This window comes from Armigeres subalbatus, chromosome 1 (assembly GCF_024139115.2).
Source record: "Armigeres subalbatus isolate Guangzhou_Male chromosome 1, GZ_Asu_2, whole genome shotgun sequence".
Taxonomy (NCBI): domain Eukaryota; kingdom Metazoa; phylum Arthropoda; class Insecta; order Diptera; family Culicidae; genus Armigeres; species Armigeres subalbatus.
Window position 1 is genome coordinate 50840008 of NC_085139.1, and position 144179 is coordinate 50984186.

The 144179-nt window shown below is 41.3% G+C and overlaps 4 protein-coding genes and 1 pseudogene across 7 annotated transcripts in view; 2 read left to right on the plus strand and 3 right to left on the minus strand.

Moving 5' to 3' along the window:
- Positions 1 to 6938: 6938 nt before the first annotated feature.
- LOC134208388 (uncharacterized) lies at positions 6939 to 86900 on the minus strand. Of its 3 annotated transcripts, none has more exons than XM_062684375.1 (3): positions 86707 to 86900; positions 7969 to 8320; positions 6939 to 7907 (listed from the first exon to the last, which is right to left on the minus strand). In XM_062684375.1, the coding sequence occupies exons 2-3, from the start codon at positions 8316 to 8318 to the stop codon at positions 7181 to 7183; spliced, it is 1077 nt and encodes a 358-aa protein (XP_062540359.1). In that variant the 5' UTR covers positions 8319 to 8320; positions 86707 to 86900; the 3' UTR covers positions 6939 to 7180. The 3 variants fall into 3 exon arrangements, with proteins under 3 accessions (XP_062540359.1, XP_062540358.1, XP_062540360.1); XM_062684374.1 differs by lacking the exon at positions 86707 to 86900 and adding an exon at positions 45142 to 45750; XM_062684376.1 differs by lacking the exon at positions 86707 to 86900 and adding an exon at positions 8477 to 8562.
- On the plus strand, positions 35905 to 38228 carry LOC134206164 (uncharacterized). Its single transcript, XM_062681854.1, has 4 exons — positions 35905 to 36505; positions 36629 to 37248; positions 37509 to 37839; positions 37909 to 38228. The coding sequence occupies exons 1-4, from the start codon at positions 35905 to 35907 to the stop codon at positions 38226 to 38228; spliced, it is 1872 nt and encodes a 623-aa protein (XP_062537838.1).
- LOC134208387 (sericin-2-like) lies at positions 57761 to 58339 on the minus strand (the record flags this gene model as incomplete). The annotated part of the gene is made up of 1 exon (XM_062684373.1): positions 57761 to 58339. A coding segment is annotated over one exon (579 nt), but the record flags the coding sequence as incomplete, so codon positions are not given.
- A 48852-nt stretch (positions 86901 to 135752) lies between the features above and the next one.
- LOC134225346 (uncharacterized) overlaps positions 135753 to 144179 on the minus strand; it is a 231547-nt gene continuing 223120 nt past the window's right edge. For both annotated transcript variants that reach the window (XM_062705341.1, XM_062705347.1), the window contains 4 exons: positions 138608 to 138721; positions 138277 to 138408; positions 137604 to 137964; positions 135753 to 137244 (listed from right to left, as the gene is read on the minus strand). In XM_062705341.1, the coding sequence (XP_062561325.1) occupies positions 137037 to 137244; positions 137604 to 137964; positions 138277 to 138408; positions 138608 to 138721 (815 nt within the window). In that variant the 3' untranslated portion in view covers positions 135753 to 137036. The remainder of the gene's footprint in view (positions 137245 to 137603; positions 137965 to 138276; positions 138409 to 138607; positions 138722 to 144179) is intronic.
- LOC134214682 (uncharacterized) overlaps positions 140955 to 144179 on the plus strand; it is a 13063-nt pseudogene continuing 9838 nt past the window's right edge.

Sequence of the window (144179 nt, forward strand, 5' to 3'; positions counted from 1 at the left end):
TATTTGTCTGTGAGTGTGTATGTGTGCGTATGTATGTGCGCAGAAAAACTCACTTATTTTTAGGCACTTATACTTCTAGACCAACATTTGGAAAGGGCGTAACAGCCACTATTTATTCCTTCTGATTCTTCGTCTACATATTTAGCTATATATGTGGACAAAGAATCAGAAGGAATAAATTTTGGCTGTTACGCCCTTTTCAAATGTTGATCTAGACTTAACCGATTTGTTCGGAACAAGTTGCGTTCCACGTGGAATCATATCCTTTTGTTTTCTAATAAGAATTGGCCAGATCGCACAATGGGTCTAAAAGTTATGGCAAAAATACTATTTTTTCATATGCACTAGAAAGGCATTAACATTGCTAGGTGGATTAATAAGGTTTATTTTCGTTTACTACTTTCACAATAACAAGCATCTTCACATCCACGCATCTTCCTCAAGAATGTAAATTGACCGTTGTTTATTGGATTTTTGCATATAATACTGAAATCGGCTTCGTAAAGTATGATAAGGACTGAGCCTACCAAATAATTAAAAAATAGGCTGTTTAACCCGAAAAATACTAAAAGTACACCATTTTACCGTATAACTTCCGTAATTTATATTTATGACCGCCCTTCTAGGGGAATGGAACCACTGTGCACCCCCTTGAAGTCTACGTAGTCTTTTCCAGATTTTACAAAATATCATAGCTTTAAACAATTCAGCTATTGAAATCTATTTCAGTATGCAAAAATTATAATAAAATTCGAATTTCGAAAATAACAAAATCAAACTGAACAAAATCCAACCAAACAAAAATCAATTTAATATAAAATCAAATTTAATCCTCTGTCCACAGCTCCTAAAACCAAATCTCAAAGCCAATTTATTTTAGTTTCTGAATTTTCAGAATTTCGAAAAATTCCGAATTAAAAATTCGAGAATGTCAAGTTTTTCGTGGAAATTTCGTAGAATTTCTCGATTGATAACTTTTACATTTTTTTCTTAATTGATGACTTGTGAGGGAAGTCAGATTTTTACTTTTATTGGAAAGGATATTTAATTTTGATACACATAGTTAAGTTTTTTAAGGTGTTTTATGAGATATTGCGAAAAAAGATTCGTAGCTGGTCGGACGCACGGTAGAGGCTTGTTGTTGCAGAAGCAAACCCGCCTCAATACGACAAACAGAAGCACATGTTTGTGATTCAAACCAGGGTTGTAAATATTCGACAGCACTGGATGAAGGTGGTGTTTTTTTATATCATTTTTTTTATTTTCTTCTTGCTTTGAAATCAACCTCACATTCCCGGAGAGGCAGAAAAGTAAACAACAGAACTCACATCACCCACTGCGCCGCGAAGATGAAATTTACCACAGCAAAATGTACACATTCACCCAGCAAATTGAAAAAAAAAAATCCCCACGCGTTTAAATGGACCACTAACAGTCATACGGTAAGGCGCGAACTGAGTAGCCTATCAGAGCAACTTGTGAGTGGCTGAATGCGAAATTGAATGGTCGATGTTGGAAATGATTTTTCCGCTGCACCCAGTCGCACTCACCACGGTGGCGATGATGGCGACCGCAGATTATACTGAGATCCATGTTTTCACTGCATTGACTGTGAAATATTTCTACCCTGATTCAAACGCAACCGACTGTTGTTCAATTCTGATACTCATAGTTGGATAGAGAGAAAAGGTGTGAAATGTTGCCAAAGCAGGTTTCATGGATACGGGGAATTGACTGATATCCCATCGTTATTTGCTGGTTATGGAACAACTTCTCGCAAGGGCAGCTGTTGTATAATTGGTAATACGTCCGTGTACTTAATGGAATAGTGTGGGTTCAAATCCCACCAGCAGCCAAATTTTTTCGCAATATCTCATAAAAACACCTTAAAATGGCGAACTTAACTATGTGTATCAAAATTAAACATCCTTTCCAAAAAAAAAATACCTTTAAAGTTTCCCGGTGATACTCCAAAAAACTCTACGGGAAAATTCCAATGCTTTTCTTGAAAATTCCTTGCAATATCCCTTTGAATAATCATCCGTTGAAACCCCAAAAATTTCCACCTAACTTCCAAAAGTATTCCCGTTAATGTTCCGAATAAACTTTCGTGAAAATTTTGAATTAGTTCCTGAGGTAATTTTAAGTTTAAACGAACCTTCCGAAATATTTCCCGTAGAATTTTAGATACGTTCTTTTTGGAGCAATTTCCTTAGGACATTCGGAATAATTACTATGGACATTGCAAAGAATGTTCCGAATAATTTTTGGTGGAAATTTTGGAGAATTCCTCGTAAAAATGAAAAATTTCAAAGGCTTTCTCACAAAAATTCCAAATTTTTTTTTTGTGGAAACTCAAAGATTGGGAAATTCAAATCATTTCTTGTAGAAATTTTCAACAATTTCTTTAGAAATTCCGTAGATTTTCAATCAATAATTCCAAGGAATTTGCATTAGAACTCCCGAATAAATTGCCGTGAAATTTACGAAGAATTTCCCATGGACATTTTGAAGAATTTCGCTTATATGTCCAAAGAGTTCGTCGCGAAAATTCCGAAGAAATTCCGAAATTAAGAAAAATTTCTTGGAGACTTCCCAAAAAATCTACAGTGGGAATTCTGAAGGGTTTTTTTCTCGGAAATTCCGGAGAATTCCTCTTACGTGTTCCAAAGAATGTCTTTTGGGAATCCCAAAGACTTTTTCATGGATATTCCAAAATGCTTCCTTTGTAACTTCCAAAGAATTTTCCGTTGAAGTACAACATAATTTTCCGTGAATATTCTAAAGAATCACTTGTAGTTTCCAAAAACTTCCTGCCAAAAAGCATAAGATATTCCAGTAGAATCTGCAATAAAATCCAAGTGCAAATTTTGGAGAAAGATTTTATAGAGTACTTTGGACAATTTTCCTGCTCAACACAGACAAATTTTCTGATGAAACACATGGACATTGACATTGAAGAGATTATTTCGGATTATTTCTGCTGCATAAATTGTTTTCCAAAAAAGATTAAATTAAACAAAAAAGTCTACGTAGACTTTTGGTATACCCCCCCGTCCCCCTTCGTAGACTAACATAGACTTTTTCAAAACTCCTCCCCCCTCAAGAGTCTACATGGTTTATGGACAGCCCCTTAGTTCTAAAAATAAAAAGAACATGAAAAGTTCTTGCGGCCTGAATATTTATATAATTTTATAAAATTTCTGTGATTCTGGAGAAATATTGCTTTTCCATTATCGATTATCGAATATATTTACAAGCTTCCAGAAGAAGTCACCGGTCACAGAAATAAAAAAAAATCAGTGGTTTCAATCAATTATTTCCAACTGCTAGGATTTCATATTACCTCCAGGATTTAGCGATCCAAAGCAAACTACCAAAAAATCGCATGATTGTCAAAGAATCGTTTTTTTATTCTTTACTAGCAGACCCGGCGAACTTCATTTCGCTTAAAATTGACTTATTCGCTGATTAGTTCTCGAGTTATGTAGAAAATAGTGTTCCATTTGTATGGAAGCCCCCCTTTCCAAAGGGGGGGAGTGGTCTCGAACCATCTTAAGAACCTTTCCCGGCCCCATATAAGGTTCAGACAGACAGAAATTAAGATTACCGAGACTTTCAGCCCGAGGCTGGCTCGTCTCGAAGAGTCTGTTTTTGGTGCTCAGAACCCTTTAAGAGCGGTCTTCGGTATGTTTCTGGTTCCTCAGATTTCAATAGACCTTTTGAGGTTTGCAGAAGACTTTTTCCGTGGGCTTTGAATAATCCATTCAATCGTGCTTTTTCATAACTACTAAAATATTTAATTAATCGTATTTGCCCCCCTGCCAATAATAGAACAAAACCTGCCAAAGCCGTCTTTTCCCCTACCTCATCTCAGAAATCGATGAAATTTATTCTGCAGATAGGTATTTCAATTATCTAACTTTTCTGGGAATAATGTTCCTGTGACATATTTTCTAACAAAAACTTTTTCATGTCCATATTGAGTGAAAATTTATCAGCGTGTTTTATGGCTACCGCGCCAATTATAGGTTCGGAGCAGGACATGAAAAATTATATTAGAAAAACTTTTTTTCCTTAAATATGTCACAGGAACATTATTTCCAGAAAAGTTAGATAATTTACAATTAATTGCATATTATTCGGCAACTCCGTACGAAAACCATTTTTTTGTTAAATATCTTGGCTTTGCATATGCACAGCACATGTTTCGAAATGGACAAATTGATATGAAATTTGCGAAAAAAAAGCCACGTGTCTTGGAGGGACTCGAACCCTCAACCTCCTACTCTCTAGATAGGCCTGATAACCCCTACACAACAGGACCACTTAAAGGTCACGTTTGCGGAAAAGCCATCAGAATCCGAGTACCAACCTCCACCGCGGTTAGCTCTCTTTTTTGCAAATTGAATATCTTTCGGAAGCTTGATTTGTCCAATCTCCACATGTGCTTTACTGTTGTATATCCACAGTCAAGCGAGTGCTCATTGTTTATTAAACGAGAGGATCGCACTTCATGCCCTTCCAACAACAGGCTGGGCGGGCTGGTATAGAATGCGAATCAATCGCACTCTGCTGTGCCAAAGGCTTGCTTGGCTTTTAATAATTTAAATACCTATCTGCCGAAAAAATTTCATCGATTTCTGAGATGAGGATTTTTTTTGTAACATGGATTTAAATTTTTGAAATTATTTTTTTTTCAGTGTAGAAATCGGTTATTCATTTTTTGGATATTTTTTCCAAAAAACTTCAGGGTATTTCACGACAGTTTGTCATACAACACTTTTTTGTAAGTCTTGTCATTTTAGAGTTACATCGATTCTAAAAAAATCAATGAATAGAAATTAGACCCTCATCAAATGTTACTCTTGACGATTTTTGAAAAACTAAGTATGCAGAGTGGCTTAGAAATACCATATCTTTATGCCCACCGACTTACGTTAAATTAGTGATCCTATTTGCTCTCACCACAGCAGAAAGAATCCAATAGATCACGATATTTAGAATTTGTGCAATCACCTTCGACTAATTTTAATTTCGATCTCAGGAATAACTTTCTCGTCCAAAAATACATGGCATGCAGAGCATGTACCTACTTGTCTTTGATCCGGATCGATTGTTATGCAAAGGCGACCGCTGGCATTCAACTGACGGGCATATTCTTTTCTAGTGGGGTATCCTGCCTGACTGCATTCCAAGCGACGGGATTTGATTATGATGGGAGGGAGGTGTCCGAATACCTAATACCTTTCTTCTATTCTTCGTGCCCTCCAAAAAAGTTTTTGCAGTTTTTTATTTGTCACAAAGAAAAAAAAAACTGGACGCGAAAAAAAGTGACAATCCCGCGTGAACGATCTGCTTACTAAGATTACTATCGATTCCTGGCATTCATCTTAGCGAGTTTCATGTTATCAAATTCCTTCCCAATCCACAAATTGACCTGCATTCGGACGCGGCCGGCGCCAGTATTGCCTTTCAAGAATATTGGATCATCAGTATTTACACACTGAGGATGTTTACTGATCCCGAATATCATCTGCTGGTTTCTTGTGTAATTACAGCTGATCCGGCAATAATGGAAAAGCAACCGCGAGTGGTCAATCATGCTCATGCTCATGCTCGTGCTCCTTGGATGTGGCATAAATATCCGAAGGATTCGTCATAATTATTGTAATTCATGCACCCAACAGATGGCAGATCTTAATACAGATCTGCAAAAGAATCTTACAGAAACTGTATAGAATTTTGACATTGCAATTTCGTTTTGTTTTAATAAAGTATCTGTCTAAAAAGCTTACATTTCTTGTATTAAAACCATGTAAATGCCAAGATTGTATACAATGATTACAGATTTTGCCCGATTTATACTTTGAAGCATACCAGACTATTCTTTAAAATAGTGCCAGCCCCGCCTCTGATTCTTTTACTCTTCTGACAGTTTTTTCTCTTCGTTATTGCATTTTTGTGACTTTCCTGTAAAATATAGCAAAAGAAATCTTTCCAGAGGAAAACTCGCCTTTCAGCAATCAGGAGCCATCATTTGGCTTTTCCATCATTTGGTTGAACCCCCCTGGATGGGATTTAATTCCACAATTACAGATTCAGGGTTCACAGCCTAATGGAGCAGTTGGAATTTTCTCATTGTATGAGAGCTATCCCGCGCTATCCCTAAAGGATAACAGCAGCATTCCTGGCATTATCGCTGGTGTGGTCACATTTGCATATTTTTCGCATATTCATAATTCAACGGACAGGCCATTTCTTGCCCAATGGCGGACACCTTTTCTTCAGTATGGTTTCGCCGTGAATGATCCTTTTCTTTATTTATTCAGATTATGTTGAGGCATCAGGTGGACAGCGAAAGACCTGATACGACGGAACCGTCGAGGACATGGACCGTTGTAAAAAGTGCTCCTGCGGAAAAAGCACCCTTTTTGTATGTAGGTCAGAATGGAGATTTTCACATCCAACTGATGAAAGCAAAACAAATCCACGCCTTGAGGAAATCTCCAGGTCTGTGATAATAAAGTAATTTTTCAAGCAATTTTTTACCCTTCTGCATTGAGCGTGATGAGCGCAAGGTTTAGGAGCCTTCTTATCATAATTATGATTTTTGATATTAGAGTGAAAAGATATCTACAGTCTCAAGCTTCCTTATATTTCTATACGCAGGCCCATGTTTTGAGACCTTGATTTTAATATTGCTCGTGGTGAGCGTGAATTTCTGTTTTTTTTTTCAGAACAGTGCCTTGTTTTAATTCCGCAAGCGGATCCAACGATCATGACGGGACCGAATTGTATAATGTGGTCTGATTCTCATGCATTTAATTCATGTTAACAATCCACAAAGTATCTATGTCGCATAACCGAGTCCCCCAAGGTCCAATTATTGCGAATTGTGATAGTTTCACCCCTTTCAATGATTATCAACAACGAGGTCACATTTCAAATTATCTCCGTGAGCACAATTTTAATTAGTTTTCTAACATAAATATTTACACTGGTAGCAACTGGTAAACTGTTACGCGCGGTATTGTCATTCGGTTTTCCTAACTAGAAATAAATGGTACTTCGTCACACATCCACATACTTCCGCACGATCACCCTGTCTCTTGCTCTGAATCACATAGAATTAAATTAATTTATACAAAAGTGCTACTACTAACTGCTACATCAGTGGTTAGGTTTCCGCTTTTATGTCTTTATCATTGCTTCGGTATTCGGAGTATCCCTGGTAGGCTTGCTCATCGCCGAATTTGACTCCTCCTTCCTTCAGATCATGGCCATCCCTATAGTAGTTTCCATATGGAGCAGCGAAGTTGGGCTCCGGCCTGGAGTACTGGTTCTGGTAGGGTTTGAACGGATTGTAGCTGACCGATCCAACACCTTGCGGGGAGTACTGTGGTTGATAGTTGTTGGAGAACAGATCATTGGAGCAACAGCTCTGGTTCGGACGGAACAGTTTCAGGTACCCGATGACACCGGGAATGATGATGGCGGCGAATCCTAGCAGTTTCTTGAAGCTGACCAGCCCAAGGATCAATGGCAGGAAGAGGAGAAGCTTGAGCTTGAAGATTTTCAGGATGATCAGCAGAGGGATGAAGATTTTCTTCAGTCGGTGACGGGTGAAGAGTGGGGCTTTCTTGTCTTCGATGACGTCAATTTCGTCGGAGATTTCATCGATGAAGCGGGCCTGGTAGCGACCTCCTTCGGTAACCTCATCCGGAATTTGGAACTCGAGAGCGGTGGACTTGACGAAACGCTCGAGTTGGCGCAGACCGAACTTGTAGAGCTGGTCCCACTCGGAGTCCAGCTGGCGGGGCTCTTCCGAGTATTCGAACGGGTCTTGTTGGAACGAGCGAAGTTGAGTTTCCGGCAAACGGGTGATCCGGGCATCAGATGTTAATCTAAAATTGGAAAACATCTGTTAGGTCATTCGAAAAATAGTTATAAATCAAATCTACTTACTGGTACACATCCTTTGCGAAGAAGTCCGTGAAGGTATTCAAGGCTTGCGATTTGAAGCAATCTGCGAGTTCTCCATTCAAACACTGGGCATTAGTGCGAGCCAGGTAGGGATCTACATTTCCTCCGGTACCGAGTCCAATGAAGTCTAGCAGGTGTTTTCCCTGGCGACGACCTTCACCGGTAGCTGGTTCCACCACCGGTGCTCCAACGGCTGATTTTCCAATAGCTGCATCCGTTTGGTCCGGCAGTTTAAATCCATCGCCTCGAACCAGAGCGACCCACACGACCAACGACAGCGCTAACGACCACCGTAAATCAAGCACCCGACTGCGATTAACCAAGAAACCCATTTCTGCAAATACACAAAACAAACAACATCAGGAACGAGTAATGTTATTGGAGCTCTACAAATGACTATGGAAATTAGTGGCGGAGACGATTTTCCACCATCGTCGCTCGAACAGGCACCCAGATGTGCAAAAACTCATTAGACGGTTTGCTCAATTACATTTCTCACAGCTTTGCAGCTCGACCAGGCAAGTCAACCGCCCAGCAATACCAACGCTTATCGGCTGAGGTGCAACAACGATGCCCACAAAAAAGTGACTAACTACAAAAGCATGTACGGCGATGGGGTCTCAATCGCATGGCTAGCGCTCGGACCAGCAGGGAGAGAGCGAGATCGTCAGAGGGGAAACGATTACATTAATGAGCTATCTTCAGTTTTGTTTCCCCAAGCTCTTGGCCGGAATCAGTTCCCGTGAAATGAGTTACCTACTTTAGGGGTGAAGTCGAGTATGGGACGGTGATTAGTACGGGGTGTAACCATGTGTGCAATTGGGTTTAAGTGCATGCTCTTGAGTATATTGGCGACGAACATGGATACCGAAATGCTCCGGCTAAGCTCCGGAACGAACGAGGTTGAGAGCAATGGAGATGGTTGCAATATTATTGTTAGCTTTTTTTTATGAGACTGCTGGCTTCTTGGTTGGCTTACATATGTGGAAACTTACTATCACTTTTCGGTAAGTCTCCAGTTAGTTTGGTGCAGAGGACCAGCTGCTTCTGAATATATGAGTTTAGTTGAAATTGGGATCACGAATGAACTTCGAAAAATACATCCACTTTAGGGACACGTGTACTTCACGATTTAGGATTAAATGCAAAAGGCTTGCGTGCAATTAGTTATTAAGACTTCATGCCAAGAAAAACAAATTATTGGGATTGTAGTCGATCTATAATTATACTCCTTTGGATACATTAAGAGTTCCTTGGGAATTTCCTTCAGGAGTTGCTACGGAAATTTCTTCAAAAATTTCTTTGAGTACTCATCCAGATATTTGATGACTTCATCCAAAAGTTCGTTCAAAAAATCCTCCAAACATTTTTTTCGTAAAAAATACCTATTGAAATAAATTCTGTTAGTCATTAGAATTCCATCGTAAATTTCTCTAAGTAATCTATCGGAAATTCCTCCAGGGATTGGTTTTAAAATGCCTCAACATTTTCTTTAAAGTTCTCCGCAAATTAATAAAAAAATACCATTTTGATAAGAAAATTATTTTGAGCTTTTTAGTGGAATGCTTTCACCTGTCATAAGACGAGTTTAAACAATCCCATTGAATTCCACCACTTAATTGTATCCTGACAGATACGTATTTCGACCTCAACAGTAAGGCCGTCTTCAGTGTCTTGTACTTGTCAAGTCGAGTCAAGTACAAGACACTGAAGACGGCCTTACTGTTGAGGTCGAAATACGTATCTGTCAGGATACAATTAAGTGGTGGAATTCAATGGGATTGTTTAAACTCGTCTTATGACAGGAAAAAAATACCTTCAAAAATTCCTTACGAAATCATTCGGAAATTCCTCCAAAAATAGCAATACTTCCATAAATTCTTCCAGGAATTCCATTGGAAAATCAATTCCCTCGGCTGCCGGAATGGGGCATTTCCGCAAGAATTCTTTCAGAATTTCTTCCATAAATTCTTTTTGAAAATTCTCAGGAAAAAACTTCGAAGATAGATCCAGAAATTCTTTTGGAAATGGAAGATATTTCTTGGAAAAATCAACGAAGGAATTCTTCATATTCATTCAAAATTTCACCAAGGAATTCATTTAAAAAAATCCTATATAGGAATATCATACCATAGATAAATTCTTACGGAATCCTTACGTCTTGGGAATTTCTTCGGAAATTCTTTCAGAAATTCCTTCGAATTCCTTAACGAATTCTTTCAGGAGTGTCTTCGGAAATTCTTTTAGAAATTTCTTCGGAAATTCCTTTGAAGATTTTTTTTTTTGAGATTCTAGTCGGAATTCCTACGGAAAATGCTTCGCAAATACCTGCCTGCGGAAATTGTTTCAGGAAAACCTTCCGAAATTCCTTTAGAAGAATTCCTTCGGAAATTTCTTTATCAATTCTTTTGGAAATTGCTTTAGGAATTCCTGAGCAAGTTTAGAAATTCTTTCGAATTTGTTTTGAAGAAATTACTTCCGCAATTTCTTCAGCAATTATTATTAAGATATCAGCATTTAAGATTTTTTTCCAGTAATTCCTGAAGAAATCCCTCCGAAATTTTAGGAAGAAATTTTTTGGATTCATTTGAAACTTCTTTAGAAATTCTTTCGATTTTTTTTCTCCTGAAATTCATTTCGAAATTCCTTTTAAATTTTCTTCAGAAACTCATCCGAAAGTTGTAATCCTGCGCTCACCACCGTCGGATGTATCGGATCCATCAGTGACACTGGATAGTGCTAAAGCTCCAACGCAGATAGATTCATATTTCTATACCTACGTATTGTTCAAATCTCTTTTCATACGGCCCATTGCCTGCGTTCCTTTCGCTGGTCGTTGAAATTATTTGCAATATGAGTGGACGGACAATTTGCAACACCGTCAAGTTGAAATTCCCGTCTGGGTCACCACGGCCATCATGGGTCGAAATTGCCAGTTTTCTCAAGCAGTTAGATGCCAACTTAGCAGAAATGGAGACTGTTTATAAAATGGGATCAGACCGAAGCTTAAACATCAAGTTTAAGTCTGAAATGCCAATGGGAGATGCCTTGCAACAGAATGCTGATGCTGTTGATTTTCAGTATTCAAGTGGCAGAGTTGTGGAGCTACGTATGATAGATGCAGGAATCACAGTCCATTACGTGCGAGTGTTTGATGTTCCTCCGGAAGTTGGTGATTCGGATTTAGCTACAGTGCTCGGGTCGTTCGGAAAGATTCATCGTCTAATTCGTGAAAAATTTCCAGCGAAACTTGGTTTAGACCATTTAAATACTGGGGTACTCCTCTAAGTATATGGAGATTGAAAACGAGCGTTGAAAATTTCGAATTGGGAAGCAAAGGTATACTACGATGGATTAAAAGAAAAATGCTTTTTATGCCAATTGGAGGGACACAGAAGGAATTCTTGTCCACAGAAGCATCGAAAAACTCATGCTACAACATATGCTGGTGTGGTTTAGTCGGGAACAGCAGTGCTGCCGCAGGCAATAGACATCGAGGAAGACGTAATTGAAATAGCGGAGGAAGAAAATTTGCAATATGAAACGGACACGGAGCTAGCAGCACAAGTAGAACAGGACAAAATGGTAACCAAATTTCCAGTTACAATAGAAGATACGGAAGACCAACATTTGAAGGAGATTGACGAAACTGCAGAACAGCTAGGGTTGGAGAACTTCAGGGAAAATATTTCAAAACTTTCGGATATGATCGACGCACTGCCAAAAAAAGGACAAAGCAAGTCAAAGACGGGCGCAGTTCGCAACATCAAGCTCTATGGAGCTACGGCCGAAGAAAACAGCTCGTAAAAGCACTAAATAATGTTTATAACTATAATTAGTTTCCAAGATTTCGGCTATGTAATGCCTAATGGCGCCTCGAGCCTATAAAATAAATAAAACTAAAAAAAAACTCATCCGAAAATTTAATTAGTATTTTCTGTTTCATTTTAATAAATAAATTTTCCCGAAAAATTCTACCAACAATAAATAATTTCTATTTCTGGAAGGTATTTTGAATAGTTTAACTAAAAGGATTTCCTGGTGAAATTTTTAATAAGTTTCCGGAGAAATTTACAAAGGCCTTTCCAGAGATTTTCTTTAAGGAATCCCTGTACAAAAGTCAAAAGGAATTCCTGGCGTAAGTTTCCCAAAAGAATTTTTGCAGGAATTCCTAAAACATATCTCAAATAAATGTCTTATGAAATTCCAAAATTTCAGAAGTTCAGTGAACTCCCCCTTACTCGATTTTGGAAGCACCATCGGGTTAGAGAGGTATCGAGAAAAGGAACCAAATGCCGTTTGGCGAATGCCGTGTAGCCGAGTAGTTGATATTTGTTTCCTAAATAGTGAACAGCGAGAACTGCGTAGGGAGAAATAAGATGTTCGAAATGAGTACAAAGTAGTGAGAAGTTAGTACTGCGAAATGGGAGTGAGTATTGAGTATTGAGATGTGTGCAGTAACATGTAAGTAGTGGAAAGTAAGAAATGAGAAGTGAGTGGTGAGAAGTGTAAGTAAGAAGTGAGATGTGATAGTTTCGAAGTGAAAAGTACAATATGAGTAGTGAGATAAACAGAAGCAAGGAGTGAAAATGGAAGCGATATGTTGAATAGTGAGAAGTGAGTGGAGAGATATAAGACAAAAGAAGAAGGAAGAACCCAAATTCTCACAACTCATTTTTCAATCCTCATTTCTCTCTTATCAGCACTTTTCTCTTCGCACATCTTGCTTCTCATCTCACTCTTCCCATAACTCACTTTTTACTACCCACTTCACACATCTAATTTCTTCTCACTTCTTCACACTTATCACTTCTCATATTCCACTTTCCACTTCTCGCATTTCACTAATAACTTTTGACTATTCATTTCGCACTTTTAACTACTGTTCTGCATTTTGAATTTCTCAATTCTCACTTCTCACTGATCATTTCTCATTAATCACTCTTCTCTAATCACTTCTCATTTCTTACTTGGCACTTCTCACTTCTCATTTCTCACCTGTCATTTCTCACTTCTCATATCACACTTCGAATTTCTCACTTCTTACTTTTCACTTTTCACTTCTCACTATTCATTTTTCACTTCGCACATCTCACTTCGCATTTCTCACTTCTCATTTTTCAATGTTCAGTTCTCATTCATAGTCTCTTATATCTCGTTTCTGATTTCTCATTTATCACTTTCCACTTCTAACTTTTCACTTTTCACTTTCCATTTCTTTCTTTTCACTGCACTTACTTCTACTCACTTCGCACTCCGAATTTCACAATTCTAACTTCTCACTTCTCACTTTTCACTTCTTACTTCTATCTTCTAATTTTTCACTTCTCATTTCTCACGTCTAACTTCTAATTTCTCACTTCTCACTTATCAGTTCCCACTTCTAACTTCTAACTATATATCGTCCATCTGAACTGATTCTGAAAACATTGATTTAGCCAGGTGAAAATGTATTGAGAAATTACTTCGACGTAGAGAATAACGAGTAAGGGAGATATCGACTTTTGGAGGGAACGCAGTATGCTAGATTCAAGGGACTTTGAATTTTATCGAGCAAGAGAAAATATCGAGTTAAATTTCTGCAGGTATTCCTGAACCCTAGTAACATTTTCGTTTTATACTGATTTGTAACACTTTTGAACAGTAAATTATGTTCTTCAAGAGCGTTATAATACTCAAAATGTTACTTGGGAAGGAATCTCCAAATGATTTACCTTAGAAAACTTGAAAAAAATTAAAGGAATTTCAAAGGAATTCCGAAAAGAATTTATGAAGAATTCGTAGAGAAATTTCCGAAGAAATTTTCGATATTTTCTAAGAATTCCTTCTTTGAATTGAGGAATTTCGAAAGGAATTTCTGGGTTTATTTCCGAAGTAATTTCCTGGAGATTTCCCGAAGAAATCCCTAGAAGAAATTTAGAAAGAATTCTCGGAAGAATGTCCGAAGCAATAGTTGGAGGAATTTAAGAATATCAGAAGTTCATTCATAAAGTTCTTTGAAAATTCCGTTAGGAATTCGATCGGAAATTCCTAAGGAGATTCCGGAGGAATTACTGGACAAAGTTTCGAGGGAATGGATCTTCCGATGGAATCTGAAGGAATTTCCGAAATAATTTTCGAAAGTGTTCCTGCAGGAATTTCTGGAATTAGTCTTGCAAGTGTCTGGAAAAATCGTGTTTAATTCCCTAGGAGTTCTTGAGAACATCCGAAAACTGGACAGCAGCTAAACTCAGTTTTGAAGCTGTAATTACTTGTTAGAAAAATGTCGCGATCACAGTTTATCCATTGTCGTACTTTTTTTATATTCTCAAGTAAGGAATTACAAGTTTTTGAAAAAAAAACATCACAAAAAATTCCTAGAGTCAATAAATTATTGAATATTTTATAGACGATAAAATGGAATTCAAATTTCGTAATATTGAAAGTTTCTGATATTTTTTAAAACTTATTTATCTTTTGGCCAGGGTTTGCAGAAATCGCTCTCAATAGATAATAACGAACAACGATAAAAAAAACTCTTCAAGTCATAACAAGCCATGAAAACAAAACTATCGCACTCGTATACAAGTTAATAATTTCGACTGTAGTTCAATGCTTCGGAGATGGCTTTTCAGTCTTGACAAAATCAAAACACTGTTATTTAATCATGTCCAACGTTTCGGTCCGTTTGGGACCTTCCTCAGGGACTCAATTCTTACAGGTTTATCCTCAACTGTGGTTCTGCTGAACCGTTGATTGTCACAAGGTCAGGATTTTCGCACATAAACGAAAACGGTTCGAGCTCCGCGTTTATGGTTAATCCCTTTCCGCTTATCATGCGTTGGAATTCAGTGCCTGGCACAAGATCGATCACTATTGCTTTTATACAAGTTGGAAAAAACTGATACGGATAGGCGGCCCCCACCGAGGGGGTTTGATAAAACGCTTTATTCTTGCTCTTTTTATGTTGGGGACCTTTTTTTTACGCACAGTTGTGTAAAGCTATTTGAAATGCATCATCAGAACAGGTATCCTCCGAAATTGGGGCCTATTAAAAGAAATTTATCATGGGCTGTAGCTCCCCGAATCAGTTCATTATCGTAGCAGCTACCGAAAAGCGTCTCTCATGGTACATAGTACATGGTACATCATGTACAGACATGATAAATGAAAGATTTTCTCATTATTCTTTGGATTCAAACCCCGCGCTTGGCAGATTAGGCCCTCCATTATAGTTCTATCCACTGAAGCTAAATCATAAATTAACCAATTACGCCAAAAATGGTGGTGCCCCACCATTTCCAAAACTATGGCCCCGCCAGTGTTCAAGTTACATAAAGCTTCAGCCTGGACTTACATCCTTTAGTTTGATTTAGTTTGATTAGAAAAAGGTCAAAATTGTTGAGCTAATCGCCCAAATATTGTTGAATTTTCATAGATTAGCAAATATCTATGGTTCAAAACATTCATATCTCAGCTAATATATTTTTCGATCTGTTCTCACGAAAACTCTCCTAATGAAAATTGTTTTTTGAATAATGCTTGAATATCAAAATATTTGATAGCTACGCGGTGGATCTGCAAATTATTTAAAAAAAAAGCATTTTCTTGATATTTAAATGGTTCACAGAACGATCGAAGAAGTGATTCAAATGTACAAAAATAATATAATCGATAAGTAAATACAGGGCCTGATTTAGGGGGGGGGGGCATGGCCCCGGGCCCCCACAAATCTTATGTACCAAAACCAACCTATTTTGTACATTTTGGGGCCCCCACATACTGTCGGCCCCGGGGCCCCCTTCCGGCTAAATCCGGCCCTGAGTAAATATATTGTGCCTTGCGACAAAATGACAACTTTCGTGATCATTTTCCAAGCCTTTCACAGATGTGTAAAATTTATTCGCAGTACCAATAGCACGAGATATCAAGCATTCATCGTAACAATCCACCACGTGGCGGACAAATTTTCAAAAACATCCAAGCAGTTTTTTCTGGAGGTATGTTTTTCTTAGGCGACTATCTGGCGCTTATTTTTCGTTGCGATTAAAAATGAGCGGAGGAGTAGAATTTTTTATGCGCGATTCAATAACACAATGTAAATATGCACAGCTTTTTGTTTTTTTTTTCCAAAATCGCTCTGTCAGAACCGTTTGAAATTTTTTTTTGCAATTCCGGATCATAATACCTAGTTTTACAGTTAATGTAAAAGTGATTAAATGGGTGCTTTAAATCCATTGTAACACTCATTTGGTGCTATAATAGAAAGCAACACTAGAACAGTAGTTACATGACAACCCTAGTAAGCATTGAGCCGATAAAATAACTATAATTCGGTTCTTTAGTCGTATTAAGAACATGATCAACAGTATAAGACCTAAATACTGCATGCCCCTATCTATTTTTCCACACCCACGCTGAAATGCCAAAATTAAAACACGAGTGGGAATGGAACTAAGAAAAATGACACGAAAAATATGCATATTATGCTTTAAAATTCGTTCTTTCTTTTTTCTTCCTATTAGAGTTTTTTTTGCTACTTAGGGTAAAGGATGTATTTTGGACCACCCTTACGGGAGCTCTTATTTTGGACCACCAAGAGGAATTTGAACTCAGTGGTCCAAAATATGAGCCGTCGAACTGGTGGTCCAAAATACCTCCCTTACCCTATATTTTTTTCCGGATTTGAACGCTTGCTGTGTTTGGTGGAAGGATTTGGTTTTAGTTGACCGATGAGTTTGCTATCTGATCCACCTCAGAATTGAATGGATGTATGTCTGGGAAGGGTTAATAAATAGAAGGATTCTATTTGCCTATATATCCAGAGCGTGGTAGCAATACAATTTGATTCCATTATTATTATTATATTAGGATCAGCCAAAAAGCCTGAACAATTTATATTGCTTTCATTGATCTGAATATTGCATTACTCATATTAGTCGAAACACAATTTTGTCGACAGTGACATACGTTAGCACATTTTATCGCGAAGTGTGCTCGCTGTTGCAATAACTTCATCGCTCAGGGTCCACACGAGAGCAATAACATAAAAACAATATTGCACAATTTGCTTACCAAAAAGTGAAAAACAGAAAAAAAAACGAGAAGGTACGAGTGCAAAACCGTGTTTGCATGTTGGGTTTTTTGTCTGGCCGTATCCACGTGCAGCGGCCAAACGACTCACATAGGGGTATTTTTGCAATCTAGCCGGAATAAATTATTTTATCTCTCAAACTGCTATATTTCACCTTATTTTATGATACTGTAATGATAATTTAGCTGAAATAACATTTTTCTTAATTTTCACTTTTTGACCCATGTGCTTTACCCTTTGAAACCCTGAAAAACATTGATAATTTCAATTAATTCGTTCTCGTCATCGCTTCTACCGAAATCAGTTCAACTATGTGTGTTTGCAAGGGGAAACATAGAGCTAAAAGATGGTGTCATGAAAATTGCTCTATGACTCTTCCTCTTTTCATAGGGATGATGAATGTATGATATAGGTCATAAATGCCTTAAATACAGTACCAAACTAAAAACATCCGCTTTCAAAATGGCGCAAATTTGCGCAAGATTTTTCTTCGGGATCCTAAAATATAGACATAAATGCGTCCTCTCTATACTGAAATATTACCGAATATCATCGAATAAGTGTTTTATGCGTTTTGAAAATATGAGGAACATTAACTAGTTTTAGCTCAAAAATGGACTTCGAATTACTCTTTTGTATTTCTATTCAGAATAATTTATTCTTGTCAAAAAACACGTTTTCATGATACTATTTTGCCTACTTTTTCATGGTATGTACTGATCTGTGGATTACTGTGACAAATATTTGACCATAATTAAACATACCGAACGTAATCAAATTCAACAGAGAAAACCGGTAATTTCCTCAATGAAAAACCTCTAACTTTCTAGAAGTGTAGTGGTAAAACTTTAAACCTAAATAGAAAACCTAGTACTAGGAGTGGCTCGTCTACTATTCAGAGAAGTTTGAGACATATTTAGACTGCTCTAGGACAATTTTGAAAATTTAACTTTATTCCGGCTTGAATGGTGAAATACCCCTATGTGCGACTGTCGCTAGTCTTATTTTCACATACTCAGATTGTAGAATAGGGGGCTGTGGGGTTAAATTGAATAGTTTTACCAAAGGCATCACCATTGCATACCAGTAAATCAATGAAAGCAATATTATTGGAACTTGCCACTTGCCACCAAACCGTCCAACTACTGTCATTCGAGTATATTAGTATGGCATTATCTACGTATACTACGTATACTACTGTCGTATACTACTATCGCACTTTCGGCTAAGATATGGTATTATAAAGCTTTACATTGAGAAGGCTCTAAAAATGCTGCCTGCCTTCAAAGTCAAGATAAACTTTAAATGGTAGAGAGAAAATGGGGTGGATTTCATCGAAAATTTTAGGTAATTAAAAAGAACACCAATTTACCCAATTGCATTTAATTTCACTCATCCGAGAAATGTAGGATAGTTGTAAGGCAGATGATGTAATAGAATAGAAAAATAACTCGGGATGCAATAGAAATTATGAAATGGCCACTCAAATGGACGAATAAGTGTAAAAAATTTGGTTTCTTCTTTCAGCTTTCAATTGTTAGAATTATTTCAAAACTTAACGAAATTTTACAAAAAATGTCTGTAATAAGTCTGTTAAAGAAGACGCTGTAAGAAAACAAACAATGCGTCCTGCTATTATGTGTGTCGAGTCAGTCATGTACCAGGGTCGTATTTCAACTCGGTCAGCCCAAACTTATTCTGCATCAGTTTTTTGTTCCAGGCACGGTAAGATTACTTTAGTCCGTTCATTGCCTTATTCAAGCGGCACACCGGGGTTAGAATTCTGTCGATTTATCAAGAGAGGAAGTTGGTTCATTGCTCTTATCCGTTAGTCACTTTGCGCAAGCCTTGGCACATTTTGAATACTCTGTCGTAGGATTTTGTTCATCTATATACATAAAAATGAATTTCTGTCTGTCTGAACCTGAAACTCTGAAACCCAAAGAGTGAGACGACCACCGATTGCGCTACTGCCGAAGATCGAAGAAAAGTTGTCACAACTTCTGGATATCGACATCATAGAACCCGTCACTGGTGCAGCTTCCTGGTGTGTAGAGATGGGCGAACGCTCACGAGCCGTTCGTTTGAACCGGTTAGCAAGAAAAAGCGTTCAAACCATGGCTCTCTAAATTTGAGCCGCGGCTCTCAAATGAACCGCGACTCAAATAAAAAACACTGTGTCACTCGATCAACCGCTTAATTTTGAAATTTGCTGTTTGTTTGTTCGGGAGCCAGCACATATTCTCCTACTTTTTTACATACTCCTCATCATTTTCTGGCCTTGAAATTAATGAACTGGAAGCGCAGTCCGTATTTCTGGATCCTCGATTTGAAACAGGGATCGATAATTGACCTTTCCCGTCAAACATTGTATCTCGTTTTATTGCCTCAGTCAATTCTTTGATTCTTTTAAGGCCAACTTACCCAACTAACCCTTTTTTTAAGTCGTTAGTTATTTTAAAAATCGAAAACAAAAACTGAAAAAAAAGGCTGGACGAGTAAATTTGTTGATTTAAAATCGGATGCCAAGCCCAAGCACTTATTTGATTTTTTATTTAAAAATAGTTGAATTGACGGTTTCAAAATATAGGTTTTTCGATTGAGCGATTTTTTTTTTAACGGGAAAACACAATTCAAAAGCAGGTACAATTATTAAAACACCACCCAAAAATCAAATCTGACAATTATTGTATAAAATTTTGGCATATACAATACAAATTAAATAATACAAATCTGTTAGATTTCAATACAACAACTGTATTAAAATCTTCCGCAATTGTATACGCCAAATTATTAAACAGTTTCTGCAAGGCTCTTATATAGAACTGTATTAAAATCAGACATCCGCTGGTTGGGTGAGGACATCGAAGAATAAACCACTATTTCATTGTTGTTTTAATACCTACTTGGTATTTAGAATTCCTTTAAATTGGTTTCTTGTAAATGATATTCAACATAAAATCGAATATAGCTGAATACGCAAGATATAAAAAAGGCTCTAGAGTGTATTTTCTTCATTTGAAAGAAATATCAACAACATTAATTTGGCCTTTCTAATTTGAACACTTTTTAAACTCCGTTAAACACTTTTAAACTCCGTTCATCTTTAAATCGTTCAAATTAAAATGGAGCACGGAAAACGAAATAAAACAAAACAGCAATAAAGCCAATAGAAATTAGTGATAAATCAAGAAGTTACTAGAAGTTCAAATTAAAAATGATCTCCGATAATTTGAATGATGTATCGCTCAAACCGCCGGGAGTTCAGTTTATTTGAATGAACTAACGAGCGTTCAAATGAGTCGGCTCATTTAAGTGAACGCTTGGTTCAGAGCGGCTCACCTGAATGAACCGTTTTGCCCATCACTACTGGTGTGTGGTATGGTATCACATTTGGTGACCATCGTTAAGGATAACGGTAATTTATGGCTTTATGTGGACGGACATGTGGCGCGAAAAACAAGGCAGTAGGTACAACGAGAACATAATATTTTCAGCAGACTAGGGATCAAAGATACTTTCCTTCAGGTAATGTTAACTGATGGTTTAATAAAATTGTCAGATTTTTGAGGTATTCAACATAATCATAAACTTGAATGATAGATTGCATTAGATTAATCATCCTACAATTTTCCACAACATTTATTCATACATAAAGGTATGTTTAGATATAAAAGGCTCATGTTTGGTATATCGTGCGCACCAGAAATGTTCCAACGGGTAATGGAGCAAATTCTGTCTGATTGCGAAAATGTCGTTAATTTCATCGATGATATAATAATTTTTGGGACGATTGCACAAGAACACGATTGCGCGCTGGAAAAAGTTTTAGTAGCGTTGAAAAACTGAAACGTCTTGTTGAACCATGAAAAATGCATCTACAAGACAACCGAAATTGAATTTCTCGATCATTTGATGTCACCACAAGGATATTTGGTTTGATATTTGGTGAAACAGTGAACGGTGTAGTTTGTTTCTGCAGTGCAGTTATAAATAAAAATCAATTAACGTGTGAAATTGATCAAGTGCCGCGGGAAATACATTTCCTTTGCGTGCCCAAGTGTTTTCTGCATCGAAATAACTAGCCGACAGGTTGTCGCTGCTGGTTATTTTCGTTTAATTGTGGTTTTTCTGCCCCAGCAGCAGCTGGCGGCCGGTAACATTTTTGCGCCTTTATTGTTTCTTTGTGTTTTGTGTCGTCTGCATTGGTACAGTTTGAGCAGTGTAAAGGTAGTAGCGAGATGGTTGAGTGCAGTGAGTGCGGTATGGGGGTCCTGCCCAGCGATTTGCCTATGAGTAGTTCGGGTTGTGGTTGCGCTAAAGTGTACCACTACAAGTGCACTTCCATGACCAAACCATTGGCAAAGCTGGTCACGGAGAATGTAAATGTTGTGTTCAAGTGTGATCAATGTTTATCAAGCCAGTGTTGTGGCGAGCAGAATATTCTGTTCTCGAACACACAAAAGTTGGAAGAAGAGATGAAGAAGATTTCTTCACTCTCTGATTCGATCGGTGGTATTCGAGACAATATTGCTGCTCAGATAAACATCGCGTTGAAAGACGGGACGGAGCAATTGGGGAAAAAGGTACAAAATGCCTTAGACAATGCAGTCTCTGGTTTTCGGGATTTAATTGGAAATGAGTTGGAAAATATGAAAGGTTCATTTTTACAATTTGATGCGCGCAGTAAACTAGATGCAATGAATGTAATGCAAGGTTCATCTCGTTCGACTTCGGAGTCGGCACTTAATCCCAGAGGTAAAAGCGAAAGGTTCAGGAAGCAGACGACGCGTCTGATGATGTTTTAATGAAAAGGTTAGTTTCGCGGATATTGTTAAGAAGAAGTGCACTGGGATGAAAAGTAATAGTAGTAATAAAGCTAAGACAAAAAGTACGACCGCTAATGATGTGAAGGTTGTTCGTAAGGCTCGTCCGGTTATAGTGATAAAACCGAAAGAGTCCAACCAGAGTAGCGATGATACTCGGAAATTTTTGACCACCAAATTAGATCCAAAAACACACAAAATCAGTAACTTTAGAAACAGGAAAAACGGCTCTATTATTGCTGAGTGTGCAACAGGATATAGTATTAATGTTGTGAAAGAAGGCATTCAAAGCGAGTTGGGTGAAAATTACAATGCTGTTGTTCCCTCATCGGTGCCAAGGTTAAAAGTGATGGGCATGAGCGAGAAACTTTCCTCCGATGACTTCATTCAGATTTTAAAAGATCAGAATGAAGACATCGCTATCAATGATGTAAAAAGTAATACGGGTGTTTGAAAATCCTCGTTTCAAATACAACAAGTACAACGTTGTGATTGAAGTCGATAAAGACAGTCATAGCTGTTTGTTGACCGCGAAGAAAGTAAATATAAGGTTTGATCGGTGCCTTGTTGTTCCTGAGATTAGTATTCTTAGGTGTTTCCAATGTGGAGAATTTGGGCACATGAGCACAGATTGCAAAACGCTATCGCGTGCTCTAAGTGCAGTGGACCTCACAAGACATCTGAATGCACGTCATCTGTATTGAAATGTGTTAATTGTAATAAGATGCATCAAGAACGTAAAACGGATTTGGACGTTAAACACGGAGCGTTCAGTACTGAATGCAAAGTGTATAAAAAGATTTGTTGATCGCAAAAAGAGCAGCTTACATTTCAATGAATAGCAACCAAGTTCTAGTATGAATGTAAATAAATTCGATATTTTGTATTTGAACATTGCAGGTCTCTCTACAAACTACGTTGCATTACGTCAGCTTGTAGAAGATAAACGTCCATTTTAGTCTTTTTATCTGAAACGCATATCGTTGACAGTGATTCTTTCGAACAGTACAGTATCCCGGGTTACAGTGTAGCTGCTTGTTTATCACATTCAAGACACACTGGCGGTGTTGCTATTTATGTCAAAGAATCGGTTCAATTCAAGCTTCAATTGAACGAAGTTTGTGATGGTAACTGGTTCTTAGGCATTGCAGTTGAACGTGGCATGAAGATGGGTAACTATGGAGTTTTATATCACTCTCCCAGTTCAAATGACCAGCGATTTGTTGAAATTTTGGAGAACTGGTTGGAGATATTCATAGATCCTAGTAAATTAAATATACTCGCTGGCGATTTTAATATCAATTGGTGTGACATCCATAATTCGAATCATTTGAAACGGTTAGCAGACTTTTTTGATTTGAAACAAAAGGTCTTCGATTACACACGTATTTCTCAGCACAGCAGAACTTTAATTGATCATGTATATTCTAATTTCGATTCCGTTAGTACGGTAACGATTTGTGATTTGAAAATAACCGATCATGAAACTCTAGTAATTAACGTAGATGATAATAGTGATAATAATAGTGATCTTATCAAATTAAAGTGCTGGAGAAAATATTCAAAACAAGCTATCTCGGGTCTTGTCGCAAGAAACGTGGATTTTCAATCAAACGTCGGTTCGTTAGATCAAAAATCAGCTGTTCTTACTGACGTTTTGAAAACCTGTACCAATAATCTAATAGAACATAAATTTGTATCTCTGAAAAACTCGAACAGCTGGTACAATCTGGATCTTTTACGATTCAAACGTAAAAGGGACAAATTGTACAGGAAATTTTGTAGAAGTAATAATGCTATTCATTGGAAAAGGTATCAGGTCGCGCGTAATAAATATTCGCATATGTTGAAAAAAACGAGATGCGAATATATTCAGAGGAAAATTGATCAGCATCAAAACAACAGCAAAGAGTTATGGAAAATTTTGAAATCCTTGTTAAAGCCTAATAGTAGCAAACCGCGATCCATAACCTTCGATGGCACATTAGAACAGTCAGAACAAGTTATTGCAGATAAATTCAATCAATATTTCGTCAACAGTGTCTCACTGATTAACCAGTCAATTGAGTTAGTTGATGAGCCTGACGAAATAAAACAGCCGATTAATTTTAATTGTAGATTTGATGGATTTCACCCAATAACATTAGAAGAACTTGAAAATATTTGCTTTTCAATTGGAAAAACGGCTGGAGTCGATAATGTTAATGCCAAGGTAATACAAGACTGCTTTGATGTCATCGGACACAACTTGCTGGACCTTATAAATGAATCTTTACGAACTGGGCACGTGCCACAAGTTTGGAAGGAATCTCTAGTGATTCCGATTCAAAAAGTTGCTGGGACGATTAAAGCCGAAGAGTTTCGTCCTATCAATATGTTGCACACATTAGAGAAAATTTTGGAACTTGTAGTAAAAGGCCAGCTGCTTGAGTATTTGAATAGAAATAACTTGCTGATACCGGAACAATCGGGATATCGAGAAGGTCATTCTTGTGAAACCGCATTGAACTTGGTATTAGCTAAATGGAAGGAAAATGTAGAGCGTAAAGATACGATTGTTGCTGTGTTCTTGGATCTAAAACGCGCTTTTGAGACAATTTCTCGGCCCTTATTGTTGAGCACAATCAAGCGCTTTGGAATTTCGGGATCTGCATACAATTGGTTTGAAAGCTATTTGTCTGACAGATCTCAAAGGACTGCTTTTAATGATTCTGTTTCTAGTCCCGTGGAGAACACGCTAGGAGTGCCACAGGGAAGTGTATTAGGGCCTATTTTATTCATTATGTATATAAATGACATGCGACGAGTCTTACGATTTTGTGATATAAATCCTTTTGCTGATGACACCGTGATATTCATTGCAGCTAAAAATTTAGCAGATGCCGTTTCACGCTTGAACGAGGATTTACACTCTCTAAGTAGATGGTTGAAATACAAGCAATTGAAATTGAATATTAATAAAACAAAATACATGGTAATTTCGCGAACCCGAGTAAATGAGGATGTCTCTGTTAAAATTGATGATGAGACAATTGATCGCGTCCGCGATATTAAATATCTTAGCGTGATTATTGATGACAAGCTAAAATTTGACATACATATTGACAATGTTATCAAGAAAATAGCCAAGAAGTATGGAATGCTCTGTCGATTAAAACACGATTTGACTATTGGTAGCAAAATACTCTTGTATAAATCAATCATCTCTCCTCATCTGGATTTTTGCCCTTCCATCCTTTTCTTGGCTAACGAAACACAAATATCGAGATTGCAGCGCTTACAAAATAAAATAATGCGTTTGATTTTAAAATGTGATAGATTCACTTCCTCAACTTTCCTGTTGGACGCCTTACAATGGCTGTCAGTGAAGCAAAGAATAGTGTACTTGACTATGGTGTTCATTTTCAAAGTAATAAACGGTTTACTGCCTCGATATTTGTGTGATCAAATTGAAAGCGGAAGTTATATTCATAGATATAATACTAGACACGCGGATAATGTGAGAACACTCTATTTTCTTTATGGCGCTTCAAAAAACTCTTTGTTTTTTAAAGGTATAAATGTTTTCAATTCGATGCCTTCACATCAAACATGCAGTCACGCTAACACAGTTTAAGAGACAATGTATTTCACACGTCAAAGCTGCCTTTTGAACAGCTACCCGGCAATTTTTACCCGTTAACACATGTATCTTGACGAAGTTTTTAACAACGGATGATTTTTATGGACCATTTTTATTTTTATTATTTATTGAGGCATTAATAAGTTATAACGTTCGCCTCGATGATGATGATGGATTTTAATTTATTGACGTGGTTTATTTTTGAACCTTTCTTTTTTTGTTTGAGCATCGCGCGCGGATTACAGATATGAATGATTTTGAATTTATTTAAAAACCTGCATATTTTGAACTGTTGAATCATGCTCTTGAATTAGTAGTAAGCCTTCTGGTAGATTCTTTTGTACTCGCGGTTGTTCCGAAACTTTTGTTATCGACGGAGCGGTTACACAAGTTTTGATGTTTGGTTGTCGAACCTAATGATCCATGTTCAGATACATGTGAGTTTTAGATTGCGATATTGGTTTGTGAAAAGAACGCGATGTTTGGCGGAGCTTTTGAAATCTGTGCGAGAGGTTTCACAAGTTTAGCTTTTGATGAGCTCCATGTATCACTACTGTTGATTACAAAAATTGTAGGTGTAGTTCTTTAGTTCATTTTACCAATTTATTTTTGCTGTACAGTATGGAATTTTATTTTGGATTTTATATCTGTATATACAATCGGATCGTTTGTTAGCAAAACCGATTACATTGATCTTATTTAATTATCTTAAAGATAACTCGTCCAGCTCAAACCTTTGTAGGGGTATGTGGCGGGACCATCATCATCATCATCATCATCAATTTGACCTTCAATTAACCAAATTGATGCACTTCACAATTTTCGTGAACCTAGAACACCAGAGGAAGTACGGAGCTTCTTGGGTATAGACACTTATGTTGGCAAGTTTATCCCTGTCCTTGTTACAAAAACGACTCCTCTTAGGTCACTGAATTTTAGTCAAAATCAGTTCAAATGGAGAAATGAACATCAAGATTGCTTAGAGGAACTTGAGAAAACGATTTCTGATGTTAAAACGCTTTGCTATTTTGGCAACACGATGCGAACTAGAGTAATAGCTGATGCATCTCCTGTTGCACTTGGAGCTATATTAGACTCAAAGATGAGCCAGATCGTGACCCGCGAATAATATGCTATGGCATCAAACATTTAACTTTTACTGAGAAACGGTACTGCCAACCCGAAAATGAAGCACTAGTGTTAGTTTGGTCGGATGAATAGTTCGCAGTGTACCTAATTGGAAGTAACTTTGAGCTTGAAACAGATCACAAGCCCTTGGAAATCATATTTGCACCATTTGCACCAACTTCAACTCCTTGCGCTCAAATTGAGGTGGGTTCTACGACAACAATTATTTACATTTACCGTAAAATATCGGAAGGGAAACGTTGCGGATTCCTTATTCAGATTGGTCACTTGTCACAATTCCTGTACCAATGAGTCGCCGTAAACTGCGATCGAAACGGAGGGACGATATTGCAATTGATTTTATAAGTCCGCTTCCATCGGGAGAATATCTGCTAGTAATAATTGATTATTTTAGCAGATGCAAGAATGTAATAATGATGTAATAATGATGCGATTTATCGCTCGGGATACCGTTGATAGGCTTATGCGAATATACACCAGGCTTTGTTATCCCAGAACAATAATATCACGCTTTGTGAATAAGCTGGAAGAAAGTTTTAGAAGATTATTATGCATATAATGTATTACACTACTCCACATTCATCTGGAAAGACGCCAGCACAATTGTGCTTCGGTTGAACTATCCGTTCTAAGCTACCATCTATTGAATATATTGAGACGGCTGTACCGACCGACTATCGGGATAGAGATTTGGTACAAAAGAAAAGGAGGAAGGAATGCTAAGACGCAAGTTGTCAAATATTCACGATGGAGACACTGTATTGATGCAACACTTAACTCCATCGAACGAATTGAACAGATATACTGTATTGCAAAGATTCGGTCATAAAGCAACAGTCGAAGATCTAGGAACCGGTAAACAGTATGAGAGATATGTCGGTCATTTGAAAAAAGAACAAGATGTCCCTATTCCACGGATTCCAAAAAATCAAGAATCAGGAGAATGCTCATCATCCTAAAATAAAGCTAGTACTGTTTCTGAAGAAGATTTTGTAGGATTCAATGGACGAAGAAAGCTATACTGTGGGATTGCCACTTGGTTTAACGCATTCGAGAAATATATAGACGTTGTAAAGATTACACCCGATTCTGTTTTTACACGGGGGATGCGTTCCGAGGAAAAAAAGTTTTAAGTTCAAAATACGAAAATCCGTGTAAAAAAGTTTTAAGATTTGTCGACAAATCATGCAAAATGGAGCAACTTTGTAAAAATTTTGTATGGAATTTTTTTTTACACGGCCGTGTAAAAAAATCCGTGTAAAAACAGAATCGGGAGTATGTGATGTAACTAAATTTAGATAATTGTAAATTTAATTTGTATTTGTTTTTTAACATAATTATACAAAAAGAAAGATATGGTGTTCATGGGAGATAAGCAAGCTATGAAAATTTTGAATTTGATCTGCAAAATAAATCTAGTGCTTGAAGCGACCGGTAGTGGTTTTATTAACTACATTATTCGAGTTCCAGGATCTGCGGATTGTCGAACAAATTGGATAACATGGGGTTCTTTCTATGATGTGAATAGGGATGAATCGATACAAGTAAATACGAGTAAATACTCGATACTTTTGATTCGATACCAAGTACTTTTGTAATCGATACTTTGATGCCCGATACCAAGTAAGTATCGAATTGAAGTAGTTGAATCAATTGAGTACTCAATTCAAAATCCATTAAATATAATAAAGATAAAGATAAATATAAAAATTGTTTATTTTATTTAAAATTTATTAGTATTTAAATCGAATAAATACTTTCAAGTATTTATTTTTTTCCGCTCAACACTTATTTCTGCTAACTGCTATAAACTATTAGTGAAAAATTCAAAAGTGAAATAAGTTTTATTTTAATGATTTCGTTTGATCAACTTTAAATTGAGAAACAATTGCGTTTTCAAGGGCAAACCACTCAGTACGGCAGCAACGCACAACTGCTATTTTATTATTTCAGTTTTTTTCATTACAGCTAAATGTGGCTAAATTATGGATAACTGCTTGTTAATGCAAAAATAATTTCATTGCAAATTGATGAGTACTCATATGATGCGAGTAGGTATCGATACTTTTAATTCGATATTTAGTGGTATCGATACTTTTAATTCGATATTTAGTGGTATCAATACTTTTATTCGATATTACTTTAAAGTAAAAGTATCGATACCTTAGTGGTATCGTTTCATCCCTAGATGTGAATCACTGCGCAATTCATTTCGGAGCAGAAGGTTCCCTATATGGAGACTTAATTGCTATAATGACTGGGCGGGAATGAGCGAATTAAAAAAAGGAGAAATTTTGAACTGCAATATGGCAGAAACGTTTAGCACAGGTGAATATAGCTAAAATAGATGGGGAGCGGGACCATTTGGGCAGCACCCCCTATTCCCGTAAGCAACATTGATAACTCGACCGCGTTCCAACCAAATGGCTTGATTTTTTGTACATTACTAGATATCGACAGAAACAAACCATGTACAAAAAATCAAGCCATTTGGTTGGAACGCGGTCGAGTTATTGAAGTTGCTAACGGGAATAGGGGATACTGCCCAAATGGTTCTGTACCCTATGATGCGTTGCAGCAAGCGTAGAATAAAAAGATGACATCTGTTCGTTGTTTCAGTATTGAAAGTGGTACCCCTGGAAACGCGAGCTGGAACAATATTGAATTCCTGAAGTCTGAAGTAGTAGGCGCAAATGTGGAGCAGAATTTGATGCAATAGAAGGTTCATTATTAAAATCTATTCATTGATCTCGACTAATAGACACCCACATTGCATGGTTTCATTGTTGAGATCACCACGAAACTGCTACAAACTTGAATTATTGTCGGCCATCTTGGATTCCAAAATGGCGTCGATTTTTCATAAAAATTCAAATACTTATAAAACATACATTGCTTGCCTGAATTGCAGTCATCATAATGCTTCTCTGATAGTAACGTTCAGTAGTGTAACATTGATATAAATAATTATGTTGTCCAACCTCCAGAATACCAGCGAATGAGTTTTGTTTACAACAAAGTTCTAAGGATGTAGAAAATTTATCATTCGATCACAAAGCGAAAGGGTCGAATGGTCGCACGTGTGAAGATATCGTCAAAACAAGGATTCCATTTCCATTCATAGTATGAGAGGACCTTTGTTGCGCTCACCCAGTCTAACGAATATTTGGATATCTAACCTTCAACTCCACGCATAAAAACAAACAATGGAAACGCATATTTCGGTCACATTCCCCTACAGAAATAACCATTCGGTGACTGGTCGGCGTAAAGTGCGTTATCGACGGACCTGCTTCACGCCCATAAACTAATATTTTCCACGAGTGTGTCCCTTCGGACGAGAATAGATGAAGAAAAATGCAAATCCATTCCGGGTCGGAAAATTTTCCGCACACGAAACCATGTGGGCTACCACTGCACGTCGGAATTGGAAATGTGTGCCGAATCGAAGCAAAAATCTTCTTTTCCCCGAATCCAAACAATCGCAATGTTTTCTTCCGTGAACCGGCGGCCGTGGACGCAAAAGTTCGACAGGAAAGGACACAGCAGCGGAAGAAGGGTAAAGTTAACAAACGGCAGAATCCAATTCCCCTGAAATGATGTTTGTTCAGTTCGGTTCGGTTCACCGAAGGGGACGAAATGGCGAAAAGAAAATTATTCTCATCTCATTTGCCGTGGACGGAGATTCCTTCGCAGAACGGCAGCTGCCATCATCGGCCACCCATTGGTAGGGCTCATGCACAAATGGTGACGTGCAAAAACGAATGACGGTTTGTTTCGTTTTTTTCTTCGATAGGAAGACCAAACATTTTGTATGGGTTTAGATGTTTTTTTTTCGAATACTTCTGACTGAAAGTGAAGCGTGGTTTATGAATGAACCTTCAATGTGTTATCATCTTTCCGATAGGCGGCACATTACTGCTAGATGACAGAACCAGCATCTTTCATAATTTCTTTTTAGGTAAATGTAGCTCGAACTTTTGCATTGAAGTGGAAATCCTGTGCACGGAGTTTAGGAGTTGATCAGGATGTGATTGTCTGCTCAGATTTCTGACTTTGTTAGTCGCTAAACTCTATAAGTTGGTTTAGGTTTATGTTGGCACTAGGTAGTTTGCCTTTAATCGCATGTAAATAATTTACCCAAAGCTGAGTTTAATTTATCCAAAGTGGACCTTGATCAACACAAAATTCTTCTACCTTATAAGGAGGAGGTCGTGGGTTCCATTCCAGGCTCGTCCTCATCATACTTTGTATTTCTATCTTAGTTCTTTCTGTGTTTCACGTTCTACCAAAACGATTCCTACTGTTATAATCTTTCGTACTATTTTACAAATATGTGATATGTAAATAATTTTGTCACACCTTGTTTGAAATTCCATTGATGTAAGACTCCTCGCTATCTGTTAAAATTTTACTCAGTTAGTACTAACGGTGAGCCAACAAAATCAAATCTTTAATCCCCACTCTCGGAAGTTGGTTTTTATCATTTACATTCTTTGTGCTATTAACTATATTTTCTTATATTACTTCTTCATACACACATTCAACAAAAAAACATAGACAACGGACCTCCAATCTTGCATCACTGAGAAACTATTCCAATTTGTTCGAATCGCCGCTGAAAACGACATAGCAAATTTAAATATATAAATATTCAGCCCTTTAAGCACTTCTGAAATTCGTCGGATGTCGTTGGATGTCCTTTCTCTGTACCAAAAACCAAAGAAAGAAAGCGGACCGAACAATATTTCACTCTGATTGCAATTTATCTGCGACGGAAGCGCCCAGTAAAAGGTCGGTCTTGCGTTCGTTTGCTTCCTTGAAGTGCGGACAGCTCGCTAGGATCCACATGTAATTACCGCCCCCATTGAGTGGTGCCGCAATTTTTTGTCCCCATGAAAGTTTTCTTTTCCCATCGAAGGGAACGCTTATCGGATTCGGCCCTCCATAATCGTAAATCTTCATCGTCGCCGTCTAACAATTGACATTTGAGTTAGACTCGTTTTTAGGGGAAGAAACCAGTCGGGTTTGGAAATTGAGGATTCTTGAGTAAAAAAGTGGGACAAAAATCGATCGACTCATATTTGGCGCAAATGTCCTATTTTTATATTCGACATGTACACGTCAAAATGCCCACTTTCATAAAAAGAAGCAATCGCCCCGATTGAATTTTAGTGAGGCCGCGTGACTGCTGCTAGCACGAGTTGCATGGTTTCTGGCTCAAAACGAGCGAAACATACAATTGGCGCAAGAAAAGATGGTTGAGAGAAATTGCGAAAAATAAATAACCCCACTCGTTTTTTTTTGGTTTCATTCAGTATGGATTGCTAATCAATTCAAAATACCTATATTTTTATCGAGCAATTTCACTTGGATGGTTTGTTGAATTGAATTGTGATTTAGAAAGGATTTTTTAAGCTAAAATGACTTCATTGTTGATTACGGTAGATATCAGATGGTACGCCCAACTGGTTGCCTATTGAAGCGTAAACAATCAATGTTGGAAGATACATTTATTTTCTGTAAATGCATATCTAATGCAGAAAATTTGTTTCAACATTTCTGATTGGCATTGCATATTTGCTAAACCAATCACTATTTTTTCTGCGGATTGGGGACCTTGAAAACACTTTTTTTAATCGTCCTACAGTCACCCACCCCATCGAAACACCATCAATGAATCGCTCCATCCAGCATTGGTTTGGTGGCGATGCGATGATACGTGCCAGGTAGGAAAAAAACTCCAGCCGCACTTTCTCGCTACAACGATTGAGAAATAACAGGACCTGGCAGGTTGCCCGCACTTCAACTTGTACCACTTCCCACCGCCGCCATGCCAGCATGATTGAGACTTGGCTTGGTGGGCCAATCACCACGACGACGGCGGCATCGAACGGGTCGCTATCACGCAGTTTTAAACGACGTCAATCGGCAATGATACCGAAGTGGTAGTCGAAATAAAAAAAAAATCGTTTGTTTGTTGCGGGATTTTTTTTTCCGCACCGCTATGCAGTGTATGTATTTACATTACCGTCTGGCAAAATGGTGATGATGAGGCTGCTTATCCCACGATGCCGAATATCGATGACGCTACGTGCCCATCAACAAGCAACAACCGCTGCGCTGCCGGTTGGGGTTGGTTGGTTGGTTGCTCAATTTTTGCAACCCGACGACTCGAGTGGCGAACGAAAGCGAATTGGAAGCCCGTTCTTTTATCCAGCCGGAGACCCCGTCGCGTCGTCGTCGATGGACGGGGGAAATAAACTGGTTCGAGGATTGCGCAACATGGGGGGAGTGGATTTGGTCGTATGATTCTCAACCACAGTCGATTACGAGCGTTCGTGCAAAAAGTGAATTTCAATTCTGTCTATGTTACTGTTGAGCCGTGTAAAGGCATGCCATATATGCAAGATGGTAATGCTAAAGTGATGAACTCTTTTGGGAGACCACTGATTCTAATTTCTGCGACCCTGAAGTATTTTTATTTTTCAGAGATAAAACTAGTTCACCTAGGTCGTCTTTTCGCGAGTTTGCGTACTTTTATTATCGCGAAGGATAAACAACGATAAAATAGAGAGTTTGTGATGATCAAATGCTATCTGATCTGATTTTTTTTCGATAATATGCAATAAGTATCAAGGAAACTCAATCGTGTGCGATGGGTGGGAAAAATTCAATTAAACTGTGTTATGGTGAAGACTGCAACCCAATAAGAAACACACCACAGAAATAAATCAAAAATATAATTTAAAAATGAGCAACACGTTTCACTTCACAGCTTCATAACGAAATTTGTACCCTACACTCCATTCTCAAGCTCCACACGATATTCCCACACGACACACAATAGCCAATAGTCAATAGATAAACCTAACATTATTCATCTCTGCATTACACATCTTGATGACCAGTCAGTTTGTTACCGTCCATCTGCACTGAATACACGCGATCGTTTGAACAGTACGCAGTGAAGTGTTCTATCTCTCCCCGACCGAAATCCCTCAGTGAAGTGTTTCAGCTAGTGACCAGTGACCTAATTCCGGATTAGTCCGTTCAGCCGTTGTAGGAGAGGATTCCGAGGCGCGGACATCTTTTTGGTCCTTCGAACCGGATAATCGTTCCGTTTGAAGAGGAACCAAGCGCGCTTTGATAGTGCAATTGTCGTCGCATGTGCGATACCACCATAGTTAAGTGGAACAGTACGATTGATTGCCCATTGTGGGGCAATTAATTCTTCAATAAGTGATCAGTGCTGGGAACTTGGTGTGATTTGGTCGGTGAAGATTTGGAATTTCGTCGCATTCCGGGTCGCGTGTGATCATTGTCAGATTGCCGTGTGTGTGATGAACTTGGTGAACTGTATGGACTCTAAACTGGACAATTGAACCAGAAAGAAAGCGCAGTACACAGTGGTCCGTAAAGGATATTTTTGTGATGGAAAAGCGCTAGTGCGTGCAATCGTTTACGGGTAAAGCGATAAAACCCGCACTATTAGTGCATCCGTTTTCTGGTTTGTCGTTAAAACTAGAAACAACCGTTTCCAGGTTTGTTCGTTAGAACCTGTGCCAGCTCGTTTCTAGGTTTGGGCGTCAGAACCTAGCCATCACGTTTCCAGGTTTGACCGTGAGAACCAGTGCCATCGCGTTTCCAGGTTTGGGCGTTAGAACCTGTGCCATCGTAAGCAGGGTGTGTCGGTATTGGGTCGGTGCGACTACGTTGATTAATCCATAGTAGAGTAGGCAACATTTTTGGAATTTGGCTTAGTGAAGTGGATCGGCATCTTGTTTTCGGAATTGATTTGGGTTGTGGTGGTTTTGATAGTTCGTGGCGTTCTGAGCAAGCAAAATGGCGCTTCGAGAACGCTCGAAATTGATGAGTGTCACTGTGGACGCCATCAAATCTATCGAAACATTCGTCAAGGAATACGATGCCGAGGTCGATCAGAGTAAGATCGACTCAAGATTAATGAGGTTGGATCAATTATACAATCGTTTTGTAAATGTGTCGATTGCAGTGGAATTGCTTATGGAGGAGCAGGGCGAAACGAAGGTAACGTTTGTAAAGAAGCGCAGTGAAATGGAGGACTTGTATTACAAGCTCCGGAATTTCCTCACGTTGAATAAGCAGAATAGTACGCCTTCTATCCAAGCCTCTCACGTTTCTTCCTCTGTCGTTCGACTACCGAAGATAGATCTGCCCACATTCGATGGTGATATGGATAATTCGATTCTGTTCTACGACGCCTATAGTAGTTTTATCCATAATAATAAGGATTTGGCAGCTGTTGACAAATTCCACTACTTGTTGGCGGCGCTCAAGGTTCCAGTCAAGCGTCTGTTGGATACCACGAGCATAAAAGGGGGCAACTATAAGATTGCGTGGGATCTTCTGGTTAGTCGTTACGACAACAATCGCTTGTTGATCAAAAATCATATCAGCTCGCTCTTCAATTTTGAGCCCGTGAGAAAAGAATCTTCTGCTGCTATTCTAGCCATTGTCGACCATTTCGAGCGCCGATTTTAACGACGTTGGGGGAGCCGACCATGCAATGGAGCTCGTTGCTAGTGCACATGATGTGTAGTCGTTTAGATCAGAGCATGTTGAGGGAAGGTCGGCGAGGTCGACAAGCAACGATAGACAAGAAATTCCGAAGTATAGCGAGTTGATTACCTTTTTGAAGGATCAAGCACGGATCCTGCTTTCACTGAACAGTGGAAGCGTAACTCCTTCCCCAGCCAGGGACAAACCTCGTTTCTATGTGGCTCACACCGTATCCGTTTCTAAACCGTTCCTACTTAAATCCACCAGTTGCATTGTGTGCAATCAACCCCACCGTATTTACGACTGTGAGGTGTTCAAACGGATGCAACTTGACCAAAAGCAAGATATAGTGCGGAAGAAGAAGCTTTGCTGAAATTGTCTGTCGTCCAACCACCTTAGTCGTGAGTGTTCCTCAAAACCCTGCCGGAGGTGCAACGAGAAGCACCACACTCTATTACACCCGTCCTCCCCCAACGGTCGTGCCACCCAACCCCAAGCAAAACCACCAATTCGGACCCAGCAATACACCTCCAATACTGATGACGAGTCCGTGATACCGGCTCTGGTATCTGTTCCCACTCCATTTGCCTCAAACACCACGTCCGCCACCCAACTGCCATCCACTTCGAATGCGTTAGCTGCCGCCAACTCATCGAAAGCTACCTACTCAACTGTCCTGCTGTCTACTGCTGTGGTGAAGGTCTGAGATGTCCAAGCTATTCGATCCATTGGGCATTCTTGGTCCAGTGGTAATCTGGGCAAAAGTTTTCGTTCAACAACTGTGGAAAACGAACTGGGACGAACCGCTTCCCATCGCACTCAACGGCGAGTGGGAAAGTTACAGACTTGGTTTAGCAGCTCTTGAACGTTTCTCAATCTCTCGCTTGGTAAAAGCTCCAGGCGCAGGAGCAAGCATACAATTGCACGGATTCTGCGATGCGTCTCAGCATGCCTACGGAGCATGCGTCTACATTCGTAGTACCGGCATGGATGGTGCCATCGCTTGCCGTCTCCTAACCGCCAAATCCCGAGTAGCTCCTATTCAAACCCTGTCGATTCCCCGCTTGGAGCTCAGTTCTGCTGTACTCCTCTCCCAGTTGTACCAAAACGTAGTGTGCAGTCTCAACATGACACCTGAGGCCTACTTTTGGTCTGACTCCTCTATCACTTTACACTGGTTGCACAATCCACCGGCAAACTACAGCACGTTCGTGGCTAATCGAGTCGCGGAAGTTCAACGAATGACTAAAGGAGCCCCCTGGAATCACGTCAGCGGTTTGGAAAATCCGGCAGATCTCATCTCGCGAGGCATTGATCCTTGCGAGCTCACCAACGTCGCCCTTTGGTGAAAGGGCCCACCTTGGCTATCGTCCGACGCTTCGGAATGGCCAAGCGTGTTTCCAATTCCGGAATCTCAAGAATTCCTTCCAGAAATCCTCGAAGTAAAACCAACTACGCTTGCAGCAGTCGCACGTTCAGTAAAGGTACCCGATCACACTCTGTTCTGTCGCTACTCGTCACTGACGAGACCTTTTCGCATCGCCGCTTATTGCCGCCGTTTTGTACGGCATCGTCGTTCCAAGATCGCTGGAGCAGGTCTACAAGTTACACCGTTTCTCACCACAGATGAATTGCAACAGGCGCTGATCGGCCTCGTGAAGGTCGTACAAGAAGATTGCTTCAGCCATGAAATCGCTATAGTCCAGGATGGAGCTGAAGCAGATCTAAGAAAATCACCCCTAAAAACTCTGTATCCGTTCATGCACGATGGACTACCCCGTGTCGGTGGCCGGCTGAACCACTCCTCGTTCTCTTTCACCCGCAAGCATCCGATACTTCTACCTGAAGTACACCCACTGACGTCACTACTCATCGACTCAGTGCACAAACAACTCCTCCATGCTGGTCCTCGTGCTATGATAGCACACATTCGTGAGCAATTCTGGCCTTTACATCTCCGTAACTTGGCACGGAGGCATGTCAACTCTTGCTTGCGCAGCTATCGAGTCCGGCTAAAGTCGGAAAAGCAGTTGATGGGCCAGCTTCCGAAGGTTCGAAGTTACTCCAGCTAGGGCCTTCCTCAACACCGGCGTCGATTTCTGCGGCCCTGTTTGGCTAAAGTCCCCAGTACGAAGAGCTGCACCGGTTCGAGCATACGTCTCTGATTTCGTCTGCATGGTCACCAAGGCCGTGCATTTTGAGCTTGTCAGCTACCTCAGCACCGATGCCTTCATTGCTGCATTAAAACGATTCGTTGCGCGCCGTGGCAAACCAGTTACCTTGTTCTGTGACAACGCCACCAACTTCAAAGGTGCGGACAGGCAGCTACGAGAACTCTGCTCACAGCTCAACCATCAACAACATCATCAGCTTCATTCCCGCAAACGCACCTACCTTCGGTGGCCTTTGGGAGGCCGCGGTCAAATCCATGAAGAACCACTTCCGGAGAGTTGTGGGTCTCGATGCACTGCCAAGCGAAGTCATGCATACTTTTCTCTGCCAAATCGAAAGCTGTCTCAATTCGCGGCCGTTGACTGCAGTCTCGGAGGATCCTAGCGACATGGACGCCCTCACTCCAGGGCACTTTCTTGTTGGGTCGGCTCTGAAATCCATACCCGAGCCCGGCCTATCCCAAATCCCCAGTAATCGGCTTTCACTCTAGTAGGATATTCAACGAAGAACCCAAGCATTCTGGAAATCCTGGTCTACAGACTACCTTCACCAGCTTCAGCAACGATCCAAGCATTTCTCCCGACAGCCGAACGTTCTAGTCGGCAAGTTGGTACTCCTGAAAGAAGACAATCTTCCCCCGCTCAGGTGGAGCGTGGGCCGCATTGCAGCAGTACATCCCGGCGCGGATGGACTAGTCCGTGTAGTGAAGGTCAGACTTGCAACCGGCGCTGTATTCGACCGACCGATTGTGGAGGTATGCCTTCTCCCCATCGATGATGACCCTCGTTTCGCCTCCACTATTGGCGAAGTATCTGTCCACGCCAGTGAAACCAATTCTGCTATCAACCTTAGATCTTAAGAATTTGAACTTTGTTAGATTTAAGTAAACTGTTGAATTCGAATGAAATTTATTGGTGGCCGGTATGTTGCGTCCACCGCAATATAGTACGAAAATTGATTAACACTACAACTAATTGTTAGTCCATAACGCACTTTGTACCCTACACTCCATTCTCAAGCTCCACACGATACACAATAGCCAATAGTCAATAGATAAACCTAAAATTATCCATCTCTGCATTACACATCTTGATGACCAGTCAGTTTGTTACCGTCCATCTGCACCGAATACACGCGATCGTTTGAACAGTACGCAGTGAAGTGTTCTATCTCTCCCCGACCGAAATCCCTCAGTGAAGTGTTTCAGCTAGTGACCAGTGACCCAATTCCGGATCAGTCCGTTCAGTCGTTGTAGGCATAGAGCCGTCGGAGAGGATTCCGAGGCGCGGACACGTATCTTATCCTCTCTCTTTTACTTCTGTGGGATATGATGACGCACTATCCTGCCTTCCTCGAAGCCTTCGAGGATGCCAACTTGGTGCCCTTAACCATGGTTCTATCACCTTTTTTCATTGGCGATTCCGTAACAGCTATTGATGTGATGTCACCACAGCTAAAAGTTCCATTTTTCCGATCTTGAAATGGAAAGCTGGATAGAACCTTTAGAGCAGCGCTTCTCAACATTTTTCTTGAGAGGTACCCCTCCAATCTTTCGTATTAATTAAGGTACCCCCTCTTGAAAGTAGGCCTCCAAGCCATTTATAAGAATAATTCCAAGCCTCAATGGAAGGCTTCTGAGGCTCTTGAAATGAGCTTGAGGCTTTCGAGCCTCAAGAAGCCGGGCTTTTTGAAAGAAGGCTTCCGGCCCTCTTGAAAGAAAGCTTCTGAACAATTTGCAACAAAGCAACCGAGTTCTTCTAGAAAAAGTCATCATGGGTCTCAAACGGAGGCTTCCGAACTTTTAGATCCTAGATTTCTGTTCAAAAGCATATTCCTAACATATTGTTCAACATTTTGTTTAGATCACCTAAATTGCATTGAAGATTTTTCGAATTTGCTCATTCGACGTTTTGTCCGTTTGCTCTTTTGTTCCGCAGCACTTCATGCACTGTGCTGGTTGAGGAGGGCAGGATTCAATTGGCATTGGTTTACTAATCGCCATGCATATTATGTACAAGATAAAGTTTTGAAATAAAAAAAAGCACAATTATCAAAACTTCATCAAGTTTCTTTTAAAGTTTCGATTGAAATTTAATACGTCCACCATTACGCATTTTTGTCCGAGGTACCCCCTAGGACCAGCAAAGGTAACCCCAGGGGTACATGTACCCCAGGTTGAGAACCGCTGCTTTAGAGTAGTATCAGCTCAATACCAAATTTTCAAAACGACTTATCTGCTTTTGAAACAAAAATTCAAACGACGATTTGACGAATCTGATGGCAAACCCACGCAAACCAACACCATCAACAGGTAGCCGAAACCTTATCCTACGTATAGATGGCGATGGTTCGCGTATGAGTGCCATCAGATTCATCAAATCGACGTTTGAATCTTTGTTTACAAAAGCAGTTAAGTCGTTTTGAAACTTTGGTATTGCACTAATGAATCCAAACGATTATCACGTTCCAACCACGTTTACTTAGCATTCGAACTCCTGCCAATTTTCCAGAATTTAACCAAGTCGTTCTTGATAACGCCCGCGCAGCCATTCCTCATACTAGTTACCAGCCCGGCCTGAGGGTCGTTGGTGATTAGACGTGCGGTTACAGCCAGAAAGAAGGTCCCCCAATCGCTAAGGAAACTTTTCTCTGTACACCCGGACAAGGCAAGTACTCTAGAGGTATACAAAAAAAAAACATTACGAATGCCGAGAAGGCCAAGAAAATAAAAAATAACTATTGAAGGAGTTTTTTGATTCCACTAGTTTTTTCCAATCAGCAGCGGAAATTTGAGGCCAGACTTTTGCAGAGGATTATCGGAAGGTAACGGTATTCCGATTTCAAAGAGGAAAAACCCATGCAGAGAGCTATTTAGTTTTCGGCCGATCTCGTTAACTTCCTGTACCGCGTAACTTGTGTATGGGATTCACAACCTACATGAATAGCTAGAGAAGCACGGAAGATTTGGGTGTCGTATTTTGGTACAACATATCCTCCAACCGAGCTGCGGATCTAGCTAAATCCCGGTATAGAAGACGTTCTTAAGAAAAACTACTAGGAAGGAAAGCATGCATAACTTGCCTCCTTAGACAACTCGAAGGTGATCTCCAAGGTATTCAACAGTACCTGGACATTCCTCGTGCTGAATCAAGTGGTTGAATGGGAGTTTTGCGGAAATGTATTGGACTTTTTCTGGAATTTTCTTTTGGCCGCTTCTTTCGACCGTTAACCGGGAACACTTCATTCGAATATTTCCGTGAAGAAGCAGGTTTACCCAGGGGTCTGTTCTGGTAGTCAGTCACTTGTTGATTGCCATGAATGGTGTTTTCCGAGAACTTCCTAAACATCTACATATTTACATACGCCGATGACATTGTCTTGATCATTGTTTCACCATGTCTGCCAGCAAAAGTGTTCGGGACATGTCTGCAGGGGTAGGCACCAGTTATCAGGCCCCAGCATCAAGATAGGAGAACAGTTCATTCCTTGGATGTATCGATCGACCAGAGATTCACATTAATCTCTCACTCCCTGCATTTAAAGGGCAAACAAGATCCGATAAAACAGGTAACGGGTCTCTGTGTAGGGCAAACCGTCATCGATAGTAGGTTACTCTGTGGACTGGAATTAGACTAGGCAAGTGTCTATCGGAATTTAGTTTAAAAAATATTTTATTCTAGAAAAGTGCTTTAAAGAAAAAATCTCTCAAAAATTTAGCTCTTCCTACAAAGGACTTCTCATTTTCTTTTAAACATTATCACCGTTCAAAGATGCACATGCGGGAAAACTATCACGCTTGTGAATCGACATCATCGAATTGGCGTCCCCCAATTATTCAAATATTTTCCTTGTGGGCACCAAAGTACAATTCCGAAAAATGTCCAGCCTCAATCTCCATCACCAAACAGACACAAACTCAAATGTTGCTCCTGCAATTTTGCAACTGTTTTAATAATTTCGCATCCCCACATAGATTTTAAGCATTCAAATTCAAAGACACAACAAATCAAAAGCTCTTTTGCGCTCATTAAGAGCGCTTTCTCAAAATTTCCCGTTTTGAAGGTCCAGCATCAATGAATAGTAGTTTCGCAAGCGCGTATTGTGAATTTCCACCCCAAATGCCCAGCATCACCGAATAAGAGTTTCTCAAAACACTTAACTTTCCATTTCTGATAATTTTGAATCATCTAGGTTACGTTGTTTTGGTTATTTTTCGTCTTTAGTTATCAATACGTCTTTAGCATTTAATTTCTAAGCCGCCACAAATCAAAAACTATGTTTTTCTGGTGGAGCTTCCGCCCACTGAGAGTGATTTTTCGAAGGGGGAAAGAACGTTTGATTGAAAGTCACTTGTTTGGATAATACGTTTGGACGAATGTCATCTAGCGGAATTCCATATGGCTGAATTGAACGTTTGGCCGAAACGGTCACTAGGCCGAAAAAGGTTTAGTTAAAAAAGTCAACGAAAATTATTACCCTAGTAGCACAATTCACCAACTTTTGGTTGCAGCAATTTGTAATCTATACAGATACCTATTTCAATCTCAACTGTAAGGCCGTCTTCAGTTTCTCGTAAGTCGAGCTAAATACGCGACACCGAAGACGGCCTAACAGTTGAGGTTGAAATACGTATCCGCTAAGATTACTACGTAATGGAATTAAATGGAATAGTATCAAACTCGTCTTACGACAGGTGAAAATGACATTTAACCGAAAGAGACATACAGCCAAAGGTGATATACGGCCAAAAAGGACATACAGCTGAAAATATTGTTCAACCAAACCGGTCGTTTGAGCTTTAGCTTGAGCTTGATTGACTGTCCGTAGTTCCTATTCCATTATGACCAGTTCAGCTGTTCTTGCACAGAGAATCAACAGATATTTGCCTGGAACTAGCACTCATCATCAATGTACAAGTACTAGTGACTCATTTGTTAGAACACACTGGCGCCTGCCACGTCAGAATGCAAGTCAATGTAAGGAAAAGAGAGGAAATGATTATGCAATCACTCGCCCATTGCGAGCCGAATATACCGCTGCACTTGCCACGAGGGATTGGAGCCATGACCGCCTGCGTATGAGGCAGAAGCATCGTTCGACCAAACCGGTCGTTTGGCTGAAAAAGACGTTTGGCCGAACCGATTTCATTTGGCCAAAAATGCCGTTTGGCTGAAATGATCGTTTGGCAAAATTGGCTATTTTGCCGGAAATATTATTTGTCCGAACGAGTCATGCGGTCGAAAATGTCATTTGGCAAAACAGGTCATTCGGTCGTAAATATCGTTTGCCAAAAGGCACATATGTCCGAAGATGTCGTTTGACCGAACAACAATAACTTGAGGAGTAAGAAGTGAAATAAAAAGTGAGAAATGAGAAATCACTTCTTGCTTCTCACCTGTTACTTCTCACTTCTAATATCAACCTTTTCACAGTATAAGTGAGACGGAACAGGTGAGAAGCTCAAAAAACAGAAAAAGATGAGAAATGAGAAGTAAGATATCGTCACTTTTTTCCGACTTCTTATGAGAAGTAGTGAGAAATGAGATGTTGAAAATTAGACGTTGTGCCTCGCACTCTTTATTTCTCATCTCTTATTCTTTATTTCACTCCTCTCCCTGTGAAAATTGAGAAGTGAGTGGTGGGAGTTAAAGAATGAGGGGTGAGAAATGGGAAATTAAAAAAAATTGTCTCAATTTCTTTCACTATTTGTTTCTAAAGTCTTGCACTTTGAGTATCCATAAATCATTTCACATTTGTCACATTGACTACTGTTACTAAAAGACAGTTTTGGCCATGTTACCCATTTGGAAAACGACATTTACGGTACGTTCGGCCTTAAGTCTTGTTCGGCCAAACGACATTTTCGGCGGTAAGATCCGTTAGACCAAATGGCCCCTTTTTGCCAAACGACCATTTCGGCCAAATAAACAACGTTTTTAGCCAAATTCCAATTCGGCCGTTAATCCATTTAGGTTAAACGACTTACGTCCAGAAGGGTTTCAGCCTAATTGTTGGTTTGGCCAAGACATATTCGGCCAAACAACATTCGGCCAAGGGCCTAGGATGCCTTGTTTGTGTGATTTTACGCTCCCAGCAGTTTATCTATTAATACTCCTACGAGACCGTCGCATAACTAATTTTATCGTATATCATTAACACAATAAGTACCATTATCTAAGCAATAACACAATCAGTGAGCTTCCACAACGGTACAGTATTCCTCGCTTCCAGGCTACTTACAATAAAGTTCATCAATTCTGTAAGCAATGCAAGAGTGATTGGGCACAACCCCAACCGCCAGCTATGGACATCCAGCCTGTACCTTGTATGTCTGCATATGTTTATAAGTATGAGAGTGGACTATTTTGGACCAATTGTGATAAAACCATTGAGTACTTCTTGCCACCTGCTTGACCACTCCACTCTGTTGACACCCGATTCGTAACTGTCATGACTAGAAGGGGCGTACCAGCAGTTATATACAGCGACATGGGTTCAAACTTTCAGAAAGCAATCGAACAGCTCAATGTAGCTAAGACAAGTTTGGATTTTGAGCAGAGTTCACTTCCTCTCATACTTACATACCACACATGGGAGGGGCATGCAAAACTGAAATCGAGCCAAATGTTAGCCTGCATCGCTGTCGATGAAGACCAGCCGCCTACACTGATTCCTTACTATTTTCTTCTGGATTAAATAATAATTGAGACCTTGGGTTCCCCCTGACGATAACTCGTAAGTGATTTGAACTATTGGAAGATTCGCAAACTTTAGCTAACCAATTCTGGAAACAATGGCTTCAAAATTACTTTGCGTCCATCACAAGTAGGACTGAATGGACCATAAGTATCATCAATGGTACGATGATTATTGACCTTACGTACGGATAGGTCCAAAGTGCTACGGTCCAAACTTCGTGGAACATCCATTGAATTTGCCGTGATTGACTTAGAGGCGTTCGTAGCAATGCAACATCTCGAAAATGCATTCCGAGGGAGAGTGTTGTTTGCACTACGTCATCACCCATTCAATAATTAAAATATTACTGATAGCTATTTTTCAACATATTGGGTTTCGTAGGCGATCAATTTCCATATGATACAACTTTGTCTAATAATATCTAACATTCGGTGATATTATGAGAAAGATGACCATTACAGACTTTAACTCGAGAACGGCGAAAATTCATTTGGGACTTACATGCGATCGTAGGCAGTATAGTCGTTACTCTTAATGTATGGCTTATTAACTAATTTGCTCCTTGAGCAAATTATACGTCCCGAATTGCAGCTTTTACTAACACAAAATAAAAAGCTGAAGGAATTGATTCGTTACTTTTATTTGCTATGATAAGTCACGACCCGTGCTACGTCGCATCCTCCACTGATCAGAGACCGAATCGACCAACCGAGTTCCGAAGATGCTGGCACCGAAACTGCACCACGCTATTGATTTTCCACATTTGTCTGCCCAGGCAGAGGATTGATTAAATTTCCCTTTACTTCCGCGTGAACCGTTGGCGCTAAGTCTGATACTAGCAATCAAGTGGAATGCAAAAAATCGAAAGCGAAACTGGCCCTCTTTACTTCGCGCCTTGATTATCTGCTTTTCTCTCCCGTTCGATTGCACTTAGCCTCATTTGCCTAATCGAGCCTTAGCGAAACACGGTGCATTTTCTCAGCAATAAACAAATCAATCCAACTTTTCCGCATAACACTATTCGAGCAAGACCCCGGAAGAAAATGCATCCATCCATCGAAAGTATCACTTACATCAAGCAGCACTGCGCTCTGTGGAACAAGATACACCATCCGAAGTCACAAGAAAACAAAAACAAATTCACATTCTCAACATAAACCGGCACATGAAAGCTAACAGTAAACTACTTCTGTGAACTAAATTTCCTTGGCTATTGACACCGCTGCGAGAGTTAATCCGCCTGTCCAGTCGTTTGATTGAGTCACCCGCACAGCTCGTTGACCCCCCTCACTATTTTGTTTGCCGTTTCTACCAACTTGTACATATAAATCAGATCGAAGTTTAACAATTGTTTCAATCCAAACCGCGATAACTTTAACAGTTCAAAAAACACCACGTGCAACAACCACAACACCCGCTCGACGCACGTACATTTCCACACACGGATCGATTGATACAGTTCGCTGGACCGAGGGTGCGGGGTTTGTTAAACACTATTGCCTTATTCGATTAGATGTCGTCGTCCCGACGACGACGACGACGACGCCCGGCTCGGAACCGGGGTTTAGGTTGATCGCACTCGCGAACTGCAACACCTCGACCGCGAAGCCACGCGAGTATTTGGACGCGAGTCTCACCACATCCGAGACGGTCGGATGCACGCGAGAAATTGGGGGCCCGCGCACGACGACGGCGCGGCGATAGGACTTTGATTCGATCTCATGATCGCGAGCTTTTTTTCTTTCTTTCTTTTTTTTGCTGGCATGCTTGCCACGCCGCGCGCCGGTTGGTTTTTGCTGGAGGGTCTACGGGAGAGATGCAGAGCATTGCCGCTGAGCTCGTTGAGCTGCGCGGAACGTCGAATGTTTGCATGTGCCAAGTGAGAGGGGCCCGGTATGTTGGATGGTCGATTAGGTTGGTGAAAAAGGGATGGATTCGGTTCAAGAATTGAATAACTTTATGATTTGTTTTTCGTGATAATGAGCCTATTTTATTGTGTCATACAAATTGCATGAATGTGAAAAAACATCACTATTTTTCGAATTTTCACAATTTTTGCAATCAGTATAGAAACTCTGTGAACTAATGTAATTCTGCCAAAATAAAAGATTTAGAATATTTGGCTCACTACAAACGTGTGGTATTTTTACCAAGAAGTAATTTACTGTGGTAGAGTCGACTGTAACGTTCAATCATAAATTATGAGTAATACACCATAGATACAGTTTACTTTTTAGTGGTGTAAGCTATTTTTGAAAATTGTAAAGGTTGAATAACAACAATGTTATTTTAAATTAACTAGAAAATATATAGAATCTGTAAATTTTATCTCATTATCGATGATTTAAATTGATAATTTTCTATTGAAATTTTTCAACCTTACGTCGTTCCGAATGGATATACTATGCGTAAAAAGCTGTAATCCAAGGTCGTGTTGTACATGGATGTTTAGGGTAAACTTTTCAGAATCTAATTATAACTGCTTGTTATCTCAGCCCTCATTTTGGACGACAACACACACCAAATTTATGTTCAGCTAACGAGGTTCAAGTTTTTATTTAACGGTAGCTGTGAGTGACACAACAAAGCCGAGACAAAAAGTTGAGAGAAATCCGTTGTTCCTTTGATGAAATTGATACGACGTGCAACATTCATCATGATTTTTAATAAGTTTGGATTACGGACTACTTCAACATAAATTGGCGTAAGATGAAGTTGATCATCACATATTACTTGAAAAATGCATGATGATTGCTGATGACTAGTGCAACGTCATGCAATTGTCAACATTGGAAAGAACTTATCTGCCTTTTTTTTCAAAAACGTCCGAAGGCGAAGACCCCCAACCTTCAACGCGAAAAAAAAGATACTTGCTACTGGTGCTTGCCCATCACTCCAAGAGTAACCTTGGTCTCCTGAACCAAGCGGATTGATAACTATTCGTCAAATTGTATTAGTCCTGTTGTCACTTGTCAAGTAAGATCGACAAAGGAAATCACGAGCTCGGACTTATTATAAAGATTTGCGATTTTCGAAGCCATGTGCTGTTTGTTATTCGCTTCGGTTTTGTGGAATCTTCATCAGACTGCTCGTTTGAAGGCTGTAAGCTCGTCCGATGTGTGTTGCCGTCACTTACTTGGAGGAACTGCTCAGTTTTCCTATGCACACTAAACGCTGATCGCTGATGATGGACACTCTTTGGGTAACGCCTGAACGTACCGTAAGCAGTATTTATTGCTAAACTATTAATATGTGAGTATGACGTGCTCGATTCGCTAGATTAAACCTTGCACACCTTCTCGAACACTTCAGCTTCGAGCTCTTTTTTGAATAGATTCACAATGCGATAACTACGCTGCCAGTAAACAAATGCTTTGTCATCATAGTTCTCCTATTTTACATAAGTGACACCCAGAACAATCCGTAATGGTGAGTTCCAGAACATTCCGAAGGAAGTTCGCCAAGATGAGGCGAAAGTCCAAAACTCTGCAAAGATTTATGCTCGTCGAAGTAAAAATCATCGATACTTGTGACAGGCCATCTTAAGAAACAAGTTGTCGGATTGCTGTACTTTGCTTTCAGACAGATCGCAATTTTTAACGGTTCAAATATGTGATGAGATCCGTGACTACACCGCCTGGACGCCTAACACACTACAACGAATCGTCGAGGCCATTTCTGACCCTATGATCTGGTTTCGAAATCTCCCCGGGAAGAAGAGGGACGTCATCGTCAACAACACGCCCTAGGCAAGAAAGTCAGGCAACCCGATTCCGTTCCGTTGGTGTCGACCGACCGACCGTCACGTCACGTCGCTCCAAACCGTAGATGAGACTATGAGTGATATTCAGTGTAAGTAAACTGAAAACATAATAAAATTGGGATAAAAGCTCCGCTGTTCTGTTTGACAATACGAGATTACGAGATACGAGTTTCAGTAAACACTGCAGATCAAAAAAAAAGTGAACTTTTGTACTTTTGTAATGTACTTTTCATTCGATGTCCCGATTAAGTGATGCTAATTGAGATTAAGAAATGTAATACGTTTCCCATCCTAGTTTTTGGTAATATTTTTTTACTGTGGAGGTTGGCTCCGAATCCAACCAAGCAGTTCTTTAATTGGGCACGATTGGTTTGTAAGATGGGATCGATCAAACCCAACATTGTCTCAATCTGAGTCAACGCCAATTTTAAAAGAACTAAAATTCACCATTTGGGGGCAGCAGGGACTTTGTCCAAGGGCTTGACGATCCCTCCCCAGGCCATCTGCGAGTTGTGGCGCCTGCCTAGGATGTGGTGGGGTTTGACAGTGGGCCCTGTTAAACCTCTATAAAAAGCTGCATGTATCCGCAAGTAGGCTCCGCCAAAGCGACCGTGTGCCGCTCAAAGCGCACAAGCCCAAGTCCTGGTGTTAGGTGGGACGCTAAACAGCCCTGACACGACGGCCCTCCGGCGAGACAGGAGGTTTGCGCAGGCCCAATAAGCCGCCTGGAAAACCAATAATTACGAACAATATAAGAGATAATGCGACTCGATATAATCGGCAAAGACCTAGGCGACGAATAAAGGATCACGATTGGAAGCTTGGAACATGGAACTGCAAGTCGCTAGGTTTCGCAGGTTGCGACAGGATGATTTACGATGAATTACATCCCCGCAACTTCGACGTCGTGGCGCTGCAGGAGATTTGCTGGACAGGACAGAAGGTGTGGAAAAGCGGGCATCGGGCGGCTACCTTCTACCAAAGCTGTGGCACCACCAACGAGCTGGGAACCGGCTTCATAGTGCTGGGAAAGATGCGCCAACGCGTGATTGGATGGCAGCCAATCAACGCAAGGATGTGCAAGCTGAGGATTAAAGGCCGTTTCTTCAACTATAGCATCATCAACGTGCACTGCCCACACGAAGGGAGACCCGACGACGAGAAAGAAGCGTTCTACGCACAGCTGGAGCAGACATTCGATGGATGCCCACTGCGGGACGTCAAAATCGTCATCGGTGACATGAACGCGCAGGTAGGAAGGAGGAAATGTATAGACCGGCCATCGGACCGGATAGTCTGCACACCGTATCGAATGACAACGGCCAACGATGCATAAACTTCGCAGCCTCCCGCGGAATGGTAGTCCGAAGCACCTTCTTTCCCCGCAAAAATATCCACAAGGCCACATGGAGATCACCTAACCAAGAAACGGAAAACCAAATCGACCACGTTCTAATCGACGGTAAATTCTTCTCCGACATCACGAGCGTCCGCACTTACCGCAGTGCGAATATTGAATCCGACCACTACCTCGTTGCAGTTTGCCTGCGCTCAAAACTCTCGACGGTGTACAACACGCGTCGAAGTCGGACGCCGCGGCTTAATATTGGGCGGCTACAAGACGGTAGACTAGCCCAAGAATACGCGCAGCAGCTGGAAGTGGCACTCCCAACGGAAGAGCAGCTAGGCGCAGCGTCTCTTGAAGATGGCTGGAGAGATATTCGATCCGCCATTGGTAGCACCGCAACCGCTGCACTTGGCACGGTGCCCCCGGATCGGAGAAACGACTGGTATGACGGCGAATGTGAGCAGTTAGTAGAAGAGAAGAATGCAGCATGGGCGAGATTGCTGCAACACCGCACGAGAGCGAATGAGGCACGATATAAACAGGCGCGGAACAGACAAAACTCGATTTTCCGGAGGAAAAAGCGTCAGCAGGAAGATCGAGACCGTGAAGAGACGGAGCAACTGTACCGCACTAATAACACACGAAAGTTCTATGAGAAGTTGAACCGTTCACGTAAGGGCCACGTGCCACAGCCCGATATGTGTAAGGACATAAACGGGAACCTCCTTACGAACGAGCGTGAGGTGATCCAAAGGTGGCAGCAGCACTACGAAGAGCACCTGAATGGCGATGTGGCAGACGAAGATGGCGGTATGGTGATGGACCTAGGGGAACGCGCGCAGGACATAATTCTACCGGCCCCGGATCTCCAGGAAATCCAGGAGGAGATTGGTCGGCTGAAGAACAACAAAGCCCCTGGGGTTGACCAACTACCAGGAGAGCTATTTAAACACGGTGGTGAGGCACTGGCTAGAGCACTGCACTGGGTCATTACCAAGATTTGGGAGGAGGAAGTTTTGCCGCAGGAGTGGATGGAAGGTGTCGTGTGTCCCATCTACAAAAAGGGCGATAAGCTGGATTGTAGCAACTACCGCGCAATCACATTGCTGAACGCCGCCTACAAGGTACTCTCCCAAATTTTATGCCGTCGACTAGCACCAATTGCAAGGGAGTTCGTGGGGCAGTACCAGGCGGGTTTTATGGGCGAACGCTCCACCACGGACCAGGTGTTCGCCATTCGCCAAGTACTGCAGAAGTGCCGCGAATACAACGTGCCCACACATCATCTATTCATCGACTTCAAAGCCGCATATGATACAATCGTTCGGGACCAGCTATGGCAGCTAATGCACGAAAACGGATTTCCGGATAAACTGACACGGTTGATTAAAGCGACGATGGATCGGGTGATGTGCGTAGTTCGAGTTTCAAAGGCATTCTCGAGTCCCTTCGAAACCCGCAGAGGGTTACGGCAAGGTGATGGTCTTTCGTGTCTGCTATTCAACATCGCTTTGGAAAGGGTAATACGAAGAGCAGGGATTAACACGAGTGGCACAATTTTCAATAAGTCCGTCCAGCTATTTGGCTTCGCCGACGACATAGATATTATGGCACGTAACTTTGAGAAGATGGAGGAAGCCTACATCAGACTGAAGAGGGAAGCCAAGCGGATTGGACTAGTCATCAACACGTCGAAGACGAAGTACATGATAGGAAGAGGTTCAAGAGAAGACAATGTGAGCCACCCACCGCGAGTTGGCATCGGTGGTGATGAAATCGAGGTGGTAGAAGAATTTGTGTACTTGGGCTCACTGGTGACTGCCGAAAATGATACCAGCAGAGAAATTCGGAGGCGTATAGTGGCTGGAAATCGTGCATACTTTGGACTCCGCAAGACGCTTCGATCGAATAGAGTTCGCCGCCGTACCAAACTGACCATCTACAAAACGCTCATTAGACCGGTAGTCCTCTACGGACACGAGACCTGGACGATGCTCGTGGAGGACCAACGCGCACTCGGAGTTTTCGAAAGGAAAGTGCTGCGTACCATCTATGGTGGGGTGCAGATGGCGGACGGTACATGGAGGAGGCGAATGAACCACGAGTTGCATCAGCTGTTGGGAGAACCATCCATCGTTCACACCGCGAAAATCGGACGACTGCGGTGGGCCGGGCACGTAGCCAGAATGTCGGACAATAACCCGGTGAAAATGGTTCTCGACAACGATCCGACGGGCACAAGAAGGCGAGGTGCGCAGCGGGCAAGGTGGATCGATCAGGTGGAAGATGACTTGCGGACCCTCCGTAGACTGCGTGGCTGGCGACGTGTTGCCATGGACCGAGCCGAATGGAGAAGACTCTTACATACCGCACAGGCCACTTCGGCCTTAGTCTGAATAAATAAATAATAAATAAAATTCACCATTGCCTTATTCGGGGAAAACTTCTATATAAAAAAATTACAATCACTTTTCCTTATTTGGTATAAAAAATCACGAATAGTTTTCAGTTAAGCTAAAGATTCTCCGTGCCACAAACACTTACAACAATTGAATGCGCGCATGAATGAACATTTGCAGAAGTAGTAAGCATCATTGACGACGTTCACGCTACCGAAAAAATCGATCATCATTGTCATTATTAATACGTGTTGCTGCATTCCTTTAGCCATATGTCAAATTGCCAATGACTTTTGACGTAGGACTTACGTCTCTCTTTACTATACCGGGTGTGATTTCAAAATATTAAAATCGACCGCGTTACGCTGTGTTGAAAGATTTTAAACGTTAATAGCGTTCGTCTCAGTGGACGAATTTCTGCGGTAAGCCCCTCAATCGACAGATTTCAAGTATGCCTTTCATGTCCATGCTTGATAAGACCCGAAAAACTTGTTTCAATAGGCATGAAACTGTTTTCAATTAAAAACATTGAGATCAAGGGAACCTATAAATATGGGTACCGCATAATTCTTGCATCATTCCATTACCACGTTCTGATTGGTGCAGACACCAGCGAATGAGCAGCCGCTGGGTCTGCCGAGAAGCCATAAAATAGCGCAACACGATTTTTTCCTTTCATTCTGACCGGGACAAGCGAAGCAACCGCATCATCGATTGAACAGCACTCACACCTTTTAGCAGGGAATGAAGTCATCGAAGCCACCATCATCAGCCGAAACCTAGCCAGTATAGCAGTCCACCCTACAGACGCGACAAAGCAGCAATGCTGAGCAGATACTGGCAGCAGCATCAGCAGAGTCGAGCCGAGACCGGCCGGCATCGGTGATGAGCCGAGACAGGCTGAAGAAAAGCCACATGATGCAGCATGTATGTCCAAAAAGCAAACGGTTCTTCAGAGAGCCAATGATAGAGATCAATATCAAAGCTTTCAAATCCCTTCGGGATAGAAATTGTACTTGGGTGCCAAATCCAATATTATAGTGATAAAATTTTATGCGTGATTTTCATAAATAGCGAATGATCGTCCCATGTTACCAATTCTAAATCTTATCACCCGAAATCCCATGTCCGGGTGTTCCTTCTACTACTAACAATGTTGTCTCAGAAAAGAACACGCACACGGCTTATTGGCTGTATCAAACGAAGTCCCGTTAGGAAATAGACGCCAGCAGCGAGCAACAAGCGTAAAAAAGAAGAAGCCCTTCTCGAACGCGTTGATGATGATGACGCTTTGTCTGACAAAGAAGCGGGATACAAGACACTAGCTGATTGGCCCACCAATTGGGAAGCAGAGAAGATTCAAAATTAAGTAGTATAAAAGAAAAGTGCATTCGCTCGCAGAGCATTCAGTCTTTTTTATACCATCACTAGAAATTCGCGGTTATTTGAAAAGATCGTTTTCTTACTTTCTGCACTTAGCCGAAGCAAACAGCCTTTTTCAAGGCTCTAAGAGTTAAAAATAATGTTCTCCTTCAGTCGCTATCGACGGATTAGAAGGCCCTTCAGTGGAAGGGCTGAGATACAGTCTACATCCCCTGCTGAGCCAACTTGTGGTTTATTTCAGGCAGTCCTTCAGTGGGAAGGTTGCCACTGTCGAGGCTAATATTTCGTGACCGGCCAGATACTTCCTGAATTTTTTTTTATGATTTTTGTTCGAGGTAGATTTGATTTCTGTGTCGGTTTGATGAGAAGATTTTGCCAAGGAATGGTATGCAACGCCGATTATTTATCCAAAATAGTTGATGTGAGAAATTTGGACATATTATGTATCTTAAAGGCATGGTCAAGTCAAGTCCTACGTCCACTTAGCGGTTATGTCACAGACATTACCCACTGTTCGTTTTTTCTTTAAAGAAATTGTGAAACGGTAAGGGCCGTAGTAGTTCTCTTCCGCAAATCACATGTGAAAAATAATTTGCTGCAAAAATATGTCCGTTCTGATTTTGGAAAAGAACTTGTATTGTATCGGAGACGAGCCAGCCTAGGGCTTGGTGACTGACACCAAGCCACGCTAGAATAGCATGTTATTCATGTTCGAACGGTTCTACGAGTTTCAGGGGGCCGTTCAAAAAACTTTGATCCATTTGAAGCTACAATCAAAACTTAGCTTCTGAGGTTATGGTTTTTGTTTTCGGTAGGTGAAATAATTCAAACCTTCGAACCTGTACAAGCTGCTGTGGCACTACTCTGCCGACGTGGCAATTATCAAGTTAGGCCACAAAAATTTCCGTCGTTGCCATACCCTCAAAGATCCAATCCAAGAGACGATCAGAATACGCTGATTTGTGTGCTTTTCTGAAATTATATGCCGAAAAATAATTGATCAGACATGATTTTGGCATTTTTGTTTTCAAGACATCCATCTTTTATTAAGCAAGTGGACGAGATCTTGAACCGTCTAATCATTCGTGCATCAGAGCAGAATGCATACACAGCAACAAAAAATGTAATGTGCATCAACGTAATCTAACAGACGTACTGGAAACTCGATGTGATACTGAAAATCAAATGCATATTTGTATATATTTGGATGTAATATTACATCGCCACAAAATTACACAGATTCATTATCATCATTTTCAATTACATTGCTTCAGTGTAGTATTTGTATGTAAAAATATTGAATATTACACTAGAACTGATGCAACCCATTCAATAATAACTTGATGGGTAAAATTACACAGTTTCAATGCTATATCACATTCAATTATAATGCAAAATTGAATCTCGGCAACACTGTTCAGTTTCTGCTTTTTTGAGCGAACGTCAAAAGAATCGCCGCCATGTTTGCTTTTACTTGAGTTCGCGACAATCGTGCGGTGTCGAAGAAAAGATATTTTAGTCCCAGCCTCGGTCCCAGCTCATGAAATGACCAACTTTTTCGGATCTGCTGCTGGTAAGTAATCAATTCTCGAAGGTCTTTTTATTTTGTTTATTAATACGGTTTTATATACTTATTGTTTCAGCTAAGAAAAGTCCGATCTCGTTGCGGAACCTGCTGACCAAATGTGTGAAGTAGAGCTGCGAAAGTGCGAAGGTCGCCGCTTCGTGTCGGCTGATTAATATGGAACTGTGTGCCTACGGCCACATTCCACATCTTCGCCGCCCTCGTCATCGTCCAGCTCCAGTGCTTTTATCAAGCAGCAGGACAGTAGTCCAAGTAACGGACAATCAAATAGAGGAAACCTGCAATTTCTCACAAATCGCCGTTTGTCGGGAAATCCGTATTGCCGGCCAGACTAGTTGCCGGGGAATTGCTGCAAGCAACTTAGTTAGAAACCACTACATCAGCACTTGCTGGAAGGGTGACTTGCCATGGCCATCCCGAACTGTACTTCATCCCCGCAAGTTAAGTATTGGTTTTCCTTTTTATTTTTATTTTGTTCCCCGTATAAGACGCATCAAATCATTCACCATGGACAGCGGGTTTGATATGGACGCAAGTTAAACATATTCTTTAGTGAAAAATATCCGCAATGTAAGGCGTAAATACGCCTCTATCGACAGAAGCAGGGAATCCGGTCAGATTTTTTCTGGGAAACCTTCCGGATTCAGGACGGAATATTTGTGCAATTGCTCACATATTTTCCCGGGATTCCGGACAGAATCTTTTTGGATTTTGGAATGGAATCCCGCTGGGTTTCCGAAAGGAACCCTTCCGGGACTCCACAAGGAATTCAGAAATTGTGAAGCAAATTTTTCTGGAATAACAAAGGGATTGGAAATCTTTAGATTCCGATAGGGATTCATTTAGGATGAGAATTTAGAACGAATGCTTTGAAGACTTTTGTAAAACCTATGGAAATCCATTTTAGATTCCGAAAATTCTCCTGATATTCCGAAGGAGACCCTTAGTGGATTCCGCATAAAATCCTCTGGAACGGTTCCTTCGGGAATTTAAACAAAATTTCAAGATTATGGATGAAATATTTCCGGGAATCCGATAAGATACTTCAACAGATTTCGACGTAAATAGTCTAGGGATTCCGACATGAATGCTTCCGAGATTCCGACGGGAATCTTTTCGAGATTCCGACGGGAATCCTTTCGGTATTGCAACGGGAATCCTTTCGGTATTCCAACGCGAAACTTTTCAAGATTTCAACGCGAATCTTTTCGAGATTTAAATTCCGACTGAAATCCTTTCGGGATTCCGACTGAAATCCTTTCGGGATTCCGACTGGAATCCTTTCGTGATCCTTTTGAGATTCCAACTGGAATTCTTTCTGGATTCCGACGGGAATTCTTTCGGCATTCCGACCGGAATACTTTCGGGACTCCGACCGAATTCATTTCGGGATTGTAACGGGATGCCTTTCAGGAATACGACGGGAACCCTTTCGGGATTCCAACGGGAATCCTTTTAGGATTCTAACAAGAATTTTTTTGGGATTGTGATGGTTATCCTTTCGAGATTCCGACGGGAATCCTTTCGTGATTCCTACGGGAATTCTTTCGGGACTCCGACGGGAATTCTTTCGGTTTTTAGACGGAAATCTTTTCGTGATCCTTTTGAGATTCCGACTGGATTTTTTTCGGCATTCCGACGGGAATCTTTTCGGGGTCCCGACGGGAATCTTTTCATGATCATTTTGAGATTCCGACTGGAATTCTTTTGGGATTCCGACGGGAATTCTTTCGGCATTCTGTCGTGAATCCTTTCGACGGGAATCTTTTTGGGATTGCAACGTGAATTCTTTCGGGACTCCGACGGAATTCATTTCGGAATTTTGACGGGAATCCTTTCAGGAATGCAACGGGAATCCTTTTGGGGTTCCGACGGGAATCATTACGGGATTCCGACTTGAACCCTTTTGGGATTCCGACTGGAATCCTTTCGGGGTTCCGACGGGAATCATTTCAGGATACCGACGGGAGTTCTTTCGAGATTCCGACTATAATCATTCCAGGATTCCGATTGGAATCCTTTCAGGATTCCGACTGGAATCCTTTCGGGATTCTGACTGGAATCTTTTCGGGATTCCGACTGGAATCCTTTCGGGGTTCCGACTAGAATCCTTTCGGGGTTCCGACTATAATCCTTTCGGGATTCCGACTGGAATCCTTTCGGGGTTCCGACTAGAATCCTTTCGCGGTTCCGACTATAATCCTTTTGGGATTCCGACGGGAATCCTTTGGGGATTCCAACGGGAATCTTTCGGGATTTCGACAAAAATCCTTTCGTGATTGCGACGGGAATTCTTTCGGCATTCTTCCCGAGGAATTCCTGGAGGAACTTCCGGAGGAATTCCTGGAGGAACTTCGGGAGGAATTCCTGGAGGAACTTCCGGAGGAATTCCTGGAGGAACTTCCGGAGGAATTCCTGGAGGAACTTCCGGAGGAATTCCTGGAGGAACTTCCGGAGGAATTCCTGGAGGAACTTCCGGAGGAATTCCTGGAGGAACTTCCGGAGGAATTCCTGGAGGAACTTCCCAAGGAATTCCTGGAGAAACTTCCGAGGAATTCCTGGAGAAACTTCCCAAGGAATTCCTGGAGAAACTTCCTGAGGAATTCCTAAAGGAACTTCCGGAGGAATTCCTGGAGGAACTTCCCGAGGAATTTCTGGGGGACTACCGGAGGAATTCCTGGGGGACTTCCGTAGGAATTCCTGGGGGACTTCCGTAGGAATTCCTGAAGGATCTTCCGGAGGAATTCCTGGAGGAACTTCGGGAGGAATTCCTGGAGGAACTTCCGGAGGAATTCCTGGAGGAACTTCCGGAGGAATTCCTGGAGGAACTACCGGAGGAATTCCTGGAGGAACTTCCGGAGGAATTCCTGGAGGAACTTCCCAAGGAATTCCTGGAGAAACTTCCGAGGATTTCCTGGAGAAACTTCCCAAGGAATTCCTGGAGAAACTTCCTGAGGAATTCCTAAAGGAACTTCCGGAGGAATTCCTGGAGGAACTTCCCAAGGAATTCCTGGGGGACTACCGGAGGAATTCCTGGGGGACTTCCGTAGGAATTCCTGAAGGATCTTCCGGAGGAATTCCTGGAGGAACTTCCGGAGGAATTCCTGGAGGAACTTCCGGAGGAATTCCTGGAGGAACTTCCGGAGGAATTCCTGGAGGAACTTCCGGAGGAGTTCCTGGAGGAACTTCCGGAGGAATTCCTGGAGGAACTTCCGGAGGAATTGCTGGAGGAACTTCCGGAGGAATTCCTGGAGGAACTTCCGGAGGAATTCCTGGAGGAACTTCCGGAGGAATTCCTGGAGGAACTTCCGGAGGAATTCCTGGAGGAACTTCCGGAGGAATTCCTGGAGGAACTTCCGGAGGAATTCCTGGAGGAACTTCCGGAGGAATTCCTGGAGGAACTTCCGGAGGAATTCCTGGAGGAACTTCCGGAGGAATTCCTGGAGGAACTTCCGGAGGAATTCCTGGAGGAACTTCCGGAGGAATTCCTGGAGGAACTTCCGGAGGAATTCCTGGAGGAACTTCCGGAGGAATTCCTGGAGGAACTTCCGGAGGAATTCCTGGAGGAACTTCCGGAGGAATTCCTGGAGGAACTTCCGGAGGAATTCCTGGAGGAACTTCCGGAGGAATTCCTGGAGGAACTTCCGGAGGAATTCCTGGAGGAACTTCCGGAGGAATTCCTGGAGGAACTTCCGGAGGAATTCCTGGAGGAACTTCCGGAGGAATTCCTGGAGGAACTTCCGGAGGAATTCCTGGAGGAACTTCCGGAGGAATTCCTGGAGGAACTTCCGGAGGAATTCCTGGAGGAACTTCCGGAGGAATTCCTGGAGGAACTTCCGGAGGAATTCCTGGAGGAACTTCCGGAGGAATTCCTGGAGGAACTTCCGGAGGAATTCCTGGAGGAACTTCCGGAGGAATTCCTGGAGGAACTTCCGGAGGAATTCCTGGAGGAACTTCCGGAGGAATTCCTGGAGGAACTTCCGGAGGAATTCCTGGAGGAACTTCCGGAGGAATTCCTGGAGGAACTTCCGGAGGAATTCCTGGAGGAACTTCCGGAGGAATTCATGGAGGAGCTTCCGGAGGAATTCCTGGAGGAACTTCCGGAGGAATTCCTGGAGGAACTTCCGGAGGAATTTCTAGAGGAACTTCCGGAGGAATTCCTGGAGGAACTTCCGGAGGAATTCCTGGAGGAACTTCCGGAGGAATTCCTGGAGGAACTTCCGGAGGAATTCCTGGAGGAACTTCCGGAGGAATTCCTGGAGGAACTTCCGGAGGAATTCCTGGAGGAACTTCCGGAGGAATTCCTGGAGGATCTTCCGGAGGAATTCCTGGAGGATCTTCCGGAGGAATTCCTGGAGGATCTTCCGGAGGAATTCCTGGAGGAACTTCCGGAGGAATTCCTGGAGGAACTTCCGGAGGAATTCCTGGAGGAACTTCCGGAGGAATTCCTGGAGAAACTTCCGGAGGAGTTCCTGGAGAAACTTCCGGAGGAATTCCTGGAGGAACTTCCGGAGGAATTCCTGGAGGAACTTCCGGAGGAATTCCTGGAGGAACTTCCGGAGGAATTCCTGGAGGAACTTCCGGAGGAATTCCTGGAGAAACTTCCGGAGGAATTTCTGGAGAAACTTCCGGAGGAATTCCTGGAGGAACTTCCAGAGGAATTCCTGGAGGAATTTCCCGAGGAATTCCTGGAGGAACTTCCCGAGGAATTCCTGGAGGAGCTTCCCGAGGAATTCCTGGAGGAGCTTCCCGAGGAATTCCTGGAGAAACTTCCCAAGGAATTCCTGGAGAAACTTCCTGAGGAATTCCTGGAGGAACTTCCCGAGGAATTTCTGGGGGACTTCCGGAGGAATTCCTGGGAGACTTCCGTAGGAATTCCTGGGGGACTTCCGTAGGAATTCCTGAAGGATCTTCCGGAGGAATTCCTGGAGGAACTTCCGGAGGAATTCCTGGAGGAACTTCCGGAGGAATTCCTGGAGGAACTTCCGGAGGAATTCCTGGAGGAACTTCCGGAGGAATTCCTGGAGGAACTTCCGGCGGAATTCCTGGAGGAACTTCCGGAGGAATTCCTGGAGGAACTTCCGGAGGAATTCCTGGAGGAACTTCCGGAGGAATTCCTGGAGGAACTTCCGGAGGAATTCCTGGAGGAACTTCCGGAGGAATTCCTGGAGGAACTTCCGGAGGAATTCCTGGAGGAACTTCCGGAGGAATTCCTGGAGGAACTTCCGGAGGAATTCCTGGAGGAACTTCCGGAGGAATTCCTGGAGGAACTTCCGGAGGAATTCCTGGAGGAACTTCCGGAGGAATTCCTGGAGGAACTTCCGGAGGAATTCCTGGAGGAACTTCCGGAGGAATTCCTGGAGGAACTTCCGGAGGAATTCCTGGAGGAACTTCCGGAGGAATTCCTGGAGGAACTTCCGGAGGAATTCCTGGAGGAACTTCCGGAGGAATTCCTGGAGGAACTTCCGGAGGAATTCCTGGAGGAACTTCCGGAGGAATTCCTGGAGGAACTTCCGGAGGAATTCCTGGAGAAACTTCCGGAGGAATTTCTGGAGAAACTTCCGGAGGAATTCCTGGAGGAACTTCCAGAGGAATTCCTGGAGGAATTTCCCGAGGAATTCCTGGAGGAACTTCCCGAGGAATTCCTGGAGGAGCTTCCCGAGGAATTCCTGGAGGAGCTTCCCGAGGAATTCCTGGAGAAACTTCCCAAGGAATTCCTGGAGAAACTTCCTGAGGAATTCCTGGAGGAACTTCCCGAGGAATTTCTGGGGGACTTCCGGAGGAATTCCTGGGAGACTTCCGTAGGAATTCCTGGGGGACTTCCGTAGGAATTCCTGAAGGATCTTACGGAGGAATTCCTGGAGGAACTTCCGGAGGAATTCCTGGAGGAACTTCCGGAGGAATTCCTGGAGGAACTTCCGGAGGAATTCCTGGAGGAACTTTCGGAGGAATTCCTGGAGGAACTTCCGGAGGAATTCCTGGAGGAACTTCCGGAGGAACTTCCGGAGGAATTCCTGGAGGAACTCCCGGAGGAATTCCTGGAGGAACTTCCGGAGGAATTCCTGGAGGAACTTCCGGAGGAATTCCTGGAGGAACTTCCGGAGGAATTCCTGGAGGAACTTCCGGAGGAATTCCTGGGGGAACTACCGGAGCAATTCCTGGGAGAACTTCCTGTGGAATTCCTGGGGGAACTTCCTGTGGAATTCCCGGAGGAACTTCCCGAGGAATTCCTAAAAGAACTTCCCGAGGAATTCCTAAAAGAACTTCCGGAGGAATTCCTGGAGGAACTTCCCGAGGAATTTCTGGGGGACTTCCGGAGGAATTCCTGGGGGACTTCCGTAGGAATTCCTGAAGGATCTTCCGGAGGAATTCCTGGAGGAACTTCCGGAGGAATTCCTGGAGGAACTTTCGGAGGAATTCCTGGAGGAACTTCCCGAGGAATTCCTAGAGGAACTTCCCGAGGAATTCCTGGAGAAACTTCCCGAGGAATTTCTGGAGGAACTTCCCGAGGAATTCCTAAAGGAACTTCCCGAGGAATTCCTAAAGGAACTTCCCGAGGAATTCCTAAAGGAACTTCCGGGGGAATTCCTGGAGGAAGTTCCGGAGTTATTTCTGGGAGACTTCCGGAGGAACTTCCAGAAGAATTCTTGGAGGAACTTCCAGAGGAATTCTTGGAGGAAATTTCAGAGGAACTTCTGGAGGAACTTCCGAAGGAATTCCTGGAGGAACTTCCGGAGGAATTCCTGGAGGAACTTCCGGAGGAATTCCTGGAGGAACTTCCGGAGGAACTTCCGGAGGAATTCCTGGAGGAACTTCCCGAGGAATTCCTGGAGAAACTTCCCGAGGAATTCGTGGAGGAACTTCCGGAGGAATTCGTGGAGGAACTTCCGGAGGAATTCCTGGAGGAACTTCCGGAGGAATTCCTGGAGGAACTTCCGGAGGAATTCCTGGAGGAACTTCCGCAGGAATTCCTGGAGGAACTTCCGCAGGAATTCCTGGAGGAACTTCCGGAGAAATTCCTGGAGAAACTTTCGGAGGAATTCCTGGAGGAACTTCCGGAGGAATTCCTGGAGGAACTTCCGGAGGAATTCCTGGAGGAACTTCCGGAGGAATTCCTGGAGGAACATCCGGAGGAATTACTGGAGGAGCTGTCGGAAGAATTCCTGGAGGAACTTCCGGAGGAATTCCTGGAGGAGCTGTCGGAAGAATTCCTGGAGGAACTTCCGGAGGAATTCCTGGAGGAACTTCCGAAGGAATTCCTGGAGGAACTTCCGGAGGAATTCCTGGAGGAACTTCCGGAGGAATTCCTGGAGAAACTTCCGGAGGAATTTTTGGAAAAATTCCTGGAGGAACTTCCGGAGGAGATCCTGGAGGAACTTCCGGAGGAGATCCTGGAGGAACTTCCGGAGGAGATCCTGGAGGAACTTCCGGATAAATCCCTGGAGGAACTTCCGGAGGAAGGATTTACTGGGGGAACTTCCAGATGAATTCTTGGAGGAACTTCCAGAGGAACTTCCGGAGAACTTCCTGAATTAACTTTCGGAGGGCTTCCTGGAGGAACTTTCGGCGGATATCCTGGTGGAACTTCGAATGTAATTCCTGGTGGAACTTACGGTGGAATTCCTAGAGGAACTTTCGGTGGAATTCCTGGAAGAACTTCCGGAAGATTTACTGGAGGATCTTCTGGAGAAATTACCGGAGGAACTTCTGGAGAAATTACTGGAGGAAACACTTGAGAAACTTCCAGATGAATTCTTGGATGAACTTCCAGAGGAATTCTTGAAGGAACTTCCAGAGAAATTTCTGGGGGAACTCCCAGAAGAATTCTTGGAGGAACTTCCAGAGGAATTCTTGGAGGAAATTCCAGAGGAATTTCTGGAGGAACTTGCAATGGAATTCCTGGTGGAATTTCGGTGGAATTCCTAGAGGAATTTCCGGTGGAACTCATGGAGGAACTTCCGGAAGAATTACTGGAGGAACATCTGGAGAAATTACTGGAGGAATTACTTGAGAAACTTTCAGAGGAATTCTTGGATGAACTTCCAGAGAAATTTCTGAAGGAACTTCCAGAGGAATTCTTGGAGGAAATTCCAGAGGAATTCCAGGTGGAATTCCTGGAGAAACTTCCGGTGGAAATCCTGGAGGAACTTCTGGTGGAAATCCGGGAGAAACTTTCGGTGGAAATCCTGGAGAAACTTCTGGTAAAATCCATGAGTTTCATTTGATACCTTATAAAGATTTCATTTAGAAGCCCTAGCAGGATTTCATTTGAAATTTCAGGAGCCTTCCATTTGAAATCTCAGGAGGCTTCCTTTCGAAATCTCAGAAGGAACATTCCAGGAGGATTCCACTTAGAATCCCAGGAACATTCTATATGAAATCACATAATAATTCGATTTGGAATCCCAGAAAGGGAAGGTGGCATCCCAGAACCAGGAGCCTTCCGTTTGAAATTTCAGAAGAATTCTATTTTAATTCCCTATAGAGTCTCAGGATCCATTTGAAATCGCTTAGAGATTCCAATTTGGAATACCAGGTGCCTTCAATTTGAAATCTCAGAAGGATTAGATTTAGAATGCCATGTAGAATCCATTCCAAATCCCAGAATGATTCCATCAAGCTTTCCAGGAGGTTTCCTTTTAGAATACGCTGAACCTTCCATTTGAAATCACTAAGTATTCCATTTGGAATCCCATGATGTTCCAATTTGGTCTTGGATTGTAGCCGTGAGCGCCTATGATGTACTTATTCCTACTACATTTTTCATTCATTTTTTTCAGCGGTTCCGAAGTACCTTTCGAATGCAGAAGCCTTCCGCGCCATGCTGTATAACATCAATTCAGCGAAGGTAATCCAGAACCGAGCCCTGCAGGATAGGGGCTATCTTTATTCTTTGGATCAATACTGGAATCTGGGTGGATTTTTATGAAATGCAGTCGGCAAATGCCCGATAACAACTCGCCTGAAAGGAAATTGCCCGATAACAACTCGCCAACTCTGCCAACCACGGACAACAAGAGGATGATCCAGCACCTGCCCACGTTGACGAAAACGTAGAGAAACTTACCAACACCAGCTTGCGGGATACGGTTAATTTACAACTGAAGAAGAAGAATCAGTTGATCGGTTCAAGGTGTATCACTATTGCATGATCCCCGACCCCTGGAGGATAAAGGGCAAACCGAGGCAAACGCTTTCATGACCGATCTGCATCATAGTGGAAAAAAATTGATATCATTTATTTGTCGACATAATGTATTAAATATACAAATCCTTTTAAAAAAAACTAGGCTAAAAACTTATTGAAGCAAGAAAACACGAAAAACTCAATGAAACAAACATCATGTACATCGCACTATTTTACGTAGCTTTATTTTACATCGCTTCCATTCCGTCGAATATTTTTTACATCGAGAAATAATCACATCGTTTCTGTTTATTACACAGCCATCCGTCGAGTACATCGCGCAGTGTAATATTCACCAAGCGATGGATTCGACGGGTTGCATCGATTTCGATGTAATATTCAACAACTTTTTTTGCTGTGTAGGCAACGACTACACCTGACGACCGATGCATAGAAGTTACCTTTAAGGACGTTTTTCTGGTTTATCGGTAAAAGAACAACTCGTAAAGAGACTGCAGCAGATCAAAATACTTGGTAACGATGACGCCAGGATCCTTGAAAGAAATTCATAAAGATTTCTCCTACTATGAATCTATGAAAGAGATAAAGGGCAAGTACTTGAGACTAATTTTCGACGCTCTTGGAACCATTCGTCCAACTTCGATTGAACCAGAGAGGGAACTCTCATCAGCTGGCAGCATTGCCAACAAAATCCAATGCATATTGGGAGATGAATTGCTCAGTATTATATGTTTACTTAAATTTCACTTTGCCCTGCTCAACAAGCAATGGTTATCAAAAAATATTGTTTTTCGCCCAAAAGATGTTTGTAAACCATGTTTGTAAACGACTGAATTTGGTTTAACTGGAAGGGTTTATTTTCGGCTTGTGGTCTTTTTGATGAGCTGAATGATTTTTATGTAATCATCACCGACATTTCGGTGTTTGGTTCACACCTTCTTCAGGGTCTATTTATTTAGAGGAAATGCATAGGTTACGTAATTTAAATTAAAGTCTAACTACAGACTCACTTGACTAAAATCTTCGTTGTCGGAAATCGTCGATCTGACGGTAACTGTCGGTAAATGATATATGCACTATAAATTAAATGGGTACTATAAATTAAATGGGTGAAACATTAACACTAGTTCGAAAAAGATGCTAATTATGTCTTACGGTTCAACATTAGGTATGTGAGCATAACGTTGATAAAATACTCCCTCAAAATGTTAAATGGGTGTATTTTTGTATGGCACAGGTCACTATTGAATGTGTTCACTACAGTTGGGTTAATTGCTTACAGGTTGACGAACATGGTGGTGGGTTCAGCTGGTCGATGGGAAGCCGCAACCACCAGCTCCACCCCACCCACCATCAAGGCCTCCCCTCGACCAGCTGAACCCACCCACCACCACGATCGTCAACCTATTAGTAATTAACCCAACTTAACCAATACAAAAACCCACCCGGTTTAACATTTTGAGGGAGTATTTTATCAACGTTATTCTCACATACCCAATGTTGAACCGTAAGACATACATAATTAGCATATTAACATATATCATTTATCGACAATTACTGTCAGATCGACGATTTCCGACAACGAAGATTTTAGTCAAGTGAGTCTGTAGTTGGACTTTAATTTACTCTACGTAACCTATGCATTTTATCTTAACATATAGGCCCTGAAGAAGGTGTGAACCAAACACCGAAACGTCGGCGATGAATTCATAAAAATCATTCAGCGCATCAAAATGACTGCAAGCCGAAAATAAACCCTACCGGTTTTTTGTTATTTATGAAATTTTCGTGTTTTACCGGTATTACCGGTATTGACTCCACCAAATACCGAATACCGGTAATTGTCAAAAATGGCCAATACCGACCACCCTAGTTCACATCCACCAATAATGCCTTCAACCCCTCAAGTGCCTACTGTTAAAGAAGGGATCAAATCCACTATTGCATTCATCCGGACAAGCCCCTACTTATAAAGAAGCGATCACACCGGCATATTGCTTTATGTTCGGCTCATGCATGCTTTCTACGAAAGGATATCGTTTTAATATTACTATCGATCGGTGTTATAATCACCATTCCAGGTTTTTTTTTCAGCACTACCAGTCAAGCAACTAATATGAAGAATGCCAAATGACCCTAACTTTTGACGCTATTCACAATTATGTCAAATGTTCGTTGAGCCAAATGGTCGTTATGCCAAATGACTTTATGCCAAATGAGCCGCTCCTGCAAGAATTTGTTCGCTTTACAAGTGATCAGTGGCGCTGGGAGTGGGTAGGACAAGTAGGACATGTCCTACGCATGATATTTCCTGGGTGGGACAATCAAGGTATTGCCCTACTCATGATTATGGTCAGAACATATCATCAGGGACATAGAGTCTAGGTAATGATTTTAATTGCAATACCGTCCAGTAGCTCTGATTTATGGGTCTACAAAAATATAATAAAAACATTTGGCAGTTTAAATTTACATACTTTATATGCTTAATGTAGTTTTAGTATGAAATCTTTGTCTAGCAAGACCTGTAAGGTATTTGGGAGTCTAAAAAAGCAATATCTAACTACAATTCCCCAGAACTACTTCTTATTTATTTTATGGGCAGTACCAATGTGCAGCAGCCAGCGGGCGGGCAGTGTGTGGGTTCTTTCTCCCTACTCGCGAGACAGTGAAGTTGAATAATTAGTGCTTGACGGATCATGCACTTGTAGCACAGACTGTGCTTGTAGAACGCGTCATTTTTATTGAAATAGCCTACAAGCTTTGTGGGCTTAATGGCCATGCCAATCGTCTATACACATGTGCAGTGGAGTGTGGGTTCGATTTCCGCCCGGGTGAGGAGGGAACTTTTCGTAAAGCGAAAAATCTCCCAATGACTGGTACATTGGGTGCTGTGTGAATGTTCTGTCCGTTGTCTAATGCTAGATGTAAAGTGCTCAGTCTGTGCGTTCTCTGGTCGAAGACGGTGATTCTGTCTGTTATACATTAAAGTAATTACCACCCATCTTGTAGCAATGATTGTCGTATTAATTTTCCTCTCTTTTTCCAACATTGACTGTGATCATCATATTTTTATTAAAAGAGAAACAACGAAATGTACAAAAATCTTGACAATAATACTAAAAAAGCCATATTTGTTCTGAAAATCGATGTGAGGAATCTGTCTGGAAGTCTAGAAGTCCAGATTTTCTATTTGACACAAATGATTAGATATATGTACAATTTGCATCAATTGTTCAAAACCAGAACTGTTTCTCAAGTTGATATTTCCCCTATATGTCCTACCCACGACTTGAAACGTGGATGCGCATCTGCCAGTGATGATAAATCTACTCCTCCTGTAACTTGGAAGACCAATGATGATAACAACGTTTAAATGAAGCGAAACAAGCTCCTTAAGAAAGGAGATAAGGAGATAGAGAATACAAATAGAATGCCAATAAAACGTTTGTCGTTTGTACAGGACCATGAGCGCCTCTATTTTTAAAGTATTCCACTTTTACGCATTAAAAACTACTAAAAACGTGAAATGGGAATACATCAAATCAACACTTCCTTAATCGAAATCCGTCCACCGTAAATGGATTTCAATTCAATGGATCAAGATCCGTACAGCTATGTTTTGACTAAATATTTGAATTGAAGCAGACCAATTAACTACTGTAGTTAGTTCAATTCCGCTAACCTGACTTTATTATTGACGATTTGCAATTTAAACACAGTCTTTTTCTGTACTCGGTACCGTGTGGGACCGAAATCCGTACAGCATCGAAATCCGTCCACCTCATGAGATGTCAATAAATTAATGATGGTTAAAGGTAATTTATTTAGAAATAATTTATTTTATCCTATTCAGATACTTGACAATAAGCGTTTAGGGCATTGAAATGGAAAGTAGGCTTTGGAATTAAAACAACACAAACCACGCAGAGTTTCTGCCGCCATTTTTTTTTCGCTAGTTGGGCATAATTGCCTCAAAAGTAACTGTATTTGATTGCTAATTGCGAATCATTACATAAGATAACCGGAATACAAATCGAAGGGATCGCTTCTCAAGGTGCGTATTGAATTATTTACAGTGGTAGTTTAGTCAGTCAGTCTGCTTTAATTTAAATATTTAGTTAATAAATAGCTGTACGGACTTAGATCCTTTGACTCGAAATCCGTCCACGGTGGACGGTTTTCGATTCAGGAGTAGTTGATTTAATTAATTATTTTATCATGTTATTCGGAGCTTTTAATATGTAAAAATGAAGAACTTCAAAAGTAAAAGCCTTCATGTTTCTGTGTCAATAGAAAAATTTTCATTTGCATCCGGCTCCTATTTTATAGTGACTTTTTGATAAACTAAGGTGCTTAAGTGTACGGATTTTGATGCCCCACGGTATAATGGATTTTTTTTGTATTCGTGTTGATTGATGTTCAAAGCCTACTTTTCATTCAAATAGTTATAAAGTTTACCGTCAAATACATGACATGGCAGGGTTTTGACTTTTCGTTTCAATGGGACTAAAGTAAGCGTTTTTGGGCCAAGTGAGAATCATTTTTCGTTATTTATGCTGACGATCATCTTTCGCCCGTCAATCTTTTCTCTAGAATTAGCCTTGTAAGATAAACGAAAATCTTGCCTATTAGACGAAAATCCCTGAGGCGAAATGTGCTCCTGGCCCTGAGTTTGAATGAGCATCACGAACCCTGTAAACAGGATAAATTATTCTATAACATGTGATTAGGTCTTAGAAGCCAAGCGTAAACAAAGCATGGTTTTAACGATGCTGAGCCCTTAATGGCTCGTTCACGCAAACCAACATCACAAATGAGAAGTGTACACCCAACCAGCGGATGGCAGATTTTAATACAGTTCTGCATAATAACCTTACAGAAACTGTATAATAATTGGGCATATACAATTTTTGGAAGATTTCAATACAATCGTTGTATTGAAATTATACAGATTTGTATTATCTTAATACAATTTCTGTATAAAAACTCTACAGATTTGTATGTACCACGTTTTTATACAATATTTGTAAGATTTGTTTTTTGGGTGTAGGCTTCCTCTACATGATCGTCGTGGTAGTTTGACAGAACGAAGAAAATTAGCGCACATTTAGTGAGAGAATGCCAGACGCTTCTCGAAATGATACTTCAAGATTTTTTTTTCAACGCTATTTGAAAATCCTTTATCTGTATAAAACTTCAGAATCCCATGTGGCAAGCATTTTTTTTCCAAAATTCGAGATTGAAAAAATAATTCCAATTTTTTTCTGTTTTAGCAAACTTTAGAAGGTTGGATTTGACAATATTAAAATCGATTCGAACCTTTCTTATTATGTTAAGGTAACCATTCTTTGTCATATGTTGGACAAGGATCATGAATAGTAGGAAATCTTCTGTAAATATAATCTGAAACCAATTTCGGTATCAAAAGAGCTCAGAGAAGAATTCCTCAGATTCGGACAGTAACATTTTTCATGTGAGCAAACAAACAATCATTTTTAACAGCAATTTGTTCAATTTACTCTTATTCAATTGCTTAATTTTGCTGAGGTATCAAAAAGCCAATGAACAACGAAAATTGAAGATGACATTGAAAAAGGTGTGAATTTTAGATTGACTGTATGCAATTACTCATAACTAATTTGGTCATCCATCCTATTCAGTTCTCTTACCCTAGGCAACATTTCCCGTTTCGCACTATCTCCACTGGAGCATGTGTGGGGTAAGAGCCTTGCATGATCTCAGCCGTCTTCGGTTTGTGCGGTTGTTGCTTCTGGCTGCGGTGCGCGCTGCTGGCAGCGCAAAGCACTGACTGATAGGTATTCATGTGTACAGTATTTTATGTCTGTACAGCAATAATGTCGAAGAAATTACGACAACAGACGACATCAAAACAACCACAAGATGAAAACACGATGCAATGATGCATTTCCGTCAGGGAGCCCCCACGCGGTATGTTGAACGTCGCCATCTGTTCGGAATGAAAAATGCGGCCAGATTTAATTGCCATTCGAGTTGCGTCGCGTCGCGTTACCGATCGATTAGGAGAGATGGGGGAAATTGCCATTATCTGCAATACCAATGTTCAGCATAATAACATACATTTGACAGATATGCTATAACTAATTGTGAGAACTATTCGTTATTTATCGTATTCAGAAATTGGAATTAATGTCCATGTGGGGACAATTGTCAAAGGGAACTGAATTCAATTCCACAAAATTCAGCGCTGCTGTAACAATATCTATTATTGATGAAACAAGTGGAAATCAGCAGACCTCGCTTGCTCCGATATTGAATAACAGATATGGGTCGCATGGTCCTACCTCCCACCTTACGGAGTGTCTTGTGCTCATGGACATGGACGCGCACTCGCACTGATGCTGGCCGCTGGCAGTCACGTACGCCACGCGACTTGTTGGCGTGTATAATTACTCGTGGTCACCATCGTACCGTTGTCACCGCCGTTATTCAAGACCGACTTCGCTGGCGTTGTTGCTGCGACTGGGCATGTTAGAGAAAGACAAAATGGTCCCCTTCCGGATGGGCTTTCACAACGGTTGGAATAACTACGGCCAGGTCGGTACCACATCTGAGGTAGGTCTATCGGTGGAATAATTGCTTCCAAATTTAAATTGGGTATGACCGATTCAAATTGATAGCAGCAATTGGCTTTATTGATTATTAAGCGAAAAGTATTCGAAATGTGCAGCGTACACAAACTAGCAACACATAATTGACATTTATACCGAAATCGGTTGTTTGATTAAGCAGATTAGTGTTTTAAATTCACGTTGGGCATCCTGCTAGTCAAGCATTTTACGGAACTGCTTGTTCTGAGATGGTTAGATCAACTGCGCGCTGCAGCCAATCACAAAACAGAAAACATTTTTAAAAATGCCTCAAAAGAATATCAAAAATCATTGAAATGAGGTCAATCATTGGTAGGCACACAATTCGTTTTTGCAGTTCTCAGAATAGTTGTTTCCAACAACCTACTGATTGATTTTGCTCCAATTGCAAGTTCAATTTTACTTCCGAAAACTGAGCCTCCACAATACTGATTCGATCAGTCAGTTTCCAATCATCCACCAGTCAGGGGTCGGTGATGCATCAACATCCCAATTAAGGTAGCCGCATTCCTTCCATTACTGGCACTGGAGCATCACCAGCAGAGCTGATGTTATTGAAATGTTCGAATTGAGAAATGTATGCCCGGTGAAGTAACTCGAACACCGAGCACGGTGAGTTACAAAAGAGTATTATTTACGACTATTTTAACGGCGATGCTCGATGACGAATCACTTTCGCCATAAAGTAAATAGAGTGGGTAGTCCACGGGCGTCGGTTGCAAGCGTTAAGACAGTAGGGAATGGCTATCGATTATCTGTTTTAATAAGTTGTCAAATCAATCAAGTCAAGTGGATCTTGGATAAAATATGCTGGTCTGCTTCGCCTACGTTATACAGAATTGGAATTCATGTCACTCTACATTCTGATGGAACATTGAGTGCTGAACTACTATTGAAAAGCTTCTAAATACACAATCTATTCGTGATTTGAACCTACAATAAATAGAAATGATCTGTTGGAGAAACAAATCTGCAACGGTATTTTGGGGAAATGAAAAAAAAAACATCAATGACGGCGCATATTTCTATAATAGTTACACAACTTCATTCACTTGATAAAGTCCTATGACGTTTCATACAAAGAAATATGCAATCAAAGGTATAATGGATTAGATTAAATTGGCAATTTCATTACAATTTTACATCACGTTTATTCAAACAATGGCGCTAACCTCTCCCTCATTGTCGCCCACTAAATAAATCGATCGACTGGTCAACCTTGATTGGCACGATTTCGGTTAACACATCATCGTGAACAAAAATAATGATGATAGCCTTAACATTATTATCAAAACATGAGGCCCCGATCCACGGTTCACGTTCAACACCACCCCCAACCAAGTTTTCTAAAAGCACCGAAACACGTAGATCACGGCACGCCATACGGTAGGGTGACAGCAGTTGTAACCGTCAAATGTTTAATTTCAAATCCCTTTACTCCATCGCGTTGGCAATGCAAGGTTGCTTCCATTGGATTTCGAGCACAGGGCGCCAGGTGGCAAGACCTGCCATCACCCCACGCGCCCTGTTTGCACAGTCCAGGCCACATTCGTTTACTTTTTGCCGCACACACACCGAATAAATCCCACTGACCGACCGAACCGACCTGCTGCTCCCATCTGGCCCTAGGCTGCTGGTTGACTGGAAAGCACGCGCGTCGCGTGGTCGGTGGAAATTAATTTCATTTAGGCGATCCTCCTCACCGTGTTTCCACGCACCGGCTGACCAAGCAGCCAGCGGCGGATACTTACAGAATTTTGTGGGCTCGCGTTTTATGTATCTGCAGTTATTGAACTTCCGATTCCGCTTCTAAATCATTTGAGATAGGTGCGAGCGTTATTGGGCTCAAACAGAGCTTAGGGCACCTTAATGAAATGCAGATTCGGTTACATCGCGTGGCTGGCGACAATCATGATTTGTGACACAACCGAAAATTGTATCGAATTGTCGGCGGAAAATCCGATTATGTGCGAGAAAATATCAAACGGATTAGGATTTCCAACATGGGCGCACGCCAATCATGAAGCGATGCTTTGTTTGTGGTACACCATGCGGAATGGTTTCACCTTACGACGGAAGTGTGTGAATATTCGACGAAGGGATGTGATTTCTCGGTAGGATTGTAGCTTCCGATTGTAGGGTTAGATGTCAGCTTCCGGTTGCGGGGAAAATAAAACAATCGATACACAGAGTGGCAATGAAGTGACGATTCGGTTCTGAACCTTTTTCCGGTGAGAAACATTTTCAGCTTTCAGTGTAGAGCTTTCAGAAGAGTCAACTTTCAGCTCTGGACTACGGATTCATCAAATTCAAAATGTATTTAAATAAACTCTTCACATTTGAAACCAACCGAATCGCAATTGAAAGCTTTTTAGAAAAAGTAAATTCATAATAAAATATGGCCCGGTAATTCTATCCATCGCAAGAATTAAACTAAGATCGATTACCCTACAAAGAATTTGCACGACGTGGCAGTTTCTAACATGATGGGGGTGAACATTTCACTTTCCTTCTGTTTTTTCTTGACATCAAGGGAGCTAAGGTTCCGCAAGGAAAAATATTATCTTCCGCTTAACGGAATTGACGTACGTCGTCATGTGTCAATGACAGGTATTGCAAAGTTTTATGACAATGATATGTGATTGAGTGGATATGATTAAAATAAATTCGATTCAAAAATCGGATCAAGAATCGAGTTTTTATTAATTCGAAAAAAAAAGTTTGGGAAGTGTTTTTTCGATGAACGCAAAGGGAATCTATTTATAAGAGAGCATGAGAAAAAAATGTCTCGAGACGATTGCTGTTGCGAAGCAGCTTTGATCTGATGATTTGCTTAAATTATTAATTCTATAGCAACATTATTCAGAACATAATCTTAGAAACCAATAAGTTAAAAAAAATACAAATACAAAATTGTCTTAAAGATGCGGACGTAGGATTGAAAGTGGGTGAAGTAGGAAGGTTGATGATACGGATCTCGATGTTGCACAAAGTTGTTGAAAAGTTGGTCATTTTTTTATTGTTTCTCTTATCTGGGATCCCTCCAAAGAAACCGAGATTCCACTGGAGATCCCTTGGTTGTTTCAGCTTTCGATTTGTTTTCATCAACAACACCATTTTAGCATAGGTATGTTTTTTTTTTGTTTTTGTTCTCCACTTTTATGATACCTTCACTATAAGGGGGCTCATAGATAGAGGCTTTTTGGTACGGGGGCCAGCAGCGGGTCATTGAAAATTCAAACTAAATAAAGATGATTTGTATCATCATAAGAAAGGGGATGATAAATGGGTAATAAACCTATTTTTACGTTGTTTACCAAACCTAGAGGTTTGGCCAGGTTTGAACCTGGCTTAAAATAATAGATTGCTTCTGCCAGCTTATGATATACCACCATTTATCGCATTTGTTTAACACAATTCTCATTCAACTTGAGATAGATACTTTGGAATTCTAAAAGCGCATGATTCTTACCCAAACGTAGGGCAGATCTCATCGAATATATTGGTGTACATATGGACCAATGACCCATGCATCATTTTAGAGTCTCCCAGAGTCATATTTATTTATATTTTTAGGACAAATGTGGCTATCTCGAGGCTGCTCAAGACTTCCCTCTCTCTGTTACCAAGCATCCACGACAGTGTTTTGACGGTACTGATTGGAAGCACTACACTTAACCAACAGATGACAGATTTTAATACTGTTCTCTATTCGAACTTTACAAAATCTGCATGAAGTTTTGGCGGATCTATATTAGTAAGACTTATAATTCTGAATTAGTATTAGTAGTATTAGTATCTGTATAAAAAGCTATCATTTTATTTGTATAGAATCCTGCAAAACTGTATTGTAAGCAAAAATGTAAGCAGAATTGTAAGATGTTGGTCTGAAAAGACTCGAAAAGAAAGCCCATCCGAGCACTCACTATTAGAGGCGCCTAGAGTAAGCAATAGGGGAAGTTCCATGATTCGTTCAATTAAAGTCGCCAACGCCCTCATTGAGTATTCTGCGACAATGATCTCCATAGACGAATTTACCCTGGACTTAAACAGGGTAATCAATCAAAAACTTGAAATTGCAAGATGCTTGGATGCTCCAGGATCATCAACCAGCTGTTCTTGACGAGGTTTTCTCGTTCGCAAATTTCACATTTGTTCTAGCTATAAGAGCAACGGAAAACCCCCGGAGCCTGATGAGGTTGGGTACACAATGCTGAAGCGTTTCCCCTCTCAGGTAAAACACTCTCCATAAGCTTCATTATCCGAATTTGGGACCACTAAGCTTTTTCGGACAATTGGAGAAGTAGCATTGTGATTCCGTTTCGGCAAAATCAGATTCCCATTCGGGACTTCTTCAGCTTCAGGCTGAGTCTTTGGTTGAGAGTGGTTGAGAGGTCAATCGTCTATGGGAAATTTCCAGCTCCGAAATGTGAGGCCCGGAATCCTGAAGCACGCATTTCGCCCTGGTTTTGAAAGAAACTGTTATTTTGTCGGCCTAATGGATATGATCCAGAGCGCCTTCGACGAAAGGAAACTTGCGGGGACTTTGTCTCCCTGGACATCTCGATGGCGTTCAACTACACCTGGACCCCCCAATGTTTTAGCAGCTAGCTGAGTGGGGTTTCACTGGGCACATTCTGACTTTCATATGCAACTTTCGCTCCATCCTGTCGATCCGAGTGCTAATTGGCAACTCGGATCTAGGTCATACCTTGAGAGACTGTACACTTTTTTTTACCGGGATCTCAGGAATTTGTTGAACTTTTACCGTAATTCGCACGGCTGAGTCCCAGCAAACATGTTTTTGCTGAGATTTCTGTCAAGGTTGCTGAAAATCAGTAAATAATTTACCGAAAATCAGCTAACAAGTGTCATTTTCGCCGGAATATCAGTTTTTTTACTTTGCTGCGCACGGCTGTGCGCATTTTTAACCGAGCTGCAAAAACAAAAGCTGCGTATGTGGTGTTCAACAAAGATCTTTCCTGTCTGTGACTTTTTCCCTCCACTGGAGTTTTTTGAGAGCTGCCTGCAAGCATTTTTATCTTTGTCTATGTCGAAGATATTCTGCTTGTGGTTAATGTGGTTGGTATTAACAAAGTAAGAAGCAAAGGTTTTGATGGAATGCGTTCGACTATTGTGCTCTTTCAGTCTTATAAAGCAGCTAAAACGTTGTTGCTTCTATTTTCCGACATTTCGGTGTGTATTTCACCTTCTTCAGGGATTTAGGAAACTTAGCCTCTAAATCCCTGAAGAAGGTGAAATATACACCGAAACGTCGGAAAATAGACGCACCAACGTTTTAGCTGCTTTATAAAACTGAAAGAGCCAATAATAGTCAAAAAGAAAAGCAAAAGATTAGAAGTAGGAAATGCAATGAAAAGTGAAAAGTGAGAATTGAAAATTGAAAAGTGAAAAGTGAAACGTGAGAAGTAAAAAGTCAAATAAGAATAGAGAAGTGAGAAAGAAGGCAAGTAAGGAATAGGAAGAAAAAAAGAAGACAGAGAAAAGAAAAGGGAAGAAGGTAGAAGTGAGTAGTGAAAAGTAAGAGAAAAAAGAAGAAAGAAGGGAAAAGGTAGAAAGAAGACCAAAAATACGAGAAAGGCAAAAACGAAAAATGAAGAAGAAAAAAGGAAGAACGTAATAGAAAGAATAACAAATAAAGAGGGAAAAAATAAAGGAGGAAGTACGAAGAAGAAAAAAGGAAAAAAGGAAGGTAGAATGAAACAGGAAGAAAGAAGGAGGAAGAAGGAAACGAGAAAAAAGGAAGATAGGAGAAGGGAGAAGGATGAAAGAAAACGTAAGAGAACGAAGGAAGAAGGAAGAAAGAAAGAGGATCGAGGAAGAAGGTTGAAAGAAGGAGGAAAAAGGAAGTAGGTAAAAGGTAAAGAGAAGGAAGAAGACGAAGCAAGAAGAAGGAAGAAGGACTAAAGAAGAATGAAGAAGGAAGAAGGACGAATAAAAAAGATGGAGGAAGAAGAAGATAGGAGTAAGAATAATAAAGAAATAAATAACCGACTTTAAATCCAGTCCTCCAGTCATTTGACCGAAGATCGTAAGGCCGAAGCCCATTAGGCTGATAAGTCATTATACCGAATGAGACTTGAGATGTAGGACTCAAGACGTAAAAAGTGAGAAATGGTAAGTGGGATGTAAGTTCTCTCAAAATACAGAATCACCTCGAAGATAATAGTGCAGAATAAACACTTTTACCTACACGGAAGAACAAAAGTACCCAGCGTTGAGTTTTTTTTTAACTAGCTTTTGAGTTATTTTTTCTCTTCTCTTTCTACCACTCTTTCTTCTGTTGTCAAAAACAAAAAAACGAAACAATCCAACGACACCAGTTCAATACCGGAAGCCAACTCTGAGTTTATTGCCTGAACTTAAAATTGAGTGAATTAAACTTCCAGTTGGGTGAATAAATTTTCCGTTGGGTACTTTTTTAACATGGGAGTAAAGGTAAACTACTTCGACCCCATTTACTCAATTTTGGCTTCCCGTACGGATGTTCGAGGTTGGGTGAATTGAACTCACTATTGGGTAGTTTATTTCTTCCGTGTAGGGTTAGGCAATGAACAGGGCATTTACGGAATAGCCAATGAAGAATTTTCGCTTAAAATTCAGAAGAATGCATCTACTCACTACGAAGCCAGTGATCAGGTCCACTGGCGGTTTATGGTCATTTGGCCGAATGTCATTTGGCTGGAAATGCCATTTGGTCGAACGCCATTTGGCCGGATGCCGATTGTCCGAATAGTGGATTATATGTGAAGTGAGATGTGAGATGTACGAAGTGTGTAGAAGGAAACAAGAAGTGAGAAGTGACAAATTAGAAATGAGTAGTGTGAAGTTATTGATAAGAAGTGATATGTGGTAGGTGAGAAGTGATAAGTGAGATACCGAGTAGCCAGCAATACGAAGCAAGAGATGAGAATAAGGAGTAATCAGAGAAAAATGGAAGGAGGAAAGTGAAACAAGGAAGGAGGCAGAAGAAAGAAGGAAAAGGGAAGAAGGAAGAGGGAAGAAGGAAGAAGAAAAAAAGTAAAAGGATGCAGGAAGTAGGAAGAAGGATTAAGGAAAAAGAAAGAAGTAAAAAGGATGAAGTAATAAGGAAAAAGGAAGAAGCAAAAAAGACGAAGGAAAAATAACAAGAAAGAAGGAAGAAATAGAATAGAAAGAAGAAAGAAGAAGGGAGAATGAAGAAGAAAGAAGAAAGGAGGAAGGATAACCAAGAAAAAAAGGAAGAATAAGAAAGTAGGAAGAAAGAGAAAGGATGGAAGAAGGAAGAAAGAATAAGGAAAAAGGAAGAAAGAAGGAGAAAGAAGGAAGAAGAGAGAAGAAATAAGGATGAAGGAAGTAGGAAGAAGGAAGCAGGAAAAAAAGAAGAAGGAAGAAAGAAGAAGGAAGCAGGGCGAAAGAAAGAAGATCAAATAAGGAAGTAGGAGAAAGAAAGACGAAGAAAGAAGGACGAAGAAAGAAGAAAGAATTTCTTTGTTCTCAGTTCTCAGTTCATTTTTCTTTTTTCCACTTTTCACTTCTCGTTTCTCACTTCTCACTTCCTTCTTCTCATCACTCACTTTTTATTTATCACTCTTCACTACTCGTAATCTGAGGTCAATTTTTCAAAACTATTTGGCCAAACGGCATTCGGCCAAATGGCTTGACACCCCACTGACATGGAGCAAGGATTTGAAACTCCCCTATTTTCAATATAAACAGCTCCATCTCGCAGCGACTCGTTTCTAGACTCCTAACCGAGCCCACACGACTGTCCCACACATTCTTCTGCCTGCGAGGTCCCAAATTCGTTTGTACATTTTATATGCAGGTGCTCTCTGTACGAAATTCCGCCAACCAATTATGGCATCCCCATCAGCATTTAGGATGCCCTTGCCGATGAAGCGGCCAGTTTAGCAGCCCCCTGTTGCTTCCCAAAGATCCAGAGTAGGGTGGCTCAAATTAGTATGGAAAAACTTTTTTCAATTTTTTTGATGGGCCGCCCTCTTATTCGACTCTATTTGATGCCCTGATGCTCTGGACAAAATTTCAGCCAAATCGGTCAACGTTTGAGCAGTGCTAAGCTCGTTGGAAGTTTATATGCAAAAAAGTATGCAGAAATATCCTAAAACAGTGAATTGCAGTTGGACGGCACAACTTACGATGATGAACTATGATACTCATTCAGATCTTGAAGAATTTAATACAGAATGTTATGCAGAAAACCGCAAAGAAGATTAGAGTTTGTTCGGCTAAGTTATTAGCATTTCTCTGAAGTGGGGTTTGGGCAAATTTCGTTTCTTTTACCTTTGAAAAGAAATAAATTCACCCATACAACACTCCAGTAAAATGCTAATACATATCTTTGCCTAATAAACTCTAATCTTCTCGCGGTTTTCAGCATATCATTCTGTATTTAATTCTACAAGAACTGAATAAGTATCATGCTTCTTGATCGTAAATTGTGCAGTTCAACTGCAAATTACTGTTTTTGAATGTTTCTGCATACATTTTTCCATATAAACTTCAAACGAGTTTAGCACTGCCCAAACGTTGACCGATTTGGCTGAAATTTTGTCCAGAACATCAGGGCATCAAAATATAATCCAGGTGGAAATCCCTTATCGGAAGCGAACGGACTTTCCTTGGATTTTCTAAGGATTGAATCCAACTTCCCCAGTAACCGGATGTCCCCAACAGTTCAATAAGAACTAAAAGGTCCCACTAAAGGTTAGCAAAAGTGAATCGTTCAGCCCCAAGAATATATTTCTGGATGCAAAATTCAATCATATAGATAATCTTCATAAAAAAAAGATCTTAATTTCATCATCTGATGATATCAGACTGTCAAGATATTGAAATCTTCCGATCGTCCGGCCACTGAAAAGTTTGATGGGCTGTTCCCGTTGATACTCAACCACCTGGTCATGCTGACGCTGCAAAGAAGCTACAACGGTACTAATATAGCGTTTCGTGATCATTCGCCAAATCAGAGTTGTCTAGATGATCCACTGCAATAAACTGCCAAAGCAGCACAAACCAGAAAAAAATAGTTACAGCAACTACATCTGGTCACATATGAGTTGTTGTAACCTATGTGGAACATGTGTGCTACTAGGGAACTGCCAAAGCATCTCAAAGTATGGTACACCCAATATTTATTTTACACGGTTGGTATTCATTAATTTCCGGGTAAACCTGAATTTTCACCGCTTTTTAAATACCACCCGCATTTACTTTGATTTTTTTGTGATTTTTTTTTCGTGGGGTGGACTCATAGCTTCATTGACGCTTGAGGTCTTAATCAACTAAAACCCACTCGTGTAAAAAAAGAACTGGGTGTACATGGCCAATCGCACCCACCAAGATCCCTTACGTAGTCAATTAATAACAAATAAAGGGACACTTCCAACTTGTTGACCTGCTCCAGAATGATAGTTGCTACAACATTCGTACAGACTGCAAAGTGTCAGCCCGTCGATAGCCGATCGTCCTTGGGCCCCTTTAGATTTCATACTTCGGATGGCTGCATTTTTAAGAACACTGGCTAAGACTTGAAGAAACTGTTCGAAATGCTTGAACCAACATTTCAGCTGTCCAGGTCAATGAGTAATTGAGGCAATAATCTCCTGTTGCTGCAGCCATCCTTTCTTCATCGGTCAGGGAGTTCACCCATGCACGCCTGTTCAGTCTGCAGCAGCACCCGACTCCCACTTACAGAGACACATACCGTTGACGGGACTCGTACTTTACTCCTCTGATTCTTCCCGTTCCTCTACGCCGTACACTCTTGTTGTCGCCGGTTGCGTTAAAAGCATTCTTCGCCGCCCACTTCTCTTCTACGCTACCCTTTTCCAGAATGTCCACTACCCGAGTTTCACGTTCTTCAACGAACAATCTCTTCACAGCTGTATCTTCTAGACGGTCTATATCGATTCGTAGCCCGTGCCGTCGCAATGCGTAGTCTGATCTCGCCAATTAGAAGATGATTGTCGAACGCGATGTCAGCGCTGCGTTTAGAACGGACTCAAGTATGTTCCTCCAGTTTCAGCTGATCCATTTCCAGAGCAGCCTAATAATAGTCCTGTCAACAAAATGCGGCTCTAGTGAAGTAGAAAAATGAGCCGCGCGGGTGGACTTGCCGGCCGATGATGGGAGGAAAGCCGGAACAACCGGCGATAACCACCTCCTCTACGATATTTTACGACGCCTGATTGGAGCAAAGATAAATCCGTGGATACCAGAGAAAGACGCGATATGTCAGTCACTCACCGATACAACTGATCAGTTGAAACGTTGGCTCGACCACTTAGAACAACTTCTCAAAGTTTTGACGACTTATTCGGATATAGGGAAAGACTGACAATTCTCCGACGGCAGCAAGCAGGATTCCGCCGCGGACGATCAAGTGAAAACTATTTTGTCACGCTTTGCATCATCCTGGAGCAGGTGAATGTATTTCAAGAGCCACTCTATTTAGTACTGATTGACCACGGAAAAGCCTGCGATCGTCTGGAACACGAAAAACTGTGGGGCGTGACTTGTCGAAATCCAGAGTCCTGCACAATGGAATCGCTAGAGTGAGGCAAAGATGGATGTTTTATATCTCTGTTGCTGTTGCCCATCGTAATCGACGAAATCAAGACTAAATTTTCAAAACGACTTATCTGATTTTGTAAACAAAGATTCAAATTTTGATTTGACGAATCTGATAGCATTTCGACGCAAACCAACGCCATCAACAGGTAGCCGAAACCTTCACCTACCTATTGATAGTGTTGGTTTGCGTGAGAGTGCTATCCTATACATCTTATCTACGTTCAAATCTTTGTTTACCAAAGCAGATAAGTAATTTTGAAAATGTTGTCTTGGAATCATGGACCGCTCCCCATCACCATAGACAATCGAACGACCTCAACCCAGATGATGATACTGCTTTATCAACGCAACACGTTCTACCATGCAGAGTAAAATGACCGTCCGCTCTCACCCATCAACGTCAACAAGACCAAATCGTTAGATGTGAACAACTTCAACTGTGCGGTAGCCGGGCAAACAGTGGAGAAGATCGAAAACCAAAGCTAGCCAACAACGAGCGGCGGACCAAGATCAACATCCCGAGTAGCACAACTCACGCTGATTTGGTTGCAGCAACTCAAATGTGACTTAATTTAATTACATATGAGTTATTGTTACTTCTCGACAACATGTGTGTTGCTTGGGATAGAACATGGAGAAACAATCGGGTCAGGCAATGTAGCAAACTTCGAATACGCAACTGTAACGTGAAATCGGTGATGTTATGCGCCAGTGAGACCTGGTGCGTGTTAGCAGAAACCCGATATCAACAGGAACTCCACAGTGTGAATGAACGTAGGCTAAACACGCACCACGTAAGAGCAGAAACGAAATCTGCAACCAAGCGCTGGACAGGAATCCGGCAGGACATCGCAGCAGAGGTTTACCGAGGATTTCTTGGCGACGAAGCCGTAACAGAGAAGTAAACGAAGTCGATACGAATCAGACTTGTGCCAAAGTTACGTTGGCCCTATGCACCCCTGAAGGTGCTGTACGTAGGTGCTGAGAAGAAAACCAATCACAGTGCTGTATAGCCAATGAATAGTGTAACTCTGATTAGCTATTTTTCAAAGCAATAGAGATTACTTGTTTGGAAGAATGTTTATTTTTAATAAAACTATTTCTCTCGAAAAGCAAGGTTGTTTTCAGTTTATCGTACCTATGCTTGGGGTAAGGTAAATGAATATCTGCTACCAGCCACATGAGAAGACATCTCTGATCGTGTGGAGGTTGAGAAATCGGGCAGAAGCCATGAACAGAATAACAAATCATGATATGGACTTGATTGATATAGGCGATAAAAGAGCAGGCATCAATATCAATAATTTGTACTGGAATATCATTTAAATTTCAAGATATGCTATAGATAAGAACAAACTAATGTCACATGATATTGATCACATATTACAAATAGTATAACTTGATATCCTCATGATATTTCAGTGCGAAATATTGATATTGTCGTCTGATCTTTTATCTCTTATATCAATCATATCCATATCTCATTTTGCTATATTATCAACATTTGATATTATTGAGTTATTTTCGTCTAATCGGGGAGCGCCCAGGCAACAACCACCGTGCATGGGTGAGTTTAGCGTCCATTGCATCCTCTCTGACGTGCTCCACCGATTCTACTTCAGACTTCACCTATGTATTCCTTATAGCTCGAGAAGTCTGAAATTCCGAACCTATGCAAGAACTTCATAAAACAGCCATGTTCAGACAACACATCTGTGATTTTTAAAGCACATCTGACCATTACCCCTTTTTATTCAACCAGTTTGAATTTCATACATGACTTAAAAATAGCTTATATAGCAGTATTTTAAAAAATTTGGTGCTATCTTTTAAAAAGCAAAAAAAAACTACAGAAATAAGTTCCAGTATTTTTTTTAATTATGTAAAGTTTGTACCAAATTTTCTGCTGTATAAATATGTTAGAAATTTCAATGGAAAATGATGTTTAGAGAAAGAATATGAACATTTGCAAATTCTTTCTCTAAACATAATTTTCATTAAAATTTCTAAATTTTCTGTAAAATAATCACATTATTTGGACTTTCTTTCGTTTCCTTGTTTTTTTATTCCTCCCCCCCTCGTACTTTCCAAGAGCTGTTGGACATAAAATAAATTTAATATTTGTATCGGCGTAATGTGACAGGATTCTCCGTCGAATTGAAAAAAGGATTAATATGATCCATAAAAAAGGCCCTTGATCCAGAGCTTTGAATAAATATATCGTCATCGGGGATAACAATGGGTCATCACTCTCACCGACAGTCTGGAGGTCGGATAACAAAATCGATCAAGAAGGTGTCTTATAATATAGTTTTTTTGCACTCATTCTACCATTCTAAATAGTTGGAACAGTGACTCATTCTCTCACCCATCTGAACCATTGTCCACGACGACGATACCAATGAAATCATTTATCTCAAAATGCATTGAAAACTTTTGAATCGTTTTTTCAATCTATGGCTGGAAAAACGAATGAGGTTCCCATACAAATGAAACAGAAATTTGCGCATAACTCGAAAACTAAGTAGAGAATAAATCAATTTTTGGCGAAACGAGCTTGAGCTAGAGCTTGAGCTTGAGCTTGATTGACTGCTCGTAGTTGCTACTCCATTATGACCAGATCAGCTGTTCTTGCACAGGGAACCAACAGATGTTTGCTTGGGACTAGCACACATCTTCAATGTACAAGTACTGGTGATCTCATTTGTTAGGTCATACTGGCGCCTGCCACGTCAGAATGCAAGTCAATGTAGGGAAGGGGGAGGAAATGATGATGCAATCACTCGCCCACTGCAAGCCGAATATACCTCTGCACTTGCCACGAGTTCATGCGGAATTTGTTGGAATTTCTGGGTTAGGTTGGAGAGGCAGGGGTCCGTCTTGGTTAACGAGCTGCCAATGTGATAGATAGGAGAAGGTAACTGATGGAATTTCTAATTGGATGTAGGAAACGAGCTCTACAGTTCATTTCCAATTCTAGCAGATTACTGTTAGAATACTCAAGTTGAAGGTATAGGAATAGTAATGGAAACGGTATGGAAGTCCATTTCCAGTTCTAGCGATTGCTAGAACATAAGAAATAAAGAGAAAGATAAAAAGTAGGAGAATGGGACGGACCTGGGATTGAACCCATGACCTCCTGCGTATGAGGCAGAAGCAGTAGCCATATGACTACCAAGCCCGCTTCGAAACAAGAGAGATCACGCACTGAGCTGATTAATTTTATTACCGGCCGCGCAATGCAGAACACAATAATTCGGCTGACCGCGCGATCGTTCTGCTGTCCGAAACATGAGAGATCACGCACTGAGCTGATTAATTTTATTACCGGCCGCGCAATGCAGAACACAATAATTTGACCGACCGCGCGATCGTTCTGCTGTCCGAAACATGAGAGATCACGCACTGAACTGATTAATTTTATTACCGGCCGCGCAATGCAGAACACAATAATTTGACCGACCGCGCGATCGTTCTGCTGTCCGAAACACGAGAGATCACGCACAGAACTGATTAATTTTATTACCGGCCGCGCAATGCAGAACACAATAATTCGGCTGACCGCGCGATCGTTCTGCTGTCCGAAACATGAGAGATCACGCACTGAGCTGATTAATTTTATTACCGGCCGCGCAATGCAGAACACAATAATTCGGCTGACCGCGCGATCGTTCTGCTGTCCGAAACATGAGAGATCACGCACTGAGCTGATTAATTTTATTACCGGCCGCGCAATGCAGAACACAATAATTCGGCTGACCGCGCGATCGTTCTGCTGTCCGAAACATGAGAGATCACGCACTGAACTGATTAATTTTATTACCGGCCGCGCAATGCAGAACACAATAATTCGACCGACCGCGCGATCGTTCTGCTGTCCGAAACACGAGAGATCACGCACAGAACTCAAATCAATTTTTGGCGAAACGAAACGAAAAAAACACCTTAAAACGGTAAACTTTACTATGTGTATCAAAATTGAAGGTCTTTTCCAAAAGAAAAAATCTGACTCCCCTCACAAGTCATTAATCAAGAAAAAAAGGATTCTGAAGAAGTATTTCTCATTTTTTTTCCTGATCTATGATATATATGAATATTTAGATGGATTATGCATGCTTGTTCATGTATTGGTGATTTTCCTTTCTAGATCTAATCACAGAGCTCATTTTTCAAACTCGGTGTACCTGTTTGTTAATTTGTAAATTTTTCCTAAAAAAAACCATCTAAATATATGTCTGAAACTCGATTATGCATACGGTGGAAGATACAACCATAAAAGCGACAATATTCGCAGAGCTTTATGTGCTTTACGATAGATGGTGCACGTTTAAGTAGGTTTTCTAATGAAAAATGTTTACCATGTTTTAGGAAGTTTCTTCATTGTCCAATAAAAATTGTAGATGCTTAAGGAAGGCCAAGACCAAGGACCGAAACGTAGGAAACTAAACCAACGTGTCATTTCGATTTTTGAGAGACTGAAAATCCGCTAATCTCAAAGTAGTCAGATACAGCCGTTTTTCAAGTTAGGAATTAATCGAATAAGTATTTCGTAGTTCATTCCCCAGTACCAACCGAATTAAAAAATAACTCGAACAATATTGATATTGTGTTGTTGAGTTCATAATGGAAAAGGTCCGGACATATGTATGCGAAAATACTTATATGAGGGTTACAAAAGCATTTAGAATTGTTAAGTACCTATTTATTAACAACTACCTTCATCCAGCCTCTACCAGTCTTGTGCTGAGAAAACATTATGATATTCAGGCAGTGCTACGAGAAGTTATTCTGAATGTTAATAGCACCTTGACTTCATTAGATGATAAATGCAAAGCGATTCATCGCGCATTTTTTTTTTTCAAATATACGGTTTCAAAACTAATTTGATTCCCGGTAAAACAAGTCCCCCCACGTTGGGCTATTCAAAGGAATTGAATTCATTTTTGAATTGTTACTTTGTAGAATCATTTTTGGATATCTAGAATCATTTCCCATTTACGAGAAAATATAATGGTTTGTTGTATATGAAAAAGTTAAATTTGCTGTGGGAGCTTGAAAGTATTTTTAATCAACATAAAATTCCATTCAACTGAAACAGGCCGACAAAGTTCGTTTCATCCCAATCCAACCCATTACGAGATACGCAAAATGAGCATCTACCGCCCGCATAGCCCGCCAATGGAGAGTTTTTTGGCAGTTTGCGAACCTCCAACACCTCACCCCGGCAATGTTACAAAACAATGCCATCATCGTCCACATGCCATTTCCCTCTGGTGGTGATAGCATGGGCAGGAGCGAACTCTTTGTTCTCTTTCTTTGGTAATCCCGCCTCTGGCGGTGTCTCTTCCAGTCCAACCCAGACACCTCACGTCACACGACCAACTCACCCGAATTCGACCCGCGCAAAAAAAAACATGGTCCATATATGTTACCGATCTGTCGAAGCAACCACCCACCAGCGATGCCATTAAACTTTCGCACTGTTTCTCTCACATATTTACGGACGGCCTATCACTTGATTGGCACTGATGGGCACCTTTTCTCCGAGCCCAGTGATATACAAAACCCCAGATTGAATAATCGAACTGAATTTCTTATTGGGATTGCACCTCAGCTGCACTATTGAGCTGCACTAATGGGCTTATGTCACCCTGCGATGACCCAATCTTCAACCACTTTTTACCAATTGACACTTCAACACAGCACATCGAACGTCGTTTTCTTCGGTCACATCTGGGTCCTGCATCAGCACAGCGAACACGCTCACACCCTGGGAGGACTTACCTTAAACCGTAGGACACTGTTAAACCACGTATGAAAAGTGCGCGCGCACACGCGAAACGAAACCGAAAAGCTCCGACTTGCAACGAGAGCGAAAGTGAAATGAATTGTCGAAAGTTTACGCCGGTCGGTTTTATACATCATATACATACTAATGCTGGAGCAGTGCCGTGAGTGTGCGACGGCGCACAGCACCTTCGCTTAAGCCATGTTGTTCTGCTGTTCGCGACGTTCGGTCGGAATGAGTCAACATCAACGGCGCAGAAGGCTCTGCCGAAGTTAGTTCCTTCTACCAAGGTTCTTTGGGTCTCCTTCTGCGGAGAGAAACAGCGAGAAAATAGGCAGAGATTCGCAGAGTTGCTGAGTTTAATTGAAAGAGGAGAAAGGTAAAAAGGGTAAAGAGTTAAAATAAATATGTGATATTTTTCGTATTCTTTATCTTAGTTGTCTTCTTTGTCTTCTTTGTCTTCTTTGTCTTCTTTGTCTTCTATGTCTTCTATGTCTTCTTTGTCTTCTTTGTCTTCTTTGTCTTCTTTGTCTTCTTTGTCTTCCTTGTCTTCTTTGTCTTCTTTGTCTTCTTTGTCTTCTTTGTCTTCTTTGTCTTCTTTGTCTTCTTTGTCTTCTTTGTCTTCTTTGTCTTCTTTGTCTTCTTTGTCTTCTTTGTCTTCTTTGTCTTCTTTGTCTTCTTTGTCTTTCTTTGTCTTCTTTGTATTTCTTTGTCTTCTTTGTATTCCTTTGTCTTTGTCTTCTTTGTCTTCTTTGTCTTCTTTGTCTTTTTTGTCTTCTTCTTTGTCTTCTTTGTCTTCTTTGTCTTCTTTGTCTTCTTTGTCTTCTTTGTCTTCTTTGTCTTCTTTGTCTTCTTTGTCTTCTTTGTCTTCTTTGTCTTCTTTGTCTTCTTTGTCTTCTTTGTCTTCTTTGTCTTCTTTGTCTTCTTTGTCTTCTTTGTCTTCTTTGTCTTCTTTGTCTTCTTTGTCTTCTTTGTCTTCTTTGTCTTCTTTGTCTTCTTTGTCTTCTTTTGTCTTCTTTGTCTTCTTTGTCTTCTTTGTCTTCTTTGTCTTCTTTGTCTTCTTTGTCTTCTTTGTCTTCTTTGTCTTCTTTGTCTTCTTTGTCTTCTTTGTCTTCTTTGTCTTCTTTGTCTTCTTTGTCTTCTTTGTCTTCTTTGTCTTCTTTGTCTTCTTTGTCTTCTTTGTCTTCTTTGTCTTCTTTGTCTTCTTTGTCTTCTTTGTCTTCTTTGTCTTCTTTGTCTTCTTTGTCTTCTTTGTCTTCTTTGTCTTCTTTGTCTTCTTTGTCTTCTTTGTCTTCTTTGTCTTCTTTGTCTTCTTTGTCTTCTTTGTCTTCTTTGTCTTCTTTGTCTTCTTTGTCTTCTTTGTCTTCTTTGTCTTCTTTGTCTTCTTTGTCTTCTTTGTCTTCTTTGTCTTCTTTGTCTTCTTTGTCTTCTTTGTCTTCTTTGTCTTCTTTGTCTTCTTTGTCTTCTTTGTCTTCTTTGTCTTCTTTGTCTTCTTTGTCTTCTTTGTCTTCTTTGTCTTCTTTGTCTTCTTTGTCTTCTTTGTCTTCTTTGTCTTCTTTGTCTTCTTTGTCTTCTTTGTCTTCTTTGTCTTCTTTGTCTTCTTTGTCTTCTTTGTCTTCTTTGTCTTCTTTGTCTTCTTTGTCTTCTTTGTCTTCTTTGTCTTCTTTGTCTTCTTTGTCTTCTTTGTCTTCTTTGTCTTCTTTGTCTTCTTTGTCTTCTTTGTCTTCTTTGTCTTCTTTGTCTTCTTTGTCTTCTTTGTCTTCTTTGTCTTCTTTGTCTTCTTTGTCTTCTTTGTCTTCTTTGTCTTCTTTGTCTTCTTTGTCTTCTTTGTCTTCTTTGTCTTCTTTGTCTTCTTTGTCTTCTTTGTCTTCTTTGTCTTCTTTGTCTTCTTTGTCTTCTTTGTCTTCTTTGTCTTCTTCTTTGTCTTCTTTGTCTTCTTTGTCTTCTTTGTCTTCTTTGTCTTCTTTGTCTTCTTTGTCTTCTTTGTCTTCTTTGTCTTCTTTGTCTTCTTTGTCTTCTTTGTCTTCTTTGTCTTCTTTGTCTTCTTTGTCTTCTTTGTCTTCTTTGTCTTCTTTGTCTTCTTTGTCTTCTTTGTCTTCTTTGTCTTCTTTGTCTTCTTTGTCTTCTTTGTCTTCTTTGTCTTCTTTGTCTTCTTTGTCTTCTTTGTCTTCTTTGTCTTCTTTGTCTTCTTTGTCTTCTTTGTCTTCTTTGTCTTCTTTGTCTTCTTTGTCTTCTTTGTCTTCTTTGTCTTCTTTGTCTTCTTTGTCTTCTTTGTCTTCTTTGTCTTCTTTGTCTTCTTTGTCTTCTTTGTCTTCTTTGTCTTCTTTGTCTTCTTTGTCTTCTTTGTCTTCTTTGTCTTCTTTGTCTTCTTTGTCTTCTTTGTCTTCTTTGTCTTCTTTGTCTTCTTTGTCTTCTTTGTCTTCTTTGTCTTCTTTGTCTTCTTTGTCTTCTTTGTCTTCTTTGTCTTCTTTGTCTTCTTTGTTGGTCAAGAAAGCTTACCTTCAATTTTATTTTAGTCCTCCGGATACATTTTAAACTATTCGTCCCCTGCCTATAAAACGTTGAAAAAAGAAATCTTGTTATCATTCGCATCACACTGTTTCTCATGCTCATCACATTCGTGTTGGTATTCCAATCCAGTGCAGGAGGTTTGTTTTGGTACAGCACCTTCGTTTCCTTGAAGCCAATACATATCGTAATTGGGGAGAGGTGCTGAACCAACCAGACCGGCGGCGATGTTGTAATAATCACGTAGGTATGACCGGCGATGCCCATGCTCCATTCATTGCTTCATGGGCAGTCGTCTAGGTTCGAATCCGTGATTTGCAGTGAAACGGTGAGAGAGGAAAGGTGGTGAGTCACTGCGTACCCACTGAACTGTTTCAGAGCAAGCGCACGTAAATCATTCGTCTAGCTGGAGTAAACGGTTGAATGGAGTACCGGTTTGGGAAACCCCAAAGCCTTTGTAGATAGAAGACGTATGACGAAAGGTCGTTCGCTTGGATTTTCTGACGGACAATTTGCTGCACCAAAGTAGGCCGAATCTGGGTCAGAGATCAATGACTGTTTGGGTTTAGACTTCTCAGAAAGTGAGAGAGACAAAATATCGTTTGAAGTGCAGAACATGGTGTGCATGCTGGATGGTGCTTCGTGCATGGGTGGGTGGACCAGATAAATGGCATCAGCTCTCGTACCAGCAGTGACCTGCATAACAAGCTCCGTAATGGGAAAGTCGTTTTATCCTTCCTTTGGCAGTTTTCTCCATTGTGCTTTGGATAAGGTGACTTGGTTTAACACCAAAGCTAATTGAAGCTGCAATTATTCAATGGACGAGAAAACAAGATTGCATAATAACAGCTTAACTGAGATGCTCGTTAGCATCATGGCGCTGGGACTTCATTTGCATGAAAATGTAAAATTAAAGAGAATGTGGAACCATGAAGAGTGTTCTGCATTCTCTCAGAAGATTATCCCTTCGGCTCAAACGATAATCGCTCCACACTAAATAATCGTGTTGAATGATTACAAATCATCAGTCCCAGAATAGGGCGGAGTAGTGACACCATTCAGAGGCTTTATTTGAAATGCTTTCAAAAACACTGACAAACAAACATTAAATCGCTGACGAACGAGAGATGGCAAAACTAAGTAAATAAGTGTTAAAACAGGATTTTTAAACAGTATACCTACCTGTTTATTTGAAAGTTTAGATTAAGGATTAAATAGTGAGAGAGAAGGAATAAAATAAAACTTAGTTTATCTCCTGCACTTAGTTTGTAGTATCAGTATTTAAGATTTAATTAATGTAATATCAAATTTTCCACCACTGAACTAAATCCATATCTTGGATGTGACATTATAATAACGACCATTTTAGAATCGGAGAGATTCGTGTTAGAATAAAAAGCAACGAGTGGGAAATTAAGAATGACATTTTCAGTCAAAAACCCGATCCGAATGTTTTTTGCCTTCTGCTTGAAATCAAATACAAAGGATATCGATTCACTGATTAAATTTGTTGCGAGCTGGTCTTCAAATTCTAACTCGCAATTCTAAATGTTTACGACGATCCTCGGCTACTGATCCGTCTTAAAATATGAGGCGAAGGCAATATCAAAGAACCCGCAATTTCGCTTTTAAAGTTATTTGGCGAGACTTGCATGATTTCATTTTCAACAAAAAACAGTTTCGCTATTCTGAGAATCGAGAATTGTGTCTCAAAGTTGAATCCCAGTTCGAAATGCTTTTGAAAATTAACGAAAATTCTTTAAAAAAAACCTCAAAAGCCAATTCCAGCGCTTAAAGATGGCAATAAAAAATGTTATTAACAAATGGCGAAAAGGCTCAAGAACTTGCTCAGCAGTTCGAGAGTGTCCATAATTTTAGGTCTCGCACGTCCAATTGAGGATCAGGATACGCGGAGCTTCGAAGACATTCTCAATCAAGAGGGAACTTTCTTTGGAAACTAATTTGTATGAAGTGAGTTCTATCACTAAAAAAATATGTAAGCTCCGGGTGATGATAATATTTTCTACATACTTATCAAAAAACTTCCTTTATTTATTTAACAAATGTTTTCAATTGGCACACTTCCCAGATAAATGGAAAAAACGTAAAAGTAGTTCCAATTCAGAAGCCGGAAAGAAAATTCAGCTGAGGCTTCTAGTTATCGCCCAGTCCAGTGCTTTCTTCAATAAGCAAACTGTTTGCAAAGATTGTTTAAAATAGAATGATGGTTCATATTAATGACAATTATATTTTTGCTCAATAACCACTCATCAGTTATTAAGAGTTACGAATTTAATTCGACTCAACAAATCTGAAGGATATTTGACTGGATTGACTCTTCTTGATATAGAGAAAGCATTTGACAGTGTTTGGCATGAAGGTTTGATTGTAAAATTGATGAATTTTAATTTTCCTCTGTACATTATTAAGCTGATCCAAAATTATTTATCAGATCGCTCACTGCAGGTAAACTATCGGAATTCTAAATCTGATAGATTACCTGTAAGAGTTGGTGTTCCCCAAGGTAGCATACTGGGGCCCATATTGTATAACATTTTTACTTCTGACTTACCAGATTTACCTCCAGGGTGTCAAAAATCTTTGTTTGCAGATGACACGGGCCTCTCAGCCAATGGGAGAAAGCTTCGTGGCATTTGTAGTAGATTGCAAAAAAAGTTTGGATATTTTCTCTACTTACTTGCAAAAATTGAAAATTACCCCGAATGCTTCCAAAACTCAGCTTATAATTTTCCCACATAAGCCGAGAGCTTCTTATTTGAAACCTTCTAGCAGACATATTGTCACTATGAATGGGGCTCCAATTAATTGGTCTAGGTTTTTGTATCAATTAATATGCATTGCCACCATTACTGCAATGCAACTTGTTGCAAGTAAATCGGGTAATGCTAAGTTTTAAAAAGTGTGTCAACAAAATCTGTACACATTCACAAATACACACACGGGCAGCAGAGACTTTGTCCAAGGGCTTGACGACCCCTCCCTTTGTCCATTGCGATTTAGCGGGCATGTCTAGGATGTGATGGTGTTTGACAGTGGGCTCTGTTAAACCTCTACAAAAAGCTGCAGGTATCCGCAAGAAGGTCACATCAAAGCGAGCGTGCGCCTAGCCCAGCCAAGGAGAATCGAAAACGGCAACGTCAACGGACATGAGCGGAAATGGAGATAGATGAATAAAGCGTTGACAGTTGTGTCATTCCACTCCTTGAGTAAAGCCGGGTGACACCGTCTTGAAATGGCGAGCGGGCTATTGCCACGTATGCCTTCCGTCCCGTAAAACCGTGGCAGACCTTAGAGTACGCCGTCCCAATCCAGCCGTCTGGCTTAACCAACCAGATGAGAGTAGGACCAGTTGATTCTTTCCTGTCTTACGCCGATCCGGCTCTGGACACTGAGGTGTCAACAGCAAAGATAACCAAGGGATCAAGAAGGCGACTATTCTAGCTTATCTTAAGAAAGGGCTCACATGCGAGCGGTACCTCATATGGAGCACTAGCTCAGGAGGTCCTAGGCGAGAGTGTAGAAGTAAGGGCTCTACATGACGAAGTAACCCTCCAATGTAAGCAGCTGGATGAGGCTACGATATCTGAGGAGATCGCCTCGCCCATCAAGGACCAAGGTGGAGTGGTGATGACAAAGGCGTCCATCCGCCTGCGAAGAGGTCTGCAAGGGACGCAGATTGCTACAGTGAGTTTTTTTCCTGTTCGGGTGTGCCACTGCGACCAGCTATAAGATCTATTGTAGCGTTACCCGTTTCGTATCCTTAATGTTTAAGTGCATGTCGAATTACTCTATTACTATCGATAAGCAATGCAGTATCGGTTTCGGTACAGTTGTTCTTTTGTTTTCTCAAGAGCATCATGACAAGGTCCCGCTATTTAGACCCTTCACATAGAGCAATCCCATTGAAGGCGCGCCCTTAACAGAACAGTAATACTGTTTTTGGCCATGCATCGGAGCCCTAGCTACATCCTTGTCTTGCTTCTAGAATATCACCAGTAAAGCTACAAACCCGGGATTCAGCTCTGTCTACAAGACCATTTCAAGCATGAGAATTTGTTCAGTAATGAGAAATTCCGTACGTTCCTCTCACCACCATTCCCGAGCAGCACAAGTCAGGCAAAAATGGTTGCAGCAACTTGATTGTGACTAAATCTGGTGACATATGAGTTGCAGTAACCCATGTGGAACATGTGTGCTGCTAGGGTTGTTCACCAGTTCAAGAAGAGTTAGTACGTATTTAAACCCCTAACTCGATTTTTCCAGCAGTTAGTTCAGCCTAGGTATCGAGGTTTTTTAACTAATTGTTTGAAAAGTTGTTTCCACTGCATACAGTTTAGCTTCAAACAAGAGGAATTCGAGTCTCTCAACTGTCTGCAAGGTAACATTAATTATGTTTTATTTCTGAGACTGCTGTTGGTAGCGGGGACTAAATACGATGAATCCTTAATTACCACAACTTATTGCCCTAGCTAGAAAAAATGAATTAAGCTAGGGCTCTGTTTGGTAGATCTTACTACGTCAAAGTGATCTATCGTGTTACGGGACAGTGAGGTTACCGGCCACCGACGCCAATCAGGTGATTAAAGTTGGTAAGCTGAAAGTTGGCTGGTTAGTATGCCCAGTCATCCTCTACCAGCCACCGGTAATCGATAAGTGCTTCCGCTGCCTCGTAGCGGGACACAAGTCGTGGGCTTGCAAAGAGCAGAACAAGAGTAACCAATGTAGGCGGGGCGAAGATGGCCATAAAGCGCACACGTGCGATAAAGCACCATCGTGTACGCTTTGTGCGAGTAGGAAGCAGGAACACAACCACGCCATGGGTGGATCTGCGTGCCCGCAGACCAAGTGGATAGCAAGCCAGTAGTTATTGTAGGAGACTTCAAATGCGTGGGTGATAGAGTGGGGAAGTCGCTGTACTAATAAGAGAGGGCAAACGCTGCTAGAATCAATAGCCAAGCTGGATGTCGCGCTGTTCAACGAAGGCTCAAGAAGTACCTTCCAGCAGCGAAACGGAGTGGAATCGATGATAGACGTAACATTCTGCAGTCGTTTCGTCGGTGATTTGCTGTGGAGGGTCGATGACGGTTACACCCACAGTGACTATTTGGCTATCCGGGCGTGTAAGGTCACCCACTTCGACGGTGGTACCTTCAGAGAGGCTATGGGTCTGGAAGAAAACACGGAAAGTTTGAGCGGCGACGAACTGGTTGCGGTCTTGTCTCGAGCGTGTGACGCGACTATGCCGAGGAAGGCACGACCACGGAACTGCAGGCCCCAGGTATACTGGTGGAGCGATCAAATTGCAGCCCTTCGAGCAACCTGCCTCAGGACTAGAAGAAGACTACAAAGGTCACGCTCGGCGAAAGTACCCTAGTAGCACAGCTTAGATCGATTTGGTTGCAGCGACTCCAATGTGACTGGATTTGGTCGCATATGAGTCACAGTGACTGATATGTGACAAGTGTGCTACTTGGGTAAGGAAAGAACGCATAAAGATTTTCAAAGCGGCTACGCTGACCCTAAACAAGGCCATCAAAGAGAGCAAGAAAGACTGCTTCGGCAGACTGTGTCAGAGCGCCTCTCAAACCTATGGAGAGATACCTATCGTGTGGTGATGGCCAAAACAAGAGGAGCACTGCTGGCTCCTCCCGAGCGAAGTCTAACGAGGATGAAGACGATCATAGAAGCACTATTCTCGCACCATGACTTAACCCATTCATTGGCCGCCAGCAGTGAAAATACGAGCAGATGACAAAGACGGAGCTAATGACGGTGGCAAAATCCCTCGACATGAATAAAGCACCTTGGCCAGACGGGATCCCGAACATAGCGTTGAATACTGATCAATCCGGACATGTTCAGGTCAGCCATGCAGATGTGCCTGGACGAGCGAACATTCCCGGATGTGGAAGAGACAGCGTTTGGTTCTATTACCGAAACCGGGCACACCACCAGGAAACTCCCCAGCGTAGAGACCAATCTATCTAACAGACACGGTAGGGAAGCTACTGGAGAAGTTGATCCAAGAAAGGCTGTCACCAAGGCTGTCACCGTGCGTACGTGCGCTTTAATTGCACATATAAAAATTGGATGTGATTTTAAATGTATTTTCATGCACATATTTGGAGCATGCAAAAAAACGTAAAATTCAATCAATATTAGTGTTCTTCCAAATTAAAATTAATGTAAACTGTGCTTGCTTGTAAAATTCAATCGAATTCAATTGAATATCGAATGTTTATTCGTTTGTTGGGATCATCTGCATATTTATTCATCTTCTTCTTCTTCTTATTGGCATTACATCCCCACACTGCGACAGAGCCGCCTCGCAGCTTAGTGTTCATTAAGCACTTCCACAGTTATTAACTGCGAAGTTTCTAAGCCAGATTACCATTTTGGCATTCGTATATCATGAGGCTAACACGATGATACTTTTATGCCCAGGGAAGTTGAGACAATTTCCAATCCGAAAATTGCCTAGACCGGCACCGGGAATCGAACCCAGCCACCCTCAGCATGGTCTTGCTTTGTAGCCGCGCGTCTTACCGCACGGCTAAGGAGGGCCCCATCTGTATACTTACACTCGTTGAATTTTCAAAATTATTTGCTGTGTGCACTTCAAAGTGTAAAGGCATGTGTAGCTTCACAGACAAACGAAACATTTTTAGCTCATTTTCGATCAAAACATATTGCTTCGCGTTTTTTGCCAGAGTGTGTACTTTTGGACAAGAATTTAGAATATATGGAGAATGCATTTTAGGCACAAATGTCAGATATGCAGTTTCTCAATCAAACGATTCAATTGTACATCCCATAGCAACTGAACTAACAACCGCTACTGTGGTTCAAGAAAATCATCGATGCTAGGAATACTACGAAATATAATTGCGGGACAATGAGTAAAACTAACGCAGATCGAAGTAGGTTGAGATAGAGATCGGACGCGAAAAATTGTCCTCCCGTCATTTTTCAGATGTTAATAATTTTGCGAATTTCGACACTGTTTAATTAAATTAGATAGTATATTATTGGTTTTAGGTTTATAAGTTTCAGAATATAAAAGAGTGAGTGATAAGATTAATATAACATTTGGACTAGAAATGACATATGGTCGGGGTTCAGCCAAAACGCACCAAGCGGCTTTTTGACTGACTTGTGATATTTTGAAGACAGTGAAGACGGCCTTGCCGTTGAGGTTGAAAATACGTCTCTGTAAAGCCACAATCATTCAGTGGAATTAAATGGGATAGAACTAACGCGTCTCATGACAAGTTGAAACATTCAACTAAGAAGGTCAAAATAATGTGTCTTAATCTTGCTTGCTCAGTTAAACATCACTCATTGTACTAAACTTGTAGACCATCTAGTAAAAGATTTTCAAAGATAACGAAAATTAACTGGTGGAATTAAATGGACAGTACTTAATTCGTCTTAGACGGTTTAATACATTCCACTAAAAGGGCTTAATATATTTTTCCCAAAAGATTTTGTTATTGGAAATGAGAAACAGAAATGATAACAGAAATTCAGACCAGCAATCTGTAAGAGATACAATATTCTAGTTGTTGATGTCGGTACTCGACGTTCTCCTTCGTTTAAATTCGTCTAATTCCTTCACAGTCCAACTAAATTGCAAGTCAGTCAATTTCTATCTTTTTGGCAAAGAAGAAGATAGTTCTTCGAGACACTTAACAGACCTTTTTCATGGTCAGAAAACATTTGATCAAATATTGCAATTCATTGACACTGGATTTTAAAAAGTTAGAAACTTTTTTTTAGGTTCACAGCTACATACTTTGAAGAACTTGTGTTGTGACATATTTGTGTCATTTTGATTATATATTGTTTCGAAAATTCCTCTAAATAGTGAATTTCTGCATAACGTAATTAATAGATCCTCTCTTATAAGAAATTTAATATATTTGACCCGAATTCCATGTGTAAAAAACGAATTATATTACCAAAACAGAATTTTTAAAATAATAGCCTTTGTGTTGAATTGATATTCGAATAGAAAATTGCTAGAAAATGCTGTTTTTTCCATACTAATTTGTTTGTATTTGTATTTATTTATGTTTATTAGATTCAACTGACCGAACATGATCTTATTGATCATCTTAAAACTATATTTGTAATTCTATTTTATAGTCGATTCACACCAGCTATTTTTAGTGATAAACTCTAGCAATGAGGAAAAATCACTTTAATAAAGTTAAAAAAAAAACAAATATTTTGACAACCTTAGTCATAAAAGACAAGCTTTCCTAACAAGTATTACATCCTAGCTGTATAATAATACTAATCGAGCTGCATTCTATAAATCGTAGGCGCTGAGCAGAGAAAGACAACGAGCTCAACTGCGCGGATTTAATCGACGTTACATAAGCGGGAAAACCCAACGTTCAATGCACGATGCATGTACCTACACAGAAACCTTCTTGTCCCCAAGAAGGCCAATCTCTTGTGGCATATGCAGTGCAGATACGGAGAATCCGGCTTTTGCCGACCATCGTACAACGCTGTTTCCAAACTCCCATGGTTTACGTAGGCTTTTCTGCAAGTTCTGGCTAGTTCCGTGAGCGGTGGCACCATGGAAAACCCCAGCGCATAGAGTAAACCCAAATTGCAACCTCGTACCAAGAACTATGTTTTGATATCTGGTGGTGGTTAGTAGGGGCACGATGTGAAAGCTCGTCGTCCTATTCAAAATCTATGTGCTTGCACCATGACATGGCCAACCATCTCTCAGAGACTGACGTTGTTAGTAGTTTTGATCGACCCTTTCGGCAGCGGTAATTCGAGATTAACATAATATTTGCGTACCCCACTCGAAGGATGGTCGTTTGGGTCAGTGGCGTCGCACCGTAACAGTGAGAGCAGCAGACTAGCCGTAGCACCTTTCAGATATGCAGTTTCTCAATCAAACGATTCAATTGTACATCCCATAGCAACTGAACTAACAACCGCTACTGTGGTTCAAGAAAATCATCGATGCTAGGAATACTACGAAATATAATTGCGGGACAATGAGTAAAACTAACGCAGATCGAAGTAGGTTGAGATAGAGATCGGACGCGAAAAATTGTCCTCCCGTCATTTTTCAGATGTTAATAATTTTGCGAATTTCGACACTGTTCAATTAAATTAGATAGTATATTATTGGTTTTAGGTTTATAAGTTTCAGAATATAAAAGAGTGAGTGATAAGAATAATATAACATTTGGACTAGAAATGACATATGGTCGGGGTTCAGCCAAAACGCACCAAGCGGCTTTTTGACTGACTTGTGATATTTTGAAGACAGTGAAGACGGCCTTGCTGTTGAGGTTGAAAATTTAAACGACGCGGATTTAAACGACGTTACATAAGCGGGAAAACCCAACGTTCAATGCACGATGTATGTACCTACACAGAAACCTTCTTGTCCCCAAGAAGGCCAATCTCTTGTGGCATATGCAGTGCAGATACAGAGAATCCGGCTTTTGCCGACCATCGTACAACGCTGTTTCCAAACTCCCATGGTTTACGTAGGCTTTTCTGCAAGTTCTGGCTAGTTCCGTGAGCGGTGGCACCATGGAAAACCCCAGCGCATAGAGTAAACCCAAATTGCAACCTCGTACCAAGAACTATGTTTTGATATCTGATGGTGGTTAGGAGGGGCACGATGTGAAAGCTCGTCGTCCTATTCAAAATCTATGTGCTTGCACCATGACATGGCCAACCATCTCTCAGAGACTGACGTTTAGTAGTTTTGATAGACCCATTCGGCAGCGGTAATTCGAGATTAACATAATATTTGCGTACCCCACTCGAAGGATGGTCGTTTGGGTCAGTGGCGTCGCACCGTAACAGTGAGAGCAGCAGACTAGCCGTAGCACCTTTCTGTGAAACAGCGAGTAAGACGTCAGTCGGTAAAGCTGCCGAGCCGCCATCAAAAGCTCGCGATGCATTCATACAAGTCAAGGTCGTGTTTGATGGCACACGGGAGTTATGTAACCAGTACATGTTAATAAGCTGATGGCGATTTGAACGAGGGGACGTCGTTTTGGGTTTCAGTTTTATTTACTTTGAAAAATAATCGAGTGAATCACCGTTTTGAGACACTATTTTCGTATGGATTTGTTTATGGAATTAAGGAGGTCAATGTCAGCTCGCTTGATAAGTTATAGCGAAGGTCAAATTCTATATTATCGTTTACGATGAGTCGCTTTGGCTACCAAACTGTAAGATGATTGCGGTCCATTTTATTTCAATGGAAATGGTACGCACTATCTATGGGGGTCTCCAGTAGCATTGAAAGCAAAGGATTGCCAATCCGGAGATGGCGTTCTCGGTTCTCGGTCCGGCCTAGGATATTTTCGGGTTAGAAAGCTACTCGATTCCCTGGGCATAGTGTATTCATTGTACTTGCCATACAAGATACATTCTTAGGCAATGGCGGGCATAGAAAAGATTACAATTAATAACTGAGGAAATGCTAATAGAATACTAAGTTGAAAATCAGGCCAAGTTACAATTGGACTGTAGAACCATTGAAGAAGAAAAAGAAGTACGCAATATGTCTGTCAACGACGACCAGGACTGGTACAGTTACCCTTCTTCGGTGGATCAAACTTAGTCCGATTAAATTGTTTTCATGTCTCAGAACTTACGTGGAGCGGCTTCCAGGTGACCATCTATAACAGAGATAACAGAACTATGGAATGCGAGTAGCTTCGACTATCAACGAACAACCTTCACCTAGCGTGAAGAAATCTTCCGTCCCGTGTGGAGTTCCCAGTATCTACCACTACCAATGGCGAGTACGTTTCTGGGAACATTGAATTGTGGTTCTGCCAGTTCGACGCTTGAAATCTTCCGTAGTTGACAGCTCCGACGATGGCGGCCTAAGGACCAAAACAAAATGATATTAAAATAATAACAAAATTAAAACTAAATATTATTAATTTTGAAATTTGCCATTTAGAATGAATATTCCATCAAATTTATAACAGGATATGTTTCATTATTTTAGTTAGTAATGATTTTATAATTGTTTTAACTATTAGTGGGACACAATTAATAACAGAATCAGTTACAAAAGAGCGTGTAACTAATTGACACGGCATGTTACTTTACTCTAATCCAGCGGCTCTCAACATGGGGAACATGTACGCCTGGGGGTACCTTCGCTGGCCTCAGGGGGTACCTCGGACAAAATGTTTTCATAATTTTGTATGTTTTTATTCGAAAATTTTGTATAGTAATAAGATGCATGGTGATCTATAAATCAAAAATCAATAAATCAAAACAACCAGCACAGTGTATGAAGGGCTGTGGGACAAAACGAGTGATTAAAATCTAGAACCTAAATGCTCGGAGGCCTCTATTTGCCTTTTTCCGAAATGCTAAATAGCTCCGTTGCAAGAGGTTCGGAAGCCTCCTTTCAAGAGGCTCGGAAGCCTCCTTTCAAGAGGCTCGGAAGCCTCCTTTCAAGTGGCTCGGAACCCGACTAGAAGAGCATATCAAAAACTGAACACAATTTTAACATATTGTTATATTTATAACTTATATTGATACAATTTTGTTCTTAGTAGCCATTATCTTTCAAATGTTGTAACACGATTTTATCATAATATGATTTAAAAAATGCTTAACACCGATTTTCCCAACAGTAGGCAATTAAAATAGATGTAGCAAAGTCTCCCAACCATAGATATCACAACGCTGATATAATTTGAAAAGGTTGCCTAATTTGTAATGTTGTTAGTTTCATGTTCTTGAAAAATATTCTTGTTGAGACAAAAATAAAAATTTCTGAATGTTGATCTTAATCTGGAGACCTATTACGAGCTGTAAATAAAACTGCACAGTAAACAATATATTTTGTATCTGATTCTAATATAAATTTCTAACAAAATACGTTATTTTTATGATAGAGTTGTAACAAAATTTGATAGTCTTTTGTTCCAAGTAGGGTAATTTTTTATAGAAATTTGGATATTTTAACAACATCCTGCACCATGTTTCTAACAAATTTTGTTATAAAAATTTAGTATAACATAATAACATATGTTGTTATAATTTTGATATGACCTTCTAGTCAGAAAGCCTCCTTTCAAGAGGCTCGGAAGCCTCCTTTCAAGATGCTCGGAAGCCTCCTTTCAAGAGGCTCGGAAGCCTCCTTTCAAGAGGCTCGGAAGCCTCCTTTCAAGAGGCTCGGAAGCCTCCTTTCAAGAGGCTCGCCCGAGCAACACACATGTTGTAAATCAGTTGATGATTTTCATATATGACCAAATTTGGTCATATATGAGTTATTGCAACCAAATCAACGTGAATTGTGCTGCTAGGGCGGAAGCCTCCTTTCAAGAGGCTCGGAACCCTTCTTTCAAGAGGCTCGGAAGCCTCCTTTCAAGAGGCTCGGAAGCCTCCTTTCAAGAGGCTCGGAAGCCTCCTTTCAAGAGGCTCGGAAGCCTCCTTTCAAGAGGCTCGGAAGCCTCCTTTCAAGAGGCTCGGAAGCCTCCTTTCAAGAGGCTCGGAAGCCTCCTTTCAAGAGGCTCGGAAGCCTCCTTTCAAGAGGCTCGGAAGCCTCCCCGAGCAACACACATGTTGTAAATCAGTTGATGATACTCATATATGACTAAATTTGGTCATATATGAGTTATTGCAACCAAGTCAACGTGAATTGTGCTGCTAGGGTCCTTTCAAGAGGGTCGGAAGCCTCCTTTCAAGAGGCTCGGAAGCCTCCTTTCAAGAGGCTCGGAAGCCTCCTTTCAAGAGGCTCGGAAGCCTCCTTTCAAGAGGCTCGGAAGCCTCCTTTCAAGAGGCTCCAGGCCTCCTTTCAAGAGGCCTGAAGCCTCCTTTCAAGAGGCTCGGAAGCCTCCTTTCAAGAGGCTCAGAAGCCTCCTTTCAAGAGGCTCAGAAGCCTCCTTTCAAGAGGCTCAGAAGCCTCCTTTCAAGAGGCTCAGAAGCCTCCTTTCAAGAGGCTCAGGCCTCCTTTCAAGAGGCTCGGAAGCCTCCTTTCAAGAGGCTCAGAGCCTCCTTTCAAGAGGCTCAGAAGCCTCCTTTCAAGAGGCTCAGAAGCCTCCTTTCAAGAGGCTCAGAAGCCTCCTTTCAAGAGGCTCAGGCCTCCTTTCAAGAGGCTCAGAAGCCTCCTTTCAAGAGGCTCAGAAGCCTCCTTTCAAGAGGCTCGAGCCTCCTTTCAAGAGGCCTGGAAGCCTCCTTTCAAGAGGCTCAAGCCTCCTTTCAAGAGGCCTCAGCCTCCTTTCAAGAGGCTCAAGCCTCCTTTCAAGAGGCTCAAGCCTCCTTTCAAGAGGCTCAAGCCTCCTTTCAAGAGGCCTCAGAAGCCTCCTTTCAAGAGGCCTCAGAGCCTCCTTTCAAGAGGCTCAAGCCTCCTTTCAAGAGGCTCAGCCCTCCTTCAAGAGGCTCAGAAGCCTCCTTTCAAGAGGCTCAGGAAGCCTCCTTTCAAGAGGCCTCAGAAGCCTCCTTTCAAGAGGCTCAGAAGCCTCCTTTCAAGAGGCTCAGAAGCCTCCTTTCAAGAGGCCTCAGAGCCTCCTTCAAGAGGCCTCGGAAGCCTCCTTTCAAGAGGCTCAGCCTCCTTTCAAGAGGCTCAGAAGCCTCCTTTCAAGAGAGCTCAGAAGCCTCCTTTCAAGAGGCTCAGGAGCCTCCTTTCAAGAGGCTCAGAAGCCTCCTTTCAAGAGGCTCAGAAGCCTCCTTTCAAGAGGCTCAAGCCTCCTTTCAAGAGGCTCAGAGCCTCCTTTCAAGAGGCCTCAGCCTCCTTTCAAGAGGCTCAGAAGCCTCCTTTCAAGAGGCCTGGAAGCCTCCTTTCAAGAGGCTCAGAAGCCTCCCTTCAAGAGGCTCAGCCTCCTTTCAAGAGGCTCAGAAGCCTCCTTTCAAGAGCTCAGGCCTCCTTTCAAGAGGCTCAGAGCCTCCTTTCAAGAGGCCTCAGAAGCCTCCTTTCAAGAGGCTCAGAGCCTCCTTTCAAGAGGCTCAGAAGCCTCCTTTCAAGAGGCCTGGAAGCCTCCCTTCAAGAGGCTCAGAAGCCTCCTTTCAAGAGGCTCAGAAGCCTCCTTTCAAGAGGCTCAGGAAGCCTCCTTTCAAGAGGCTCAGAGCCTCCTTCAAGAGGCTCAAGCCTCCTTTCAAGAGGCTCAGAAGCCTCCTTTCAAGAGGCTCAGGAAGCCTCCTTTCAAGAGGCTCAAGCCTCCTTTCAAGAGGCTCAGAAGCCTCCTTTCAAGAGGCTCAGAAGCCTCCTTTCAAGAGGCCTGGAAGCCTCCTTTCAAGAGGCCTCAGAAGCCTCCTTTCAAGAGGCTCAGAGCCTCCTTTCAAGAGGCTCCAGCCTCCTTTCAAGAGGCTCAAGCCTCCTTTCAAGAGGCTCAAGCCTCCTTTCAAGAGGCTCAGAAGCCTCCTTTCAAGAGGCTCAGGCCTCCTTTCAAGAGGCTCAGAAGCCTCCTTTCAAGAGAGCTCAAGCCTCCTTTCAAGAGGCTCAGCCTCCTTTCAAGAGGCTCAGAAGCCTCCTTTCAAGAGGCTCAAGCCTCCTTTCAAGAGGCCTGGAAGCCTCCTTCAAGAGGCTCAGAAGCCTCCTTTCAAGAGGCTCAGAGCCTCCTTTCAAGAGGCTCAGGCCTCCTTTCAAGAGGCTCAGAAGCCTCCTTTCAAGAGGCCTGGAAGCCTCCTTTCAAGAGGCCTCAGAGCCTCCTTTCAAGAGGCCTCAGAGCCTCCTTTCAAGAGGCTCAGAAGCCTCCTTTCAAGAGGCCTGGAAGCCTCCTTTCAAGAGGCTCAGGAAGCCTCCTTTCAAGAGGCTCAGGCCTCCTTTCAAGAGGCTCAGAGCCTCCTTTCAAGAGGCCTCAAGCCTCCTTTCAAGAGGCTCAGGAAGCCTCCTTTCAAGAGGCTCAGGCCTCCTTTCAAGAGGCTCAAAGCCTCCTTTCAAGAGGCTCGGAAGCCTCCTTTCAAGAGAGGCTCAGAAGCCTCCTTTCAAGAGGCTCCAGCCTCCTTTCAAGAGGCCTCAGAAGCCTCCTTTCAAGAGGCTCAGAAGCCTCCTTTCAAGAGGCTCAGGCCTCCTTTCAAGAGGCTCAAGCCTCCTTTCAAGAGGCCTCAGGCCTCCTTTCAAGAGGCTCAGAAGCCTCCTTTCAAGAGGCTCAGAAGCCTCCTTTCAAGAGGCCTCAGGCCTCCTTTCAAGAGGCTCGAAAGCCTCCTTTCAAGAGGCTCGGAAGCCTCCTTTCAAGAGGCTCAGAGCCTCCTTTCAAGAGGCTCAGAGCCTCCTTTCAAGAGGCCTGGAAGCCTCCTTTCAAGAGGCTCAGGCCTCCTTCAAGAGGCTCAGAGCCTCCTTTCAAGAGGCCTGGAAGCCTCCTTTCAAGAGGCTCAGAAGCCTCCTTTCAAGAGGCTCAGAAGCCTCCTTTCAAGAGGCTCAGAAGCCTCCTTTCAAGAGGCCTGGAAGCCTCCTTTCAAGAAAGGCTCAAAGCCTCCTTTCAAGAGGCCTCAGAAGCCTCCTTTCAAGAGGCTCAAAAGCCTCCTTTCAATAGGTTTAGAAGTCTTATTTCAAGAGAAGCCTCCTTTCAAGAGGCTCAGACGCCTCATTTCAAGAGGCTCAGAAGCCTCCTTTCAAGAGGCTCCAGCCTCCTTTCAAGAGGCTCAGAAGCCTCCCATCAAGAGGCCTCAAAGCCTCCTATCAAGAGGCTCAGAAGCCTCATTTCAAGAGGCTCAGAAGCCTCCTTTCAAGAGGCTCAGAAGCCTCCTTCAAGAGGCTCAGAAGCCTCCTTTCAAGAGGCCTCAAGCCTCCTTTCAAGAGGCTCAGAAGCCTCCTTTCAAGAGGCCTCAAGCCTCCTTTCAAGAGGCCTCAGAAGCCTCCTTTCAAGAGGCTCAGAAGCCTCCTTTCAAGAGGCTCAAGCCTCCTTTCAAGAGGCTCAGAAGCCTCCTTTCAAGAGGCTTGGAAGCCTCCTTTCAAGAGGCTCGGAAGCCTCCTTTCAAGTGGCTCGGAAGCCTCCTTTCAAGAGGCTCGGAAGCCTCCTTTCAAGAGGCTCGGAAGCCTCCTTTCAAGAGGCTCGGAAGCCTCTTTTCAAGAGGCTCGCCCGAGCAACACACATGTTGTAAATCAGTTGATGATTTTCATATATGACCAAATTTGGTCATATATGAGTTATTGCAACCAAATCAACGTGAATTGTGCTGCTAGGGCGGAAGCCTCCTTTCAAGAGGCTCGGAACCCTTCTTTCAAGAGGCTCGGAAGCCTCCTTTCAAGAGGCCTGGAAGCCTCCTTTCAAGAGGCTCAGAGCCTCCTTTCAAGAGGCTCAGGCCTCCTTTCAAGAGGCTCAGGAAGCCTCCTTTCAAGAGGCCTCAGAAGCCTCCTTTCAAGAGGCCTGGAAGCCTCCTTTCAAGAGGCTCAGAAGCCTCCTTTCAAGAGGCTCAGAGCCTCCTTTCAAGAGGCTCAGAGCCTCCTTTCAAGAGGCCTCAGAAGCCTCCTTTCAAGAGGCTCAGAGCCTCCTTTCAAGAGGCTCAGAAGCCTCCTTTCAAGAGGCTCAGGAAGCCTCCTTTCAAGAGGCTCAGAAGCCTCCTTTCAAGAGGCTCAGAAGCCTCCCGTTCAAGAGGCTCAGAAGCCTCCTTTCAAGAGGCTCAGAAGCCTCCTTTCAAGAGGCTCCAGCCTCCTTTCAAGAGGCTCAGCCTCCTTTCAAGAGGCCTGGAAGCCTCCTTTCAAGAGGCTCAGAAGCCTCCTTTCAAGAGGCCTGGAAGCCTCCTTCAAGAGGCTCAAGCCTCCTTTCAAGAGGCTCAGAGCCTCCTTTCAAGAGGCCTGGAAGCCTCCTTTCAAGAGGCTCAGAAGCCTCCTTTCAAGAGGCTCAGCCTCCTTTCAAGAGGCTCAGAAGCCTCCTTTCAAGAGGCTCAGAAGCCTCCTTTCAAGAGCTCAGAGCCTCCTTTCAAGAGGCTCAGAAGCCTCCTTTCAAGAGGCTCAGAGCCTCCTTTCCAAGAGGCTCAGAAGCCTCCTTTCAAGAGGCTCAGAAGCCTCCTTTCAGAGGCTCAGAGCCTCCTTTCAAGAGGCTCAGAAGCCTCCTTTCAAGAGGCTCAGAAGCCTCCTTTCAAGAGGCTCAGAGCCTCCTTTCAAGAGGCTCAGGCCTCCTTTCAAGAGGCTCAGAAGCCTCCTTTCAAGAGGCCTCAAGCCTCCTTTCAAGAGGCTCAGAGCCTCCTTTCAAGAGGCTCAGAAGCCTCCTTTCAAGAGCTCAGAAGCCTCCTTTCAAGAGGCTCAGGAAGCCTCCTTTCAAGAGGCTCAGAAGCCTCCTTTCAAGAGGCTCGAAGCCTCCTTTCAAGAGGCTCAGGCCTCCTTTCAAGAGGCTCAGAAGCCTCCTTTCAAGAGGCTCAGAAGCCTCCTTTCAAGAGGCTCAGAAGCCTCCTTTCAAGAGGCTCAGAAGCCTCCTCCTTTCAAGAGGCTCAGAAGCCTCCTTTCAAGAGGCTCAAGCCTCCTTTCAAGAGGCTCAGAAGCCTCCTTTCAAGAGGCCTCAAGCCTCCTTTCAAGAGGCCTCAGAAGCCTCCTTTCAAGAGGCTCAGAAGCCTCCTTTCAAGAGGCCTCAAGCCTCCTTTCAAGAGGCTCTCAAGCCTCCTTTCAAGAGGCTCTAGCCTCCTTTCAAGAGGCCTCAGAGCCTCCTTTCAAGAGGCTCAGAAGCCTCCTTTCAAGAGCTCAGAGCCTCCTTTCAAGAGGCTCAGGCCTCCTTTCAAGAGGCCTCAGAAGCCTCCTTTCAAGAGGCTCGGAAGCCTCCTTTCAAGAGGCTCGGAAGCCTCCTTTCAAGAGGCTCGGAAGCCTCCTTTCAAGAGGCTCGGAAGCCTCCTTTCAAGAGACTAGGAAGCCTGCTTCCAAGAGGTTCGGGAGTCTCCTATCCAGCCTGCATTGAATAGGCTTGGGAAGCCTCCTTTCAAGAGACTCAGAAGCCTCCTTGCAAAATGCTCAGAAGTCTCCTCCTAAGAGCTTCGGAAACCTCTTTTCAAAAGGCTCGGAAATAGCTTTCAAGAGTCACGAAAGCCTTCTTTCAATAGGCCTGAAGGCTCATTTTAAGAGGCTTGGAAGCTTTAAAAAGTCCTCGGAGCATGTATAAAATTTAATTTGAATTGGGAAGCTTCACGGAACAGCAAAAATTTCAGACAGTTTTTTGGAGTGCCATATATCCCATTAGATTTCAGGTTCATTTTTCAAACTTATGCGTTATGTTAAATATCTTGGCTGTGCATATGCACAGCATATGTTTCGAAATGGACAAATTGATATGAAATTTGCGAAAAAGAATCCACGTGTCTTGGAGGGACTCGAACCCTCAACCTCCTACTCTCTAGATAGGCGTGATAACCCCTACACAACAAGACCACTTAAAGGTCACGTTTGCGGAAAAGCCATCAGAATCCGAGTACCAACCTCCACCGCGGTTAGCTCTCTTTTTGCAAATTGAATATCTTTCGGATGCTTGATTTCCAATCTCCACATTTGCTTTACTGTTGTATATCCACAGCCAAGCGAGTGCACATTGTTTATTAAACGAGAGGATCGCACTCCATGCCCCCAGCAACGGACTGGGCGGGACGGTATAGAATGCGAATTCAATCGCACTCTGCTGTGCCAAAGGCTTGCTTGGCTAAAGCATTTGATGAGTTTGATTGCCTTTACGTAAACGGTCGCGTGTACTCAGACGACTAATGACGGTGAAAGACCGACACTTGATTACAATTAATTGCATATTATTCGGCAACTCGGCCGTACGAAAACCATTTTTTGTTAAATATCTTGGCTGTGCATATGCACAGCATATGTTTCGAAATGGACAAATTGATATGAAATTTGCGAAAAAGAATCCACGTGTCTTGGAGGGACTCGAACCCTCAACCTCCTACTCTCTAGATAGGCGTGATAACCCCTACACAACAAGACCACTTAAAGGTCACGTTTGCGGAAAAGCCATCAGAATCCGAGTACCAACCTCCACCGCGGTTAGCTCTCTTTTTAGCAAATTGAATATCTTTCGGATGCTTGATTTGCCCAATCTCCACATTTGCTTTACTGTTGTATATCCACAGCCAAGCGAGTGCACATTGTTTATTAAACGAGAGGATCGCACTCCATGCCCCCAGCAACGGACTGGGCGGGACGGTATAGAATGCGAATTCAATCGCACTCTGCTGTGCCAAAGGCTTGCTTGGCTAAAGCATTTGATGAGTTTGATTGCCTTTACGTAAACGGTCGCGTGTGCAAACTACGAATGACGGTAGAAGACCGACACTTGATCACAATTAGTTGCATATTATTCGGCAACTCAGCCGCACGAAAATCATTTTTATAATAAATATCTTGGCTGTGCATATGCACAGCACATGTTTCGAAATGGACAAATTGATATGAAATTTGCGAAAAAGAATCCACGTGTCTTGGAGGGACTCGAACCCTCAACCTCCTACTCTCTAGATAGGCGTGATAACCCCTACACAACAAGACCACTTAAAGGTCACGTTTGCGGAAAAGCCATCAGAATCCGAGTACCAACCTCCACCGCGGTTAGCTCTCTTTTTAGCAAATTGAATATCTTTCGGATGCTTGATTTGCCCAATCTCCACATTTGCTTTACTGTTGTATATCCACAGCCAAGCGAGTGCACATTGTTTATTAAACGAGAGGATCGCACTCCATGCCCCCAGCAACGGACTGGGCAGGACGGTATAGAATGCGAATTCAATCGCACTCTGCTGTGCCAAAGGCTTGCTTGGCTAAAGCATTTGATGAGTTTGATTGCCTTTACGTAAACGGTCGCGTGTACTCAGACGACTAATGACGGTGAAAGACCGACACTTGATTACAATTAATTGCATATTATTCGGCAACTCGGCCGTACGAAAACCATTTTTTGTTAAATATCTTGGCTGTGCATATGCACAGCATATGTTTCGAAATGGACAAATTGATATGAAATTTGCGAAAAGAATCCACGTGTCTTGGAGGGACTCAGAACCCTCAACCTCCTACTCTCTAGATAGGCGTGATAACCCCTACACAACAAGACCACTTAAAGGTCACGTTTGCGGAAAAGCCATCAGAATCCGAGTACCAACCTCCACCGCGGTTAGCTCTCTTTTTTGCAAATTGAATATCTTTCGGATGCTTGATTTGCCCAATCTCCACATTTGCTTTACTGTTGTATATCCACAGCCAAGCGAGTGCACATTGTTTATTAAACGAGAGGATCGCACTCCATGCCCCCAGCAACGGACTGGGCAGGACGGTATAGAATGCGAATTCAATCGCACTCTGCTGTGCCAAAAGGCTTGCTTGGCTAAAGCATTTGATGAGTTTGATTGCCTTTACGTAAACGGTCGCGTGTACTCAGACGACTAATGACGGTGAAAGACCGACACTTGATTACAATTAATTGCATATTATTCGGCAACTCGGCCGTACGAAAACCATTTTTTGTTAAATATCTTGGCTGTGCATATGCACAGCATATGTTTCGAAATGGACAAATTGATATGAAATTTGCGAAAAAGAATCCACGTGTCTTGGAGGGACTCGAACCCTCAACCTCCTACTCTCTAGATAGGCGTGATAACCCCTACACAACAAGACCACTTAAAGGTCACGTTTGCGGAAAAGCCATCAGAATCCGAGTACCAACCTCCACCGCGGTTAGCTCTCTTTTTGCAAATTGAATATCTTTCGGATGCTTGATTTGCCCAATCTCCACATTTGCTTTACTGTTGTATATCCACAGCCAAGCGAGTGCACATTGTTTATTAAACGAGAGGATCGCACTCCATGCCCCCCAGCAACGGACTGGGCGGGACGGTATAGAATGCGAATTCAATCGCACTCTGCTGTGCCAAAGGCTTGCTTGGCTAAAGCATTTGATGAGTTTGATTGCCTTTACGTAAACGGTCGCGTGTACTCAGACGACTAATGACGGTGAAAGACCGACACTTGATTACAATTAATTGCATATTATTCGGCAACTCGGCCGTACGAAAACCATTTTTTTGTTAAATATCTTGGCTGTGCATATGCACAGCATATGTTTCGAAATGGACAAATTGATATGAAATTTGCGAAAAAGAATCCACGTGTCTTGGAGGGACTCGAACCCTCAACCTCCTACTCTCTAGATAGGCGTGATAACCCCTACACAACAAGACCACTTAAAGGTCACGTTTGCGGAAAAGCCATCAGAATCCGAGTACCAACCTCCACCGCGGTTAGCTCTCTTTTTTGCAAATTGAATATCTTTCGGATGCTTGATTTGCCCAATCTCCACATTTGCTTTACTGTTGTATATCCACAGCCAAGCGAGTGCACATTGTTTATTAAACGAGAGGATCGCACTCCATGCCCCCCAGCAACGGACTGGGCGGGACGGTATAGAATGCGAATTCAATCGCACTCTGCTGTGCCAAAGGCTTGCTTGGCTAAAGCATTTGCACAGCCAAGATATTTAACAAAAAAATGGTTTTCGTACGGCCGAGTTGCCGAATAATATGCAATTAATTGTAATCAAGTGTCGGTCTTTCGCCGTCATGAGTCGGCTGAGTACACGGGACCGTGTACGTGAAGGGAATCAAGCGGTTCGGATGCTGGAGCCAAGAAAGCGTTTGGCACAGCAGAGTGCGATTGAATTCGCATTCTATACCGTCCCGCCCAGTCCGTTGCTGGGGGCATGGAGTGCGATCCTCTCGTTTAATAAACAATGTGCACTCGCTTGGCTGTGGATATACAACAGTAAAGCAAATGTGGAGATTGGGCAAATCAAGCATCCGAAAGATATTCAATTTGCAAAAAGAGAGCTAACCGCGGTGGAGGTTGGTACTCGGATTCTGATGGCTTTTCCGCAAACGTGACCTTTAAGTGGTCTTGTTGTGTAGGGGTTATCACGCCTATCTAGAGAGTAGGAGGTTGAGGGTTCGAGTCCCTCCAAGACACGTGGATTCTTTTTCGCAAATTTCATATCAATTTGTCCATTTCGAAACATATGCTGTGCATATGCACAGCCAAGATATTTAACAAAAAAATGGTTTTCGTACGGCCGAGTTGCCGAATAATATGCAATTAATTGCTTATGCGTTATGTTTATTTTCACTTACAGCGAAACAAATAGGGGGTACCTCTTCTTCTTCTTATTGGCATTACATCCCCACCCTAGGACAGAGCCGCCTCGCAGCTTAGTGTTCATCAAGCACTTCCACAGTTATTAACTGCGAGATTTCTAAGCCAAGTTACCATTTTTGCATTTGTATATCATGAGACTAACACGATGATACTTTTATGCCCAGGGAAATCGAGACAATTTCCAATCCGAAAATTGGCTAGACTGTCACCGGGAATCGAACCCAGCCGCCCTCAGCATGGTCTTGCTTTGTAGCCGCGCGTCCTACCGCACGGCTAAGGAGGGCCCACAGGGGGTACCTCACTGAATGTAAAAGCTCGAAGAGATTGATAACCACTGCTCTAATCTAATCAGGTACGTATTATCGATGTGGAGAATCCAATACATGCAACGGATACGTCCACTGTAGATCGGCGGCTGAAGAGGTTCTTCGCCAACGGTTGCGAACTGAAATTCGACATCGCTGCCGAATCAAAGAGAGCATGAGTCATGTAGGAGATGTTATGGACGTTAAAGTTTTCAGTAACACAGTTTGAAGCTGCTTCATGGTGCATGTTCACTTCTTGGATTATTGATCAGCGCTAAGGCAGCGCTTTTAGGAAGCCAAACCGGAAAAATATACATGGAATGACTGTCCGAACAGGGAAGTGGCCATGAGTAGTTTCGTGCTGCTTGCACCGAATCTTTCTGCTTAACGCTTTTCTGCTGGATGCTGGACACCATTGACAACGCTGTTTGATGACTATATGATCCAACGTACTCGCCAATATATGAAGTCAACCAGTTTATCATATTTGACATCGAATCGTGAAGTGAAACGAATAAAAAAGGAATACTTTTCTTCTCAAGTTAACGTCGATCTTCCTGCCAAGCAACTATGGAATAATATAAAGCGTCTTGGACTTAAACACAATAGCACTAATATGAGCGGTGTTGATATAACTGCAGAAACTCTAAATAATTATTTTGGAACACATTTTACTTCTTGTACGGATTCACAAAACGAAGATACCGTAGAAGCACAGTCAATTTTTCCCTTCAGATGTGTGTCTAATGACGATGTACTTGCAGAATTCGCGTCTGCAGCTTGCGATGCTGTCGGCAATGATTTGATTCCGTTGAGTATCTTGAAATTATCTTTATGCGTCATTCTACCGTACATCACCGATATTTTCAATTGCTGTATCACCACATCCGAGTTTCAAATGGACTGGAAAATAGCAAAGATTATCCCTATGGGTAAAATTGATTATCCTGTATTTGAGAATGACTATCGTCCGATAAGCATTCTATGTGCTCTCTCTAAAGTGTTCGAGTCGCTATCTCAAATCAATTAAGTCTTTATTTTACACAAAAAAAGTTATTTTGCCCCTTTCAATCTGGTTACCGTAAAGCGTGTAGTACTATTACTGCATTAACAAAAATTGAAAATGAAATAAGAGAAGCTCTTGACAATAAAACGATTACGGTTATGGTGTTATTAGATTTTAGTAATGCTTTCGACTCAATTGATCATCGTCTCCTATGTCGAAAATTAAAACAAAATTTCATGCTAGATACATTCTCTGTAAACTTGATAAGGTCTTACTTATCAAATCGATACCAATACGTTGATTACGGTAAGTTTCAATCTGACAAAATCCCTGTATCAAGTGGTGTCCCTCAAGGATCTATTCTTGGTCCATTACTATTATCTATGTTTATTAATGACTTACCACTAGGAATAACATTCTGCCAATTTCATTTGTATGCTGAAGATTGCTAGTTATACATATCTGGAGTTCCAGAACGTATCAACGAACTAGTAAATCTGATCAATACTGGCATCCGTAATATACTTGAGTGGTGTTGCTGCAACGGTTTGGTGTTAAATTCTAAGAAAACTCAATCTATTATCTTCCGCACTAAACGTACTAATCTAACAGTATCTCCACTGGTAGTAGTTGGAAATGATTCCATTAATTACACCGATGTAGTAAAAAATTTGGGACTTCTAATGGATTGTAATTTGAATTGGAATTATCAAATTAATTCCGTTTGCAATAAGGTTTACAGTACCATACACTCACTTGTTATGTTAAGACACTGTACTCCACAACATATTCGGGCCCAATTGGCCAAATCACTAATAATCCCATTGTTTGACTATGGGGATGTTCTGTTTGGTCTTGTTTCGAAAAAAAATAGAAATGACTTAATTTAGTTTTCAATGCTGTCACCAGATATGTATATAATCTGGGGAAATTTGACTACTTATCAGTCCTTCTAGGATGTAGTTAAACTAAACATCTTATTTCAAGAATTTGTATTCAAACACACAATATTCTGAGCCGACCACCTGTTTACCTCCACAACTTTTTCACATTTACTCGATCATCCCGTACTTGCCTGTTAACTATCCCTAGGTATCGCTCGAATTATTTAAAAGAATTTTTTCGTCATCGTGCAGTCAAATATTGGAACGAATTGCCAGTTATTTGCAGGAATGAAATAAATACAACTGCTTTCAAGAACAAGATCAAGATTCACATTAATCGGTATAGAAATGTACAATGGTGTTTATCAAAAAACGTTGCTATCAATATATAGTTGCTCATAGCCACATATACATTGAAAATCGTTAGAAGATTATTATCTAACTATCTAACTAACTATTATCTAAGTTCTCGTCTTATCTAACGAAACGATTCACTCACACAACTGACAACTGTCACGATCATGATCGTAACTACGGATGAACCGCTCATCAGTGCATCAAACATTTTAAGCAGGCACTTGCACTGAGCCAAGCCTCCAGTCCGCTGCTTTTCCTCTTTAGCAGGCCTTTGCGTCGTTTAAAATTCACCGGAAGTGGATCGTTTTATATCGAATCGAACTCTTCTTTTAATCGCGCACCTACTTCAACGCGACTTTGGGACAGTTCGTCAAATGACATTTCGTCCAATGACGTTTAGTCGAATGACATTTAGTCGAAAGGACATTTCGTCGAAGGGACATTTAGTCGAATGGACATTTAGTCGAATGGAAATTTAGTCAAATGGACATTTAGTCGAATGGACATTTGGTCGAATGGACATTTAGTCGAAAGGACATTTAGACATTTTTGGTTAAATTTTAATAAATAATCCACAAGATACATGAATAAACTGGTTAGATGAATTCAATGGACATGAGGAAGTTCAATCAGCAGCGGAAGAAACGAATACAGAAGCCAATGAGGATTTTTCACCTGAGATAACAGAAATTTCTGGAGACCGTGGTGGATAATAGAAAAATTGAAAACCTTCAGAAATAGCAAAATATTAAGTACTGATAGTGAAATACCCTCTATTCTATTTTTCGGCACATGGTCAATAACCAATGATATCAATGTTATTTTGCCAATACTTCATCGCAGTCGGCCTTAGAACATTTCGTTGATGGACATTTGGTTGAATGGAAATGGTTTTCATATTCTTTTCATTGATACTCTTTCTTTCACTCAATATTTATACAACAATTAGTATATACAATACAGTATAAAATGGTCTTTCAACCATAATTCGTTAGTTATTGGCCGAAAATTTAATTTCGACCAAATGATCATATGACCTAATCTGCCATCATACGCATATTCGTCCCATGTTTGCTGGAATTTTCGATGAACATGGGACAGTTATGCGTGTAACGGTAGTAATGTCTATTCACCGTCATGTCTAATGGTGAAACATCATTCGACTACTTTTGACCAGGAGGTATAGATTTAATGTAGTCGGTTAGAGCGGTTCGTGGAAGTCAATATCCAGTCGGGAATAACCTCGGAATCTTCACCGTTTTCATATTATTTATTCTTTTTATGAACCCATCATTCTTTGAACAATATTGGAACAATAATTATATGACTTTTAGGAACACCGCAATAAATCTTTTTTTTTACTTAAGTTTTTTTCTTTCAAATATCCATTCGACGGAACGTCATTAGACTAAATGTACCAAGATTAATATTTCAAAAATCCACTTCCGACCAAACGTCATAAGACCAAATGTACGAAGATTCTTCTTTCTAAAATCTGATTTCGACTAAATGTCAATTCGACCAAAGGTCCATTCGACGTAGTGTCCTTTCGACCAAACGTCATTCGACCAAATGTCATACGTCTCTACTGGATTAAAAATTCATTTTCGACTAAATGTCCCTTCGACCAAATGTCCATTCGACGTAATGTCCTTTCGACCAAATGTCATTCGACTAAATGTCATTCGACGAAATGTCTTTCGAAAAAATGGTATAGATTCCTTCAACGCGGTTTCGCAAATCGAGGGTCCGAAAGGTTTTCCACCCGATTCGCGGCCGTTTCAACAAGTCACAATATCAAATTAAAATAAAATCTATCTGCTTTCTTATGTACTAAATCACAGCTCCTATTTGTCGCATGCAAAACTAAGTTCGTGTACCACTTTATGACCGCTCAACAGTGAATTTTGGTGACACATCCTAGCAGGAATTCGTATTTATTTTGGTTGCGCCAACCAGTGGCGTAGCCACGGGGGTGGTTTTGGGTATAAAACCCCCCCAGAGACATAATTTTCGGAAGAAATTTTTTTTTCGAAAAAAAAATGTTCAGAAAACCCCCCCAGAACAATTTTCTGGCTACGCCACTGGCGCCAACACTTGCCTCGAATTGAGTTTCCGTTGCACTAAATTGACCGTCCAAAAACGCTGGTCCTCTACGGACACGAAACGTTCGCAATACTTGTGGAGGACGCGTACTTGTAGTGATCCTAAGAAATGTGTTGCGAAACATCATCTATGTTAGAGTTCAGTGTAGATGACACACGGTACGTAGAGGAGGTCACAAGAACGCAAGGTGCGCAGCAAACAAGATGGATCGAACTTTCCATGCTTTTTTCGGTGAAGGTGCGAATGATTATATAATTTGTAAATAAAAACAGTAGAAGCATAAGTACTAGAACGCTAGTGGCGCTATAATTATTTAAATTATTTTGCCAAATTATGCTTCAACAAGCTTCACTTGACTATAATTTATGCATAATATATATATATACATGTTTGGTTTCATCACCAACATCGGTTTGACACTTATAGTACCGGTACTTTGGCTGCCAGGTCGATATAACCTAGATGTTAGTCACGCGAACAGGAACGGCATTAGCAATCTTATAGGCTTTTGAATCAACTAGGGGAAATGACGGCTTTGGCAGGTTTTGTTCTATTATTGGCAGGGGGGTTTTCTATAACCAATTATGCTGAAATTTGGCCTAAACATTCTTTACATATCGAAGAATGTTGTGGCCAAATTTTTTAAACATTGGTCAACAAAAACCCCCCTGACAATAATAGAACAAAACCTGCCAAATCCGTCTTTTCCCCTATAAAAAGTTGAGAGTGGTTTGTTAATTTAATTTCATTCTCCTATGGACTGGAACGCGGCGAAGGATTAGACTTGCCTGGATGACTGGCCTAGGTTCAAGCACTATTTCGCTCATAAATGAGAAAGATAGAAAAAGGGCTTACCCACCCTTTGATTTTTAATTAAAATTATCGATCCATTAATGAAAACCTGTCGCTTTTGGAAACACATGACTATAAATCGTTTCACACTCTAAACCATATCACAAAAACCACTAAAATGTCGTCGGAACAGCAAACTTTTCTGGGAAACCAATAAAGATCGTTCTTACCTTGAAGCGTAGCATCAAACAATTCGAAACGAAAATTTGATATAGGTTTGCCCTCTACAGTCTACACTCGACACGTCAGGGTGTCCTGATTTTAAACTCAAATAAAGGAAATCAATATCATTCGTGGCCTAATGAAGGGGATTAAATTTCCATCAAAGCGAACGAGCCGGGATAGAATATCCACTTCACAACGACGCAACAACAACAACGGTTGGAAAATGGGTGGCAGTGGGCAGGGCAGAAACGGTTAGAAAATTGCTTTTACACTTTGGGCTTTCGCCTCTCTGGGTGTGTTGTTCCTATCACATGCGTGAAGTCTACATCACGGCGACCGTCATCGATTTGTGGTGCTAGGGATTTATCTGCGGTAGTAAAATCGAAGCTTTTGTGGTGAAATATTAGTGGTCCATGATAATTGTTTTTGGTATAGTAAGAGAGCCGGCCTATTTTGCATCCAGCATAATCTTGAAACAAACGAATAAAGCGGCGTTCTAAGTATAAAAAAGAAGATGACCGCCGCCAACTAAAGTGTTGCAAAAGGTAGAAGTTATCGATTATGCAGTGAAAAAAGGCTAGTCAGAAGTCAAAAAGTGGAAAAACGGACAATTTGGATACCAGGAGACTGAAGCACATTGAAGGTTCGGTGGATGAAAACAGCCAAATGTGGAAAATCAGCATACAGCGGTTAGAAGGAATGCGCTTTGGGATCAGATCAAGTGATATAAATTTAGTAATATACATATAATTAGTCGTTTAGGAGGAAAATATCACAGGTAGTTACACGCAAGAAGTACAACGATAGGGCAGGAATGGCAGGAGACAGAAAGGTTACTAAAGCGAACACAGCAGGCTGGCAGATTCAAAAACCAAAAACAACAGAAACACTAACAAGTCAAAGCAGTGGATCAGCCTGGCAGCTAGAAATAGTATCCATCGAAACAACGAACTCAGATCAAAACAGCTACAAGCACTCACGACCAAAGGTATCATATGAATCAAGGACATACAACAAATTTCCGCTTCAAGCACATATTCGAAACGGCGAAGGAAGCAAGTACCCTGGTGCTCTGCAAGCTGGATGAAGTAGGATAACATATCTTCAATCCACACATCGCGAAGGAAATTAAAGGACTGACAAAGGAAGTCCCGCTAAGCTACAGCGAGGAAGAAATCATAGAAGACTTGGAGGCGGGTGAAGAGATAATTATTTGCACATTATGAAAAATGGTCTCTCAAAATTACTTGAGGTTTGGGCTCTCTAGTGACCCCTGGCAAAAGAATTTTTGAAAAAAGTGGAACGCGGCGTCAAAATCTAAGTCGCAAGTTTGTATGGAAAATTAGGGATGTTCAAGTCAAGAGGAATATCAAATATTTCTGGTTGACCTGTAATTGCCTAACATACGGGTGTTATCAACCCATGCTGCAGTAAGTATTACTACAGATGTTCTAGGTTCTCTAAATTATCTGGAGTTTAGATCGTTTGGTCTTCCAGGTTAACTACTGCTGATATGAAATCGAGTTAACTGTTTATACACAGGCTCACAGAGTCCAAGGGTATGATTATTAATACAGTTTTGCTCAGCGCAAATGTTCCAGGCACTCTAAATTGTTCTGGCAGTCGTTGGCAGCCATCTACATGTGGTTAAACCGTTAGCCATCATGGCTATACTGTTCAAAAGATATGATTTGATACTTGATTGAGACCAAACGATCTAAACTACAGATAATGTGGAGAAACTAGAACATATGTAGTAATACTTACTGTAAAGCTTGCCCACGTTAAATTTTGACACCCATCATCCCATGTGATTTTTTAAAATTTTGACAAACCACTGAGGAGATCAATTTACACGACAGTTGAATCTCTCCTCGTTATGTGGCTACATAAAGAGGATAAAATGGCTACAAATCAGTTGGACATTGTCTCAGTGTCCGAAATTTAACGTGGACAGGCTTTAGTATGCCTGTCTTGATGCCTGTTCACATTTCTGAAATTGTTTAAAGCTTAATTCTCGAAAAAACGGAATCAAAATCAAACGAAAAACGACAAAAATACTGAAAAAAATGAATACAGTGCCGGGTTGATAACACCCGTATGTTAGGCAATTACAGATCATCAAAAAATGTTTGATATTCCTCTTGACTTGAACATCCCGAATTTTCCATACAATCTTGCGTCTTGGATTTTGAAGGCGCGTTCCATTTTTTTTTTCAAAAAATCTTTTACTAGGGGTTACTAGAGATCCCAAACCTCAGTTATTTTTTGGTTTCATCTTGAAGCGCGATCCAGTGTTGCGCAGTGTAATCAGCGTCTAAAGACTGAAGCGGATAACAACGAAGGGCGCCGGGTGAAAATGAGAACCGTAAGTAGATCTGTGCGCCGATTGACAATTTATCGGCGGCGGCGTGAAAGATTATTTTTGAAAAGCGGCGGCGGCATCACGCCGTTGGTAACCAGTGGCAGCGGCGCGGCGGCGTGGGTCGGCGTGAGCTTTTTTCAAGCAATAGACATTTTCCGAAATTCTTCCACAAATTCATCCGCAAATTCTACCAGAAAGTGCTCTAAAAGCTGCTCCACGAATTTTTCCGAATGTTCCTCCTGGAGTTCCTTCGGTAGTTCCACCAGGAATTCCTTCGGTAGTTCTTCGAGAAATTTTTCCGGAGGTTCCTCCACACACTCAGTTCAGCTCGGCATAGTTTGATTCTTTTGCCGAGATCCGCACAGCCGAGCGCTCGGTTAGTGACTTTCTGCTGATATCTCAGCTGAAAAATTAGTTTGTTTACTGCGGCACTCAAAGGAGCCACCGTAAACATACGTTCATTCAGCCGATATTCCAGCAAACGAACTTGAACCGAGATTTGCACAGCCGAGATCGGTGGAAAAATTTAAGTGTGCAGGAATTCCTTTGGAAGTTTCTCGAAAAAATTACTCCGGAAGTTCCTCCACTAATTCCTCCGGTAGTTACTCCACGAATTCTTCCAGGAGTTCTTCCGTAAGTAACTCCTCCGTAAGTTCCTCCAGGAATTCCTCTACGAATTCCTCCGGAAGTTCCTCCACGAATCCCTCCAAAAGTTCCTTCAAGGAACTCCTCCGGAAGTTCGTCGCGTTGCGTTGCGTTGTAACGGAGTATTTCGTAGATTGCATACTGATAGCTGTCATGTATATTCTTTAACACTTTCACCCCAATTGCTTATGGATTTCCATTTGGGATTTAATGGCAATCCAATTGGGGGTCCAAATGATAAATCATGAAAGCTACCATTGCTGGCCACGCCCATCTTCTCCATTACTAGGGAAGGGAAGGAAATGATGATATGACATCTACTTAACGAGAGGCCAGCGACTCACCGACGCCCTCATAGATGTCAAGGAGTTGGATGGTTGGTAGGGTTTGAGGTTTAGGAGTATCATTATAAGCAAATGATAGAACTTTGGTGAAAAAACGTTGGTATAAGCCTTGCCCTAGCTAATTAGCCTAGGTTTAAGCGCCTTTGCTCGCTCTCTGAAACGATAAAGAGCAAAAATAGATTAAAACCCCTTCCCCCCTTATATATTTTTAAAATTTAAATTGACATTTAATTTTGATCAAAATTTTATCCTATCAGGATGAAAATATTAATCATAAAATGACAATTCAGTGATTGCAATTTTGTAAATATTATTGACTGTGAAATAAGACACTTCATAGCTAAAATGTAAATTATGCGATAAATTTGAATGATTCTATAACTATCTTGAGCAGAGGAAAAAAAAAATACATATTCATAAACATCTTTGTAAACTTGTCTAAACGGATTTTTATTATCTCATATGCTCGTTAAGAGCCTCCGGTAATTGATTAATAGGTTGAGAAATACAACGTTTTGTGCAGTTTATGTAAATATCTACGGAATACAAAGTTTCCGTATCCCTGAACAATCACTATCAAGTTTATAAATCTGATTCACGATTGCAGTAAATATATTTTAACGTTTAGGGGATCTATATAATTAAACAACATTCAACCTGTTCCAATTCTACAAATCAAATCAACTCTTGAAAGACAGACTATCTGTGATGTTTCAAAAAGTTCAACTATAAATTAATATAGAAACAGGTCAAATGACTCATTATAGAAAACAATTTATTCTGTCAATTAAGCCCAAACCGATATCAAACAAACATAGTTATCAAATTTGGAACCGTTATGATATGAGCCATCTACAAAATACTAATTAGAACGAACTAACCGGCATCCAATTCTTAAATGTTTCCTTCTTGAACCGCTTCGTGAGACACCTATTTCTGCAAATGTCCCGCAATACACCAATCTTTGGATTCCGCGATACACCAAATCTTTTTTATCCGTGACTTGACCATTCACTTTTGTTTCCTACTTGCACTTATTTTTTCCTAGCCTTCACTTTATTTATTTGTTTTAAATGGTAAAACGGAGATTTTAAGAGAGAAAAAATTTGACAACGAAAAAAAAAACACGTCATTTTCATACGTGACATACTTCGATCTCCCCTCCAGGAACTCCTCCGGAAATTCCTCCAGGAACTCCTCCGGAAGTTCCTCCAGGAACTCCTCCGGAAGTTCCTCCAGGAACTCCTCCGGAAGTTCCTCCAGGAACTCCTCCGGAAGTTCCTCCAGGAACTCCTCCGGAAGTTCCTCCAGGAACTCCTCCGGAAGTTCCTCCAGGAACTCCTCCGGAAGTTCCTCCAGGAACTCCTCCGGAAGTTCCTCCAGGAACTCCTCCGGAAGTTCCTCCAGGAACTCCTCCGGAAGTTCCTCCAGGAACTCCTCCGGAAGTTCCTCCAGGAACTCCTCCGGAAGTTCCTCCAGGAACTCCTCCGGAAGTTCCTCCAGGAACTCCCCCGGAAGTTCCTCCAAAAACTCACCCCGAACTTCCTCCAGAAACTCCCCCGGAAGTTCCTCCGGGAACTCCTCCGGAAGTTCCTCCAGGAACTCCTCCGGAAGTTCCTCCAGGAACTCCTCCGGAAGTTCCTCCAGGAACTCCTCCGGAAGTTCCTCCAGGAACTCCTCCGGAAGTTCCTCCAGGAACTCCTCCGGAAGTTCCTCCAGGAACTCCTCCGGAAGTTCCTCCAGGAACTCCTCCGGAAGTTACTCCAGGAACTCCTCCGGAAGTTACTCCAGGAACTCCTCCGGAAGTTACTCCAGGAACTCCTCCGGAAGTTCCTCCAGGAACTCCCCCGGAAGTTCCTCCAGGAACTCCTCCGGAAGTTCCTCCAGGAACTCCTCCGGAAGTTCCTCCAGGAACTCCTCTGGAAGTTCCTCCAGGAACTCCTCCGGAAGTTCCTCCAGGAACTCCTCCGGAAGTTCCTCCAGGAACTCCTCCGGAAGTTCCTCCAGGAACTCCTCCGGAAGTTCCTCCAGGAACTCCTCCGGAAGTTCCTCCAGGAACTCCTCCGGAAGTTCCTCCAGGAACTCCTCCGGAAGTTCCTCCAGGAACTCCTCCGGAAGTTCCTCCAGGAACTCCTCCGGAAGTTCCTCCAGGAACTCCTCCGGAAGTTCCTCCAGGAACTCCTCCGGAAGTTCCTCCAGGAACTCCTCCGGAAGTTCCTCCAGGAACTCCTCCGGAAGTTCCTCCAGGAACTCCTCCGGAAGTTCCTCCAGGAACTCCTCCGGTAGTTCCTCCAGGAACTCCTCCGGAAGTTCCTCCAGGAACTCCTCCGGAAGTTCCTCCAGGAACTCCTCCGGAAGTTCCTCCAGGAACTCCTCCGGAAGTTCCTCCAGGAACTCCTCCGGAAGTTCCTCCAGGAACTCCTCCGGAAGTTCCTCCAGGAACTCCTCCGGAAGTTCCTCCAGGAACGCCAGCTCTAATGTTTTATACTATAGAATCAGGATATCCTAAGAAATTTTGAGGAATTGTTTTTTTTTTTACGACCGTATCAAAAATCATTAAAATTTATTATTTTTTTTTTCAAGTACGTTTATTTTGTAGGCTCAGGCGTGTATAACACTTTACGGAGCCATGGTTATTGATACGTATAATCAATATCAGCTTATAAAGTTAGTAACAGAGGGGTAGAAGCCAGCGTATTCGTGGTGACTCGAGGTTAAGTTTATAATGTTTAGGGATGGGCGGGGATTAGGATTCGGGAATCATGGAATCATCATAATAAGGAATTTTAGCTGCTCATCCGGTCATTTGGCATGAGCCGTGTCGTCGTACTCGAGGAATGGTTTTACTGGGAGCATCTTCCGGATGGCCAGAAAATGAAGAATGCCGGACATGGCCGCGGATTTGACTAGAAGATAGTGTTGTTTTCAATGTCGAGCCACGACAAGCAGGGTCTCATCCTTCGACAATTTTTGTGTGTAGGTGCTATGTCCTGAGCTTCCATGAAAAGCCCATTTGCATATAAGTTTTACCGTCCTTGAGCTCTCTACCGAAAGTTGCTGCATAATGTTTAGCGAGGTACAATTCATTAGGTCTTGCAAATCAACCTCAGCGGACGTTTCAACGCGTAAAGACTAGGAAGCAGATTTGCATGTACCTCGTTTAAAGTACTTCGAAGCAGATTGTACTTTCTCTCGGATAAATCCAAGTCAATGTACAACGCCAGTGCTTGTGCCGCTGTCATAACCTTTTCCTGATTTGCGCTTGAGCTACTTGATATATTGGCCGCAAATGCTAACTCCTCCGGTTCATTATTATTGATGAGGTCTTCAACACGTTGTTTCTTTGTTTTATTTGAAAAGTCCTAAAACGGTTTTTGAGGTCTTCCCTTCGCAATTCTAAAACAAAAGAATTTGCAAAACTGCTTTAGTTCCTCAGAGAAATTATCTTCACGTTTAGTAAAAAGAACCTAGTGTGTGTGTGCAATCGGAAAGGCAACTAGTGCCTTCTGGATATGCTCTAAAACATTTGGAAGAAAATGGGGCTTAAGACCAAAAATGGTAAACTGGATTTATACTTCCATTATTCGTCCAAAACTGACATATGCTGCTCTTGTATGGTGGCCAAAAACAAAAGAGGCTACTGCACAGAACTGCAAAGGTTAGTGTCCATTGCTATAACGGGAGCGATGCGTAGCACTCCTTCAAAATCGTTAGATGCAATTTTAAATCTGCTACCATTGTATGAATTCGTGCAGTTAGAAGCGGAAAAGAATATGCAAAAACATAAACGATTGAAGTTGTTCAAGTCAGGCGATTTGGTGGGCCACTTGAGTATCTCACAAAATTTTCAATTTGGGCCAGTGATGAATATGAGTGGAGACTGGATGAAGCCTGTGGAGAACTATGACATTCCTTATTACATACGTGAGCCATCACGTATGGACTGGGAAGTCGGAGGTCCCACTGTTCGGGACGGTTCCATAAAGTTCTACACAGATGGCTCAAAAATAGGAACAAAAACGGGAGCAGGAATCTTCGGCCCAGGGATATCGATCTCAGTGGCAATGGGAAACTATCCAACTGTGTTCCAAGCGGAGATTTTTGCTATAATGAAATGTGCTAATATCTGTGTAGAGAAGAAATATAGATATGCAAATATTTGTATCTTCACAGATAGTCAAGCGGCACTCAAAGCATTGAGTAGCTTTCAATGTACATCAAAACTTGTCTGGGACTGCATTCTTTCATTGCGAAAAGTGTGCCAAGAGAACTCCGTAAATCTGTACTGGGTTCCAGGACACTGTGGCATTGAAGGTAATGAAAAGGCAGACGAGCTTGCAAAACGAGGTTCAAACACTCAGTTTATTGGCCCAGAACCTTTCTGCGGTATATCATACTGTACTATAAAAATGGAATTGAAATCCTGGGAAGCACAAAGGTTGATGACCAACTGGTTGGTTGCCGAAAAGTGTGCTCAATCAAGGAGATTTATAATTCCCAATGTTAAAGTAACCGAAAAGCTCTTGGAGCTCAGCAAGAGAGCTCTTTGCACCTTCACTGGCCTAATAACCGGACACTGCCCGAGCAGATATCACTTGATAAATATTGGCCAGATTCAGAATGATATCTGTCGTTTCTGTAACATGGAACGTGAAACCTCGGAACATCTGCTTTGCAGTTGCGATGCATTGTACAAGGGTAGATCTAAATTTCTAAATAGTGGCTTTATGCAACCAGGAGATATTTGGACTGCAAATCCTGGAAAGGTAGTGGGTTTTATTAACTCAATTATACCGGACTGGGAAAAGACGCGTCTTAGGTTGTTTACTTGACAAATGGTGATCAACCTACAAGATGCGAATACATAGTTAAGAGTAATCAGGGGTATACCACAAAAGTTCAACTCAGTGGTTCTACGCCCCAACCAAAAAAAAAAGGACCTAATGTTAGGTACTTTTCACTCAAATCGAGGGTTCATTGTGAAAACCCAAAATTTTGTATCTTTTTTTAAATTGAGTAAAATTCACTTAATTTTAATTTTTTAATTAATTTTGAATAGAAACTAATCAAAAGTTAGGTAAATTTCACTCAACTTTTGTAAACATGAGATTACTCAACGTTGGGTTCCCACACTTTAATGACCTTGTTGAGTGGTTTTGCTTTTCATTTTATGACAACAAAGGGAAGAGGGAGGAAGGTGCAAAAGAAAAAAAATACCTAAGTACATGAGCTTTTCGTTGGGGCGAATCAATGGAATGCTATTGTTTGTATATATCTATGTTATTGAGCGCAACAGTATCACCTAGAAAATCGTTAACAGCTACCAATAGAGCAGATAAGAGCAGCTGGAATCATTTCCATTCTCTTAAGAATACTATAAGTGAGCTCTGGTGCGATTTTCAGAGATGTGTTTCAATGAACTTTTTGAAAAGAGCTATTTGAAGTTGTAGATTATTTCTTCCTATATCCAGCTTTCCACGCTCGCCATAATGGCGGCTGCTATAAATATTTCTGACAGTAACTGCTTCCGACGCCGAACTGTATCCGACGCTGTCGTATCTAAGCAACAATTTTCACTTTGTTTATTTATTAATCTCTGAGAAAATACACATCCTTCAATCGGGTTCAAACATTTTTTGCCTTTCTCGTATACTAAGTATACGTAAAGGCTATATGTTCACTCCAAAAACAAACTTTTTATAGAAGGCTCGGAGACCCATAGTGTTATATACCAATCGACTAAGCTCGACGAATTGAGGTGATGTCTGTGTGTGTGTATGTGCGCACCAAAAGAGCAAAAAGTTTAGCTCACTTTTTTTGCACTTACCCTCAACCAATTTACTCGCAACAGGTTGCATTCGACGCAGTATACTGCCCCATTGTTTCCTATTGAAAAATGGCCGATTTGGACTATGGGCTTAGAAGTTATGGCCAAAATACTTTTCCTCATAAAAAAGCGCGTAAAAAAGTCTAGCTCACTTTTAATGCACTTACCCTAAACGGATTACCTCACAGCAGGCTGCATTCGACGCAGTATCTTGCACCATTGTTTCCTATTGAAAATTGGACGGATCGGACAATGGGCTTGGTAGTTATGGCCAAAATACTTTTTCCCATAAAAAAGCGCGTAAAAAAATCTAGCTCACTTTTAATGCACTTACCCTGAACCGATTTCCTCGCAACAGGTTGCATTATACGCAGAATCTTGTCTCATTATTTCTTATTGAAAATTGGCCCGATCGGACGATGGGCTTAGAAGTAATGCCCAAAATACTATTTTTTTTTACCGCACGAGAAAGGCATCATCACCGCTAGGTGGATTAATCTGGGTTTTCATTTTTAGAATAGGTATTTCTTTCTAATTATTTGTATTTTGAAGGTTTAGGCGGTTAAACATGATTGAACGAATGCAGCTGGGGCTTACCAGGGAAATAATCCGAATGCCTTGTTCTTGATTACAAACGGATCAAAGTTGGGGCCAATCAGGAGGACTAAGAGAATTGGTCGAAATACTTCAGAGCGACGCCTTTCTTCCCAGTGTACGAGTCCATCCGAAACGGGATCATCGCTGCTGACTGTGCTGTTGAGGTCAGAATCCTGTAATTCCCGTGGTATTCCACCTGAGGAGCTAAAACAGTGTTTACAACTGTTTACATGAAGTTTTCAAGTTGTTCGATGAATTCAGTTCGATAAAAGTTAACTTCCTTCGAGGATCTTAAAATGCTTTTACTAATTATGTCAGGCTTGAAGAAATGCTTATTAACTTTCAGATCAAGATCAACTCAGATCAACTCTTCTATCAAGAGTTCACAATTTGGGAGTATTTACTGAGATCTGTCGAAATTTCCCATACAGTCATTTCACCCTATTTTTTCCTTGATTGTAAGAAAAAAGTTATTTGATCGCATGAGATAAACGGTTTAATATATTTTATCATGCATCACATTTTATCACATCAGGGTAAACCGGGGTAATAAACACCCTCGTAGCAAAACGACCTTTTGGCGTTTTTAGTGGTTATCCAGACCTATTTTCGAGGATGTTTTCGGCTGGATTGTTAGTTCAAAATCCAAACTACATACGCTGTAGTACAGTAGAAAAAAACATCTCCAAAAACCCCAAAGTATTGTTTTGTCTATGACGTGCAATAGTTAACCCTTTCATATTTTCATTCCTGAAATTTTTCGGTGATAAATCAGATTTTTTTAAATTGTCAGCGGCGAAGACAATTTTTCGGTTAGACTTGTCAACTCGGAAGAAAAACGTATTCTCCTAGTCCTCCTGAATGGTCTCAACTTTGATCAGTTTTCAATTACAAGCAAGTTTATTCGTATGTACATATAATCTGCATGGGTTTCAGTCGTCTTCAATCGAAACCACCTTCCCCTTTTTGGTGTGAGCAACTTTTCTCTCAATCAGATTATTTCCCTAGTAAGCCCGAGTATTGCTGCATCAGAATGATATTCGTTCAATCATTTATTAGTGCCAAAACCTAAAAAAAAAATACAAATTATTAATAAGAAATGTTCTGAAAATGATGAAGTTGTTCAAACTCGATTGTATGTCTTTTCTCTGAGCATAATAAATAAACAAAGTGAAAATTGTTGCTTAGATACGACAGCGTCGAATACAGTTCGGCGTCGGAAGCAGTTACTGTCAGAAATATTTATAGCAGCCGCCATTATGGCGAGCGTGGAAAGCTGGATAACTTCATGCCAATGACTTGGAAGCTTTACTTATCACAATGATCGAAATATGTCCAACTGCAACACCTTAAATTGGATCTTACTTACTTGATTTAACGCTATCCATATCGATTTTCACAGTGAAAGGTACCGTTCGAAAACTTAGGCAATGCAAAAGATGCTTTTCACCTGGGAGGGAAACAGATTCAAAAAATAGTGCTGTCCAATGAGAGCTTGAAGTAGCTCGAAGTTTCTCGCTGTCCTGCTCATGCCCATTTGTTGACAAAAAAGAACGAGCAGGACGGGAACAACTTCGAGCTACTTCGAGCTGCTCATTGGACAGCACTAATGTGTGTATCAAGCCGAGCCGAAATCTAGCTGTCATGATATGTCAGTGCGAACCGAGAGCAAAACTCTCGTCAAGAAAATTGTCTAAGGCAATATAACAACAATAACACACAAAACGAAATTTGGTCTTTTCAGGTGGCGCCTACATTGATTATTTATTCTTGTTGATAATTTTTTTTTTGCCTGACAACAATATTTATTTATTTGATGTGTAGTATCGAGAGCTCCCTCCCAGCTTTTTACTAGCAGGTGATAAATCATCCACCTTCAGCGATGGAAATGTTTACAAACACGAATTGTTTTGATAGTGACCTCACAAAGATACTAATGCGCATACAGCACAATTGAAACATATGTCAATATCATGGTCTACTTGATTCGACGAAATACGAGAGTCGATTTTTCCATTTTTGCCCAAGGGACAAAGCACTGTGCGACGCACATAGAAGTACCCAGTGTAAAAGCGTGGCCAAAACTATGCTAATCATTTTGTCGGCTGTAAATGCATTCAATTAACAGCAAAGCGTATTTTTTTTTGTTGTTGTGCTCTTTGTATTAAACTAGTAGTGAAGTATGACCACCAGCGGCGTCAGTTGTTGCTATTAGGTAGAGCACCACTTGGGGTAAGAACGCTGCCTTTGGGAGCTACAGCGTGCTTGCGACGAGTGGTGTCCTCCTCTGACTCTGTCATTGAGTATGATTTTTATGTTAATTTTCATTCTTTAATTATTACTTACTAAGATTTCCGAAGATGTGCTTTGCGTGTTCACTTCGACTATACAAATTTGTCATCGGATAATGTTAAAGTCCTTGGATAATGTATTGATATTACAATCAATGGAGCAGATCAGATAAATTCGTTGCACTTCAATCGCTTTATTTCTTAACAACCTTTTACATCCAAAAAATGTATATGCTTTTCATCAAAGTCCAGCTCTTCTTTGGATGCAAACTATTTTATGAGCTTTGTCGCTAAAATCATAAATATTTATTTATTTTCGCTTAGCTTTTCTTAGAAAACTGAACTATATTCAAATAAAAATAACTCACGATTGCGTGAGGATGCGTGAAATGTTTTTCATGAAGCTTATTGAGGAAACTCCAATCTTTCCAACGCTGACAATTTTGTTGTTTGATCGTGTTTGGGACCTAATCAAGAGTTTAATTTTGTAAAACGTATTATTGTAAAAACGGTAAAAAAAGCTAGCAATTAATATCATCATTATGGATTACCTAAAAACAATTTCAGATAGAATCATGCTTGGAAAGGATTTTACATACCCTCATTATTAATAAAAACCCAGAAAAACACGATAAAACATGAACATTTTTGCCTTTCTCGTATACTAAGTATACGGTAAAGGCTATATGATCGCTCCAAAAACAAACTTTTTATAGAAGGCCCGGAGACCCATAGTGTTATATACCAATCGACTCAGTTCGACGAATTGAGGTGATGTCTGTGTGTGTGTGTGTGTGTGTGTGTATGTGTGTGTGTATGTGTGTGTGTGTGTGCGCAAAACTACTGAAAAAAATGTCACTTATTTTTCGGGCACTTACCCTCAACCGATTTGCTCGCAACAAGTTGCATTCGACGCAGGATCCTGTCCCATTGTTTCCTATTTGAAATTGGCCAGATCGGACTATGGGATCAAAAGTTATGGCCAAAATACAAATTCATACGAAAAAATCGCGTAAAAAATGTCACTCATTTTTCGGGCACTTACCCTCAACCGATTTGCTCGCAACAAGTTGCATTCGACGCAGAAACCTGTCCCATTGTTTCCTATTTGAAATTGGCCAGATCGGACTATGGGATCAAAAGTTATGGCCAAAATACAAATTCATACGAAAAAATCGCGTAAAAAATGTCACTCATTTTTCGGGCACTTATCCTCAACCGATTTAATTGCAACAAGTTGCATTCGACGCAGAATCCTGTCCCATTGTTTCCTATTTGAAATTGGCCAGATCGGACTATGGGATCAGAAGTTATGGCCAAAATACAAATTCATACGAAAAAATCGCGTAAAAAATGTCACTCATTTTTCGGACACTTATCCTCAACCGATTTTCTCGCAACAAGTTGCATTCGACGCAGAAACCTGTCCCATTGTTTCCTATTTGAAATTGGCCAGATCGGACTATGGGATCAAAAGTTATGGCCAAAATACAAATTCATACGAAAAAATCGCGTAAAAAATGTCACTCATTTTTCGGGCACTTATCCTCAACCGATTTAATTGCAACAAGTTGCATTCGACGCAGAATCCTGTCCCATTGTTTCCTATTTGAAATTGGCCAGATCGGACTATGGGATCAGAAGTTATGGCCAAAATACAAATTCATACGAAAAAATCGCCTAAAAAATGTCACTCATTTTTCGGGCACTTACCCTCAACCGATTTGCTCGCAACAAGTTGCATTCGACGCAGAAACCTGTCCCATTGTTTCCTATTTGAAATTGGCCAGATCGGACTATGGGATCAAAAGTTATGGCCAAAATACAAATTCATACGAAAAAATCGCGTAAAAAATGTCACTCATTTTTCGGGCACTTATCCTCAACCGATTTAATTGCAACAAGTTGCATTCGACGCAGAATCCTGTCCCATTGTTTCCTATTTGAAATTGGCCAGATCGGACTATGGGATCAGAAGTTATGGCCAAAATACAAATTCATACGAAAAAATCGCGTAAAAAATGTCACTCATTTTTCGGGCACTTATCCTCAACCGATTTAATTACAACAAGTTGCATTCGACGCAGAATCCTGTCCCATTGTTTCCTATTTGAAATTGGCCAGATCGACCTATGGGATCGAGAGTTATGGCCAAAATACAAATTCATACGAAAAAATCGCGTAAAAAATGTCACTCATTTTTCGGACACTTATCCTCAACCGATTTTCTCGCAACAAGTTGCATTCGACGCAGAATCCTGTCCCATTGTTTCCTATTTGAAATTGGCCAGATCGAACTATGGGATCGAAAGTTATGGCCAAAATACAAAATCCTACGAAAAAATCGCGTAAAAAATGTCACTCATTTTTCGGGCACTTATCCTCAATCGATTTGCTCGCCTCAAGTTGCATTCGACGCAGAATCCTGTCCCACTGTCTCCTTTTTTGCCTTTCTCGTATACTAAGTATACGGTAAAGGCTATATGATCGCTCCAAAAACAAACTTTTTATAGAAGGCCCGGAGACCCATAGTGTTATATACCAATCGACTCAGTTCGACGAATTGAGGTGATGTCTGTGTGTGTGTGTGTGTGTGTGTGTGTGTATGTGTGTGTGTATGTGTGTGTGTATGTGTGTGTGTGTGTGTGCGCAAAACTACTCAAAAAATGTCACTCATTTTTCGGGCACTTACCCTCAACCGATTTGCTCGCAACAAGTTGCATTCGACGCAGAATCCTGTCCCATTGTTTCCTATTTGAAATTGGCCAGATCGGACTATGGGATCAAAAGTTATGGCCAAAATACAAATTCATACGAAAAAATCGCGTAAAAAATGTCACTCATTTTTCGGGCACTTACCCTCAACCGATTTGCTCGCAACAAGTTGCATTCGACGCAGAATCCTGTCCCATTGTTTCCTATTTGAAATTGGCCAGATCGGACTATGGGATCAGAAGTTATGGCCAAAATACAAATTCATACGAAAAAATCGCGTAAAAAATGTCACTCATTTTTCGGGCACTTACCCTCAACCGATTTGCTCGCAACAAGTTACTTTCGAAGCAGAATCCTGTCCCATTGTTTCCTATTTGAAATTGGCCAGATCGAACTATGGGATCGAAAGTTATGACCAAAATACAAATTCATACGAAAAAATCGCGTAAAAAATCCACAACCGATTTGCTCGCAACATGTTGCATTCGACGCAGAATCCTGTCTCTTTGTTTCCTATTTGGAATTGGCCAGATCGGACTATGGGATCGAAAGTTATGGCCAAAATACAAATTCATACGAAAAATCGCGTAAGAAATGTCACTCATTTTTCGGGCACTTATCCTCAGCCGATTTGCTCGCAACATGTTGCATTCGACGCAGAATCCTGTCTCATTGTTTCCTATTTGAATTTGGCCAGATCGGACTATGGGATCGAAAGTTATGGCCAAAATACAAATTCATACAAAAAAATCGCGTAAAAAATGTCACTCATTTTTCGGGCACATATCCTTAACCGATTTGCTCACAAAAAGTTGCATTCGACGCAGAATGTCTCATATTTTCTTATTGAAAATTGGTCAGATCGGACTATGGGCTTAGATGTTATGGTCAAATTACTATTTATTGTGAAAAAGAGTTCGAAAAAGTCTAGCTCTCTTTTTTAGCACTTAGACTTCATCTATTGACGCTCGCAACAGATTGCATTCGACGCAGAATCTTGTCCCATTGTTTTCTATTGAAAATTGGCTAGATCGGACTATGGGATCGGAAATTATGGCTGAAACACCATTTTTGCCTTTTTCTACGAAAAGGCTGTATGTTCGCTCCAAAACCAAACTTTTACAGAAGGCCTGGAGATACATAGTGTTATATACGTATAAGCTCGATGAACTGCGATGATGTCTCTCTGTGTGTGTGCGCACCAAAAGTGCGAAAAGTTTAGCTCACTTTTTTGGAACTTATCCTCAACCGATTTAATACCAACTATAGATAGTAGAATATATAGATGAGCGAAAGCATGGCTGAGTCGATTTTTCTGCCCGTGCACACGCACATATGACGTCACAGCCCTTAACGTTTCCATTGAAATCGTGACGTCATGCTCGTTTGGAGACACGTTTGACAGTTCGTTTGGAGACAGAGGATTTATCTTCACTCATCTATATATTCCACTATCTATAATTCCAACAAGTTTCATTCGACGCGGAATCCTGTCGTATTGTTTTCTATCGAAAATTTGGACCATGGGCACAGAAATTATGGCCAAAATATACTATGTGTTATAGAAAAGCGAGTAAAAAAGTCTAGCTGACTTTTAATGGACTTACCCTCAACCGATTTACTCACAACAAATTGCATTAGATGCGGAATCCTGTTCTATTTAGAAAGTTGGCCAGATTGGACTATTACCTTTGAAATTATGGCCAAAATACTTTTTGCCTTTCTTGTGCAACAAAGTTGTACCGAAAGGCTATAATTTCTTTCCGAAAACGAACTATCGGATGCTTCCACACTGATACACTTCCCTTCCTCTTCATACGGGAGTTTGGTAGACAGACGGTCATGAGATTTATATCATAACAAATATTGCCCTCCGCTCGCTTGATGGGAATGACATTTTCTTTTTGTGTAGTCGGAGCTTCAGTTCAATTTACATCCAAAAGTGATATCCTTAAAATATATGACTGGGTAAAATAAAACGGGTATGTACGCCAAAAAGATTGGAAAAGGAAACAAAAATGTCGAAATTCTTATTAGCATATTGTAGATCAAGCTGAAAACCGAACCGAGGTTTCGCGACAATCGCATTTTCTCGCATTTCCGGATGTTGCAACTGCATCGCGAGTAGTGCGCAACGGACAAAGAAATTTGTCTTTTTTACTCCTAGCTACTAGCTCATCTATTTTCAAGCACACACATTTTACGAAGGTCGAGAAAGGCACCATCACCGCTAGGTGGATTAATCTGGGTTTTTATGGACAATTGCGATCAAACCAGCATGTAAATTATGGTGAAGTTATGACAGCCAGCATTGCTCACAAGTAATCATTATTGATCCAAAAATCCCAGGGCAAGTTAGTATTACTATTTGAAAGTACAAAAACGAAAAATAATATGGAGATATCCAAAAATATTGTTTTTGACTTTTGGCCAGGATTTGGGCTGAAATACTCCTTAGTGCGACGTTGCGGTGGGGGACTCCGTGTGATAGAACGTACACACATTCATGCAGTTTGACCAACATTGACTCCACCTCTCGTTTATTCAAACATCCATTAAGTTTCATCAACAGCGGCACGAACAATCAATTTATTCGACCAACAATATCACACACGAACGACCGAAGCGACAACTTGAGCACCAACCATCAAAAAATATATGGGGGTTTGTGCAACTTCACTACAAATGCTCGAACATGTTCGGCGAACCTTGACTCCACCCCCGACAACTCAAACCAAAATCAAACCGTTTTAATTTTTTCCAACCGAGCCGCCAACTGTCAAATGGTTGTTCGAACAACTTCACACACGTTCAAACAAAGCAGCAACCGGAGCGTTTTCTTGGGGGCGGAGTCAATGTTCGTCAAACTGCTTGACTGGTGTGTACGTTGCATGACGCTCATAGTATCCACACATCATCGAACGCCAACGGAAGAATTTCGGACAAGGGACCGACCGGTCAACGACGTAACAGACCGGACGACGCTGTATGAAATTTGGATGAAAGCTACTCGGCCCAAGCCTGAAGAAATCCGAGGTATGGACCTTCGCCCAAGAGCTCTTAAAAAAACGACCCTGAGGTCATGACAAGGGCGAGACAGAAGTCCTCCAGCAAAAAGTTTCTCCAACAACATTACGTCATTACGGTCTCACTAATTTAGTAAAAAAGTGATTTCCTGTCACGGTGCGTCTCTGAATTTCGCATCACTATCGTATTTAAATAACTCTCCTGGAAGTTGGTCAACCCCAGGGGTTTTGTTTGTTTTCAGCCGGCCAATCTCCTCCTGGATTTCCTGGAGATCAGGAGCTGGAAAACGTTTGTCTTGCGCGTGTGCTCCCAGGTTAGTCACAAAGCCGCACTCGTTTCCTGTCACATCGCCATTCAGGTGCTCTTCATAGTGCTGCCGCCACCTTTGGATCACCTCACGCTCGTCCATAAGAAGATTTCCGTTTATGTCCTGCGGAACGTGGGCCTTGCGTGAATGGCTCAATTTCTCATACCTAGAACTTTCGTGTGTTACTAGCGTGGTACAGTTGATCCGTCTCTTCACGGTCTCGATCTTATCGATCTTACCGTTTTTATCGTGTCTTGTTTGCTCTCGTGCGGTGTTGCAGCAATCTCGCCCATGATTTGCTCCATTCTTCTCCTTGTTTTGTCTTGTCTTAGCACGTGCACAGCCAATATTGAAAAGTATTCTTCTTCTCCACCAAACTTACATGTTGTATCTCAGTCCTTGAAAATTTAGAGACAATTCGTAGAAAGACTCCTTTTTTGCGCGTAGTTCCAAGTAATGCAATTTAACTCTGCACTCATTTTATCATGAAGTAAATATGGTTGTTTTTCAATCAAGCTTTCATCTCTCAAACATCACGAGACCTCCATTACATGATTGCCATAAGACATTACGACAAAGATAAATCTATGCACCCCCATGGTATGGAATTTCCCCAAAAATAACAACAAGTGCTACTTGTTTGATTCGTATTTTATTATCATCTCGTGTGTGCCATTCTGCTGGCAAACTGACTGGCTACGGAAATGGAACACATCCCAAATTCTCGTTATTATTGTTATCTTATGGTCTGTCCTCTTCTAGCGGCTTCTTAGAAGGAACAGAAACCTCCCCCTACTTCAGTGGAAGGATCCCTTATTCTGCAGCAGGCACGTTTTCCTGCATCATAATACGTCACATGTTTCCATATTTGCCTCTACTTTGACTCTGTTATCAATCATGTTATCTAGACGGATGTGCCACCGGATAGACGGCATTTTGCTCGCACATAAACGTACCCTAAAACGTGCATCCCTATTTCCCTACAACAACGTTACACATAATATTAATATTTCACTCAATCCTGACTGCCATTTGTCCCTCCCACGAGCTCGTTCTTTTGAATCAGTATAATCCGATTTCATATACGTAGCGAATTCAATTTCGAGACCAATTGTGGTTCCGTTTGTTGTGGCGAGAGATGAATGCCTTCATTCGTCTGGGCGGGTTTTCACTCGAAACCAATCATTTCAGAGCACGGTCTAAATTAACATTTATGCTACTTGCTTCTAGTTAAATAAATATGTTAAGTCCTAGCAAACAACATCTCTAACATACGGACGTAGTCAACAATTCCCCCATGCTTTGAAACTTTCCTGAAGGGAAAGCCTTCCTTCAACGGAATGAGTTATCTCGACCCAAAAGAGGGCAACATAAAATAAATAAATAAATAAATTACTAAGAAATATAAATAGATTCGGTAGCGAAGAGAATTAAATTACAAAATAAATAATTACAGGCACATTTCATTCTACTAAACTTAATCCCAGCTGCTAGTTGTCTGTTCCTTGTGGGCTACTCTTGTCTACAAAACGCATTCCCTAACGCTAGCACATCTCTTGCTACGTTCTCTCTCTCTAAGGAGGCGAACAACAAACCCGTGTGCAGGAAGCTGGAAGGATAAAAGCTTTTCAACGTGCTGAAAAATCCAATTTCGCATCATGTCGGGACTCCCGTTACGGAAAAAGCCGTCATCTCTTCCAGCTGTGTGATTGCCATCCACACCGGGCGGAATATTGTACCACCAAGTTTACTCTTTCTAACTACTTCCTACGGAACTAATGTTTATCCAGTTTTTAACTTTGTTCCCTACGTATGTTGTTCTTCCACAACTTTTTTTTTTTCTTTTCTGAAATCCATTTTGCGTTGATTTGTTTTTATTTTCCGCCATTGCACGCCCGCCAACCGACGGCCCCGGGTCTACAGTTTGCGTGCCTGGACCAGTTTGTTGATGTCGTTGAATGTCGTCACCATGGCCGGATTGGAGAGATCCTGGTAGGTGCCACATTCCTTGTGTACCCGCTCGCAGTCCACTCCGTCCTGGCCATCTTTGGCCGCTCGCATGTACTTGAAGAATCGCAAAATGTCCGGATTGTCGTTGGTTGGCTTTCGTAGCTCGTTCAGTTCCCTGTGGATGAGTGAAGCAATTGTGTTTCAGACTGATAAGTTGTGGTGAAGGGAAAAAGATGTGAGAAAATTAGAGCAGATGCGGCTAACAAATATTTTTTATTAACTTTTTCCAAATCTAAAGATTGAACTATACATCAATCAAAAAATAATCAGTTCTACTGGAGCTTTATTATTTTTAGTTCCCAAAGCTTTTGTACATTTTTCATCTTTGAATTTGTATTCAAATGTTGTACCTTAGTAACATCACGTTTCGCTAAAGGCAAGGCCATATAAAAAAATGCCGGGTAAAAATTTACATGTGCGAAAGCCATGTGTGTCCATCAATCGATTTCCCCTTCCCGCCCCACCATAACTCACCTGCTCAGCTGTGCCGATATCAGATTGCTATAAGGCGCGTACTTGGCAGGATTAGAATACATCAGACACACCAACTTCTCTCGGCATGCCTCCTCCTTGTTGGATAAACCCATCTGAGCAAACACGGCATCGAGCCGCGACAGCAGCGGACTATAGAACGGATCATAATTCGTCAGCAGCAGACTGCTGCTGGGAATGTCGTGGAATATTTTGAATTCATTCCGCTTCTGCTGCCGGTTGTAATCGTTGCCCGTGTTGACGTACGTCACCCGGCCACCACCGAAACCCAACCTGGACAGGGCGGAGTTGGCGTTGTTTGCGTCGTACATCACATTGTAGCTGGTCGCAGACGGTTGGGCATCTAGAAATAGGAGAAGACTGAGTGAAACAAATTGACGGATAAACTTTGGGTCTAGGGTGCCTCATGCGAGATGCTCGCGAGAAATCTCCGATAAAAAAAATCGGAAAAGCACCAATGTTTGAAAAAAATGCGGCTTAGAATCTCGAATTTTTGAAATATATTTTTCGAACTTAAAAACCGAGAAGAAAAATTATTATAAATCTGCATAAAAACCTGCATCAGTCAAATAAGCCTGTACTCTATTCAACTTTAAGTGCCGCGTATTTTCAAACATTGACTTGCTTCTGTTTTGACACATCCTAACATCCCTACCCAGTGGAGGAAGGTAGGCATTGTTATCCATAGTCATGTGGAAATCCTGATCCGAGTTGTAGGAGTTGTCCTTGAAATCCAAGTCTTCTACCGTGGTGGGTTGATTGGACAGCACGGAAACTGATGATAGGCCTATAAATAAACGACAGAAGCGATTACACCGACCAACGAATAAAATCAAACCCGGCATAAAATAAACACTCTTTTACTGCTTGTCGCCACATTTCGGGTGTTGTACACCCATCAAAAGTTCGGAATTTGATTTTTATAACTTCTTCCCCATCTATACGAGCCACTGTCAACCAAGCTCAGAATTGCCCGATGGCCGTACCTTTGCCGACGATTTTACCCAACGATCCGATGATGCTGGGCAAGAAAAGCACCAACAGCACAGTTTTCACGATCTGGAGACCGACTATTAGGGGCCATACGAGTTTCTTCAGTCCTGAAACGAAATAAAGGAAACAACAAAAAATAACAATAAAGCGAGGTTAATGGGAATGTAAGATATCTATAGCACAAGCGTCTTTCGCCATGGAGAACCAAAGTGGCTTTTTCTATGTTTGTCAAACGATGTGAGTTCCGAAAAGAGGAGGAAAACTCTCGTTTCCATCTAGCTTCGAAATTAGTCTCGACAGTTGGAATTGTCAATGCTATATAATGAATATTTTCCTGAGGCTATGGCAGAAGTTTGGACACTATGTCAAAGGCCTGATGGGAGAAAAGTATATATTTATATTGCTGTTTATTCAATAGAAGAATAAACGACATTCTATACAGATTTACAAACCACAGAAAAAAAAAGATTGTAATATAACTTTCATCTACTTAGGAATTGAGCAAAATTGTATCGCCGTTTTTTTTTCAAGGAAATTTTAGTCATTTGCCGTCAAAAGCGGGAGTACCCATCCAGACCAACATAATAGCAAAATAATAAAAAAATAACTTGTTATGATATGATTTTGTTAGAGATCATTGTCCGCAGAAAATAATGCAACAAAAATGTATCAAATTGTGTTAAAATAGTTTTTAATTCTTTTTATGATTTTATAAGAATTTCATATCAAAATTATTTTCCTTCCTGTACAATAAGACTATTTAAATAATTTTATCGTTTACCTTTTTTTACTCATTTTTATTTGTTTTGTATTGATTATGATAAAATCTTATCAGCATACTATTTCCAATTTCGTACGGATCTAGTGAAGAGTTCCAAAAAGTTCTTGCGTCAAAGTACTTACTATTTCCTGCCGCGATCTAGGGTAAAATGCCTAATAGTGGACGCCCTAGTAGCGGAATTTTGCTCTTCCTGTCATAAGAAGTAGAAATTTTCAACATGTTAATTCTGCTTGATATCTAATAACAAGTTTTGTATCTCCTTTTCACGATGCATACATAAAACGCTCAAATACACGGCGTTACTCGTTGAAATTGACATTTCAAAGTCTGACTGAATTTGCCCTATAGTAGACCCCCTGGGGGTCGATAATAGGAAATTGCTTTTCTATAGTCAACACTTCATTTGATTTTCATGTTTCGTTTCGGGACGTTCTACTTCCCTATTATGGACCCCCAAAATATTCCTATAATGGACACTCTCGTGTTTATTTTTTTTATAGAATTGTAAAAAATCATCTAATTTTACTTTAAATAGCATACCCAATGCATGTAATCAAATCATAGGACTGTAAGGCAGGTTCTCCCGATGGAATTTCATAGTAAAATGTTTACATTGTGCTGTAATAATGCAAAAATGGCTGGAGGGACCACTATTGGTTGGGGGTCCACTATTGGACACTTTTCCCTACATTGGACCTACATTCCAACTAAAATTTGACTTACTTTTTATCTTAGTATGCTACACGCTCATTTGAATCTATGCAAAAGTGAGTCAAATTGACTCACTATCAAATTTAACATAAAATGTCAAAAAGTGAGTAACATTACTTTTCGCAAGTGAGGCAATTTCTACTCACTCATGAAAATTTTGAACATTACTCACTTTTGCGTAATTTCATTCAACTTTGCTAGCGAGAAACCAAGTGGAAAAAATTCCAGTGGAAGCTCGAGTGGAAGTTTTCGTGGGTTGTTATCGAAAAATGGAACAAGAAACATTCCGGAAATTTAAAGGTAACGTAATACTAATAAAGAGTAATTTTGCTTTATATATAAAGTACTTTTTTTATGGAAATCAAGGTTTCCGCTGCCACCTTCCGACGTGTCGAAAATTTATGGCAGGTTATGTCACCGAACTAAAAATCCATTATCAACTTGTGCATAATTTAAATACAAGCAATCCAACACTATTACCTTTTAAGGTCACTCCTGACGGAATCCAAGTTTAAAAGTTCTCGCGTTTTCGGGAGCACACCTCTCGATACGGAAGCAACGCACAACTGTCATCTTTATTATTTCACGCATGCTGCGACGCAGCAAAGCTAAATCAACGAGTGCAAAAGAAGGCCAAACTCAATCGTAGAGCGTTGGCTTGCTTCGATAGTGCCTTGTTTTTGTATGTCGTGAACTAGATGAAGTTTGTGAAAATACCGATGATACAGAGGAGTGCAATTTTCAGTCTGAATACCAGAACGTAAAGAACAGAAATTTCTTCGAACATCCTGTTACAATCGAACAGTTGAAAGGGGCTGCTATCGGGTTCGTGAACAAAATGCGATGTGATGTGTCGGTGCCAGAATCAAACGGCTATTGAGTATGACGATCCTGATGCTGTGAAAGTGATCAATCGATACTCTTCCAGTGGTCTGTTCAAAGATGTTCGCACCCCTCAGGGTAGTTTAGCACATCTCTCAAAAATTGCTGGGTGTGCAATTCCCGTTCCTGAAGAACTAATCCTTGGGCGTAGCAAGATAACGAATATTACAAGTATTCCTAGTAACGTGAGACGTCCTGGTCATCAAATTCTCGGCCGCAGCCACAAACTCGGCCACAAATCACGACTCGTTAAGAAGACGAAAATTGTTAAGCATTCTGGGTACTATATTCCACATAACGTACATATTCACATATGAGTTTTCATAACATTGTAAATTAACGTCCAAGTCGGGTGGTTTAATCCCCGGAAATAGGCAATTAACTTTGATTGAACTATATTCCTGTTAAAGATACGTTGACTCTAATAATGCAAAACGAACAAGCAAGAGAAATGGTTCGTAACGAGGTATGTGAAACTGGGTTTCTACGTGGGTTTAAAGATGGTTCGCGGTTCAAGAACCATCCGTTCCTCATACGATATCCTACAGCCTTGCGACTTTCCCTACATCTGGACGACGTTGAGTATCGTAATCCGTTGGGCTCCCGCAAGGGGATTAAAAAAATTACAGTTTTCAGTTTTAAGTTGGAAAATTTTGATTCAATTGTAAATTCTGACCTGAGTCGCATATATTTAACATTAGTCGTCTCAGCCAAAGACCTTAAGACACAAGGCTACGAAAAAGTGCTGCGTTCTTTAATTGATGATCTCCGCGAGTTAGAGTCAGACTCAGGGATTAAAATAAATCTGAGTAATGGAGAGGATTTCATTTTGCTTGCGGTACTAGTACATGTAGTTGGAGATACGCTTGCTATCCATGACATTTTCCGCGTCATGGGATCACAAGCAAAAATGTTCTGCCGCATTTGTTACATGCCACGAGATGCACTCCATAGAGGATGTTCATCAGGTTCTTTTCCTATGAGGAAGTGTTCAGTCTGACTTGGCAGCAATTCAACGCAAGTTACAGCAACCAGCAGATTTGGGAATTGTGGCAGACTCTGCGATACATCAGCTGAAGTATTTCAATATCACTACCAATAACACATTAGATCCTATGCACGATATCTTAGAGGGGGTGGCACCCAAAGTCATTAAGCTTATTTCGAATGAGTTGGTCAATAAGCGAAAGGTAATTTCGGTAGATAAGCTAAAACGATAGTTATCAGCGCGCGATAAGCCGTCTCCTAGTTTTACAACAAAAAATCTTAAATCTTCAGGATACAACCTATCTCAATCTGCCACCCAAACTTGGACATTATTAAGAGCATTTCCATTAATGTTCAAGCAAACTCTAGACAACAACTATGTTTCACTAGTAGGTTAAAACTTGCTAAAAATAGTTTTCTTCGCATTTTCAAATAAGCTCAATGAATCACAGATTTCAGAACTCGATAACGAAATAACAAATTTTCATTTCCTATTTCAAACATGCTTTTCATGTGTAAACTTCATGAATAAAATGCATTACCTCGTCCATTATCCATCAATTATTCGAAGCGAAGGACCTATCGTTAATTTTTCATGTATATTGTATAAGGGAAAATTTAAAGAATCAAAGCGACAATCCAAAACGTGCAATAACTTTATTAACCTACCATTTAGTTTGACTAAACGCTTGAGTCTAAGACAAGCTCATGCGATAATAAACCACAAGTATGAAATTAATAACGTAACTGTAGCTATTCCAAAATCATCATCTAATTACGCCCTTCTGCTTTTTGATTTTCCGGACAAGATCACAACAGTTAGACACATTAAAATTAATGGAACAAGTTTTCGTCCAGGTTTAATCGTAAGATATGAAATGTGCGGAGTTTTTTTTTATGGAGATACTGAGGAAACTGTAGTCCGGAATGATATGTTTTCATACTTGATCGAAGAGCTGCATTGCGAGGCATTTTACGAGGAATACAATAGTTATAATTTACACTTTACAGGAAAATTTGTTCGTATATCCATCAATAAAGTTGTTGACACGCAAAACTTACAGTTTATGGCAGTTTCAGGGTGATAACGGTCTTCACATAAGTTTGAAATATAACGATGAATAGTTGAAGGCGAATACCAAAATACATGTATGTAGTTCAACAGTAATTAAACAAAATAAAAACTGAGAAATATAAAATATTGTGGACTATTGTGTCATTTTGATTGTTTATTATTTATTTTACATTGTTCATTATTTATTTTACATCTAAACAGATAACACTGACTCAACAAGTCGACGCCACAATATTTATAAGGTTAGGGGCGATTCAAATATGACGTCCACTACTTTTTGGGATTTCTAGACCCCCTCCCCCCCTCTGTCATGCTTTTTTGTATACCTAGTACATGGACTGTCACAAAATCTTAGACCCCCTCCCCCCTAAAAGCTGTGACATCATTTTTGAACGACCCCTTAGAGGCCACATCCCTCCTCCCTCGGTTGCGCCTCACGCTCGTCAAATCGTTTTGTACTCTTTCCGCCCCCTATAGTTCATGCCGAGTGGGAAGCGAATACTTCACAGGGTTTCTGTTCGCCATTCTTGCAGCATGCCTTGTCCAGCGTACCCTTCCAGCTTAAGCTACCTTCTGGATACTGGGTTCACCGTATATTTGGATGAGCTCGCCATTCACCCTTCTCTGCCACGGGTTAGGGACAAAAGGTCGAAAGACAAATGGTCGAAAGGACAAAGGGTCGAAAGACAAAACGTCGAAGGGACAAAAGGTCGAAAAGGACAAAAGGTCGAAAGGACAAAACGTCGAATTGGACAAAAGGTCGAAAGGACAAAACGTCGAACGGGACAAAAGGTCGAAAGAAAAAAATATAAATGAGATCTAAAAGGCGAAAGGGACAAAAGGTCGAAATAGACAAGAAACTGAAACGGAGAGAATCAATCTCGAACCAGAGTTGACCTACATATTTGGCAAAAAATGTGGTCTTTTATTTTCACAATTTATAACAATTAATTAATTAATTAATCTATATACATAAAAATAAATTTCTGTCTGTCTGAACCTTATAAACTCGGAAACTATTGAACCGATCGGCGTGAAAATTTGTATTAGAAAGATTTTGGGGTCGGGGATGGTTCTTAAGATGGTTCGAGACCTCTCCCTGCTTTGGAAAGGGGGCTTCCATACAAAT

Excerpts from the sequence above, each read along its gene's own strand:
- LOC134208388 (XM_062684375.1), bottom strand. The coding sequence starts at position 8,318 with ATGGGTTTCTTGGTTAATCGCAGTCGGGTGCTTGATTTACGGTGGTCG. Across the intron at positions 7,908-7,968 it reads TTCGCAAAGGATGTGTACCA|ATTAACATCTGATGCCCGGA; the intron begins GTAAGTAGATTT and ends TTCCAATTTTAG.
- LOC134206164 (XM_062681854.1), top strand. The coding sequence starts at position 35,905 with ATGTCCAAGCTATTCGATCCATTGGGCATTCTTGGTCCAGTGGTAATC. Across the intron at positions 36,506-36,628 it reads GGCAGATCTCATCTCGCGAG|AAATCCTCGAAGTAAAACCA; the intron begins GCATTGATCCTT and ends AATTCCTTCCAG. Across the intron at positions 37,249-37,508 it reads TGATGGGCCAGCTTCCGAAG|GTGCGGACAGGCAGCTACGA; the intron begins GTTCGAAGTTAC and ends CCAACTTCAAAG.